This window comes from Furipterus horrens, unplaced genomic scaffold, assembly GCF_987537825.1.
Source record: "Furipterus horrens unplaced genomic scaffold, mFurHor1.1.pri manual_scaffold_3, whole genome shotgun sequence".
NCBI lineage: Eukaryota > Metazoa > Chordata > Mammalia > Chiroptera > Furipteridae > Furipterus > Furipterus horrens.
Genome location: NW_028327173.1, coordinates 17,588,067 through 17,723,943, shown reverse-complemented (window position 1 = coordinate 17,723,943; position 135,877 = coordinate 17,588,067). Strand labels below are relative to the sequence as shown.

Sequence of the window (135,877 nt, the reverse complement as noted above, 5' to 3'; positions counted from 1 at the left end):
TCCACTTTCTGTCATCTGTTAGCCTGTCAACTGCCAGGGAGCGGAACTTCGAACTCCAGCCTCCAGACAACAGGTCCCAGGTGGCCATTGTTCTGCCTCTGCTGAGGCTTGGCCTCCGACCGCACAGGTCCTCTGCCTCTGTGTGCCCAGCCCCGCTCTGCGTGCTGCTCCCAGCTGGGCCCAGGAAATAACCTGTGAACCAGCTGGGGATTCCCTCCGGCCCTCTGCCACTCCAACAGAAGGATCTTCAGGAATAATCCTGCTCTCCCCAGAGGAAAATACATTGTTTCTCCTGAGCAAATGGTCAGCGTTTCACTTGGTAACACTGTGTCCTAGCTGCTAGTAAGCTCACAACCCAACTTTGCCCAATTTTATAAAATACTGGGGACCTCACTCTAGAGTTCTGCTATTTTCCTATCTCCATTTACACCTAATTTTCCACTCTTTAAGCATCTTTATTCTGTTTCTCTGTATATACTGTGTAAGCCATCTGGAATCCCTAGACTAGGTGGGGGTCTTCCATCAGAGCAGCTCCCCTCTTTCTCTTGCCCACCAATCCCCACCCACGGGACCCGACAACTCACTGTGCATGATGGCTTGGATCTCATAGTGGGGCCTCAGGATCAAGGAGTGCCAGGGGAGGGTGGGGCAGGTGAGGAGGAGGTCCTTCAGGGTCAGGTCCTGCAGGGCCTGCAGCAGGGTCCGAGGGGCACCAGTCTCCAGTTCCCAGAAGGGCCCCTTCGTAGACAGGGGCAGGTGCAGAACCACCACCTGGGTCCCGATGCTCAGCACACAGCGGGCGGAGTTGGTCCCAAGGTACATTTCCACAGCCTCAAGCATGAGGGGCTGCTCCTCAGGCACCACCCTGGTCTGTATGTCAATTTTGTGGGTGGACATGAACCAGATGGGCAGCTGCTTGGAGCTCTGGATTATAGCAGAGACCAGGTCCTCCAGGGTTCTGTAGCTCTGAGGGCCGGTGAGGGGACTGAAGTGGCCTGTGGGGCACAGCAGAGGGGTCAGGGTGGGGCGGGCCTTGGTTGGGTCCAGGCCCCAGGCTGGCCAAAGATTCCTCCAAGGACAGGCGCCAAGAAGAGGTCAGCATCAGGACTCCTGGGCCACAGGGAGGAGAGAGGGGAGGCAGCAAGCGACCACGTGTGAATGGATAGCGAGGGGCAGAGGTGGGGACAGTTCCTTCTGACACGAACAGACACAGAGGGACTGCTGGCAGAAACAGGACAGAACAGGGACGTGTTCCCCAACAGACACACTGACCACTGCCATGTTTTCCTACCTCCTGACCCCACCTGCCTCTAATTTTGCCAACCTTGCCTCCTGATACCTCACCACTGCTCCAATGCCACACATCCAACACCTGTCACCCCATCCAGGGGCAGCACCATTGTCCCTGTCTCCCAACTAGAAACCCAAGAGCCACTGGCCAAATGAGCTCTGATCACCCCCTACCCCTTAAGTGTCTGCCAGTTCGGGCTGCTCTCCTCCCTCTGCCCCTCCCCCACCCCATCCATTCTCCTGCCTAAACTAACCCCACATCTGGACATAACTTCATTTCAGAGGTTTTCCTGCCCCAAACACTCATCACACATCCAGTCCAGGAAACATCACACAAAACCTGACTAAAGGGACATTCCGTGAAAGCACTGGTCTGGACTCTTCAAAAATGTGGATGTAGGACAAAGAAAGGCTGAGGAGCTCTTCCAGCTCAAAGGAGGCTAAAGAAATAGGACAGCTGCCTGCACTGTGTGATCTGGGACTGGATTTTGGATCAAGGGGAAAACCTACCACAAAAGACATTAGTAGCCCTGGCCAGGTAGCCCAGTTGGTTGGAGCATTGTTCTGATACGCCAAGGCTGTGGGTTCAATCTCCGGGAGGGCACACACAAGAAGCAACCAAGCAACACATAAATAAGAGGAACAACAAACTGATGTTTCTGTCTCTCCCTTCCTCTCTTTCTAAAATCAATCAATAAAATGTTTTAAAACTATACCCCACGCCCCCAAAAAAGACATTATTAGGGCTGCTGATGAAATTTGAATACAGACTGGTTAGGCACTGTTATTATATCAATGTTAAACTTCCTGAATTTGATCATTAAACTATAGTTTCATGAGCAGATGCTCTTGTTTTTAGGAGGCACACTAAATAAAGGGCATCACATCTGCAATTTACTCTCAAACGGTTCAGGAAAAATATGTACATATATACATACATAGCAACACATGTTCATATGTATGCATGAAAATAAAGAGAAAGAAAGCTAAAGCAATGAAATATTTAACAATTAGCGAATCTGGAAAAGGGTGTACAGTAGTACTAGCAAGTCTTCTGTAAATTTGAAATTATTTCAAAATAAAAACAAAATCCTCCAAATACAAAACAACACACATCCTCTTCATATTTAAAACCCTCATTGGCTCCTTAATGTCTCAAAATAAAGACCAAAATGTGTGCCCCACACAAGGCCCTTTCAGTCGGACTCCCGCCACCTCCCACCTCACCAGCAGCCCACAGCCTCACCCAGCCTGTTCGGTGGTCACAGGGACTCACGCTAAGAACCAGCACTCAGAGGGCACCTGCTCTGTGCCAGGCCTTTCTATGTGCTTCACGTATGGCAACTCATTTTAGCCTCACGTCAAGCCTGAGTAGCTCCATCACAGAGGAGGAGGAAGCTGAGGCCCAGAGATGTGGCAGGAAGTGGCCGAAGCCAGTAGCTAGAGGTTGCAGAGCAGGATTCCCCTCGAGGCTGCTGGCTTTAGCGTCAAGCCCACAATCCACACTACGCGCCTCCTGCAATAACTGGGTTACATGGGGTTTCTGGGGCCCCAAACGTGCACATGCTACTCCCTCTAGTTACTCCCACTAGGGATCCTTCCTCCAGCTCAGGTGCCAACTCCTCCAGGAAGCCTACATAAACTCCTGAGACAGGCCGCTCCCACCAGAGCCCCTCTTGACTTGTGCCTACTTCTACTGTTGCCCTCCTCTCACTGCCATGGTGATAGCTTCCCGCCAGAGACGGCTGCCCTTCGTTCATCCTGAACCCCCAACTCGCAGCCCCCAGCACAGGGCCTGCCTTCCAGAGGGTGTTAGTAAATGTTTGATAAGTGAAGGTATGTGGGAACACAGAGACAGGCACTTGAACGAAGACCTGGAACAAAAAAAATCCCAGCCGAATGTGATCAGAGAGTTGGGCAGGGAGAGGGGGCAGCCACACCAGGCTCAGGGTACCGTCAGGCCACCCCAAGGACGTCCTGAGTGGATGTGAGAGCCGCATGTGCTATGCAGGGCATGGGAGTGTGTGCCGGAGTCGGCAAGCCCACGAGTGTGTCCGCAGGTGTGCCTGGAGGGTGCTGCGGTACTTTGGGGGACAGAGGTGCCAACCTTACCCTTGAAGCTGGGGTCCAGCTCTATGGTCTGGCCTGTCTTCGGGTTCTCACAGACAACCTTCTGGAGGTGAATCTGGGTGACCTTCATCAGGTCCCCTGTAGAGAGGCAGCACTCATTCCCGGAGATCTCGTAGATGGAGCCTGCAGAGACACAGACTCAGTTTCCACACTCAGCAAGGGGGCCTGTGCCCAGTTCTCCCACAAGCCCTGCCCTGCCACACCTGTATACACGTGTTCCTGCTGCCTGGAGTGCCTTTCTCTGTCTTTCCCTACCTAATGGCCACTGGTTCGGCTGTCCTCAGTCAGCATAAATGCTACCTTTGCCTTCCTCTAGTTCTGGATGTACCCCTCTCTGGTACGCTCTCTGGCCTTTTCCACATCCCTGTGCCTCCTAAACAGCTGAGACAGTCGAGGGGAGCTGAGATGGCTGACACAGGCTTCATCGCTCCCATCGACGCTGCTCTAGCTGCCCCTGAAGTCACAGTAGACTCTGCCTCACAAGACATCGACCGGCTGCCTCCCGGTCATGGACTGGACTCTTGCGACTCAGGTTCATTATCCCCCAATTTCTCTTGTGTGATGTTATTGCTGATTGTTTCTGAGTTATTATTATTGTGATTGGGTCATTATAGATTTGGACTGAACCTGCATTATGTAATAAAAGCTGGGTGAATAGCCTAGTTGTTGCAGGAACACAGATCTCTGGGTAGGGGCATTTCCATGTCCCTCCGCCCAGGTGTCCTGTGACTCAGGAGATGATGAGCTAATCTCGTCTCCGCCTGCAGCTTTAAGCTGTTCAAGGCCACTGGGTCATGGAATCCTGAGGACAAAGAGGTCTGTTGAGTACTCCATCTTCCTCCTTGAAGATAGTCTTAAATTGGGGCTAGCCTTGATTGATTAGTGGATCTGCAAAGCTCACACCCTGTTCTATTTTTAGTAACTTTTGAAATCCTAATAAAAGGAGGATGAGGCTTCCCGCTCTCCGCTGTTGGTCTGAGCGAGCCACAGTCCTCCGTTCGTTACTGGCCAATCATCCTGCCTGCCGGATTTATTTCATCGTCCGAGATCATAATCAACACAACACCTAGTCACCTGTGTTGATTCACTGTTACTCCAGTTTGCCGGTGTTGCCTGTAGTGCTGGTGGCAGTATACGTGGCCTGGCGCCTCCAGTCTATGACAAAGACTGGAGGCTGGCTTATAGGAAAAACTGTAGCATGGATCCTCATAAGGTTAGAGTATCAGCCACCAGAACCCTTCACAATAGCCCTGAGGAAGTGGTGAGAACCCCTCACTTTACCCCCAGGAAAACATACACAGGCTCATAAAACAGTCTGTCTTCAGTTCTGAGGGTGGGGTCTGGGGAGCGTGAGAACAGCAGCTGAGGTGCTGTGGTCAGTACTGCGTATCTGTCTTTGCACTTAAGATCCTTGAAGGACAGAGAGTTCCCCTTTCCTAAATGAGGAAACTGAGCCTTGGTGAGGCTGCATGGGTGGCCCAAGATTATAGGTAATAGAGGCCCAACTGAAACTTAAGTCCAGGCTGTTTGCCCCCAAAGCTGCAACTCCTAACCCCTTCCAAGTGTCCAGGCCAGGGGCCTGCACCGTCGGTACCATGGTCTGTCCTCCTCTACGCCCATCCCCACCTCCGTACATCTGCTTCCTCTCTTACCCTAACGTGGCTCACTTACACTTCCCATCCCCGGCTCAGACATAATGATGAAACTCGGATATTACGACACACAGCGAGCGGGGGGGGGGGGGGGGGGGGGGGCGTTGCAAGGAGCACAAACAGAGCCCAGGTGCCTGCAGGAATCCCCCAGAGGCAGGGTCAGGATTTGAATCCAGGCCCCTCACTGTGTGGGGGCCTGTCCTGTCCTGTCCTGCATGTGTCTCACCCTTGGTCTAGGACCCACTTGGGGCCCCAGAACACTTTTCTGGAAGCTGCTGTGGCAGAGCAAGGGAACAGAGAGGACACAGGATGGTCAGGGCACTCACACAGGAATTTGCTCTCTAAGGAAGGAGCTTCCCCAGCCCCACCCAGTGCCTTGGTTCCCTTTCTCCTCCATCTCCTTCCCCAGCCTGTCTCCCTCAGCTCTTCCCTGGCCATCAGCAGCCTGCGTTTCCCATCTGCTGAGCAGCGGTCCTCGCCCTGCCACCACCTGTCACTCCCTGGCCTCTTGCTCTTTCAGGTAACAACTAGTGAGGGAGCCCCTGCTGTGTACTAACTACCTGGGAACAAGGCAGGCTATGCCCCGGGGAGCAGCCGCGCAGGCTTGCAAGGAGCAGAGAGCGGAACGGCTTCTAGGATGAGGAGCCATTGAGCTGAGAACTGAAAAGCTGATCAGATCGAGTACTGCCTATTGCCAAGCAGAGCACAAAGTGGGATGGAGGACTGACGGAAGGAGGTGGCTGGTGTAGCTGAGTGTGGGGGGGGAGCGGGAGGCCACAGGGAGGAGAGGGCTGTCCTGCCACTTAAGAATCAAGCAGCAGCAGCAGCAGCAGCAGCAGCAGCAGGCAACAGCTGCGGGGCCCGAGCGACCCAGTGCGGCAGCCTCGCGCAGCCGGGCCTCAATCACTGCACGCAGCGGTTCCACCCACCTGGGCGTCTGAGCTCATTACTACCCAGGTTGGCTGTGGCCCCAGACCACACCGCAGTGGCAGCGTCGGGATTCGAATCTGGGGCGCACTCTCCCGGGTTTGTAACGCGGGGGCGGCACCTCTGCCCGCACCCCCAGGGAAAACCTGGCCGCAGCGGGGCTGCGGCCCCGGTGACCTCGGCCCTTCACTCACTCTGGAAGTAGACTCCCGAGCAGACACGCAGCACTCGCGGGAGGGAGGCGGGGTCCAGGGCGCAAACAAAGTCCTGCAGCGACACGGGCTCCATGGTCCGCGAGGCTCACTGGACGTGGACTGAGTGGCCGGAGCTCGCAGCCCCGCCGCGCCGCGCCCCGCCCCGCGGGGTGGAGCCGCTTGGCAGGGGGCCCCCACGCGGAGCTCCTGGGTAGGGCATTTCTGTCTCTCGTCCCCAGTTTCTGCATCTCTAGAATGGGGTTGCAGTACCTACCTGCCCGCTGGTGGCACGATTTTGGTCTCAATCAGGAAGGCTCTGAGGAAATAAAAGCAGGTCCCCACATCTGCAGTCGCCCGTGATGAACCCCATGGTGGAGCGTGGAAATGAAGTCCCAGAGGCCCCCTCTGCCCGCTCCATACCCTCTACAGCCCCGCGGTCCTCCCAGCGACAAGGACACACGGCCTGCCCGGTGTAGCTCTGGGTCTCATAAGGGACACACAGCTCTGCCCTTTGGCTCTGAGGAGGAAGGCAGTGTCGCGTTTTCTGAATCTCTCTCTCCAGGACACGCCATGGTCCTCGACTGAGTGGGAACTCATTACCTTTCAGAACGCTTGTACCCCCTGGACAATGCTAGTTAAAAGGTCTTCTTGGGCTAAAGAGAAATCTGCTTAGGAGAGAGCCCAACCTCTTGTCCTGATCCCACAAGAATAGATAATGCTTTCATATTCCCCTGTCCCTCAGGAGTAAGATCCAGAGGTTCAAATCCCAGCTCCTCGTCTTTTTGTATAGCTTGAGGCAAATCCACTTCCTTGCCATTACAATTTGCAGTTATATATTTATGTGTGCAATTATCGCCTTAATAATTGGCTACATCTCCTCAGCAATTAGACAGTTGGCTTCTGGGGGGGCAGAGACTGGTGCACTAGACTGCTTTGCTCCCCAGTATATTTCACAGAGCCTTGTACACAGTAGGTGCTCAATAAATTAGCATTAGACTCACTGAATAAATGAGTAACAAGTACTTTCTTGGGATAGGTTCCTGAAGTGAAATTTCTGGGTCAAATGGCGGGATGGTTTTTACAGCCTCTAAGGGTGTATTTCATGGGTGCTGAAAGGCAGCTGAGCCTCTGATGAACATGATGAGATAAGGAAGGAGCTGAGCTGAGCGGAATACAGGCATGCAACAGCCCCAGGCCCAGGAGGAGGTTCTGCTAAGTGGAGGAGTTGGGACAAGGGGGATTTCTACATGTTTCCAAAAACATCAGCAGATGTGATTCTCTGAGCATCTACTCCAAGCAGACCCTGCTCAACCATTTGCTCACTTAATTCTCCCCACAAGCAGACAAAACAAACATTATCATTCCCACTTTATAGATGTGAAAACAGGCTCAGAAAAGTGAAGGGACTTGCCTAAGATCATACAATGAGAAATGGAGATGCTAGGATTTTAACCCAGCTCTTTTGGGCTTTTCCTGCAGGCTGGAGAATATGGCAATTCTTCATCTCTTCTCCATGTATGAGTGTATTTTGGCAGACCCTGTAAGTCTGGCAGATCTTTGCTCAGCCCAGCCTTGCCTAGAATCGTGGTACAGGATGAAGAATAAAAATACAGGCTTTGGAAATAGAGCTGGGCTCAAGTCCTGGCCCCTCTACCTCTTAGCTGTGTGACCATGGTTAAAGTTCCTTAACCTCTCTGAGCCTCAGTTCCCCTCAGTACAATGGGGAATGACAGTGTATCACAGGCATATGGGCAGATGGGCACATGCCGAGTGCTCAACCTCGCCGTATCACAGTTAGTTTCGAGGCCTCTCATACCTCTGACATTTCCAGAGATTTAAGATGTCATGTGCTTCTCTCATCACCCTGCTTTCCATTTAGGAAAATAAGATTCTGAGTGAAAAATGATCTTCCTTGATGTTGCACAACATGAAAATGAAGGAACTGGAATTTGAATTTATCATTACCCAAGTGCTTTCCACTTCCCCTGGCCTGGGTCTCCATGGCTCTCTGAGAGCTGAGCGGGGTGGAGAGCGAAGCTTGAGTTCACACAGAAGTGGGGGACATAGGGCAGAAAGGAGGCCTGAGGAGGACGCCTTCAGCAACCCAGAGCTGGAGTCCTCGTTTCACCCATCAGTCTTGCTCAGAGTTTTTGGGATCTGAAGGTGAATGGTTCGGGGTCTAACTCTGAAACAACACTGGATGGTGGTTGTCACAGTGACCTGCTGTTCACTTACACGTCCACCAACTTGGCACATTGGTCCAATGCAGTGGAAGACACGCCAGCAGTCAGGCCGGTCAAGAGCAAGACGTGGGAGAGATGTGGAGAGAGCCTCGGCTCCAAGCGTGACAGAGGTGGGCTGAGGCTGGAAGGCCTCTGTCTGCTGGTTGCCTCGTGCCCATCTGTCCCCATGACCCGCAGGCTTCCTGATGGCTGCTCTGAAAGGGCCCTGAGAAATGTGCCCTTTCAAAAGTCCCAAGGCAGCCTGTCATGTGAGGATACCTCTGGGTGAGAGGGTGCCCCACCAGAGCAGAAACACAGCCACCATTGTCCCTGAAGCTGTGGTCCCTCTCCCTCCCAGGGTGGTCCTCCAGCAGAAACAAGTGCAGAAAACTCACAGGATGAGACAGAAACTCTCCTGCCCTGGGAACCTCAGGGACTTGGAAGGCGATCTGTTGTCTTTTCTGTTCCCTAAATTTTCTATTTATAAACAGAACAGCTCCCTGCCAAGGATGTCTGAGACCATGTGGAGACAGTCTGGGGAGTTGCTTCCTCCCCTCGCAGCTTTTCCCTGGGGGAAAAAGTCACTCCTGGGGAAAGATATTCCATATCTTCAAGAAGCTGAGCATATCCAGTTGTAAATCTTTGAAGGACTGACTTGGGCTCTGGTGAGATGGGAAAGGGGGCGTTGAGCTTCCTTGCATTCTTGACCTTGTGAAGCAAGGAGCAGACAAAGGACCCTTGTGTGGCAGGGCAGGTGAGACAGGGAGGGGAGGGAGGGAGGGGGTATGTGCGTGTGAGGAGCAGTGGGAGGGATGAGGAGCTGGGGGGGAAAGAGGAAGGAGAGATAGAGAAAAAGAAGGGAGGGAAGGGGTTAGGAGTGAAGAAGGAGCTTTGGGAGCCTGCTGGGTTACCCTGAGAAGCCCTCACAACCTGGACGCAGGGCCTCGCGAAGGCACAGAGGGGTCAAGATCAGTAGGCACGGCCGCTGAGCTGAGAAGGCTGGTCAGGAGCTGCTCAGGCGTGGGAACAGGCCAGGGCCCCACAGCCAAGCTGGGGGAGGGACAGGGCTGAAACACAAAAAGGGAAACTTTTGACCTCTGGCCTGAAGAAGTGGTTTTGAACCTAGAGAGATGTTTCCCTTTGCACCTTCTAACTGGGACAGGGTGGAGGGTGAAAGTGTGAGTACTTCTCTCCCGGAAGGGACTTCAGCACCTGTGTGGCCAGAGCAGAGAGAAGGAAATGGACTCAGTTCCGGGATTTGAGCTCCAACATGACAAAAAACTAATTTCTGAGTTTGGGGAAGTAGCTAGTCCTTTTCAGCAGAGGTTTAATGAAAAGTTATCTGTTTCTGAAAATATAAAAAATGGAATTTCCATATGATTCAGTGATCCTACTTCTAAATATAGATTTAAAAAGAATTGAAGGCATGATCGCAAAGAAATACCTGTACACCTGTGTTCATAGCACCATATTCACAACGCCCAAGAGGTGGAAGGAACCCAAGTGCCCATCAACAGATGAACGGATAACAAAAAATGCGGTGTGGTCGCACCATGGAATATTATTCAACCTTAAAAAGGAAGGAGATCCTAACACCTGTTACAACATGGATGAAACTTGAGGACATTATGTTCAGTGACATGAGCCAAAAGACAAATGCCGTATGATTCCACTTATAGGAGGTAGCTGAAGTGGTCAAAATCATAGAGACAGAAAGTAGGATAATGGTTGCCGGGAGCTAGGAGGAGGGAACATGGGGAGTTGTTGTTTAATGGGGACTGAGTTCCAGGTTTGCAAGATGAAAAAGTTCTGGAGGTCAGTTGTACAATGGGAATGTACGTAATACCACTGAACTGTACACTTAAAAACAGTTACGATGGTAAATTTTGTTATGTGTATTTTATCACTATCTTAAAAAAAGTTATCTCAGACTGTTTTTAGTATCTAATGCACAGCATTAGTTATTCTTTAACAATGATCTAGCTGGTATTGAGGTCCAGATTGTAAACAATGTTCTCCCCAAACTTGGAAGCAAGTCTTCATGGACTTGTAGTTAATAGGTTTGCTGTTGGGAAGTCCAATGGCATTCTTATTCCGGACCCTTTGTGTGTGAACGCTGGGGTGCTATTTCACATGCTCGGCTATCTGCAGGTCTTCATTCTTGCTTCTGGACACTTGTGGATCTTTTAAATCTGGAGACACATGCCCCTCAGTTCTAGAAACTTCCTTGTTTTTCTCTCTTTCAGGAGCTCCTTTGAGTTGTATGTTGTATCTTCTGGACCAATTTTTCATCTCTCTGCCCTTCTGTTCTACTTTCTAGGAGACTTCATAGACTTCATCTTATAATCATTCTATCACTTTTAATAATTTCATTTTTAACAAGTTTCAAGAACTTCTTTGAAATTTTTTTATTCATCCTGTCCTTCGTCGTCGGCAGCCGTCCGTCTCAAGAGACAATGGTGTAGCTTCTTAAGACTCTATCTGCACCGCCGAGAATGGTTGTGCAGTCCGACTCGGGAGTGACACGGTATCTGTCTCCTCCCGTGTTGAATCGACATCTTGCGATGACGCTGGAGTGTCCTCTCCAGTGGAGCTGAAGCTACAGAGCCTGGGCAGGGTGATATGGAGGGTCTGCTGTTGCCCATGCAGCAGACCCCACCTCTCTTCGCAGCTGAAGGATCCAAGGGAAAGACGGAATCAATACAGCTTGGCTTCAGGTGCGCCGCAGGAGTTGCCGGTGTTGACTACAACGTCAAACCGCCTTAGGGACTCTGGCTCCGGATTTTCTGTCAGGGTTTACTCCCTTAGCCTTTCCCCTGAAGAGGTATGCCGCAAGGCAGCAGAGGTTTTTTGGAGTCAGAGTTTTCCTTCTCTGATGTGCCCTGACTGGAAGACCGAACCAGCGACACTTAGCTCGCAGGCCGACGCTCAATCCACTGAGCCAAACCAGCAGGGTTGCATCCTGTCCTTATGTCATGGATATTATATATCATGTGGGAGAGGAGTTGTCAAAGACTGTCTTCTGCTTAGACCCATCCCTCCAAAGGAGAAAAGCTTAGAAGTAATTAACAGATGACAATTGTAACATAATTACCATGGCTCAAATTATCAATGGAGATAGCCAATTGCCATCCTGGGCTTACGTTTGGAATTAAAAGTTACTTCTACAGAGTGTTATACAATCTGAAGTCTGGTTGTCTTTCAAGGCTCTCCTGAGCAAAGAACCCTTCCGAGGACAGATTGCTATTGACAGACCTAACAGGTCCTTAATGACTAGTCCCACAAGTCCCCACATTGAATGTGAAAACAAGACAGATACTCCCATGCGAGATCTCATTTTGACACCAACACATTTGATTCTCATTTTTTTAATTGATTTTTTTTAAGAGAGAGAGGTAGAGGGTGGAGGAAACATCGATCCGTTGTTCCACTTATTTATGCATTTATTTGTTGATTCTTATATGTGCCCTGACGTGGGATTGAACCCTCAATGTTGGTGTATCTGAATGATGCTCTAATCAACTGATACCCAGCCAAGGCTGATTCTTACATTCATGTTTATGATGGAGCATAGTAAGTATTTTTGTTTTGGCAGCTTCAGGGGAGAAAGGATAGCTCCTTTGCATCTTTTGAGGTTTATTTTCATAGCAGTTGTTAATTAGGAAGATTTTTATTCTTAGGGCCAGGCATTAGAATTTTATTAGTTAACACTATAAGAAAGAACAGGCCAGAGGAGGCCAAGATCTATTGTGGAATTAAAAAAATAATAATAAAATTATTTAATAATTCCATTATTTAACCATACTGGAATCTAGAGCATTTGATACTTTTCAGTAATATTATAGTTTGAGGTCATAAATATCTTCCTATTAGATGAAGAGTTCCTGTTTCTTCTTATAATTGTATATGTGTATGTTGCATGCAGTTCTTAGTGAGAGACGCCTCAGGTGGCTCGGCCATGTCAAAAGAATGGATGCAGGCCGTATTCCCAAAGACCTCCTCTACGGCGAGCTAGCAGAAGGCCAGAGGATGACAGGGCGCCCAAAACTGCGGTTCAAAGACATCTGCAAAAAGGACATGGCACAATGCTCCATCAATCTCAACACATGGGAAGTTCAAGCAGACAACCGCCTAGCCTGGAGGCTCGCGGTCAGGCAAGGTACGTCACGCGCAGAGGCTGCGCGCAACGAGGAGGCGGTCCAGAAAAGATCGAGGCGGAAATAGCGTCAACAGCAGCAACAACAGCCATCTGCCTTCACCTGTACCAAGTGCGGCAGGGATTGTCACTCCCGAGTCGGACTGCACAGCCATTCTCGGCGGTGCAGATAGACTCTCAAGAAGCTACGCCATCGTCTCTCGAGATGGACGGCTGCCGATGATGATGACGATGATATGTGTATGTGCAGGGGGAGTGATTTTTGAGAAAAAACAGGAAAGAAGATGCTTCTACTCCACCTTCTTTTTATTTATTGTTTGTTTGTTTGTTTTTAGAGAGAGGGAGAGAAACATCACTATGTGGTTGCCTCTCACTCGCGCCCCCAACTGGGGACCTGATGTGCAACCTAGTCATGTGCCCTGACTGGGAATCAGACCAGTGACACTTGGTTCACAGGCTGACACTCAATCCACTGAACCACTGCAGCCAGGGCTTACTCCACCTTCTTGAGAAGGTAAACTTGGAGCATTTTCTAAATTACATTTTTCGCCACAGGACCTTTGCATATGCCATTCCCCCTGCCTGGAATGCACACTGCTTCCTTGCCTGTGTAACTGTGTAGGGGGAAAACCCTGTTTTCCCAGAGAATTTCCCCTCACACCTAGTAGTTCTCGGCAACACCAGGTGAGTGTCCTACTGTTCAGCTCAATTCTGATACTATCTACTTAGAGACAGCATTAGATTCCACAGGCTAAAGGCTCAGTCCCACAAGACTGCCTCACATGCTCATACTTCAGATGCCAGTCACAAACTCAGGTGATAACCTGTGCTTCGGATCAACCAGCTATAGTTTTCAGGCTGCAATGACCCCCTCATTTTGTACAATGAGTTTGCTAGAGAGGCTCACATAACTCAGGAAAATACTAACAATACCAGTTTATGAAAGGATATGATAAAGGATGAACACCCAGATGAAGATACCCCTAGGGTGAAGTCTTGGAGGGTTCCAAGTGTAGTAGTTTCTGTCCCCATGGAGTTGGGGGTGCATCACCCTCCCAGTACATGCATATGTTTGTCCACATGGAAAGTCTCTGAACCCTGTACTATTGGGATTTTATGGAGGCTTTCTCACATAGGCATGACCAATTTCTTTTTACTCTTTTTTAAAATTATGTATTATTGATTATGCTATTATAGTTGTCCCAATATTTTCCTCTTGGCCCCCCTCCACCCAGCACCCCCCACTCCCTCAGGCCATCCCCACACATCATTGTTCACATCCATGGGTCATGCGTTTAAATTCTTTGGTTACCCACTTCCTATACTGTACTTTACATCCCCATGGCTAATCTGTGACTACCTATTTGTATTTCTTAATCCCCTCACCTCTTCACCCTTTCCTCCACATCACCCTTCCATCTGGCAACCATCAAAACCCTCTCCACATCTGTGATTCTTTCTCTGTTCTTGTTTGCTTAGTTTTTTTATTTTGTTTTTATTTATTTATTTATTTATTAAAGGTGGGTCCAGGTTTGTGGCTCCACAGCACTATTCAGGTTTGTTTTTTTTTTAAGATTTTATTTATTTATTTTCAGAGAGAGGGGAAGGGAGAGAAACATTGATGTGCAAGAGAAACATTAGACATTAGTTGGTTGCCTCTCACACACACCCACCCAGGGACCTGGCCCACAACCCAGGCATATGCCCCGACTGGGAATCAAACAGATAACCTTTGGGGTCACAGGCCAGCATTCAATCCACTGAGCCACACCAGCCAGGGCTTTAGTTTGTCTTTTAGATCCAGTTATTTATTTATTGCTGTTTTATTGTTCATAGTTTTGATCTTCTTTTTCTTAAATAAGTCCCTTTAACACTTCATATAATAATGGTTTGGTGATGGTGAACTCCTTTAATTTTTTCTTGTCTGGAAGCTCTTTATGTGCCCTTTGATTCTAAATGGTATCTTTTTTGGCTAAAGCACTTTTGGCTGTAGGTCCCTACTTTCCATGAACTTGAATATTTCTTGCCAATCCCTTCTAGCCTGCAAAGTTTCTTTTGAGAAATCAGCTGACAGTCTTATGGAAATTCCCCTATAGGTAACTAACTGCTTATCTCTTGCTGCTTTTAATATTCTCTCTTTATCTTTAACCTTTGGCATTTTAATTATGATGTGTCTTGGAGTGGGCCTTCTTGCATCCATCTTGTTTGGGACTCTCTGTGCTTCCTGGACTTGCGTGTCTATTTCCGTCACCAAATTAGGAAAGTTTTCTTTCATTTTTTCAAATGGATTTCCAATTTCTTGCTCTTTCTCTTCTCCTTCTAGCACCCACCCCTATGATGTGAATGTTGGACCTCTTGAACTTGTCCCATAAGCTGCTTAAACCATCCTCATTTTTTTGGATTCTTTTTTCTTCTTGTTCTGATGGGTTGTTTTTTGCTTCCTTATACTTTATATCATTAATTTGATTCTCAGCTTCATTCACTTTACTGTTGTTTCCCTGTAATTTGTCCTTTATTTCAATTAGTGAATCCTTCATTTCTGACTGGATCTTTTTTATGCTGCTGAGGTCCTCACTAAGTTTCTTAAGCATCCTTATAACCTGTGTTTTGAACTCTGTGTCTGATAGATTGCTTATCTCCATTTTGTTTAGTTCTTTTTTTGGAGTTTTGATCTGTTTGTTCATTTGGGCCATGTTTCTTTGTCTGCTCATTTTGGCAGCCTCCCTGTGTTTCTTTCTATGTATTATGTAGAGCTTCTGTGACTCCATATCTTGCTAGTGTGGCCTAATGTAGCAGGTGTCCAGTGGCACAGCCTCCCCTATCACCCAAGCTGGGTACTCAAGAGGCATCCTTCATGTGGGCTGAGTACATCCTCCTCTTGTAGTTGAGCCTTGGTTGCTGTTGGCAGGTCAATGGGAGGGATTTACCCAGGCAAGTCAGCTGCAAGGACTGGCTGTGACTACTGACTTCTAACCTCCACCCTCTGGGGAGGACCAGCTGTGCAGGGGCAGGATGTGGTACTCCAATGTGGTCTGTAACTTTCCATGGGTTGTGCTGTCTCTGGGATTTCCCAGGTGGTGCAGGCCAAGATCACCCCCAACCTGTGTTTTTCCTGGGGTCCTGCCTGGGCTAAAAGGCAATCTGAGATGGCTGCTCCTTGTGCTAAGCTTGGAGATTCCCAGGTGAAGCCAAACTGTGAATCTAGGCTGGCTGCTGCTAGTGCTATCCTCGGGCCACTTAGCAAGAGGTATGGGGCTGGAGGTTCACTGAGGGTGGCAGTTGCTTATTTTGAAAGGATTTAAGAAGTTGTGAAGGATGAGCCAAGATCAACCATTCATATGGAAAAGTATCTGTTAACGACTTGGGTGGGCTCATAAGTTGGGTGGGACAGAGTCTCAGGGGATCTCCAGGGCAGGGCAGTGTTAGCCAGGTTGATGGAGTCTTAGATATGGCACCAGCCTGCTGGCTCTGTGGCTCTATCAGGGGAGGGTTCAAAAAAGGGACAATGGCCTTTCTGTCTGGGAGAAAGCCATCCCCCAGCTCTCACCTAGATGTCAGACCCTTCACTTCCTCCCTGTATGCCACTGGTGTCCTTCAAGCTGCCATCCTGGTGCTGGAGCTCCGAGGGAGTGAGTCTGAGTAGGTGAGTCCGTTTGTGGATTCTTTATGGGGAATTGCTTGAAACTCCCGAAGTTTTTTCCACTGAGTCCCCGCTGGTTTGTTCAGCCAGAAGTTATAGAGACTTATCTTCCTGTCACTGGAACCCTGGACTGGGGGACCTGGTGTTGGGCTGTGACTCCTCACTCCTGAGATATCCCTCCCAATTTTTTGTCCACCACACGTGGGTGTGGAACCAGCCCTTTCCATGGCTGCGCCCCTCCTACCAGTCTGGATGGATGTGGTTTCTTTCATTCTGTCATTGTCACACTTCCATTCAACTCAATTTCTGACAGTTCTGAGTGATGAATGTTCTATAATTTAGTTTTAATTTTGATGTGGTTGTGTGAGGTGAGTCGTGTTTACATATGCCGCCATCTTGACCAGAAGTCCCTCAGGCATGACCAATTACTAACTCCATTTCCATCCCTCTCTCCTCTCTGGAGAAGTGGGGGTAGGGGGAGCTGAAAACTCCAAACTTCTGATCATGGCTTGATGAGCCCCCATCCAGAAGCCCATCCAGAATCACCTCAATAGGACAAAAGATGCTCCTAGTGCTTTTTTTCTCCCCTCCTAGTGCTCTTATCACTCAGAAAATTGCAAGTATTTTAGAAGCTCTGTGCCAGAAACCAGGGGTAGAGGCCAATTTTTATATCAGTAATCGTTTTCTTTCTTTCTTTTTTAAAAGATTTTGTTTATTTATTTTTTAGGGAGAGGGGCAAAGAAGGGAGAACAGGAGAGAAACTTCTATCAGGTTGCCCCTCTCATGCCCCCAGCTGGGGACCCATAACCCAGATATGTGCCCTGACCTGGAATCGAACCAGCAAGCTCTCAGTTTGCAGGCTGATGCTCAATCCACTGAGCCACACCATCCAGGGCCATCAGTAATTTTTTCATTCTGAGTCTCCACTTAACCATGACATCCTCAAGAAGATTTCCCTGACTCCCCTCCCCAGACAGAGTATGGTCCCTTATTGTGCACTGGCACATTATATACCATGAACACCTTCTCCATAGCCCTCCTCACTCTTATTATGCCATGCTTATTTGTGATTTTTTTTTTTCCTTAGCATTTCTTCCCCAGTCGGCTAGATGCTCCATGATGGCTGGGCCATGTCTCTTTTTTTGCTTACTTCCACAGAGCCTGGCATTTGTTGAATGATGATGGGAGGATTCTGGGATGTGGCATCTGCCCCTTCCCCCACCCCTTAGCCCCACACCTATCCCCAGATTCCATCAGGATAAGCCTCCCTGGGATAGGGAGAAGGGTTCTGGGGAATCTGGAGCCCTGGGTTCTTGGCTTGTCTCAGTCACAGCCTCTTTGTTGTGATCTTGAGTCAAGCAATTGTCTGAGTCTAGAGCTTGTGCCCCCACCATCATGATTCTCTGGCCCAGCTTCCAGAGGTGCTGCAAAACTTGTGTAAGAAGTCCAGGAAAGAAGCTTTGGTGCCAAATCTGGCTCCAGGCAACACTTGAGCAACAGTAAGAGCTGCTACCAGTTTCCCCAGCTGTAAGGCCCTGTCACACAGCGCATAGGTGGCACATCTGCCCAGATGTCCTCTGTCCCCTCTGCTGCGTCCATCCCATCCAGCCCCAGTCTAGGCATTGCACAAGTTGAATTTTCATACACGGAGAGGAGAGGGGAAGGTCTGGGGATCAGGAACAGGGAACTTGGCTCACCAGGCACTGTGCTAAGTGCTTTGCATTTCATCGAGCTTGTAATACCCTGAGATGTAGGTTATCTTGTTCCTTCCATTTCACAGGTGGGAAAATTGCCATCTGCAAGGTTAAGCAGTGTGTCCACAGCCCAGCAGCCAGGAAGAGACTGACAGCCCAGCAGCCAGGAAGAGACTGAACCAGCATCCCAGGTTTGAACCACCCCTCTGCGCTGCACAGATCAGGAAGCCCCTGGGGTAAGTTCTCTTTCTCAGGGGCCTCCCTAGGGCTTGACTACAGGAACTCCCTTTTCTCTTCTCACTGCCCTACTTCCCCTAAGGGCTTGGGAGTCTTGTAGAACCCTGGCTTCAGTTAGGGAGTGTCACTGGGTTTGAGGCACATCCTGCTTCTTCTGGCTGGGAAAGAGGATAACAACCCCACCACCCAGCACGCCATGGGGGGTAGGATCTGGGGAACAGGGGTGGTGCGGGGCGAAGGGGTGAAAGGACTGCATGATGATGCATTTCAGCTCAATGCCATCCATATTTCTGGCCCACTGTGGCCAACAGGACAGTCTGTCCTCCCGGTACCAGGTAGGGAAAACCCAGTGGGTGAGGGTTACTCAAGCAGACCTTCCTTCTGCAGGCTGGCACCAGGGAAGGTCGCCCAGAGAAAGTGATGAGCTAGCCCAGAGTGAGCTGGAGAGGAGGGGAGGGCAGCATGGAGAATGCACACTGAGGAACAGAAAGAAGTTTCAAGTGGGACCCCCTTGGAGGCCCCAGCAGGGAGTGAGAGCTGTCCCTGACAGGCCCCAGTAAGGAGTCTGGGCTTTGACCCAAAGGTTCTGGGGATGAGCCCCTGATTGATGTGGGGCGAATGCATTTTTAGCAAGACTCTTATCAGAGGTGTGGAAAAGCACTTGGCAGCCAGACAGGAGCGCTTAAGAGGCCAAAGCAATGCCCAGAGGAGAGAGGAAGGAAGCCCCGCTTGGGATGCTGGGCACAGGGAGAAACATTTGGGAGGATGAATAGAGTGAGGGATGGAGCCCAAGGGTCTGGGTTAAGGTGCCCATCTGGGGCAGGGCTGCCTACAGCTCTGGTCAGTTTTGGAGGACAGGTGGTTGGAAGTACTGGGACCAGGGAGGGGTGTGCCAGCCTTTCCCCCAAGTCCTGCTGTGTCCTGCTGATGTAACATAGTGCCTGGACTTCCTGTGGTGACCACCCATTTCAGCCCCAGTCCTGAGCTTTCCCAGAATAACAGGCCTGAGCCCCAGGGCCAGGCTGCATCTTCACCTCCAGTTGGGTGAGGGATAAAGAAGGTGGGGCAGCCCTGGCTGGTATGGCTCAGTGGATTGAACGCCAGCCTGTGAGATAAAAGTTCGCTGGTTTGATTCCCGGTCAGGGCACATGCCTGGGTTGCGGGCCAGGTCTCCTGTTGGGGGCATGTGAGAGGCAACCAATCTATGTTTCTCTAGCACATTGATGTTTCTCTCCCTCTCTCTAAAAATAAATAAATAAATCTTTGAAAAAGCAAATGAAAGAAAAAGAAGCAGGGTGTTTCTCTGGATTGGTTGCTGTCAAGAATTAGGGGCAGGACTTCTGGCCACGATGGAGGCCTAGACACATATGCTGCGTGTCCCTCCACAACTAAGAAGGGATACAACTAACCTCAAAACTAGAGACAACCAGAAGTTCCAGAAAATCGAGCTGCACAGAAGTCCAACAAACCAAGATATAAACAAGAAATACTCATCCAGACAGGTAAGAGGGGTGGAGCCAGGGCGGAGAGGACGAGGTGTGGTGGTGACAGCAGTGGCAGCAGCTGCAGGCTGGCGGAAAGTGCAGTCACACATTTTAAAAAGTAGGGAGGGACACCTGGGGAGCGCTCCCAGCACCAGACCAGAAGGCACAGCTCACAGTCCCAGCACCGGGGAAAATAAAACCTCATTGCTTCTGACTGTGCAGATCAGTGGGGGTGGGACGGAGGCAGAAACTGCCAATCTCAGCAGAGCCTATTTGTTTAAAGGGCCCCCATGGTCCTAGAATGTCCACAGACCCACCCGCTCTGGGAATGACAGCCAGGACAACATCTAGAGAGGTGCCAGTCCCATACGGGAAGTGGGAGAAGTGCCTGAAAAAGGGGCGAGTGCTGAGCAAGCTAAGTGGCATTGTTCGCTCTCAAACCCCTCCCACACATACAGCACCACAATGTGGTGAAATGGGTTGCCTTGTACTGACTAATACCTAAGGCTCCACCCCTTACAATGTAACAGGTGTGACAGCTCTACCTAAGACACAGAGGCAAACAAACACAGGAACCTGTCAAGATGAGGAGACAGAGAAGTATGGCCCAAAAGAGGGAACAGATTAAGGTTCCATTGGGAGAACTAAGCGATGAGGAGATAGCCAACCTAACAGACAAGGAGATAGCCAACCTAACAGACGTAGAGGTCAAAACACTGGTGATTAAGATGCTCACAGACTTGACAGATATGCAAATGCAAAAAGGAAGAAGTGAAGGCTATGCTAACTGAAACGAAGGAAAATCCACACAAAACCAACGGTGAAGGGAAGGAAACCGGGGTTCAAATCAATGATTTGGAAAATAAGGAAGAAAAAAACAGTCAACCAGCACAGAATGAAGAAACAAGAATTGAAAAAAATGAGCAGAGGCTTAGCAACCTCTGGGACAACTTTAAATGTGCCAGCATCTGAATCATAGGGGTGCCAGAAGAAGAAGAGGAAGAGCAAGAAATTGAAAGCTTATGTGAAAAAAATAATGAAGGAAAACTTCCCAAATTTGGTGAAGTAAATAGACATACAAGTCCAGGAAGCACAGAGCGTCCCAAACAAGCGAGACCCAAAGAGGACCACACCAAGACACATCACAATTAAAATGCCAAAGGTTCAAGATAAAGAGAGAATCTTAAAAGCAGCAAGAGAAAAGCAGAGAGTTTTCTACAAAAGGGTGCCTATAGGACTATCAGCTGATTTCTCAGAAGAAACTTTGTAGGCAAGAAGGGACTGGCAAGTAGTATTCAATGTGATGAAAAGCAAGGACCTACAACCAAGATACTCTATTCAGCAAAGCTATCATTTATAATAGAAGGGCAGATAAAGCGCTTCCCAGACAAGGTAAAACTAAAAGGGTTCATTATCACAAAGCCATTATTATATGAAATGTTAAAGGGACTTATTTAAGAAAAAGAAGATCAAAATTATGAACATTAAAATGACAACAAACTCACAACTATGAAAAACTGAATCTTAAAAATAACAAGAAAATCCAACTAAGCAAAGCAGAATAGGAACAGAATCAGAGGTATGGGGATCATTTAGAGGGTTATCAGCTGGGAGGGGGAAGGGGGAGAAATGAGAAAATGGTGCAGGGACTAAGAAGCATGATTGGTACAAAATAGGGAAGAGGAAGGGGGAGAAATGGGGAAATAGTGCAAGGACTAAGAAGCATAATTGGTTGGTACAAAATAGACAGTGGGAAGTTAAGAATAACATAAGAAAGGGTGAAGCCAAAGAACTTATATGCACGACCCATGGACGTGAACTAAGTGGGGTGGGATTGCTGGAGGGAAGTGGGGTGCTGGGAGGAGGGGAACAAAGGGGAAAAAATTGGGACAACTGTAACAACATAATAAAATATACTTAAAAATAATAAATAAATAAATAAAAGAAGTAGGGGCAATTCTATGACTGGGGATTTTTTAAAAATATATTTACTTATTTATTTTAGAAAGAGGGTAAGGGAGAGAGAAATAGAGGGAGAGAAACATGAATGCGTGGTTGCCTCTCACACACCTCCAATGGGAAACCTGGCCTGCAGCCCAGGCATGTGTCCTGACTAGGCATCGAACCAGCAACACTTTGGTTCAGAGGCTGGTACTCAATCCACTAAGCTACACCAGCCAGGGCTGACTGGGGATCTTAATAAACTATTTAGAAAAAGGGAAGACAGACCAAGGCTGCAGCTATCATTAGTAAGAAGCAACAACTCTCATATTAGCCAGCATAGGGGAGATGGTCTTAATTTCCTAGGTTTCCCATAACAAATTACCACGAACTTGGTGGCTTCTACCAATAGAGATCTATTCTCTCATAGTTCTGAAGGCTGAACGTTTGATATCAAGGCATTGGCAGGCTGGTTACTTCTGAGGGAGAATCTATTCCTTGCTTTTCTCCAACTTGTGGTGGCTGCTGGCACTCCTTGACATTCCTTGGCTTGTAGATGCATCACTCCAATCTCTGCCTCTATCTTCACATGTCTTCTCTGTGTCTATGTGTTTTCTCCTTTTCTGTTGCTTTTAGGGCATTCATAATTGGATCTAGGGCCCACTCTAATCCAAGATGATCTCATTTTAATATCCTTAATTATATTTGCAAAGACTCTTATTCCAAATAAGGTCACATTTTGAGGTTTCAAGTAGACATATCTTTTGGGGCAGTAAGTCAGCCCTCTACAGGGATGACTGATCCTTTTTGTGGTTTTGACAAATTTCATGTGCTGTCTGTGTTCAGACATGATTCTGGAGTGGTCCTATTTGTCTTGATCCATCAGAGTCACAGTGTGCCCTTGTTTGATGTGATATTCTGTGAAATTGTTTATGTTCAGCCAGGGAACACCAAAGCCCAGCCTAAAGTGCCAGGCTAGCTCCTGGAGGCCAGGGTTTGCTTTTCTCTTTCTCACTTGAAGACAGTGAGGGAGGGAGCCATGCTGACATTTGGTGAAAGAAGTCCAGCCCCAGGGGCAGGGCAGGAGTGTGCCTTGAGGGTTGAAGGATTAACCAGGTTTGGGGTGGCTGCAGGAGAATGAGCAAGGGGAAGAGAGGTAGGAGAGAGAGGTAAGGGGGAGGGTGTGCAGTGGAAAAACTGCTTTGCCCTGGCAGGTGTGGCTCAGTGGATTGAGCACTGGCCTGTGAACCAAAGGGTTGCCAGTTTGATTCCCAGTCAGAGCACATGCCTGGGCTGCTGGCCATGCCCCTAGTTGGGGGGGTGGGGGGTGTGAGAGGCAACCAATCCATGTTTCTCTCCCTCATTCTCCCTCCCTTATCCTCTCTCTGAAAATAAAATCTTAAAAAAGAAAAGAAAAACTGCTCTTACTCTGGAGAAAGGGAGGGGCCTCTGGAGTATCCTGATCAGAGCAGTGAATATGACTGACCGGGGTCAGCAGCAGGCGCCGTTTTAATGGAGTGCTGTTCCACTGGGGTGGTGTCAAGAGCGAGTGGAAGAGAAACCGGAGACAGATAGTAAGACGAGACCATTCTTTTCAAGAAACTTAATACTGCAAAGTGAGCAGAAAAAGGAGATGGGGGAAGCTGGGGTCACTGATAGGGAAGTAGAATTGATCAAGAGACGGTTTTTGCTGTGTTTCCCTTTAAGGTGAGAGCAGGGAGTTTGCTGCTCACAGTGGTCCAGAGCAGCAGAGGGTGGTTTGAGCAGTGTCAGTGGGAGAGGAGGGCATGACTGCAGGCGAGGGAGACCGGCTCCAGTGCCCAGGTGGCAGCCTGGCTGGTGGGGGAGAGGGAAGGCTGAGGCCGGCAGGGGGGAGACTTGGCCATCAGAGTTCTCTTCTCAGAGCCTCCTTCCACCTCTCATCGGCACTTCGTTAGTAAACTTGCCCCCAGGCCATAAGGCAATAGTGTCACCCAACCTGGCCTAGGTGTGGAGAAGGCACTTAGAGCTCCACAGACCCCCAGAGGGGACCAGAGATAGTGACAGAAGACGTAGGAAATAGAGAGGGAAAAATAATCAGAAGGGGACCAAAATCCAGTCTTCACAGACCCAGAGCACAGGCATCCTGAGTCAGGAGCTCCCCTGGGCGGTCCATAGTCCAAGCTTCCAGCGGCCAGTTGGAATCCCTGCTTTACCGCTTGCCAGCTGTGTGACCTTGGTCCAGGTAGTCTCTCTGAGCCTCAGGTTTCCCAGCTGAAAATGGGACACCACCAACCTCTTCTCAGGGCTGTTGGGATAATTAGGGGAATAAAGCACATAAAGTGTCCGCAGTTGCCAGGACAGGAAGCCAGATTCTTCTCGGCCCTCTTCATCGGCCACCTCACAAACCCCGCCCCGCGGTTCACGCCCGTCGCGCTTCCAAGGGTGGTAGCAGGGCCCCGCCTGCTGGCTGACTCTGGACCTGCGCCTTTGCCCCCGTTCAGAGGTGGACTGTCCAAATCCAACCCCCAGCGGAACAGGCAATGATTTTATTCTGCAGCAATAGATGCCATCCAAAGTCAGTAGGTGAGCACTCCAGAACCTTCCCCCACCCCCATCGTATGCTGGGGGTTTTAATCCACCCCGCCCCCTTTGGTCCTGCAGCTGCCCCTGCTCGGAGTGCCCTTCCCTCCACTACTTGGAAACACAAAGGTCACCCCTCTGGAGCTTTCCATGACTCTCTCCCCTTAACCACCCTTCCTTCCTGCAGACAGAACTACTGGAACTTTTCCTTCCATATTCTCTTAACATTTGTACTTACCTCTAGATTTGCTAAACTGTGTGAGAGCGCTAGAACACCTGTCTCACCTGAGGCCAGGTCTGCCTTATTCATCCGCTGCCAGAGGGATTTGATAACATCTGACATCTCCCCAAGGAAGTCTTCCCCACTGTGGGTGATGGGTGAGGAGTATTATGTGAGTGTGAGTGTATGTGATGTACTCTGGATTATCTGGTTATTTCTCCGTGAGCATTCCTTTTTTTTTTTTTAAGGAAAAAAAATCCTCCAGTGGCTTCCGGGTGTTTTCAAATTCCCCAGCAAAGCTTACAGCGTGGGGTCTGCCCTCTGCCTTTCTGACTCCCCGCTCCTTCCACCTACCAGCTGCCCCCTCACCTCCTTCCATGTCTCTCACACTGGTTCCCCTCCCTGGAGAACCTTGGCCCACACTCCTCCACATAGCGAATCCCTACCTATTCTTCAAAGCGTGGCCCAAATGGCATCTCCCTAGAAGTCTGTCCTCGGGTCACGCTGTCCTCACATGTTCATCCCTCCACTAAATCTCTGTATTGACAGCACTGTGTGTGTGCTCCCTGGAAGAAGACAGGCCTGTAGCCAGGGGTAGTGCACTTCCATTGCCCAAAGCCAACATGTTCAACCCTCTTGTGAGAGGCGAGTCCACACTGCTATGGTTTGCTCGCAAAATGAAGGATCCAGACAGGATCTCATAAATCCTTCTGACTCTAAAACTCTATGATTTGCAGATAATGGTTACCATACTTTAAACAACTGTCACCCAACAGCAGATCCTGAGCCAGGATCACCTGGGGAATGGGCTGGTTCCTCTCCTTCTCCGTGGGATCCACCCTCCTCTCCTGCCCTGGGAAGGAGAACGCGAGTTGTCTTCTCTCCTTAGCATATGGCCCATTAGTGGGCCAGGACTTTGGGGAAACTCATGGTCGCTTCTCATCCAGGGTGGACTGTGTCCTAGGATGGGGAGAGGCTGTCTCAGCCGCGTCATGCTCATCTGAGTGACAATCATTTGTCAGTACTTGTGGATGGGAGGCTTGATGCCTAAAGCTGCATTAGGGGAGAGGCAACTGCGCCGCCTCCTGCAGTGCCCATCTTTGAGGGACTCCAAAACATGACTGGGAGAAATCAGAAATATGGCGCCAGGCAAGCCGGGTTTCTACACATATATGTCTCCTCATGTCAGAGAACTACCAAAATTCAGCCACTCCTGCCTCCACTCAAGCCAACTGGGCCCTTGAAGGAAAAGGCACATAGCTTTGCAGGCTTGGATAACCTCTGCTGAGGCTTCTTTGAGACACCAATGCCAAATTTCACTCTGCAACTCAAATGCTGGAACCAAGTAATGCAGGGCATGAGCCCCCTCACTAGAAGTATTTATTTTATTATCTAAACTAAATCTAAATTCTTCAATATACCTTCCAGTAAGCTGTCGTTTGGAAAAAAAATTTAACTTCAAATGTCTAGCTACAAATCAATATAGCTAATAGCCTATTAAGTACAACAGTGTTCCAGCTGTGGGCCACACACATCCTTCACCCCAACTCATCCTAGAGGCTGTGTAAATCTGTGTCCTGGTTTCAGATGAGTTTCAATCCTGACTTCACTACAGTGGAATAACAGGGAAGCTTCTCTCTGACCCTGCATTCGCATCTGTAAAACGGGAATAAACACAGCATTCCTCTCGGGGCTGTGAACTCAATGACATTACAAATGGCTGGCAGAGTAGGTAAGGTACTCACTGTGTTGCTACAATGAGAGGAAAGTACTCTTCTGAGAACGCTCATTTTTATATAAGCTGATGGAGAAGTCGACTTCCCGCACACCTGCGACTTTATGGACCTCTCTGTTCTTAGCAGGCTGCTCCTGTTTCAAGTCCACACTCTCGACCCAAGGGATCTGGAGGCTAGCTGGCATCTTCATCACAAAGCCACCGACATAATCCTGACCATACACCAAGTGCACTTGCCGCAGTGAGGTTCCAGCATGCAACACATCCACTAGATCCAAACTCTAGCTGAAATCCCTTCTAAACATACACAACTTTGGCTTCCTTTTGCTCCTGTGCTGAGATGCAGCTGTAACCAGAGCAGGTGACCAGGTTTAAACTATGTCCACTCCAGGTCAAGTGCGCCAAAGCCATTCCCGTCAGGTTGGTGGTTCTGCCTCCCAATGAAGAGCAGCTGACACCTCTTAACCACTTGGCTCCATGAAGCTTTACTCTGGGGACTAGAATCTCTAATGAGAATTACCGCATTCATCAGGGGGCATATGTGTGGTAATAAAATGGAGAAAGAGCACCACCTCCCGAGCCCAAAAGCTGTACCTTTGACAACACATTCCCTAATGTCAGTGGGAATCAGTGATGGTGACTGAATCACAACTGCACCGGATTGACAAAAGTTACATTTAATTTACAATGTAATAAAGGTTACAGGTAAAAAGCTACACTTAAAGCGTGAAAAGGCCTATTACACAAATGTACAAATCTCTGTACAAAGCTCATATCAATGTTTCCTACCTTCGTCTCCTATGTTTGTTAGCCAGGACTAGCCTTAGAGCTCTGGATAATGAGAGCTCTCAGTCAAAGGGGGGAAAGAGCCTCTGAACCAACATCTAAATATGTCCTCGGAGAGACATCAGTTACTTGCCAAGCAAAATCTTTTTCTTTTTAATTGAAATTGTTCTACCTGGTCATATCCTTTAAAAACTGCCTTCATAACATACTTGAAAAGGAAAACAAAGCCTTGGAGAGTGCAGGACAGCGCTCTGGAATCATGTGAGAAACTTCTGCAAGCAGAGCACTCAAGTTTGACAAGAAAAACAGGTAAAGTTCAAATGAATAGTAAGTTCAAAACTATAAACCTGTGTCTATGGCACTGGTCACAGACCATAATCAGAATGTTCTCATCCCAATAAAAAGGACAAAAGAGAAAAGCCTAACTACTGGACCTCAAATCCACTGACCCAGGAAAACATTTTTGAGTTTAAACTTGAGCTTAACTGAAGAATTCTAAACCCTCTTTTTGATCAACCTCAGATCCGTGGCAATCCTTTTGCTATGTGGGACTTACAGGAATAGTAAATATAAATTAGGCTGCAAGACCCACAAGACTGGTGATGTGACTGTCACCTCCCCAGCTCTGAATTCAACCTGAAGGCCTGGAGTCTCTCCCTAGGGTACATGACTTTAAATAAAAATGAACCTAGGAAAAGCGAGGAAAGGAGGAGGAGGTAAAGAAAGGCCTGGGAGAGAGCTAGGGCAGTCTATTTAAAAGGATGTATAAAACATTTCTCTACATTGAAAGTGTTCTGAAGACTGGTCTTTACGGGCTATTTCAACCCCACCCCCCGTTTTGATATTACATGGTTAGGACCCCAGGAGACATTCTGAAAGACGATACTGCACACATGGAAAAATTTTCTCCCTAGTTCATTAGCTCCCCCATCACCCTTCCACCCAATTCCCACCCAATCCCACCCTTCTCCATGACCAAAAATATCAAATCAGTAAGGAAGGAGTGGGCTTCTTGCCCGGCCAAGCTTCTTTTGCATATTTCTTCTTCTTGGGTTCATTGACAGCTTCAGGGTTATAGACTACAGGGTTTGGTGCAGGATTCATGGTCACTGCTGATGGCACAACTGGAGTCAAGTCCACATCAGGGGCGAGGTTCGGGTATGGCATGGGCAAACCACCGATGAGTGCTGTCCCGTGGATGCCATGTGGCTGAGAGCCGGCTTCACTGTGCGTGGGCGGCAGTCCTCCATAGAGTCCTCCACTGAATGCAAAGTTCTGTATACGCCTGCTTCCTGATTCTTCCAGGCCCAGGGAGCCAGCGCCCTCCACCCGCTTCTTCTGTGGTTTACAAGGAACAGAGGAGACAAGAGGTGAGTCACAAGAGGGGTACTAATTACCTTGTTTTCTATTCTAGCCCTAAAGAAACTGAGGAGGGCCCCTAAATCTCTAGCTTATTTTGCTTCCCAGACAACCTATGTCACTGTCCTGAAACTTCAGGGTCTGAAGAGACTCTACAGTGGTCTAATGTGATGGGTTCACACAAAGTATTCACCATCCCAGGTCATACTGAAAAAAAAATGGGGACAGTGTATGACTTTTCATAAAGTAAAACATAACAGTTTAAGTGACTATTCTTTATCCTCAGGTTGTCATAACCCTCTCTTTTAGCAAACAGGTGGTAATGGGTGGTAGCAGGTATTTAAATTCTTTTTTGAGAGGGGGGATAAGAAGTTAGTCTCTATTTTCACGTTGGGCACCCAATTTTTAAACATTAATCTCAGAGCAAAACAAATCTGTAGTGAATGAAAGACACCGACTGGCTGCCTGGGTCTGGGAGTGGCAGGGAACTGGCAGCAAAGGGACATAAAGGAACTTCCTGGGGTGAGGGAAATCTTCTAGATCTTGAGTACGGTGGTATTGACCCAGGTGTTCATTTTACTGTATGTAAATTATACCACAACAAAACTGACATAAAAGTAAAAATATCTGCTGGTTTTGTACTTTAATGACAACAGAACATTCCAAAAAGAGAAACAGACTTAAGGGGAAATGTGACATGAACGAGATGCAGCTGCACAGAAAATTTCATCTTGTACTTGTTCACACTCTACTCCCCTCACTTCTCTAATCCTTTTGGATTAAACAAATACTAACCAGGAATTCGACACATCTAATTAGTCTAATATATTCTAAAGAGTTTTTACTTATTTATTTTTAGAAGATTTTATTTATTTAGTTTTAGACAGAGAAGGGAGGGAGAAAAAAAGAGAGGGAGAGAAACACCAATCAGTTGTCTCTTTTGCCCCAACTGGGGACCAAATCCACAAACCAGGATGTGCCCAGACTAGGAATCAAACTGGTGACCTTTGGCTTTGCAGGACGATGCCCAACCAATTGAGCCACACCAGTCAGAGTTATTCTAAAGACTTGTTAAAAATAAATCTCTATAGCATCTCTGACCAGTGTCTTCCCATTGTTTTTTGAATACCTCTATTTACAGGAATCTCTGTACTTAAAGGGCTACTTGCCCCTAGCCATCAGGTAGTTCCTCCATATGTTGAGCAATCAGAACATCTTTATAATTTCCACCTCTTGGCTCTTCAACATACTTGGTCTTTAAACCTAATCCAGGTCGGGGTTAGCTTTCCTATCTGTGCCATTCTCATGCACAGAAAAAGCCGAAGGTGCCATACAGAAATGCAGCACTGCCTCTTTCTTGCCTAAGAACTTACTCTGTGCCAGGAGGGAAAGGTGGGTCTCTCTGTAGCTTGCAGGGAGGTAAATTTACAGACTCACATCGCTTCATAATTTACATGCAGCATTAACCTCGCTGGTCACCTGTGGCCTTTCTATGACCTTCCAGGATCCCCTCAACATAGATGGAGTAAAAGTATTTCCACAGGGTAAAAATGGGAGAGGAACAAAGAATGTGTTTTAAAATTAAGCACGCACTTAACATTTACCTACACATAAAAGAGTGAATTTTTAAACCAGACCATATGAAATGGCATTTCAAACACTGTTACAATGTGCTTCCTACCTTCACTGGGACCACTGCAGTCTGGACCATGTTCCGGAAGCGTCCAACTGAGGGATCCACGTCCTCTGCAAAAAGACATGAGGGAAGGGTTAGTCTGGTACTCTACTGGCACAATTAAGGGTATAGGGCTCACTGCAAACAAAGCAATCACAACAACTCATATTAAAACAGTGAAATACAGCTAATACTTTGAGTGTTTAGTTTACAGTGTGTTGGGCACTGGGTTAAATCCTCACAAGCCTATGAGGTAAGCACTACTATAATAAACATTTAATAGAGAAGAAAAAATCTCAGGCTTAGTGCTGGCTCATATAGCTCAGTGGATTGAGTGTTGGCCTTCGAACCAAAAGATCACAGGTTCGATTCCCAGTCAGGGCACATGCCTGGGGTGTGGGCTGGGTTCCTGGTTGTGGGTGTGCGAGAGGCAACTGATCGATATACCTCTCACACATCGATGTTTCTCTCCCTCTCTTTCTCCTGCTCTCTAAAAAAAAAACCAAATAAAAATATTTAAAAAAGAACAACTCAGGCTTAGAGGAGTAAAGTGACAGTCCCAGTCACCCTATGGGAGAGTGGAGTAGACAGGATTTGAGTCCAAGCAGCCAGAAATAGGACTGGACCACTGTGCTATGCTGCCTTCCCCAAGTTATCCAATGTTAGTGATAAAACAATGACATGTCAAGAGATCACACACCACCTTCCTTGCTAACGCCCACTCATTAGCAACAGTATTCAGATCCAGGGCTTCCAGCTTAAGTTGGCCCTTTGATCCGAACAACTGTGTGCAATCAAGGCTTTTACGAAAGAATCTGAAGCCCCTTGTCCAGGCAGGAGGGGAGAGGAGCTCCCCTTTCACAGCTTACACTCGCGTTATTGTACCCCACAAAGCTAGCTCCGTTCACTCTGCAGGGAGAAAGAGCTAAGACCAAGTAAGGGACGTGATGCAGTTAGTCACTCACGCCTCATTTATTAGACATCAGACATGAAATAAAGAGCAAGATACTGTCCTGCCTTTAAGGAGTTCACAGTTGTAAAGCCAGATAGGCTACAAGACACTGGCAGGCCTTCAAGAAAGGGGGTAAACCAGTGTTCTGGAACACAGAGCGGACGACTGGGGGGGTCACCTAGGATGAACAGTTTTCTCGCTGAAGGCTGAGTGTGTGCAAACAGGCAGACCAATTTATTAGCATTACTAGAGAAAACCATCCAAGTCTCCTTTATCTTAATGTAGTGATAGGAAAGGAACTCTTTCCCTAATACACGCTGCCCATCTTATTTTAAATGCATTGAGGGAGCTTGCTATTTAAAAAAACAACAGTCCCATGAATTCCTTTGGAAAATAAAGATTCCCTATTTAATTTGAATAATTAATACCTAGTTGATTTAAATCTGGCTTTTTACATGTCAGGACGCCTCTAAAGAATATACCCCCGTATATTCATTGAACAACCAATTTGTATTCAATGAATGAACAAATGAATGGCTTCCACATGGAAGAAAAGATAACCAGACTCCGGAAGCACACAGGTCTCTAAAAAAGGCACCCTTTTCTTTTCTCATCTCCACAGAAGCCCTATTCCCATCATCCCGTCAGCAAGGAAAGCTGAATAAAGCACACAAGCAACTGGAGCCTGACAGGAGCAGCTACCAGGGGAGGCACCCCGTGCATGCACTAGGCCTACAGAAGCGCGGGGCTAAGCCTCTCTGGGGGACCCTCTCCTGTGCTGGCTGAAGGGTGGTCAGGCCTCTCATCCTCGTCTCATTCTCTAGCCATTCTAGTCCTAGACAGGGGATACAGCCGTTCCAGGAGATCCGTGCTCCTGGAAGATCTATCAACAAATTCCTTGCTAAGTCTACTTCTGCGTACAGGAAAGGTTGCATGGGTAGAAGGCAAAAATTCTGACAGATGACAGTGGGGATAATGGCTAACATTTATCAAGAGCTTCCTGAATGCCGAACACTGATCTGAAGTATTTTTACATGTCATGCATTTAATCTCCCCACCAATCCTGTGAGGCCAGTAGTCTTTTTAAGTCACTCGATCAAGGTCATACAACTGCTAAGTAGAGAGGTGGGTTTTAAACCCAGGCCCCCTGATTTCAGAGCCCATACTCTTAACCACTATGCTATATACTCTGCCTGAATACACTGCCTTAATAAAGCCCTGGGGCAATACTTTTCCAGGAGAAAAATAAAGCAGATCAGACGCTGGATCCTAAAAGAGACTTAAAATGATTATCCAGTCCAGTATTCCCAAGTTACTGACTATTGGTTAGTACAGGAGCTTGTTTAAAACTACAAATTTTTAGGTCCAACCTCTAGAAACTCTTACTCTATAGGTTTGGGACCCAGAAATAAGCTTCCTAGATTGGTTATCCAAATCATGACTAAACATTTCCCTCAGGCATTCACTACTTTCAGGAGTAATCCATTCCACTTCACACATCATCAGAAAGTAAACTTGTCCCCAGAATGAATGCCCCAATCTCTTTCACAGGAATACTTTTAACTCTCCTAAATATAAGGAGAATTTATTGTTGTTTTTTAATCCTCACTGAGGATATCTTTATTGATTTTAGAGAGGAAAGAGGAGAGAGGGAGGGGGAGGGAGAGGGAGAGAGAAACAGAGAGAAAAATCAATCAGTCGCTTCCCATATGCGCCCCGATCAAACCCACAACCTTATTGTGTAAGGGACGACACCTCAACCAGCTGAACCACACAGCCAGGGCTTGTTGTTTTTATACAGAGCCAAATACTTGTTACTCACTGGCTCTGATTTTGCCCACTGTTTTCTCCTTAAGGTGAGCCCTGCACATATCCAACTACAGTGGCCAAACCTCCTCCATCTGCTCTCCTTCATGTATGTTCCCTTCCCCTACATTCCAGCATCCAGGGGACTAGGGGACTGTTCTCCATACCTGTGAGTCTCCTCCTCCCTCAGGACTATGTAACGCATTCGAACACATTTGATGGTTACGGCCATTTAAAAAAATTATTTATTTATTTATTTATTTATTTTTAGAGAGAGGGGAAGGGAGGAAGAAAGAGGGAGAGAAACATCAATGTGTGGTTGCCTCTTGTGCACCCTCAACTGGGGCCCTGGCCTGCAACCCTGACATGGGCCCTGGCTGGAATCGAACCAGCGACCTTTTGCTTCACAGGCCGGTGTTCAACCCACTGAGCAACACCGGCCAGGGCAGGCCACGCTTATACTGCATAACATATTTGGGTGAGTTCTGCCCAGAACATAGACCAGTGGGGTTACTGTCCCCCATTTTTCTATTAATGCAATCTTAAACTAATTAGTTTTCACATACGCCTAATGACTGAGACTGCATTTTGAATTAATTAAAAGCCTTGATCTTTTTTTTTTCATGCTGGAGCAGATCTTCTCCATTTAAATAATTGATATTTTGAATCTAAATGCAGGACTTGAAAGTGATTCTCACTACATTTCATTTTGGGTGTTAAAAGCAACTTGTTAGTCTGTGTTCCTTGTTTCTATCCATTGAGATTTCTTTTCAAACAAGTTTTTTTTTGAATCCCGATTCCATATTCACTGTATAAACTATACCTCTAGCTCTATGTCATCCACCTACCAGAGTACTTGAGATATAACATGAACCCAATGTTAAACGATGGAACAAACTGGCAGTTGGTGGCCTTTCCATAATTGGATGCTCTTATCTTGCTGACATTTCCATACAAACTTTCTATAAATTAGTTTCTTACAGAGCGGCAAGTCTTCAGTGCTGTTAATGGCAGCAGAAGGTTCTCCAATCTTAAGAATTACCAAGCATACACAGAACCACAAAAAGACAATAACGTTCTGCTTTGCGGTAAAGAGAGCAAACACCTATGCTTAACTTAAACCTCCACTGACACAGACATGCTGCATCAGCAGCGGAGAATCACAGCCTCGCTCTGTGTACTGAATTATATGGGCCCTCCCTTTAGCTATTTCCTCCACACTGCAAATGGATAATGCTTGAGTGTTGAGGGTACTCCACCAATGAACTATAAAAACTCTCTCTCCTTAATACAGCACCTATTATCCTAAACCTTGTTCAGAAACATTACAACTGATCTACAGGTTGTGTGCAATACTGAGATCACACCTTTTTCATCAGAAGAAACCAGGAAGATACCTCACCTGGGTTGATAATCTCATCATCCTCACTGAAAGTCACCCGTGAGTTCTTCCTCTTCCTCTTTGGTCTCTGAATATCCAGATTCCCTTCCTCAATAGTGAGGGTGGAAATCCGCTTGTTGTGGGCAGTGTTGAACTCTGTCAGGTTCTAGGCCAAGGTTCACACAGGGGAGACAGGAGTCAGTACATGGAAAATATGAAGAATATATTACTACATAAAGGGCAGGAAGACATTAGGGGCTAACCTTGACCTCCTCAGGCAGATAAGATTCTCTTCTGTATTCAGAAAAAACTCATTACTGTCCTTAGATTGCTAATATTAACAAATCACCTTTGACAGAATGTGAAACACCCTCTTTGACTAGTGGGGCAAAGAGGTGAAGGCCTTGAGCTGAGAACAGGTCATCTGTACAAACATCTTTGAGTTGAGGTTTTGAGATTTTTCTTTTCTTTTTTAAGGAAGGCTATCATATCTTTGTGCTGAGAATTAAAGGAGAATGACTGGAATGCCAAGAATTATTTTAAAGTAACAAAACAGAGATGAGAAATGATGACTGGTAGCTTCTTTCTTTTAGAACTCATAGGGACACTGTCAGTACACTTAATATTTGGCACTAATGTTTTGGCATTCCCCATTCCTGTATATGGCCGTTTCTATTCATAACCATCCATCCATCTCAATGATTAACTTGGCCTCAGCATTGCTGCCTGCCTCTTTCCAATCCTCTGGACTTATTCCAATCTGCATTGCAGTCTGTGATAGTTAAAATGTCTTGAGAATAAAGATCCAGACAGGACCTAACATACTAAATTTAACACACAGGAAAGCATGGAAGAAGCCTGGAAGAAAAATGGGCAAGAGTAACTGCCATCAAGGCTACTTCTTTAGAACAAAGTAACTTCCAAATTATAAGATTTCCATAGGTTCTTTTCTTCCTAAGGCCTGGGAAACTGCCTTAATGTACTAGAATAGTAAGTGCATGTGGGTGTTTAAGGACATGCTTGCATATGGTCTACCTGAATAGACCAGTCATACCATTGCAGTGACAGACATGTGAAGGATGACAGCCCCATCACAAACTACTGGGGTCAGCCTCTAGAAAACTTCAGCAGTTTAAAATACAATATTACAAACTTTAGAGCACTCAGGGCAGCCAGGGTCATAGGAACAACAGCAGTCTAATTCTGTCCAGAGGACTCCCAGGCTATTTGGACAGCATCAGAAAAGCTTCAGTCTCAGTCAGTGCTGCCCAGTCAAACTTTCTGGATGATGAAAACGTTCTCCATCCGTGCTATTCAACAGGGAAGTACTAGCCACATATGACTGCTAAGTACTTGAAATGCAGTTGGTAGCTACCACATTGGACGATGCAGCTCTGGAAAAACTGAATTCCCAGCCTTGGCTTCTAACATCCAGTGAAGGCACTTAGGCAACCATGAATGTCTACTGGCAAGTGACCTAGTCTCCTTGTTATCCCTTGTCATGCATAACCAAATTCACGCAATGCAGCTCTCCAAAGTGTGTCACAGCTGACCACACTCTTCTACCAAAGTGGCAAAGGCCCATTACTGAGCTCAAGAAAATCTCCTTCTGCTAAGTCACTGGCATTTTAAGCTACTCAGAACAGCTACATACGGCAAAAACCAGAGTCCCAAAAGACAAAATAATGACATAGACATAGAATTACATCAAGTTCGGTTTCCTCCTCTGGAAGCCCCAGTAAGCCCTTGAGTTCATCATCCTCTCCACCCATCTTCTCATCTCCTTTCACAGCCGATGGCAATGTCTGAGGCTTCTCACGTAGAGTGTATGCCCTTGTGGATGCACCAAATGAGACTGTGGAATCGATGGGAATTTGCTGAGGCTTGTGAGGTTCCAATCGAATGTGACCCAAGAAAGTGCCGTGTGCTGGGAATAACCAAATCAAAAATGTAAGAGAAAAAAAACCAACCTGAGTTGTAGAAGGGAGAGCAGCTCCTCCCAGCATATCTGCTCTGCTTTTTAAAATGAAAATGACACTGGGTCCACTTTGCATCCCTTGTCATGGGTCACAATGAAAAGGAAAACTCCTTCACTGGGTCTTGAATCTCTTCAGTGGGACTCTTACACATCTTCAGACCTGTTGTTACCCCACATAACAAATACCAATGCTTGCTCTCTGCTGCCAGACAGGGTGTCTCCATTCTGGGTCCAGCAGGAGTGGCTCCAACCCAGCAATAACCATGCCACCCAAGGCAGGAGACAGGCCTCGCTGTGATCTGACCTCTCCAGCCCCAAGTCTAAGGAACATAGGCCCTGGTGGCAGTTATGCTTGGGTTTTCCCCAGGACAAGAAAGGAGGTGGCTGAAACAGGTGCAATATGAATGCCAAGGCAAGCCAAAATCCTACTGCAGAGTCTGAATATTTTTCTATGTCTGCATTCTGTATGTTATAAAATGGAGAGAAAAGATGAGATAAATTTGCAAGTAAGTACTTGTGAGACGAGACTCTCCAAAACCATTATATAAGCAGACTGGGGTGGGGTCAGTGTTGGGGAAGTGGGGAAGGAGAACAGGGTCAGCCCAGGAAGAAGGATCCTTTACATTTTACACTGTACTTATACATGGGAAAAATGAACAAACTTTAGGGCTCCATGTAGTTAAGCCTCCTTTGTATTTCTGGGATTATCTCTGACAAAGTTGAAAATCTTATTAGTTGGAGTATGTTCATGAAATTAAAATTGACATTATTAGTAGTCAAAGCAGAATGCAGCTGGGATTAATAACCCAATATAAAAAATTAAACTGTGTTCAAAACAAGTACTGTTTTTTAACATCCTGCACCACTATTCTATTACATTAATGGAGCTTATCACAGCTTCTGCTTAAATTGGACCACAATTTATCATGGTCCTATAAATACTTGGGTTCCCAGAGTCCCTAGCTCCTGGGTGTTTTTGTTGTTGTTCTCTATATATACCTATTGCCTCCTCCAGGACAGTCCTCCCCCAAACGTTCTCTCTCCAGTCATCAATTATTTCAGGAAAATAGGCGGTATCACAGGAGTCGAGAAGGGCTGATTTAAAAACCAAACGTAAACTTCTTCCTTGATGAGTAATAAAACATAATTTTGAAACTGAAGAACCCAAAGAGCATTTTTACATTGCCCAAAAGAAATGTGTGAGACAGGGATGGGATGTCAGTTACTTACTACTGTTGAGATCTATTAGGAAAACTCTCTTCAGGTGCTTGTGGTAAACCAAGGCAGCGTGGACTCGAGAGCAAGACTGGTGGTCAATGGTGAAGTCACACAAATCTGGGTTTCTCCCAAACAAGTAATACTTCTTCTCATCAATAATCAATTTCTAAATAAACATTAGATTAAATATTACTCAAATGATTTCAATAAGGTTTAGCAAAAATTCTTCCAATCAAATAGAGTATCTTGAATAGATAAAATTCCTTGCCAAGTTGAAAAAAATTATTTCCCATTATTCTTCAAGATAAAGAGCTCAGAATAATTTACTAACATTTTGAAGGGTAGATGCAATTAATCTTCCCAAATATAGTGGTCAAATGTCTAGTGTTAATATAAAAAGAACTCGCCCTAATTCTATTAGATGAAAGTAGCCTGCAAGAGGGGTTGTATTCTGTCCATTGGAAACTTAAGATTTCACTTGATCTTAATTTTAGGGCAAGCAGGAAACAAGAACACAAAGCATATCTATAAAGTAATGACATTTTCAGAAAACATGCATCCAGAGGAAGGTTACCAATTGGTCAGGAAAGGAAGGGAGTATGAACACCTATCTATATTCTAATCATGCTGTCATAGCCCCAGAGTACTTTTGGAATACTTGGAGCTGGATTTAGCTTTATGAAAAACTCACTACACTGTCCTTATTTTTCTTTCGATCCTGGATCAGTAAACTTTGACACAGCCTGGCTGTAGAGGACTCTAGATAAATTTTTGCTAACATTTCTTCCAATTATTTTCATTGTTGTTGTTGATTGATTTGAGAGAGAGAGAGAGAGAGAGAGAGAGATTGATCTGTTGTTGTTCCACTGACTTATGCATTCATTGGTTAATTCTTGTCTTCGCCTGACCGGGGATCAAACCAGCAATCTTGGCGTATTAGGATGATGCTCTAACCAACTGGGCTTCTTCCAGTTTTAAAGGTCTACTATCTAACCATTTTAAAGAATAACCCTTATTCGGGTCTATGATGTTTTCCTTTAAAGGAAAACCTTAGAGGTCTCATTATGCTCTAGTTCACATTTCACATTATACTCCTAGTATCCCTGAGATAAGACAGCACAAAGCTGAGCAGAGAAGCACAGACAAGTTACTACGGTACCAGGCTAGGAATCAGGAGGCTTGTATTTCATTCCTGGCTATGCCATTGAACTTAGAGAGAGCTACTCTTCTCCCCTATGTTTTAAGTGTTTCCCTTACAAAACCAGAAATATACCTCAGGCACTGATACAGTAACAACTGCTGAGTACTTATGGGCCACACGCCGTGCTATGAGTTTTATGCTGTCATTTCATTCTCACAACCACTCTGCAAGGTGGGTAGGTACTATTATTCCTATCTTTATAAATGACAAAACTGAAGCATAAAGAAATTAAGCACATTCAAGTTCCCACAGCCAGATATTTATAAGCTGAATTAGAAATTCAGACAGACAGAAATTACCTGACTTCAGAGTCTAAGCTCTTTTAACCATATTATGTATTTTCTTCACTCTACCTACATCAAAAAATGCACTGGGGAGCAATGGGGGGAAAAAAATTGGACTTACTGTAATAACATAATCAATAAAAATATACTTTTTAAAAAATGCACCATATGGCAAACAACATTTTAACGAGTGAATAGATACTACAGACACACTTAATTTTTCTTTAAATAATCACCCAGTTTCTTTCAAGCTTAGCCATAAGGCTCAATTAGTTCAAGCTTGTATAGGTAAGTGGGTCACCTCTGGGAAACCCTGTCCAGCAGTGCCCATCTGTGCTGGCAAGGCTTACTCCAGGCCCATACTATCCTGCTAGGCAGCACCAAGAATTTAACAGCCTGACAGCTCAGTAAGACAGTCATCCCTATGTCTGCTTAGACCAAAGTTTTAAGACTTAGGTTAAATATAAGACATTGCTCTGGAACTGAGAGAGCTCTGAAATTTCAACATCTTACTCTCTCTGGGTAATATCTGTGCAGGTTGAATCTCACTGCATTTTTCATTCGTATTTATATGAACACAGATTAAGCCCTCACAAACTAAAATCTGCTAACCACAGTCCTCATCGGGTGGTATCAAGGAAACAGTATATAAGATCACCAGCTCTTGGGTTCTAATATAACACTGACCAAATTGCTGATTCTGAGGTTCCAAAAACATACCAAAGACCTAGGTGTTTAGACGGGGGAAAAAAAGCACAAAAGGGCCTTCAAATTAAACATATACTCATTATTAAAGGCATTTCAATTACAAAAACATGAACATGTAGCAAGAAAATAGTATGTCTTAGATAAGGAGATTTGTTAACTCCTGGACGATGTGCTTCCTCTGTCCAAATGAAATAATGCGCTGGTCTTCCAAGAGTCACTAAAGCCACAATTTCTTGATTAGCTATGGCTAGTGCCATTATCCAGTTATGCCACTGAGTTATAACTCAGAGTGTGTCTTTACACACTGAGCTTAAAAGGCTCATGGCTTTTGTTTTAATATTGCACTTCTTAAACCCAGCTATCACAACACATCACAAGCCTTTGACACAAGGCTAGGATGTAGATAGCTCGGTTAGTATCAAGTGCTGCCTAAATCCCTAAAAATAAGCACACCTCGGATTTACTCCTTTCAGAAAAAGCACAGTGATGTCTAAAGATTGTAATTTGACAATTGTGAGGCAACCCAGCACACTTAAGAGCAATGAAAGACAGAGAACATTATCAGTTAATGGAAACCAGTAATCAGGGATGTTTGACAACTGATAACACTTTGAAAATATAAATTATTTCACAAAGGAAGATGATATTAAGGCTAGGCCTCCTTTTCTGTTTCTTCCTCTTTCAAACTGAAGATTTACTAAATTTTAGTAACAAAACAAGATTCTTATGTCTTCGAAGCTTTATGCTATTAAGCAACAATATTTTATATCTGTGAAACAGTCTGTAGTTAAAAAGGTTTTACAGCCATTTTAGCAAAACTATTTCATTGACTAATCTTGATGTTTTGTAATTTTTAGGACAGAAGAACTCCATACAAATGATGAATTATAGAATTGTACACCTGAAACCTGTAATTATATTAATCAATGCCACCCCAATAAATCTAATAATAAATAAATAAAAATAAATAAAATAAAAAGACAGAAGAACCCATGACAAAGGGCTCTAAGTGACTGGCTGTGGACATGAGGAATAAAAAAATTCATCACAACTCATACTTTAATACTTTGTAAAATACCAGGGTATCTCTACAATATCCTGAAGTAAAAACAATCTATGTGCAGAACATCTTTCAAAAGATCTCACAGATAGCTTTTGAACCATGGAACAATGTTTTTACTGTATACCCTCAAAAGTGGAACCCTGAACCTAAGTTCTATTTGAGCAAGCAAATATGAAATTGGTCTAAGTCATGGAGACTCACAACTCCATGGTCACAGCAGGCTTAATCTCCATTTTTTGGTAAATAAATGGTGCTATAAGAATTTAAAAACACACACACACACACACACAAAAAAAACAACAACAACTGGGCCTGGCTGGTATGGCTCACTGGATTGAGAGTTGGCCTGCAAACCAAAGGGTCCACAGTTCGATTCCTAGTTGGGGCACATGCCTCGGTTGCAGGCCAGGTCCCTGGTTGGGGGCGTGCAAGAGGCAACCACACACTGCTGTCTCTCTCCATCTCTTTCTCCCTCCTTTCCCCTCTCTAAAAATAAATAAGAATAAAATCTTTATTAAAAAAATAAAAATAAAAACAGAAACAAACAAAAAACTTTACACAACCTAATAGCTAATCAAAATTTATGTTCTCTTCAAGTTCTATGTGGTGTTCATTCCAGACACTTATAAAAAATCTGGAATTCTGCTAAACTTTTTCTTTATAGTACTTATTTCAATTATTATTGAGTAACTTTTTATGTGATGTCTTTCTCACCAGGTAATTTCTTTTGAGGACCAGAACCATGTTTTTTTCACTGCTATAGCCCCTATGCTGAAGCACAATAACTGGAACACAGTAAGCACTCAATGTTTTGAATAAATGAATAAATTTCATCAGCATTCCATTCTCTTCTTTAAAGGGCTGGAGCCTGAACATCATAAAAGCAACTTAAAAGTTAAACTCAACCTACATTGTTCACTTTTTGCAGTTATTGCATATCTTGCACCTTCCATACAACTTCATGTACTCAGAAAGAGGGAATTCACTAAGTTACAGGGCATCCAGTTTGATTAGCGCCCATGGGCTCATGATCTATTAAGACCCTTCATTTAGTAGGTGAGAGAAGTCACAAAAAACTTGAGTGTCTGTGGGAGATAAGAGGTTTGAATGTGTTATATCACCGGGTTCTTTTAATAGAAAAAATCAGGATGAACAAAAGTAGCACTGCTGGAAAACAAAGCTTAGGAGAGGGGGTGGGAAAGTGAGCCACTGGCAAAAAAGTCTTTAGTGTGGTAGGAAAAAAGGGAAGACATGTACTTCCATACCTCAATTAGTTTGTCTCCTTTGACTACATCCAGATGTAATCCAGGTGGAGGTTTACCTGCCCTGAAAAATAAGAGGGAAAAAGGGCTTTCAGGATGAGTTCGTAAATACCATTACAATTATTGTCCCATTCAGCACTGCGGCTCTATCAGCCTATAATTAGTTCATGTTCAAGCAGAAATGTCATCTACTTCACTGTTATTACAGCTCCTTTCTAAGTTTGACACTTCCTTCCCCAGTGATTCAATTGCTCTAAAACAGATTTTAGTGGATCTGTATTTAGAGCAGCACCAAAAAAAAAAAAAAAAAAAAAACAACCAAACTAACTATATTTTAACATTGGCTATCTATCTTGGGAAAAAAGCACAGAGAGTGCAAGTACTATAGTTGGGGTAGTCTGATCATCTGGGTTTAAATCTAAGCTTTGCCACTACTGCTAATACCATATAAAGGTTGAATGAATCAGTTGGTGTTTTGAGCTGACCAACACCAATCTCATCGCAGTATAAGCAGAGCTCTGAGACCAAATCAGAGGTACACAATTAGGGAATGCAGGCAACACAGTATCATTCCCATGAAACCGGGTAACAAATACAAGAGATGTTTCTTACCCTTGAATAGGTCTTTTTAGAATGGCTTTTTTTAAAGGAAACTTTTCTCTATATTCCTATAACCACAGCATTCAAGGGGCATACACATGTCAAGGCACCTAACAGTGTCCAGTGTGTAACAGGCTGAGGAAATGATAGGTCATCTGTCTATTCTAACTGTAAGTTTACTGTCCTGGTCCAACTTCTGGAATCCATGCAGCAGGGAACCAAAACTGACACAAAATTTGTAGACTGAAGCAATTGGGTGTTACAAAAATGCAGACACCCAGAAAGCAGCCAGACATCCGCTTGCTTCCTATGTTTGCTCCTTTGAAGCTGGTTCTTAATTTGCATTCAAAAAAATGTATCTGTATCTAATGGAAGAGGCAACACAGTCATCTCACAATTCTGCCCTCCCTCCTCTATGGCAGTTGCTGGAAGGCCAGTGCACTGGACAAAAGCCTATTCTGTCTGGGAAATAGGGAAAGCAATGCCACATCCAAAGCATGCTTTCTGAACTCCTACTATGTGCCTGGCTAAGGCTTGGCAGCTCTATCGCAACATAACGGGAGGCAGAGAAGAATAACACACAACACACTGTGGTGAGTTACAGCAGAAATAGCTCTAACTCAGATGGATCTTGTTGCAAGGCAATTCATAATTTCTCATCTTCTACTTTACTCAAAGGCTAAATTAAATGATCCCATTATTCCCAAGAACTTGAGAAAGGATGGATGAAAGGGGTCCCTTCCAACAATTACTGATGCCCACTTGTGCCCGGCTTCGTGCTGGTCGCTGAGAATGCAGGGGTAGGTCAGAGCCGTCCCCGCCCTCTGGGAGCTCCCAAGTCTGCGAGAGACAAACAGGTACCGGACCAGGGATGCGGCATAGGAGAGGGATACGGGGCTCTGAGGTCGCGCTAGGGCCGGGAAGCGAGCTCGTGCGCGTTCGGGACAGAGCACCGGGGCAGGTAGGGCTCCACAAGAGCACTAGGCATTCATTCAGGAGTTGAAGTAAGTTCAGGGCCAGGGCCAGGGCCAGGGCCCCGAAGCGCCCCGGCAAACGGCTCATTGCCGGAGGGGCTGTGTAGGCGAGCATCTCAGAATCCCACAACTCTGGGTTTCCTCAGTGCCTGGGCCCGGGCTCCTGGTTGCTCCACACACCGCCCGGCCCGACGGGCTGTTCTGCCTCCATCAGTCCCAAGGTGTCTGAACCGTCCGGCTCGCTGCAAGAAACGAGCCGCCCCGCCAACTCTGGCCAGGCCAAGCGCGGCCACTCCACCCCTGGTCGCCCCGCCACTCACCAAGTCGGGCAGTCGAACAGCGGGAGGCTAGAGCCAGAGTTCGCGGCTGCCGCCATCTTGCGTCTCCCCCTCCCATTTGGCGGGCTCGAAGCACGCCGGGAAACTGGAAGACTCAGAAGGGAGAGGCGGCATCCCAGTATCCTGTGCGTACGCACGCGAGCGCGCACGCACGCACGCACAGGGCGCTTCTAGTGGCGGGGGAGAGGGGGATGTGATTTTTGAGGTGTTTTATTAGTGCTTGAGACAGTTGGCCTCCCCTGGAAGTCTCCCAAGTCTGGGGTTTTCCGTGGCTGTGAGGTGTCTGGAGAAAAAGGTGCTTATAAGTCCTCCTGCAGAGACTCTGCTGAGCTCTTAAGTCTTGCAAGTCCGTCTTTGCTACAGGCTTGCACCCCAATCTAGAGAGGAGCTAGACGCAGAGCTGAGTCTGCAGAGATCACTCATTCTGTTTCTCTTCTGGCACTTCTCTGCAGAGCTGCATGCTCACTCACTCCTCTTTCCTAATCCAAATCTGGGCCTTGTGGGGGCTTCTGTAGATTATATGGGAATCTGCTTTAGCGGGTCAGATATAGTCTGTTAATAAAATAAAAGTATGGAAAAGCTGGAGCCAGGAACGATTCAATCATAAGTCAGGCGTCCAAATCTTCAATGGTTAATCAAGTTGTGGCCCCTTCGGATTTTTAATTTTTTATAATGGTGACTGAGTCATGAAAGGAAACAGGATTGAGGCCTGCCCGGGGCCAAAAGCTGGCTGGGAGACCATCAGCAGGGCCTCTAGTTATAATGGCTTCGTCTATTGAGTGCGTACTTCTTTGGACAAGTATATATTTTATATGGATCATCTCATTTAATCCTCACAACACTCTTGATAGGTATTATGATTGCCAAGGGGAGACTCAGATTCAGTTGCCCAGCCTCACACTTGAACGAGGGGTGAGTGGGATTCAAACCTAAATCTGTATGATGCCAAAGGCCAGGCTCTTTATTCACGATTGTCTCCCGATTAGATGTTGATACGATCATATTTATTATCACGCAACTGACACCCAACACTTTTTCACTTTTATAGAAAGCATGAATTATCTGGCCTATTTTTAAAAAATGTTTTTTAAAAAAACTAATTGAAAATTGTTCACCCAGAAAGAGGCACTGCACACGATCAGTTCTTTTCTTGAATTCCTGCTACTGGTCCTCTAGATTTTAAATTGAACATAAGTCTGTTCAAAAGATTTGGCCCTGAATGACATCTCCACGTGTTTAGATTTAATTGCAACAATGTTAACTTGGATTTTAAAATTGTCAACTCTTAGGTAGGTAGGAGAATCACCTTTTCCTTTGGCCTTCTAAAGCACAAAAAACTCATCCAGCAAGGATATTAACTGGTCAGATAACTTATCAAATGTTAATATCTTCCTTTCCAGTCTTGTGATTCCAAAGAAAGATTAGGCTGATGGGGAAAATACAAATTCTAAACTTGGTTTCAAGAAAACAGGCTATGAGTCTACTTTTGAGCACAAGGACATGATTCCTGAGAAGGAATTAAATAGTTTCTCAAGTGTTTTCAGTGTAATAGAAAATAAAACATTTCTTTTATGTAGAGGTTGTGCAGGCCTTTGAGGTCCTATGCCCCTTTTAGGCATGAAGTGCTGTTGAAGCCATTTCTAGCTATCAGAGACCTGATAACATCTATGTCAACTTTGCCCTTCAATTTCTCAACTTCCCTGTGGGGCCCATTATGTAATTCCTTCAGTTGCTGACTATACACCCAAGAACCCTAAAGCTATATTCTTACCCTTGTAATTCTTTACTCTGGTCATGTTCCTTGCTTTCAGCACAGCTGATATTCACAATGGCTTGTGGTGGGATGGCACCTTACACTTCACTAGGCCTTGTAAAGCAAAAGGCTTTGTTTGGGCACCAATGATGTCAGTATAATCAGCAAATTGGAGGGCAGCAGTCTAGAACCTTAACCTTTGAAATGGAAAGACCGATCGGCAAGTTGCTTTTGGATTTTGGTATCTCAATAAAGACATATTAATTTTAGACATCAAGACTTCCTTAGAATAGAATCTAGAGACATTAGGAGCATATTGATGTCAGAAAACTCTCTTTTCTTAAATTTTATTTACTTTTAGAGAGAGGAAAAGGGAGGGAAAAAGAGGGACACATCAACGTGAGAGAGGAACATCAATCGGTTGCCTCCCATACATGCCCCAGCGGGGACTGAATGCCCAACCGAGCCATCTAGTCAGGGCTAGAAAACTTTCTTTAAAAACAAAGTGATCAAATGGACACACACAAAAGAACTGTGTGTACAGATAGGAGCAGCAGGATGCTTTATTTATTTTGGTGGTTAATGAAAAGATCACAAGGTACTGACAAAAAGACATTCATGAAAAATTGGGCAGAAACTGCCACTACTCCAGATTTTTAAAGAAAGCTTCATGAAAGAGCTGGTGAGTAGGACAGTTTGTATCAATGATGCATGGAGACAGTATCTAGGGTCAGAAGGTGTGGTTTTGAAGTCTGAATGCCTGAGATCAAATTCAGGCTCCACCATTCCTAAACAGTGTGCCTATGGGGTTACTTACTGTGCTTCATTTTCCTAATCCATAAGAAGGGGACAAGAAAAATATATCTCCGAGATGGTCTTGTGGGTATGAGATATTAAATATAAAATGTAAAACATTTAACATTTAGCATAAAGTATTACTCTACAAACGACCATGCACATGTAGAGCAAATCCTTAACACTTTCAATTCATGTAAGTAGATTGCCATTCTGGACCTCAGCTTCTTCAGTGGTAAAGTGATGGGGTTAGTCTAAATGAGTGGTTCAGATGTTAGAGATGTCACAGACCAAGAAAAGATTTATAGGAATGTCAACTTTTATTTTGCTAACTAGGCAGGTTTAAAAAATGAAGACTGCCGGAGTGCATGTTCCCTTTCCACTGAAGACTGAGCCTTCTGGGCTGAGCTGGAACACAGAAGATGTCTTGCCAGAGCAGAGCGAAGCAGAGCAGACCAGGCGCAGACCGGTGCAGAGCACAGCGGACCATCGTGGAGCAGAGCAGAATTGTCTAGCTGGTGAGGGGCCTGGCTCCAGAGCTGTTCTACAGCAGTATTGTTTTCAGAGCTGTGCTGTATTGCACTGGAGCTGTTTTGCACTGAATAAAGTTTCCTTCTTCACCACTGCCCCCCCCACACCCCCAAAAAATAAAAACAAAGACTGCCATCTAACATCACCACCTTTTCATTTTTATAATATTGAAATATCCTTGTTTTAAAAAGTTGAAAGGTCATAGCTCAGCCTCAAAGATGGTACTTTAAAAAGCCTACTATATCATTTTTCTCATTTCTTTATGGACTGGTAAAAGATTGGTCCTTAATCACGGTCCAACATTAAAAATTTTATTATTTCAAGTTTATCTTTAAAAATTAAGGGCTACATTGTCAATCAAATTTCATTTTGGATAAGTATTTAAAATGAATTATTCACTTGGCTTAAAAGTAGGATCAGGGGCTGGGAATCAAAACCTTTCAAACTGTTTCCTGGTTAAATGGAGGTTTCATTTATGAAATGGAGATTTTAAAGTAGTTGTGTTTCATAGCACTGGAAGGCAATACTGAAAAACCTTTGAAAACTAGAGATACTAGGAAACAGGACAGACTGAAAACTGAACTGGGTTCTGGTCTGCATTTAGTGACCAAAAGCAAAAACTTCATTCCCATGACTGAGGACAGCCTCTGAACAGAAGAAAAACAAAACTGAATGGAGGCGGCGCAGGGTGTTTTACTTAGCACTGACTGAATGAGAACTTCATTTTGATACTGTTACCCAACGGGAAGGCAGTGTATCACCAACCCTTAGCAAAACAAGACAAACCTACCCTGGAAGCATCAGTCTAGCAGCTCGCAAGTTCTTGTTCTGGAAATTTCCCAGAGAAAGTAGCCAGCCTAACATCTCTACTTTACCATATACAGTACTACAGTTCTAGTTCACTTGAAGAGAGAATGCTAGATCTGGTACTTCTAGAACATTCCATAAAGGAAGGAGAAAAGAGGAAAAGGAAAGGAATACAGAAGCAAACAATTTGCATGTTTGGACCAAACCCATGTGGTCCTTATAATGAGAATTTCACAGCTAGAAGACAGCTGTTGATAGAATTTGGGGCCTATGAGTTAAATGACTTGTCCAAATACCGACAGCAAGTTAATGGCAGAGCTAAGATTCTCCAGGCTTTTAGTACCGAAGTCTAGTTTTTGACCTCCAAACCAATGGTACGTGAGAATTACATGGACCTTTTAAAAGTCCCTATACCTATGCTATATTGCAAAGTACTAAATTAGCATCTTGTGGCAGGGGCACCCAGGTATCAGTAATTTTCTAGTTTCTAATGTGAAGCCATGGTCAAGAACCATTGTCCTGGACCATGGTGCCCACAATGATGAACAAAACACAGATGAGGATTCTATGAACAGGTTTTTAGGACCATCTAGCCTCTTTGCAAATGCCACAAATTCCAGGCCATTCAAATTCTAGGCCAAGGTCATATTTGCTGCCTATGGCCACTACTACCACCGCCACTAGATTACACAGTATTATAGAACAGAACTATGGTTGCTTCATTTTACCCAAACTGAAAGTTTTTCACAATCAAAACATTTCCTTGCCTGGAATGTTACAAATGATGTATCCAAGTCCAGCTATAATTTGGAGCTGAAAGGCATTGATCATAGAACCAAGAAATTAGCTCTCAATTTGCTGCTTGGGTCACTGTGACACCCCAATAGCTCCATCCTGTTTTTCAAGGAAGGGACTGCAGCAGCACCTATTCTGCCCCCAAACCAATCCTCCCCTGATCTCCAGTCTTCTTGTAGGTCTCAATTTCTCTAAAGGACAGCACATTACCTAATAACTACTGCATTAGGATGTTAACCCATAAGAACTTACTACAAAGTTTTAAAAATGTTTATTTGTATTAAGTGAGTAGAATGGTGCAAGAGTGCAAAGAAACTTATGTATTTGGGCCCTTGTTTCCCTACCGTTCACATTAGTTAAGTAAAAGAAGGTTAAGTAACATTAAAGGGAGTGGAAGAAATTAATATAAATATACCCAGGGTAGTCAAATCCTCTAATTCACTTAAGGACAAACAGAAATTGTTGGCCCAATTCACATTTATGTGAGAGCTTAAAGAAATCACATTCCCTTTAACTGTTCTAGACCTATGAAAGGGAAGTGAACAATATTTATATTACAAGACAACAACCTTTTATTGAAACAATTTTGGCTAAAACTATGAGAGATTAATTTCTTGTTCATAAATTAAGATCAATCTAACATCACTATTCCAAACCAGGCTTATTTACAAAAATGAACATTTTCTTTGCTTTATCGCCAGGTTCACAGATCTAAATTTTAAACCAACTTCAGTCTGGCTTTTAAAATCTTCCTGCCATCAAATGCCCAGCAACCCTTACAAGGCAGGGCAGCGTTTTAACAGCAACATTCATCATTTACGGGGAATGCAGAGAACCACAACTGAACAACAACAACAAAAGGATTAAATCATTCCAAACAATTCCTATTGGCTTTCCAAAAGCATGCTTTGTCTAATTAATTATCCCTTTCTATACAGGCAGGTGGGAGAGGTACCCCTTGGAGAAATGTTAATTAAATTATTTGCTTCAAAAAGTGAACATGATGGTTTAGTGTGTATATGGATGAACTGCTGTGGATGACACTAGCAGATAATAAAATAAACTTTAAACCTAGATTAACATGTACCTCAACGACTAGTAAGCTCAAATAGATACTTCTCATTTAACCTGGATCACATGTGCAATTTTTTACTTTATAGTTAATACATTGCCAAAATCTTTCAAAGCAGACAGAGAATAGGCTTCTGAAAAATTCAAATTAAAATGTTAAATAATAAAAATTGCTGGCTTATTACAGTTTCTGACAGATTCCAATATACTGGGTGCCAGAAAGTAATTCTATTTCAGTTGCTAGTAAAAAGGTAAATCTTGTATACACATAAAAAGACAATTTACAAGACTGTAGTGTCACCTGTTAAAACAAGAATTTTCAGTAAACACGTGGGATAAAGGGCAATCAGAAGAGAAAGCAAAATACACACAAATTAATTCCTAATTTGAAAAGTCAATAAAATGTATACATAAATGGATAAATAGTAATTCCAAAGACTGGTTAGTAGTTTCTAACTAAATTATTACAGGACGTTCTGATGTATGCTCTCTTCTTGTGATCAGTTTGTTCTGGCAGACCAGCAAGCACTTGCCCTAGAAAACAGTTCAGTGGGAGAAAGCTCCGAGGCAATCACTTTCCATAAACTAGCCACATAATAAGTCCGAAGACAGCAGCAATCACTGACAGGACAAGCACCAGGATACAGATCTTCTTGCGAGATTTTTTCTGAGAACAGAAATATGTACAGAAGATACTCATGAAACACGTAAAACTTTTTATTGCAAGAATGCTTCATAAATCTGCCTCCTGGTGATTCAAAATTAACTCTATCCATGAATGAGTAAGCAGAAACCTGCCCAAAATCTTAACAGTTACCAGAGCTAGGCAGCTGTGCAAGTTTTAATTCCAGGCTTCCAAGTACAATTTAGCTAGGCATTATTTGCAATAAAATAAGTTATTTGTGTATGTGTATATTAAGAAAGGTTCATATCTGTTATAAAACTTTGTGTTCATTATAAAAAATACACAGGCAGAAAGAAAATAATCACCCACAGATAAAGCCATTGACATTTTGATTATATTTCCTCCTGATCTTTTCTCTATACAAATTGTTATTTGATATAATTGGGATCTAACTATATGATGTTAAATGTTTTTCTCACTTAACATTTTAGCATAAAGATTTTATTATAAATGTTTCATAAACATCTCTTTTAATTCCCATAAAATATTAACATTGAGTAGATGTAGATAATTTACTTAAATTTTCCTTTGCTGTTGGATACTGAAGTCATCACTGTTTTTAAAAGGAAACACTATTATTAAATACAAATTTAAGAGCATTCCCAGGTAAAATATAGCTATCCTAAGAACATGAAAAATGACTGAAATGCTATTTATTTCTAAAAGGTCATGCAACATCACATTGAGAAATGAGAAGAACCTCATTCACAATATTTGTACACAGATAAAGACCCAGATAAGTCACAAAACCAGTTTCAACTAATATTTAAAAGAATGTCACTTTACAGAAAGTAGAACAATTTAACCCTTATTTATTCAAAGATTAAAAAATCCCCGAAATGATAACTGCCTATTTATTCACAGGTAAAGAGCCGTCAGAGTTGATTCTACATCCATCCTCTATGGCAAAATCAAGAGAAAGTATCTGCAAAGTCCTACTTTGTACCAATTGTTATCCTAACTGAAACAAATTTCAATTGTTTAGGATATAAAATTAGCCTTAAACCAGATTTAGGTATCATGCTAGCTTATGGGGTTAGCTCTGTAGCTGAGAGACTTTTATATAAGTTTACTCAAGGTCTGATGTCTTTTTGTAGATTCCTCTGCAAAGGAAAATACTAAAAATGGAACTGGGACTGCAATTAAGACGTCTTGCTTCCAACTGGAGCCTAAACACAAGGCTGCAGCTGTTCTCAATGTGTCATTGTATTCCAATGACTTTCAGCCAGTGTGCTGCAAGAGGTGTGGCACAAGTTTTAAAACACGCAACACCTGACTGTTTATAGTCAGGGGCGCTGACCTCTTTTCCCTTAGATTGTCAGATAAAAAAGTGACAGCCAACACAACAGCTGTCCAGTGTAAATGAATCAAAATTATAGCTATATTTTTGTCAGATCAGCAAAAAATATAACTTTTTTTTTTTTTTTTTTTGGTGTGCCACGTAATTTTAGTAATTAGTTTGTGTGTGCTTCAGGTGAAAAAGGTTGAAAATCACTAGTATATTCTGATGGCCCATAAAGTATGTAGCACGGTGACTTTGTCTGCTACCTTCTTTTACCTGATAGTAAGCTGCTCGCTGTAACTGGTCAGTGGCTCTTTCCACGTGCACCTCTGAGCTTTCCACATTGGCTTCTATGCTATCTGCAAAAAAGAAGGGCAGAGAATGTTTTACCAAATTCAGATGTTCCAAGACTATAAATTGAACAACCTTCTGATGTTATGGGTCCTGATTTCACCACCACCATTCCAACTATCCGGCCACGAAATCAAAAGTTACTAACCTAGTAAGAAATAGTCTTATTTTTTGGAAATAAACCCTGAAATGTTTAGAGGGGAGGATTATGTAGTATGCAACTAGCCCATAAATGGTTCAGAAAAAATTATGTATATACATTTGACAAGAAAAAAAAATTCTAAAATTTTCTAAATTAAAATTGCAGCAACTGCGGAGTAAGAGAAAGAAACAGTTAACCTGTTAATAGCCATGGGCCAGCTCTGACAAAAGACTGCTGACATTTATGTATATCTGTTGGAATTTAGTATTAATTTCCAGATGGCTATTTCTACAATTATCTAAAAGAGAGAATAGCCAGGTGCCATAAAACTCCAGAAATCTCTGCTTTTTACACATGAACTTTCCAACCTGCTGCCCACAGCTAATTCACAGGAGTGGACCCTCCTTCCTTGAGGACTCCTCTGCACCTACCCCAGAACTGACCCTGCTTCACCTTCTCCCGTCCCCTTTGTCGACAGCTAATGTAAACCCTTTCAGAAGGGCTTACGTCTTTCTCCCACTATTTGACATATAAAAACGCTGGCAAAGCTCTGGGACGACAAACGTGTTGTCTTTCCTGCCTAGCCATGCTGCTGGTGGCTTAGACTACACGCCCCAGACTGGTGTCTTTTTTTTTTTTTTTGCTAGCAATGGCCTAATAAACCCTTATCTTTTGAAAAGACTTTCAGCCATGGAAGTTAAAACTTTCTGTTGAACACATTACATAGAGAGAGTGAGAGCAAGTAAAAAGAAAATGAGGTAGAATGTTAACAAGAGGTAAGTCTGGGTAAAGGTTATAAAGGAGATCCTTGAAGTATTTTTATTTTTGCAACTTTTTATGAACTTGAAATTATTTACAAATGGAAAGCTTAAAAAAAGACTTACTAGTCTCATAATGATGAAAGTTTCTAGAAATAAAGCTGGGAAGCTGACAGTTATTTCCCTAAAACAGCCAAAACGCTATGGCAAGTGAATGGAGCTGAATATTCATTGAGGCACTTTAGCTTCTATATTTGATGACATAAGAAAAATGCTAAGAAACTGAATTTAATAATTTTTAAACAGCACTCCAAAACTCCTAAGACACATTTTACTGACTTCTTTGCACACAAATACTATCAACTCACCTTTAGTTAAAGGTATTAATAATACATACCAATCAGATCACCTTGATCATGGATCATCATAGCCAAATCTTTAAATATCTGATTGACATCCAAAATGTCGGCCTAAGGAACACAAAAAACAATTAACTAACATTAAGCACCATGTTAAGAGATTTATTTCCTCTACTTGCCTAAAGTTAGTAACATACCTAAAGCTATTACCATAATACATGTTTTTAAGGCTTATAAAGCATATATAAAGTTCTTAGAATTGTGCAATAAGCTCTTCACAGTGTTAGCTATTATTAACTATTACTTAATTGGTTCTCACGACAACCCAATGAGACATGTGTTATTTCCATTCCATAGAAGAGAAAACTGGGGCTCAGAGAGGTTTAATGACTTGTTCCAAGGTCTCATAGCCAGCAAGTGGCCAAACTAAGAATTAAAAGTTCATGATTTTTAAATTACATTACTATGCCTTGTTCATACTTAAATTATTTAGTAACTCTATGAAGTAAGTATCTTTGAGGATAATGAGGCTCAGAGAGGTTATGTGACTTGTCTAGTCATACAGCTTGTCAGTGAGAAAACTAAGCATTGCAGCTAGGATTATATCTCTAAAGCCCAGGGATTTCTTTTTTTAAAACAAACAAACTTTAAAGACACTTGCCATACTTGAGACAGTCTGTTAGTTGCTCTGGATACAAAAGGACTTAATAGCTAATTGGGAACTGAGGGGATCAGCACCCAACAAGATAAATAAAAGGGCTTTATATGGGAAATGACTAATAAATGGTATAGAACATGTGTAGAAGAGAAAGACTGTGCAGAAGAGGTAGGACTTGAGTTGTGCCTTAAAGCTAAAGAGAAGCCATGTAAACAGAAAGGTAACTGAGTTATTAGAGCAAACAAACCCAGTTTGGCTATAATATAGATGTGATACTGTGATTTATAATAAATATATATTTGGTATTCATCCCATTCCCATCACAGAGCTCCTAAAACCCTTGGAATTTCGTAAGTGATAAAAGTTAAAAGTGTTTTTTGTTATTTATTCATAACAACCAGAGTTTACGCTAAAGACTTGACTTTTGAGACGCTGACTAGTGTGGCTCATTGGGTTGGGCGTGAGCCAGAAAACCAAAAAGTCCTGGTTCTATTCCCAATCAGGGCACAAGCCTGGCTTATGGGCCAGGTCCCTGGTTGGGGGCATTCGAGAGACAACCAATCGATATTTCTCTCGCCCATCAATGTTTCTCTCCCTCTCTTCCTCTCTCCCTTTCCCTCTCTCTAAAAATAAATAAATACAATCTTAAAAAAAAAAAAAAAAAGACTTCTGGATAGCCTTCAAGGATGGGGTACAGTTGCCAGGGGAACCAGCCTTATGATTAGAGGGTTTGGACTTTCAGCCCCAGTCTGGGGGAGGGGAGGGCTACTGAAGCCTGAATCAATCCCCAATGGCCAATGATTTAACCAACCAAGCCCACAAAATGAAGCCTCCATACAAATCCTAAACAATCGGTTCTGAGAGTTCTGGGCTGGAGAACTCGGCACACCTGGAAAGGGCATGGAAGCTCCGCACCACTTCTCACACACTTTGCCCTGGCACCTCTTCCATTTGTATATTCCTGAGTTGTATCCTTCTATAATAAACCAGTAATCTAGTAAGTAAATTGTTTCCCTGAGTGCTGTGAGCCACTCTGGCAAATTAATCAAAACCAAGGAGGGGATTATAAGAACCTCCAATTTAGAGCTTGTCAGTCAGAAGCACAGGTGATAATTTGGACTTGCCACTGGCATCTGAAGTGTGGGACTGAACTCAACCTGGGGGATCTGATACTCACTCCAGGCAGATAGTGTCAGAATTGAGTTAAATCGTAGGATACTCAGCTGGTGTTGCAAAACCCCACATATTTGGTAGCCATAAGTCTCAGAAATGTAGTGTGAGAGTACAGGAGACAGATAGGAGTGTGTTAAAACAACATTAGAATAGGGTTTGCATGTTAGATGAAGGAAATAACTGGACATGAAAATTGAGCCTGGGGAAGGAATAGGAACTTAATTCTGTTAAATGAGAAGTGACCTTTACATTCTTGACATCCACTAAGTTACACTGCTCACCTTAGCTCAGTATGTCTCACTCCCTACAGCAGTATTTCTAACGTGAGAGAACCAAGTCAATGATCAGCAGCAGTAGGTGAAAAAAGAAGGATACAATATCTTTGAAGGAAATTAAATAATCAAACTTGAGGATGAACTGTCTCATTTAAGACCAGATCTTCATGGGATCCAGGGTAATGGGTCTCAACCCTGACAGCATATTATCATTTGGAAATTAAAAAAAAATATATTCATGCCCAGGACCTCTTGTGGATATTTGCCCATTTTTAACCTACAAAAAATAGGAGGTTCACATAGTCCTAGCTAATAATTGGTGTGTAGAGGAGGAGAGCTGGGGAATTTAAAAAAATTATCCAAATGATTCTAATGTGCTGTCAGGGTTCAGAACTATTGCCACAGATGAAGGTCAAGGAAGAGCTCAGTCTCTCCTCTCTACAATCTGCCTTCCCCTACTGCCCCCAGGGATGGCAGTTTTCTGCCCCATGGAGGTGGAAACTATTTGGATTTAAGGATATTTTACCAGTTATTGTACATAATCAAAGTTGGAAACTCAGGTAAGAAAGGCCTCGAGATCCCTCTCTCAACACCCACCTCAAAAACTGTTCTAATTTCTCTGACCCACTGAAGTGATAGCCACAATTTAGGATTAGACTTTGGGATGCACAGAAATGGAGCAAACCTTTTGGCTTACCTTTATTCTGGGCTATTCAGACTAAGCATAGGGGCTCCCCATACAGCCCTACCTAACCTAGGAATTGGCATTGAGATTACAGGGTAAAGTCTTTTTTTTTTTTAAAGGAAAAGGAATTTTTTCTTTTTCTTTTTGGTTCTTTTAGGGCTAAAGTCTTAATGAGTGATAAAATATTTGTTTGGCTCTGGCTGATGTGGCTCAGTGGACTGAGTGCTGGCCTGTGAACCAAAAGGTCACAGGTTCAATTCTCAGTCAGGGCACATGCCTGGGTTGCAGGCCAGATTCCTCAGTTGGGGGGATGCGAGAGGCAACCAATCAATGTATCTCTTGCATAGTGATGTTTCTCTCCCTTTCTCCTTCCCTTCCCCTCTCTCTGAAAAAGTAAATAAAAAAGAAATATTTGTTTGCTTTGCTCTGTTCTCCATGCATATTCTCATGGAGACCATAGAAGTTATGGTAATTGAGAAAAGGACTTGGGTATTCTTGGGTACCATGGCCAATATCATCATAAGAGTTGTTCCAAATTGCCATTGATTACATTGAAACATAACATTCAAATTACACAGTGGCTCATTTCATGATTTTTCATAATCACTGAGAGAAAATCCAAGTGGATTATACAGTGCAAATACATTGAGTCAAACAAAAAACATGGCCTCGCTCTCACTTCCAGCTGCCGGATCGCTGTTTCCCTCTCTTTAATAAGTTCCAGATCCTGTTCTGTGATGGCCACTTCATCCTCCTGGCTCTGCATCTGGTTCCACTCCTCATGGCTGCAGGGAGACAAGCACTCTAATCAATTCCTCCTCTCAAAGGTGTGCATGAGATATCTACCCATCTCTACTGCCAGAAGAGCCTATCTGAGGACATATCTTCTGATATCAATCAACGTATAGTCCCTGAGGGCCACATTCTTCATATGCAGAAGCAAAGCACTGATAACACCAAGAAAACAAAGTCCCAGCTTTCATGGGCAAGACTGAGATGAAGCAGAATTATGAGGGCTGGGACTCCCTGCTGTTTCCATTTAGGGGTACACTCTGCCACCTTGCTAGGACTTGCTAGACAAGGAAAGCAGGCAGATGTGAAGTCAGTGAAGTATACTGGCCCATTCTCACTCTCAAAGTGCCAAGCTGTGTTGCTATCTTGGATACTAAGTGGAAGGAGAAGAGCAGGCTGAACGACCTAGCACTCCAACAGAATGACATCTCCTGGTTTTCAAAACTCTTAAGATGATGCTTTGGGTTAAATACCTCTTAACAGAAAAACAAAATAAAAAGTTAGTGAAATGTTATAACTCTTCAGGTACCATATTTAGAAGAAAAGCATACGATACCTTATACTAGGCATGAAGAGCTTTGAAAATCCAGTAGTAAGCATTTTTTTCCAACAGTATGCATAAATCATGTCATCCTGAAATTATTTTAAAAATTTCCTTCATGTGCTGGATATAGAAAGCTGAAAAGTACAGCATCCTATGAGGTGCTCATAATAGGTTCTGTGACTTTAAGCAAAACGACATATAATGAAGGCTAATTGATATAAACAAAAATTAAGTTCCTGCTCTGGCTGGTGTGGCTCAGTGAACTAAGCACCGACCTGTGAACCAAAGGGTCGCCGGTTTGATTCCCAGTCAGGGCACAGGCCTGGGTTGCGGGCCAGGTCCTCAGTTGGGGGCGTGTGAGAGGCAACCACACATTGATATTTCTTTCCCCCTCTCTCTCCCTTCCCCTCTCTAAAAATGAATAAATAAAATTTTAATTTATTTTCTTTACTATATTTTGTTCTGTATTTCTTTTTTTGTTATTACTTTTCTTAAATCTTCTTTTATTGTTGTTCTGTTATAGCTGTCCAATTTTTCTCCCTGTTGCTCTCCCCTGCCCTGTCCACCCCTGCACTTCAATAAATAAAATCTTAAAAAAAAGAATTATGTTCCTTTAGCATCTAGTTAACGTTATAAGAGAATGACATTGAACAAGACGGTGTTTATCTGAGGACCTACTATAGTTGATACAGTTTGAAGAAGTTAAGAAAGAAGACATTTTCAGATACAAACTGCTTTCTTTTTAATAGTCCTAGAAAAATGAGTTGTCTCCAATTTAGAGATGAGTAAACAGAGATCCAATAACTTTGAAGAATTAGAGATAAAATGATAAATCTGAATTAGAGATTAAGTTATTTAGACCTCGTAATCTGTACATTTGTGGTTTAATACTTATTACTGGTGAGCCAGGCTCTCTCCCCAACACAAGGATATCAGGGGGTTCCTGGAATTTTTTATTCACCTTGAAAGTATTCCTTCCATAATTCAAAGATCTTAGAAAAACCCATGGTTTTGACGTTTCTGTTTTATTTGGTGGATTTTAAATTACCGACACCAGGTCTCCCTTTATTTTTTCCTCACTGATTTTTAAAGTTGAAAGTATAAAGGATAGAATCCCATCTCAACTAGCCAGCAGGTTGTCTGAATAATTCCTTTACCTGTCAAAAGAGACGAGCTGCTCCTCTCTTTGCCTCTCTTCCGCCTAGAAAGCAGAGGGCGTTATTGCTGCTGTTAACCAGAAACATGTCACAGAAATACAGAACAATGGCTTCCTGTAGCTAAAGTGGAAAGAAGCAACATTCCTTGGCTCCAATAGGATCTATAGGAAGGCACAGGCCTCTGGCAATCTATCTCAACTAGGGAATGGGTGTGAAAGCAAATCTGCATTCCCATTTGGGCTCAGAACAAAAATAACACTAAACAGGCTGAAGAGAATATGGGCAAAAACAGGATTAAAAGTAATAATGGCCCTGGCTGGTGTGACTCACTTCGCTGGGTGTCATTCCACAAACTGATAGGTTTCAGGTTCAAGTCCCAGTCAGGGCAAATGCCCAGGTAGTGGGGCTCAGTCCCAGGTTGGGGTGCATATGAAAGGCAACCAATCGATGTTTTTCTCCCTCTCTTTCCCCCCTCCCTTCCTTTCCCTCTCTCTAAAATCAATAAGCATGTCCTCAGGTGAGAATTAAAAAAAACTAAAGAAAGAAGTAATAATGAATGATAATCTATTTTAAAATTTGGAGGGAGGTGGATAAAGGGAAAGTTGAAAACTTGAAACAAATTTGTAAAACATGTAAAGGTTTTAAAAAATGGACATTTACAGCATATTAAGTACTAAAGTGGCACTCACTTCAAAAATCAATCTAATGCATGTATTTAATTTTGTAATTAAAAACTAAGAAAAATGTTAAAAGAGCAATCTATCCCCATTTTGAAAAGCTTTCCCTTTTTAATATAGTAATAATTAAAAGGGTAAGCGAAATTTAAAATTTTTTCAAAATTCTCATGTGGAGGAACACTATGGGTTATTTTTTGTTTGTGTTTTGTTTTGTTTTTCCATTTTTACTTTATCCCCAGGTCAAAAATAAAATGCTACTGGTGCCCTAAAGCCTACCTGAGTGCCCTTTTCCAATTACAATCCTCTCCCTCTCTTTTAAAGTAACCATTATCCTGATTTTGTGATAATAATTTTCTTGAATTTTACACATATCTAATGATATGTGCCTTTATTTAATGTCATTTTACTTGATTTTGAACTTTACATGAATGGGATTATGTCACATCCATCCCTGATGCTGAAATGTAACTGTGGTTCGCTCATTTTCTTTACTGTATGACACTATGGTATATGAATATATCACAATGTATTTATCTATTCTACAGTTGATGGACATTTGGATGTGTCTAATTTTTGACTACTAGAAATAATGCTATGAACATTCCTGTACATATATCCTGGTACCAATATATACAGCTTTTTCTAGGGCAGAACTACTGGGTCATATGTTATACATGTATTCTGAAGTTACAGCCAAAATGTTTTCTGGTGGTTGTTTCAATTTATACTACCACTGGCCAGGCGTGAAAATTCCTGTTGCACTGCATCCATAACAAAAACCCTCGGTGTTCACAGAATTTACAATTTTTGCCTTTCTTTTGGACATGAAATAGTATGTCAATGGGGTTTCAATCTGCAATTTGCTGATAGCAAATTCTCTTTTGACTGAAAATGCCCTCATTCTCGATATCTGCTTTCAATGGGTTTAGAATTGTCCTACATAACATTAAAGAGGGCACTCCACAGGTTTTCACTGTTGCTGTTGAGAAGTCAACTGTTAATTTAACTATTTCATCTATGAAGTATTCTATTGTTTTTCTCTGGTTATCTTTATGATTTTTCTCTTTGTCATTGATGTTCTGAAGTTTCTCTTTTATGTATCTAAATGAGAATTTTTTATTTATCACTCCTGGGATTGGCTGGGCTTCTTGAAACTACAGATTTGTTAGTGTCTGTCATCGGTTCTGAAATATTACCACTCATTATCTCTTCAAATATCATCTCTGTTCTATATTTACCCTACTCTTTCTCTGTAACTCCAATTAAAATTGTTAGATCCTTTCACTTCATTATTTCTCACAATCTTCATTTTCTATTTAACTTCTTAACCACCCATCCTACAAGTTGGGTAATACAGTATTCCCTCACTTATTGTGGGTATTACGTTCTAGACCCCCCCGCGATAGGTGAATATCCACCAAGTAGGAACCTTACATTTATTTTAGTATTTATATATATTTTAAGGCTTTATAAACCCTTCCCACACACTTATAAACTGTTCCCAGTCCCTTTTTAACCTTTCCCACTCCCTTACTAACCTTTTCCACACTTTTATAAACACTACTTATGTTCTTAAACATATTCTACACTCTTAAATCTACGTAACTTTAACAACATACATATACAGTACAGCAAAATCCCGCAACATAGGAAAAAATCCGTGATAAATAATAAAATATAATATTTTTTAAAAATCCCGCAATACAGTGAGGCTGCGATAAGTGAACCGCGATATAGAGCGGGACTACTGTAGCTTCTAATCTAAGCCACCCACCCATGAAGTTTTTAATTTCCATATTATATTTTTCAGTTCTGGAAAATCTTTTGACATTTTCCCGATGCTTTGTGTAGTTTCCTGTTTCTTGCAGGTGTTTTCAAATCTTTCTTTTATTTATTTAAACACAATAAGTGTAGTTGCTTCATAATTCTAATAAGAAGTCTTAGCCCTGGCTGGGTAACTTAGTTTGTTACAGCAATGTCCAAATATGCTAAGGTTGCTGTTTCAATCTCCAGTCAGGGCACATACAAGGAGCAACCAATGAATGCATGAATAAGTGGAACCACAAATTGATGTTTCTCTCTCTCTTTCTCTCATCAATAAATAAAAAATAAAATAAAATAAAAACAGAAGTCTTCATAAATCTATTTCACCTCACTGTTGTTTCCACTAGTCCTCATTCAGGGTTATTTGTTTCCTTGTGTGCTTGGTTATTTTTAATACTATGCTGCTTGCTCACACATCAGGAACTGTTTGAGGGTATTGCTTCAGGGCTAGGATGAAGGTGTCTAACCAGACAGGATTTCTATTTGCATCTTTCTGGCATGTAGGTACTCTATCAATTCTGGACTACTTGAAGCTTGAGGCTTTTGCACCATTCAGGTAGTATGAATTTGTCCGGTCAATTTGCCTGAAGGTTACTTTGTGGTACAGCTTCTAGTCTGGATTTCCCCTCCCTCCTGTCTTCTACCTGCTCAGCTCGGTGCTAATGCAATCTTTTTGCAATCCACTGGGAGATAGTCTTTTAGGGCCCAGTTTAATTTGAGGAGCATCTTCCTTTAGATTTTCCACCTTGCATGGACCCTGAGCTTTGACTTTTATTCACCCTCATGCCATGAGAACATCAAAACTGAAGTTCAAGTTTGTCCTCAGTGCAAAAGCAGTTTCAGTGCTCTGTTTACCTCTATAGGTTCTTACCTTCTCTGAGATTTTGACCTTAAAATTTTCATGGCTCATAGGTACTTCTGAGAAGCTGGTTTGTTAAAATCTAGTGTTTGTTAATTCTTTTCAGAGAGAAGGCTAGTCCAAATAACCTAGCCTACTACATTCTAAGAAACAGATTTATTCTTTTTTAAGTTTTTAGCAAAAGACCAATATCACGATTAAAAAATTACACATAATTCTACCTGCCACTTTTTAAAGCCACTGTGCACATTCCTTCCTAGTCTTAGCGCGCACACACTATTATTTTTTTACATAGATGATATCAATCTGGCACTTCGCAGCAGCTAATGTCTGTGTTTGTTATTTGGGGGGATAATAAACAAAGGCTAAGGGTCAGAGGAAAAGACTTAGGAAAGAACATCCTCAAATTTGCACAAGTCTCCTTTGAGGAATAAACTTACAGAAAGTCGAGATCCAGCTCTTGCTCTGGCAATACTCTCCTTTTCCTTTTCAGATACCCTTCTCTGCACAGCCTGGAAATTGTTTAAGGCTGCAGAGAAGTCATTCATGAGGCGTTCCTTCTGAAGTCTCTGCTGGCGCTAGGGAAATGAAACAAAAACTTGAAATTGCATACTAACCCCAAATTACTTGATTTTAATACCCATTAAAAGCAATATTATACCCCCTAAAGATTCCCTACTAGCAAAATTACTATGAAATAGAGTCTTCTTTAAATTAATAATTTTGCTCATTGCTAACTCAAATCCCTGGTTAACACTATTAGGCCACATCAGAATTTTCATTCTGACAAACCTGGGAACTGGGTGACATTCACTTTGTAAGGTAATCTCAAAGGGAACTGCAATTCAGAATGTTGGTTTCCTGGAGAATCAAAAGCAGAATAAATATCTTTGGACTCACATTGGACCCAAAAAGATTGTTTTTTTATTAAAATGTTAAAACCATATTTATCTATGCTGAATTCACAGCATCTCTGAAAACTGTAGGGTTATTTTCTTTTACCCTATGGTGAGGTTTTAAATCTTTGAGAATCTGAAAACTAGTTTGTATAGTGACATGCCACCTTAATTAAGCTTACTGATTCTACATCTCAAAAAAACACATCCTGAGAGCACTTGCTGTGTGCTGAGGACTCCTGACCTCAAAGAGCTTACACCATGTATTTGTAGACAAAGGATATAGACATACAAGTAACAAATCATTATAAATATCTGCTTATCTAATAAGTACTATAGGAGTGTAGAGGCAGGTATAATCAGTAAGAACTCAAGGGGGCAAAAGGGCCCCAAGAGGAGGTGGGCACTTGAAGAAAGAGTATGGTGTGAATAAGCAGAGAAGGGGTTAGGCAAATCCAGACAGGAGAACAGTGCGAGCAAAGGCATGGTGGCAGAAATTTGAAGAGGATCTATAAGGAGATAGATAGTTTAGCTGGAACCAAAGTTTTTTTTTCATGAAAATAGCTAAAAGATGAAGTTGGAAAGGCAGGGAAGGGACTGACTACAGCAGGTTTTAAGCACCAAGCTAATGATTTTGTGACTTAACCTCTAAAGAACAAAGAACAATGAAGATTTCTGAGCAGGAAACATAATGGGTACAAAATGATAACTTAAGACAAATTAGTCTGTGATGGTATATAAGATGGAATGGGGGAAAAAAGTCAAAAAGCTTACTGCAATAGTCTGGGTTTAAGGTTAGAAGGATATGGTATCTGTCGGTAATGGGAACACAAAGGAATGAGTGAGTTTAAGAAACATTACGATTCAGTGAGTAGCTGTAAGGAGAGGGGGAAAGTCAAGAATGACTCAAATTTCATACATGGGAGAGTGATAGTAATACTGAAAGCAAATTTAGATAAGAAATTTTTTATCCTTTTTCTGGGATTTTTATTTTTTCATAAACATTGTAAGAATAAGGGGGAAAAAAATCATTCTCCAATCTCACTATCCAAAAATACTATCTTTTAAGTATATTATAAACATTTTCCATGTTGCCATACTCTTCACAGTTAGTCTTTGTTACATAGTATTTCATCAAGATGATCTAGTAAATTTTATGTAAACATTCCTTCTATATTTTTCCACTCTATTATAAATCAAGCTGAAGTGAGCCCTACTATAATAGCTTATATTTATACAGTGCTTATCACGTGCTTGCACCAATATAAACACTTAATAACTCATTTAATCCATGCTAGAACCTATTTTAGTTAAGTACTGTTATAGTCCCTTTTTTACAAATCAGAAAACCGAGGTCCAGAGATTTGCCCAGGGTCATACTCTAAGTGGCACAGACAGAATTTAAAACCAGGAAATTTGGCTCCAGAGTACACAGTTGTTGTTTTTTTTCCACTTAGTACTTTTTTCCTTAGGACAAATTTGGGTGAGTAGATATTAGGTCAAAAAGATCAAATTTTCTATGAAAATGTATATCGACAATCAGCTTAGTTAAGGGGTTTGGATAAAACAGGAGGAATTCAGTAAAAGACAACACATTAAATTTTAGATGAAGGCAGTATCTTCAAGAGGAGTTCAGAACAGAAATTGGCAATAGAGGCTTAGAGGATAGGGCTGGAAAAAGACCTGGCAGTCACGTTCATAAAGATGACGGAGTTTATAAAAGTAGATAGGACTCCTGAGGGAGAAAGCACAGAGTGAGAAAACTACAGGATCAATGGCAGAGCGATAGGGTCAGAGAAGGAGGGTGAGACTCAACCTAGGGTAAGAGAAAATAGGCCAGAAAGGGATCACCAGACTGAGGAGAGAAAATGAAAGGCAATCATGGAAAAAATAGTTTCAGTGGAGACAGGATGGGCAAGAGGATCAAATGAATCAGAGACGAAAAGTGACTAAGGACCAAAAAAGACTCAGATTTAGCAACTTGAAGATCACTGATAATAGTACACAAGCATGAAAAAATACTGTAAGCAGAGTGCACGGCCTGATGTATAGGACAGCAGCAAAAGAAGGGCAATGTGACTAAGGTTAATTAAATGAAGAAAGGTCTGAAAAGGAAAAGAGCGTTCCACATAATAGGAGGAAGAGAATCAAGGAATTATATTTCACCAGAGACAGTGTGTTTGTAGATATATTTTGTCTTCTTAATAATCCAAGATAATGCAAGGGAACAATAGCATGCATAATCCAAAAATAACTGCTATTTGATTTTAGAATACATTAGACCCATTTTTTCTTTTTTCTTTTTTGGCAGCAGACTTAATTTTCTATTTATATTTTGCTTAGGCTACTATTTAACTCTTAAGTATTTTCAATACTCTGTTTGCATCAGACCCTTAGACTCTTTTTCTCACTACTACCATTATCTACAAGTGTGTATTCCCTAAGTACATAGCTGGGAGGAGGGGAGGGTAATTTTGGAACAATATAGAGATATTGGATGGCAAGAGGGGATTTGTCCATAACTGAAATATCAGCATGAATAACAACTAAAACAAACAGCACACAGATGGATAACCAAAGGGTGATTACATGAAGATTACTTTTATCTTAACTATTTTGTAGCAGGATAAGAAGGCATCTAGCCTTGGATCCTCTCTTTTGTGCAAGGGGCACCAAAATTCCAAAGACTGAATATATACAGTATTTCACTAAACAGCTTACCAAGTATATGTTAAACTAGTGACCTTCAAACTGTTTTGATGGGAGACACACCATAAGAATGTGGCATCTTGATCCAGTCGTCGTCGTCGGCAGCCATCCGTCTCGAGAGACGATGGTGTAGCTTCTTAAGAGTCTATCTGCACCGCCGAGAATGGCTGTGCAGTCCGACTCGGGAGTGACACGGTATCTGTCTCCTCCCGTGTTGAATCCACATCTTGCGATGACGCTGGAGTGTCCTCTCCAGTTAAGCTGAAGCTACAGAGCCTGGGCAGGGTGATATGGAGGGTCTGCTGTTGCCCATGCAGCAGACCCCCCCTCTCTTCGCAGCTGAAGGGTCCAAGGGAAAGACGGAGTCAATACAGCTTGGCTTCAGGTGCGCCGCAGGAGTTGCCGGTGTTGACTACAACGTCAGACCGCCTTAGGGACTCCGGCTCCGGATTTTCTGTCGGGGTTTACTCCCTTAGCCTTTCCCCTGAAGAGGTATGCCGCAAGGCAGCGGAGGTTTTTTGGAGTCAGAGTTTTCCTTCTCTGTCTTGATCCAGTACCATATACATAAATACATATGAAACAAGTTTCATGTAACAATCACACACTCTAGTTCTACTCTATGTCAAAATGATGATCACAACATACTTAATATTATTTTATGTTCCAATACCCACAACTCACAGACAACCCCTGGATAAGGAAGTTGTAGGCTTCACCTTTAGAGCCATTAGAAATAGGACACCATCATTTTAAAAGTTCAATAATAAAAGTTAAGTGCCCCCCATAAATGGTATAGAAACTAAAAGCAAAATGCACTCAGAATAGGTTTAGGTAGATGAAGGGTTTTTTTCCCTAAAAGAGATAGGATTTGAGGTAGACCATGAGTGACAGGTAAGAGGCAAGCCCCAATGGAGGGAGCACATTGGACTTCAGGAATGTGTGAGCAAATGGCATGGCCTATCAAGGAAACCACTGAATCCTATAAAAAGGGTGTGTTTTTAAAGGATTTAAATGGCCACTGAATAAAATGACTTGAAAAGAGAAATATTTTTTCCTGAGCATTTCCTCAACCCAAGATCTATTAATGACTCATGATGGGACATGGAAGTGACTGCCAAATATAAAAGACATATGATTGAACTTTATAGATACTGTTACAAAACAAACTATTATCAAGCCTGAAAACTTAAAGCTGCTGGCCAACACCCAAAAAGATGCAAACATTGAGATTCTTTTTCAGTTAAACCTATTTTATTAATATGTTAATGCGTTACTTTGCAAGATCTGGTGCACACATTCTTTCTCTTGTCACAATGGACACATTTCCCCATTTTACGGATAATGAAATTGAGGTTTAGAGGTCTATCTAGCACAAAAGGCGAAGTTATCTTTGTTTCACACACTGTCCTCCCATTAAAACAAAGTCCTTTCCTATTAAAAACAAAACAAAACAGAAAATACGTACCTGTTCTGAAGTAGATAAGGGAAGGGGCAAGGTCCCTAATTCCTTCAGTAATTCATTTGTTTCCTTGGCAAGCTGGTTTGTAGAGTGTTGTAACTGTTGCCTACGAGAGAAAAGACATGTCTCAGGATATTCTCACTTCTTGAGAGCTCTTATAGTTAGTATTAGCTTGTTCTCAGAGTGTCCCACAAGGCCAGGAATGAATGGGAACTCAAAGAAACAGTTACTAGATGCCCAGGTTCACAACAAAATTCCAGAACAAACCCACTTCAAGGCTTCTTCACACTACTGAGTAGAAAGAACCAGCCTCACTGAAACCTGCTGATGAGGCCTTTTAACTCTCTGGGGAGAAAAGAAAAGCACATCAGCAGTTCTGATAGAAACTTAAGAAGAGCAACTGCCCCCACAGCTAAATCTAAGAGCTTTAACACACCGAACTCTCTCACAAAACTCACATTGAGATTCCCAGGAGTTCTGCACGGCTACTGCCACAGTCCACTGCCTAAAGACAGAATCCGGGCACTGGCGGTTGGATAAAATGTGCATTCAAAGCACAGCTCCTAACCCAGAGAACAACCTCCAAAGATCTACCCCAAGTTCTTGCTTAAAGCTGGTGCTTTTTCAGCTTTACCATTGACTCCCTACTGTCCCTTTATGCTTGACGCTCTGGTTCTTCCCTTGAAAACAAAAAAGCCCTATCGTGTGAAAACATATGTAAGGAGTGGAGGGGAAAGGACTTTAAAGAGGCAAGAATATGCAAATATTGGGTGGAATTAAAAAGTAGTGAAAATACAAAAAATACTCCTGTCAGCCATGTTTTCATCTGTTATCTGGACACTTCTACAAAGACTTTAAGGGAGGACAGGGAAACCACACTACTAATTATTCATGTTTTTTCACAGAAAAGGAGACTCTTAAGATAAAAAACAAGGGAGTCAAAAATAAGAGGGAGTCAGTCAGGAGCCAGAACATCCCAGACAGTACTAACATATCCAGAAATATTTCACATCTCCCTGGAAAAAGCTTAAAGTAGTAAATCATTCTTTCACTTCACAATGTCTAAAACAGGAAACAAAGAACATTGTTCAGTATATTTTAAAGATGAACAGGACTTCTAACAGCAGAAACGTACTCAAGAAGGATGTGATAAAGAAAAAGAATCACCTGTCTCTACTACCAGTCTACTATTCTCTCAGGCTCCTCTGGGGTCATTCTGAATAAATTTTTCTAATAATGTCTACAGTTGGAAATCCAATTAGATGAGATGACCTCTGCAAATCATTAGAAGTTCTCTGCCAACAGGGAGGCTCACTTAGGCAAACTATAGTTTAAGAGAGGTAGGGATTCACTTCTCTATTTCCCTGAACTGTTCTGCTAAACTACCCGAAGGAAGAAAGAATCAAAGATCAAGGACCATAAGAGGCAGGGAAGATCACAACCCATCAATATATTTTGTTGCCCCTCTTCTGGATCCAGCTATTACTTCATGTCCCACTGCTTCTCATTCTGACTTCACAGGCCTGACATCTAAGCTTCCATGCAGCAGCGACATTGTGTCCTCAAAGGGCCCTCATAAAACCCAGCCTTGTTAGGAAGCTACTCACAGATTTTCCTGTAGCTTGGTGGAGTCCTGTTTAGTTCCTAGTTGGCTCATCAAATTCTTTATCTGAGCAGCTAAGGAGGGGAAGGGAAAAAGACTTGTTAAAAGAAAAAACAGATTCATCATGAGCACCTATGTCTAAGATCACCAGCTTTTCTACATACTGAATAAATACATGCAACTAATAGAAAGCTTGCTATGATCAAAATCTTGGTATATCCCTTTAAAATTCCAGGTTCACCTTTGTCCCATAAAGTAACTACATCTTTAAGTGGAGGGTGGTGGTTTTGTTCATCACCCCCCAAGAAACTCTTTATTTTTCCAGATTTCCCATGGCAGTGAATAAAAATTGAATCACCTTTAAAAGGACCTTGATACCAAATATAGGCCCTGGATGGTATGGCTCAGTTGGCAGGAGCATCATCCAGTACACCTAAAGGTTGCAGGTTCAATTCTCAGTCAGGGCACATACCTAGGTTTCAGGTTAGATCCCCAGTCAGGGCATATATAAAAGGCAACTAGTCTGTCTTTCTCTCGCACATCAATGTCCGCCCCCACCCCCCAATCCCTCCCTTCCTCTCTTACTAAAATTAATGAAAAAAATGTCCTCAGGTGAGGATTAAAACAAAATAAAATAAAATGGCCTTGATAACAAATATCACAGGAAAAACTACAATTCACTATTACACAATAATTTTTTAGAGCAAACATTTTTGGAAAGGTATGTATATTTACTATTAATAAAGTTACCACTGTCCTGCCTGGTGTGGCTCAGTGGGTTGAGCACTAGCCTGTGAACTGAAGGGTCACTGGTTCAATTCCCAGTCAGCACACGCCTGTGTTGCGGGAGCCAAGTCCCTCGTGGGGCACATGTGAGAGGCAGCCAATCTGTTTCTCTTGCACATCAATGTTTATCTCCCTGTAATCTTCCTCCCCTCCCCTCTCTCTAAAAAATAAATAAAATCTTTTTTAAAATAGTTACCACTGAATAAGCATCTCTATGTGCCAGTCACTACATTAGGAGTTTTGTATACATTAACTTATTATCAGAGCAACGATCTAAAGTAGATATATCTTCATTTTGAGGGTGAGGAAACATATTTTTAAACATATCTTACATAAGGGTACACAATAAGTAGAAGGGCAACAAAGTCAATCTTGGGTACGTACCTGTGTTCTTTTCACTATGCTGTCTATAGTCAAATACACGCTTTTGTTCAGAAAATTCTACCTTTTTCTAGATATTTTTGCTAAGACTAGGAATAATCTTGTTTGACTCCTGGATGTTTAAGCCCCTAGTCCTGCAATAGTGCACTAGGAGAAATCCAGAGGAACTGATTATCTACCAGTAAGGAGGAAAACTCCTTTTTTTAATTTAATTTTTTAATTTTTAAAGTTTTTATTTATTTATTTTTAGAGAGAGGGAAAGGGAGGGACAGAGAGAGGGAAAGAACCATCAATGTGTGGTTGCTTCTTGCACGCCCCCAACTGGGGACCTGGCCTGCAACCCAGGCATGTGCCCTGGCTGGGAATCGAGCTGGCAACAGTCTGGTTCACAGGCCGACACTCAAGCCACTGAGTCACACCAGCCAGGGCAGGAACACTCCTTTTTTAAAAAACTGATTTTAAGGGAGATTGGGGGGGGGGGGGGAGAAAGAAACATGGATTTGTTGTTCTAATTTATTCACGTATCATTGGTTGATTCTTGTATGTGCCCTGACCAGGGCACAAATCTGAAACCTTGGTATATGGGGGCAATACTTAACCAACTGAGCAACCTGGCCAGGGTGGAGGAACATTCTTAACACCAGTCTTCCTGGGAATCTGAACATGCTACCTGTCCTCACTGATTTCTGCAAAAGGAACAGAGTCCTCCATTTCTTTTGTGCATGCTTTCTATTTTCTTTTTCTGTTTGGCAAGGAAGGCAAGAGAATTATTCATTTATTCTTTCATCCATTCATCATTCATTTGTAGAGACTGCAATTGTGCTGTTGTAAGATTTCTTTTTTCATTGGCTTGCTTGATTTTTGAGAGCATTACAACTTCAAGAGAGAATATAACACAATAGGTATATGTGTTGGCGGCAATAACAGCACCAAGTGTTACACGGGTGGAGTCAGACTTGAGTTCTGGCTAAGAAAGAATTCAAACCAAGACTCAAACTGTAAAATAAAGTTTCTTTAAAAGTCACAGAGGTAGAAAAAATAGGCTCAGGAAACAAGTCACAGAGGCAAAAGGCTCTTGGAGCTACCCAACCACGGCTGGGTCCTCGTCTTGAGGGTATTTATCTGGAGGTCTCAGGGGAGAATCCCAATAGCATATTCATCAGCTTTCAGGGTGAGTCCCTTCAAGGTTATGGTCTCTACTTATTGGTTAGGTCCAGGGCAAGGGGTCATTGATGTCCGTTGGTCTTGATGTCAGTCAGTGTTGTTTGTCTGGTTTTGCTGTTTTCCTGGGCCTGGGAGCAAACACAACTGAGGCCTAGATGCTATCTCTAGGGGTTAATGCTTAAGGGAGTGGTTGTACAAGGGCCAGCATGGAAGACACAGGAGTCCACTCTTCAGTCCCTTGTTCCTTCTCTAAGGGGGTCTACCACCTGACTAGCGACATGCCAGAGGAGGAAAGGTCAGCCTAGGCTCATTTTCCCACCTAGTCCCTCTCCTGTTGCTTCTTCAATCCTAAGCCCTTCCTTGTTTCACTGTCCCCAGATTTAATAAATGTCCCCTAGGCTACTGCTTCCCCTCAGGTTAATGCAACTTGGAGGGGACTGCTCTGCCTGAGCAGGATGGTTCCTGCAGTATGGGAAATGACTCAGCACAGGAATCCTGGCGGCTGCTCCCTCAGTTCTCTCCCCAAAGCCACCGTCCGAAAACTCTCTCCAAGCATCTCTAGTGTCCTCTGCCCCTGCTTGCAGGAACCCAGGGGGTGATTAAAAATGACTCCTGGGTGGGTCCAGTCAAGATGGCAGCACAGGGAGACATGGCTTGCCTCTTTGCACAACCACATCAAAATTACAAATAAAATATAGAACAACCATCAGCCACAACTGTCAGAAATTGAGCTGAATGGAGATCTGACAACTACAGAATTAAAGAAACCACATCCATCAAGATGGAGCCAGTAAGCCTGTACCATATTTGAGACTTTTATCACCCTGGCTAACACTGTTTGACCTGCCTTGGAGATCCTCAGAGACTACAGCCCACCCAATTTACAGGCCCACCCAAGCTGCTTTTCCATATGAATGGCTGGTCCTAGCTCAGGCTTCACAACTTCCTAAATCCTATCAAACAAGCAACAGCTGGTCTCAGTGAGCCCCAGGCCCAGCACTACCAGCAATCAGCCTAGGTTCACAGGTGGGCTTCACTTGGGAATCTCCAAGCTGAGCACAAGTAGTAACCATCTCAGATTGCTTTACAGCTCAGGAAGGTTGCCCTGCGCAAAACACAGGTGGGGGCTGACCATGGCCTGCACCACCGGGGAAACACCAGGGCCAGCACACCCAGTGGACAGCTACAGACAATACTGGAGCATCACCACCCTGCCCCTGCACAGCTGATCCTCCACAGAGGGTGGAATTGGTTGTCAGTGGTCACAGCCAGTCCTTGCAGCTGACTGGCCTAGGTAAATCCCTCCCACTGATCTGCCAACAGCAACCAAGGCTCAACTACAAGAGGAGAGTGTACTTAGCCCACACGAAGGGCACATCTGGAGTACTCAACTTGGCTGATAGGGGAGAGCTGTGCCACTGGACCCCATAGGACAGTTATTACCTTAGGCTATACTACCAAGACATGGCATCAAAGCAGCTCTACCTAATACACAGAAACAAAGACAAGGAGGCTGCCAAATTAAGGAGGCGAAGAAATATGGCCCAAATGAAAGAACACAACAAAACCCCAGAGAAAGAACTAAACAAAACAAAACAGATATAGCCAACCTATCAAACGCAGAGTTCAAAACACTGGTGATTAAGATACTCAGAGAAATGACTGAGTACGGCCACAAAATAAAGAAAGTGAGGGTTACACAAAGTGAAATAAATATACAGGGAACCAACAGTGATGGGAAGAAAGCTGGGATTCAAATCAAGATTTGGAAAAAAATGAACATTCACCCAGAACAGAAAAAAAAAAACCAAAAAAACGAGGAGAGGCTTAGGAACCTCTGGGACAACTTTAAACGTGCCAACATCCAAATCATAGGGGTGCCAAAAGGAGAAGAGGAAGAGCAAGAAATCGAAAGCTTATGTGAAAAAATAATGAAGGAAAACTTCCCAAATTTGGCAAACGAAATATACATACAAGTCCAGGAAGCACAGAGAGTTCCAAACAAGTTAGATCCAAAGAGGACCATCATAGTTAAAGTGTCAAAGGTTAAGATAAAGAGAGAATCTTAAAAGCAGCAAGAGAAAAGAAAAAAGTTACCTACAGAGGAATTCCTATAAGACTATCAGCCAATTTCTCAAAAGAAACTTTGCAGGCAAGAAGGGACTGGAAAGAAGTATTCAATGTGATGAAAAGCAAGGACCAACAACCAAGATTACTCTATCCAGCAAAGCTATCATTTAGAATAGAAGGGCAGATAAAGTGCTTCCCAGGCAAGGTAAAGCTAAAGGAGTTCATCATCACCAAGCCATTATTATATGAAATGTTAAAGGGACTTATTTAAGAAAAAGATCAAAACTATGAATAGTAAAATGACAACAAACTCACAACTATCAACACTGAATCTAAAAGAATAAAAATAAAAACAAACTAAGCAAACAATCAGAACAGGAGAATCATAGGTATGGACATCATTTGGAGGGTTATCAGCAGGGATAGGGAAAGGGGAAAATGGGGGAAAAGGTACAGAGATCCAGAAGCATAACTGGTAGGAACAAAATAGACAGGGGGAAGTTAAGAACAATATAGGAAGGGGTGAAGCCAAAGATATTACATGCACAACCCATGGACATGAACTAAGGGGTGAGGGATTGCTGGAGGAAGGAGGTTACGGGGCAGATGGGTCAAAGGGAAAATAATTGGGACAACTGTAACAGCATGATCAATAAACTATACTTAAAAAATAAAAAAACAAATTAAAATAATCAGTCAATGTCCTCTAGCCCTGGCTAGTGTGGCCCAGTAGATTGAGCACTGGCCTGTGAACTGAGAGATCACCAGTTCAATCCCCAGTCAGGGCACATCCTGGGTTGTGGGCCAGATCCCCAGTTAGGGGCATGCAAGAGGCAACCAATCGATGTTTCTCTTGCATATGCAATTTTCTCTCCTTCTTTTTCTCCTTCCCTTACCTTCTCTCTAAAATGTAAATAAAATCTTTAAACAAAAAGATGTCCTCTAAAAATCACCTGGACTCGTTCTATGAAGTCTTTCCTGCATGAATTCAGAAACCCACACACTACTGGCAAGCCTTAGGCAGAACCACTCAGGGCCAGGTCCCCTCTCCGGTAACACTTGCTTTGCTCACATCTATTTAACTGCCTACCACATATGGGACTCTCTAGCCAAAAGCAGTCTCCTTTGTAAGGGCATTTTCTATCCTCTCAGGATTATTGCCAGTTTCACTTGTGAAAGACTGACAGCTAAATGCATGGTTTAGTGGAAAATGAAGAAACCAATATATATTATATCATTGGTATATACTAGGTTGGCCAAAAAGTCCATTTGGTTTTTCTGTCTGATGGCTCTAGCAGCACTTAGTTGTCTTTAACTTCATTTGAAACAATTCTGTTAGACTGTGTTGTGACAGCTGTCATATCAGCACACATTAAAAAAAAACTTGTCAAAACTGGTGAATTTTTGTGTAGCCATTTTAATATTGAAGATGGAAGAAAAGACGCAACATTTTCAGCATATTAGGCTTTATTACTTCAAGAAAGGTAAAGATGCAAATGAAATGCAAAAAAAAGATTTGTGCAATACATGGACAAGGTGCTACAACTGATCAAATATGTCAAAAGTGGTTTGCAGAGTTTCGTGCTAGAGAGTTCCCACTGTACGATGCTCCACAATTGGGTAGACCAGTTGAAATTCATAGCGATCAAATCGAGACATTAATTGAGAACAACTGGGGACCTGGCCTGCAACCCAGTCATGTGCCCTGACAGGGAATTTAACCAGCAACCTTTCGGTTTGTGGAGCGACACCTGACCCACTGAGCCACACCAGTAAGGGTTGATCCAATAATTCTTTAAATAAGTGTTACTATCCCACTACTACAGATGGGCACACTGAGGATCATAAGAAGTGTCAACCAAAATTAACTTCAGACTGTAATAAGGAATAAAAGCATTTATTTGAGCAAAAAGAGCTGCAGCCCAAGAGACACAAATTCAGAGAGCAAACTAAATTGTGCTCCTACAAAACAAAGAAGTCACCGTTGTGGTTTTTTAAAATCCTCACCTGAAGACATGCTTACTGATGCTAGAGAGAGGTGAAGGGAGGGAGAGAGAGAAGGTGAGAAACAGTGATTGGTTGCCTCTCATACATGCCCCTGCTGGGGATCAAACCTGCAACCTAGGCATGTGCCCTGACGAGGAATTGAACCCGAGACCTTCTGGTTTAGGGGATGACACTCCAACCAACCAAGCTATATTGGCCAGGGCAAGAGGTCACCTTTTATAAAGAATTTCCTGCCCTAGCTGGTGTGACTCAGTGGATTGAGTGCCGGCCTGCGAACTGAAAAGTCACTGTTTGAATCTCAGTCAGGGCACATGCCTGGGTTGCAGACCAGGTCTCCAGTTGGGGGCGTGAGAGAGATGACCAGTTGTTTCTCTTGCACATCAATGTTTCTCTCCCTCTCTTTCTCCATCCCTTACCTTCTTTCTAAAAATAAATAATCAAATCTTTAAAAAAAAAAAAAAAAAATCTCCTGACCACAGTTCCCATTTTGGCCTGTCTTCCTGTAAATGAGGTTTCCAAATTGTACAGTTCTGATTGGTCTAAATCATGTCATTTTGATTGGTTGGTATAGATGCAAATGAGGATATTATTTGCATAGTTCTGACTGGACCAGGCAGGTCCCAGTCTCTTGGTAGAAAGACTGAAACCAGGGTTTCCCTGCACTAGTTGACTCAGACAGCATGAACAAGGAGTGTGGAGGTGGAGGAGTGTAGTGCTGAGAGTTCAGTCTGAGGTTCTTTGGACTACAGAGTAGTACATGAGGGGCTCCTGTCAGCAAATGGCCGTTAGACGACTCTTACTAAGAATAAAAGTTGGGCACTCAGTTGCCCATGAGGAGTCCATCTCAGCAGGTAAGTTACCATACTTTTCACACTATAAGACGCACCTGACCATAAAACGCACCTAGGTTTAGAGGAGGAAAACAAGAAAAAAAATATTCTGAACCAAATGGTGTACTAAAATATTTAATAAAATGTAACAGAATAATATTTCAACCATGTAAAGTGAACAGCAGTCAACAGCGGTATTAAGAACCATCATCACTGTCATTAACAAATGAGGAGAAAAGCCATGGCTCAATCAGTGGATTGAGCGTCAGCCTGCGAACCAAGTGATGCCAGTTCGATTCCCAGTCAGAGCACATTACTAGGTTGCACGTCAGGTCCCCACTTGGGGGTGTGTGAGAGGCAACCACACTGTGATGTTTCTCTCCCTCTCTTTCTCCTTACCCCTCTCTCTAAAAATAAATAAATAAATAAACAAATGAGGAGAGGCTTTAAGGTTCAAGTACTCTTCTAGTCTTCTAGGAACCCCAAGAACTCATCATCGCTAGTGTCAGAATTTATGAAGCTCAGTTGCTCACAATCACTGATATCACTTTCTTAGCTATCTTCATACTGACCAAACGCCCTGAGGTTCAGCAGTGAAGTGGGACATTTAAGCGTCCCCAGGGATTTCACGTGGGCCTACTGTTTCCCCTTCTAACAGCGGTCACCACTGCTGACAGGTCAGGTAATACACATCACGGTCTGTGATGCAATATTTGTTCCATAAGACGCACAGATATTTCCCCCCCACTTTTGGGGGGGAAAAAGCTCATCTTATAGAGCAAAAAATACAGTACTTCTCAGGGTTCACAAGAGCTACAGAATTCATTCAGAGTACCTACTCTACCCTGTTCCATATATGTTCTAGGAGACATTTGTTCTCAATAAGCTTATATTTTAATGAAAAGAAATAAATAATAGCATATATCAGGTAGTGATAAGTACTATAAAGGAAAATAAATTCAGGTAAGGGTGGGGAGTGGGTACTAGTTTATATAGGGTGGTCAAGAATTTTGACAAGGTGATACTGAGCAGAGACATCTTAGGAGGAAGTAAAAGATCTAGCCATGCAAATACCTAGAGGAGAAGCTTTCTAGCAGAAACAGTATTAAGTACAAAGTCCCCATGCAAGAGCTCTTGGGTGTGATGGAGGAACAGAGCAGAAGCAGTGTGACTAGAGTACAGAGAGATAACAGAAGAAGCCAAAGAGGTAGAAGGGAGCCAGATTGAATAGGGCCTTATAAGCTAGTGCGAAGACTTCGGATTTCAATGAAATCAGAAGCCACTGATGGGTTTTGAGCAGTGTAATAATAATCAGAATTCAAACCCACGGCTAATTTCAATGGCTATATTCTTTGTGTCACATTATGTTCTCTCAAAAGGCTGGCACTTAAAGGAAACAGGATGTAGTGACAGAGGGCAGGCCTCCATTTCCCTGTGTTCCACTTAGCCCCACCTTGCCTATCTGATACCTCCCTAACTTAATAGCTCTCTGCTCTGGATAGGCTGATGTCCTTGCTCTGACCTGCTCCCCCAACTTCCTCCCACCTTTGGGAATATTTCTGGGTACTCACTAGAGTTCAACAGAGTGCCAGGCACTCAGTGGGTATATAAGTAATTACTGATTAACTGAGTTAGCCTCCCCTTTGTATCATGACACTTGCTTTCAAGAAGATGTAAATGAACAGGAGCTAGCAATGAGACCTGAATTCGAAATCAGACCTGACCACTAATTAGGTGTGTGGTACCACTCAAGTCATTTCATGTTGTTGGGCCTCTTTCCAAAACTGTATATGATATTCAGGTTTACGACCATATGTTGAATACTTACTATTTGTGTGGGTGGATCTGTTTTTCTCATTAAATCTTTACAACTCTGTGAGGACTAAATGATCTCTAAGTGCTCCCACCACTGCTCAATGCTAAAATTCAACAATAACAAAAAAAGCTCTACTCCCAGAATGATGCTATGTAACCAAAGATTATTTTTGCAAGCCGGAGTTTGGCTTAGAGAGGCTCCACCTGTGTACAAATAGGAGTGGTCTGACTATATGCCTCTGGAGAGCAGGACCACATTCTATTCATTTTTGTATTTGCATAACCACACACACACGCACACACCCCTCTAGAATATCACTGGTCGACTATATGATGATACATAAAGGCAGAGCTTACAAAAGTTCAAGGAAACATCTCATTTTATTTACTGTCTTCATAGAGTAGAGCACTCCTTAGAAACTAGAGAGATATAGCAAAGTATCAAGCTATTAATCATCTATCAAAACTTATTAAATATCCTAGAGAGAAATAGAAATTTTCTAGAATATGGGAAAAATCCATTAAAAAACAGCTATTATTTCTGTATTCTCATCTGAGAACTTCTTTCATCTAGATTGTTTTTTACTTCTTTTATTGAGATTACCTGAATTTGTATGTGTGTTGGGGGGGGGGGGTATGGAGTAGGGAGACATTATAGGATCATTTGCTAACTAAGCACCAGAATTAATCTAAGCCTCCATCAACTCCCTCTAAATTCCTGAATATTAAGATATTTTCCTAAGTTTCCATCAAGACCAGGTATCACATACCCCAAATTTCAAATGATAAGAACAGTAGTTTATTGGAACCGAAAGAAGCATAATTTTTTGCACACTGCCCTCCATAATCACCAACATCAGGGATTTATTCAAAAATAGTGTCTCAATGACCCATTTATTTTACATCTAAGAATTGTGTCCTTCAATAAACCTAAAGCACACACACACAAAAATGTTTACATATATACTTATTTTCACTTGAATAGATTTAAAATGTCAAAAAGTAAAATAATCTATTGGGAAAGATTTTTTATCAAAATGGATTGCATCTAAAATAGTTTTCTGTTCAACTTGATTAATGAGAAAACTTTTTTCTAAGCATTCTAGTAAATAAAAATTTTATTTTAGGTTAATTTGTTACAACATTTTGGATGAAAATAATTGGGTATCTAATATGAAATGCTACATAACCCTGGAAACCAGATGACTAGGTCAAATGTAAAGATAATTATTCAGTTCTATGTAAGCAATTTTGTTATTTTTAAAACTAGACTTTAATTTCTTCTATCACTGACTTTTCATTTCTAAAAACATGTACTGGCTTAAACTTTTAAAAGACTACAAAGAGAAATCAATTTATTTTACATTACAGCTAATACCCACAGTAGGAACTACTCTAAATTGTGCTTTTAGCTGATATGAGCTTTAAGCAGTATCTGAATCGCCAAATGACCCTTAATCCAAATCAAAGTCTAGTCACAGTGAAAGGAAGTACCATCACAGGTGGAAAAAAATTATCTTCATTTGACAGATTCTAATGCTCTAATTCAGTATTTAATAATTATTAATAATAATAAAAAAATTCAACAAAAAAATGATTTATACCAAATGAGAAAATGATAGCCTATGAAGTGATTATGACAATTATGTCATTTTGTGTCTTATTCTGAAAATTAGATTTACATTGTTTTCATATAGCTTCAAGAAAATGACCTGACCTATAAAAATTAACCACTGTATTACAATAATAAAGCTCCAAACTAAACTGAACATGATTACTAAATATCAAAATTATAATCTTTCATTTAACATACCAGTGACAGAATATGTAATAGTTAAGAGTAGAGATTCTGAATTACAACTGCCTATGTGTTGTTATTCCTGATTCCACCACTTCCTAGCTCCTTGATGTTGAGCAAAAGGCTATATTCCTCTCTGCCTCAGTATCCTCACCTTAAAAATGAGAATAACAAGAGACCTCTCATGTGGTTGTTGTGAGAGTGAAATGAGATAATATAAATCTAAATTTAGGATAGTGTCTGGAACATAAAAGGACTCAATTAAGGATATCTATTATTATCAAACTCAAGACCAAGGAAAATGTACTTAGCAATGATAAAATCAATTAAGTACATACTGAATGCCAACTACATATCCATTGCTGTGCCAGGCACTGCAGCTAACTAAAGAGAAACATACAATTCATGATCTCTCTATTTCCACAAAACTAATAGTGATCTCTATAGTTGGAATGACAAGGTCAAATTAACTAGAGAATAGAGAATATAAGTAAGTGTTAAACTGTGAAAAGAAATTGCCTGCAAATTCAAGGAAAAAAATGATAGCTAGTATTTCCTAAACACTATGTTGCAGGCACTGTTTTAAACACATTCCATAAATTACCTCATTTAATCCTCACAACCCATGAAATAAATATTATTAACTCCATTTTATAATAGACGAGAATATTGAGAAATAGAGGGTAAAGAAATATGTTACCCCGCTAGTAAGAAGCAGATCTAGGATTCAAAGCCACGTAGCCTGACTCTTGAGCCTGCTCACCTGATTAGTAAACTACAGTGGGGCAGGGGCTCAACTGAGGACACCACCCTTTACTGAATGGCTACTATGTGCCAGGCACTATACTAGGCACTTTCAAACATCCCACTTTAACAATACTATTCATTTTTAGATGGGGTAACAGACAAAAATAGGAAATAGCCTCTTCAAGGTTAACAGTACACAGAAGAACAGGGACTCAGTAACAGATCTACTGGCTCCTAAAGCCCATGCTTTCTGATTTCACTGTTAAAAGCAAAGGAAGCCTTGGTTACAAGTGGCAGGATTTAAGTACAACTCAGAGAACTAACTGTATGATTTGGATAGCTAGTGAGGAAGGGAAAGGTATTAAAGAAAGGAGGAACAGAATAAGCAAAAGCCAGTGTTTAGCGACGTTAAGAAAGCAAGTCTGCCTAGAGCAAAGGGTGAAGAGAAGTAGACAATATGGTTAATTTGGGTAAAGATGACAGAGAGGGTAAAAGCAAGGTGGACTATTAGGATCTGATGAAGCAAACAACACAGAGCCACGGTAGGCTCTTGAGGAGGTGAGGGGATAATTGGACATACTGCTGATAGCATTATCAGGATGAACCAGACGGGAACAGAGGCCCTGAGAGTATGCTGTTGGAATACACATGTTCAGATCACGAACACTCAAGAAGGTGGCAATGAAATAAAAAGCAAAAGGAAAATATGAAAATAACTTCGAAAGAAAAACCTACAGAATTTCTTGATAATCAGTTTTAAAAGTTCAACTGCTTTTTTTTTAGTCAACAAAATAATGTCAATAAGTTAGCAACATTAAATAACAGAAATGCTGTTTTTGTGTGCCCTCCTTAGGGCATGTGCACTTGAATTTCCTTTCTGAGTGAATTTTCCTTCTCCTAAACTCTAAGGGTCCCCCCAAGATTTGCAACCAGTGGAGCAATGCAGTGACAGCTCGTCCCAGGCTAACCCTCTGAACTTGTCACCAGGGTCCCCTTTTCTCTGACTCTCCAGTGAGCTGACAGCAGCCCCATCTAGGCTCTCTCCTGCTGCTTCTTCTGTCCTAGGCCCTTCCTTGTTTCACAGTCCCCAGCTTTAATAAAATCTAAGAAAGAAATGTTGTTCTTCAATTTCCTCAGAGATAACTTGGAGGCTATTAGGTTTTTTCCTATATTTGCCTCAGCAATTACCTGCTAAGACCTTTCATTCCACAACAGGCAGAGTCAAGTATTTTTCCTCTGTACCAAACACATACTGATGACAACTCTGTACCGAGCAGTCAACCTCAGCTGTACCGATAACAACCCACACAGTGGCCTCACAGTGGCCTGCCATATTTCAGGCTGATATGCTCAGCTATTCCAAACCCATGTCTGTTGCTGAACAGGTAAGAAAAAAATAGCTACTCATATTTCAATGGGTACAGGTTCTTGCAGGGTTGGATGGATATGGGTATATGTCTAAACTCATGTTCAGAATGTATACTTAGATATGATGGCCATGTCTTAGGTTTGGGGGACAGGCACTACTACCAATTTCAAATTCCCAGTTCCTCACCAAACAATCCCAAAGGAGGAATTCTAATTCATATTGCCTAGGGTCAATAAGATGTGGCAGGTACCACATAGCACAAGGAGAATGCAGCAAGAAGAGTTCCAAGATGGTAGAAAAACATCATTCATTCAAACCTACTAAATACAATTTATTAAGCACCAAGACCCTATATGATATGATCCCTGACTACCTCCCTGACCTATGCTTCCTTCTCCAACTGCAATCAAGCCATACTAGCCTCCCTGTTATTTGCACACACAAAGAACTTTGCTCTTGCTATTCCCTCTGCCTAGAATGCCTTCCCCCAGTATTCACATGGCTCTCCTCACTTCATTCAGGTGTCTACTCAAATGTCACCTCCTCAGAGAGGCCTTCCTTGACCAACTTTTCTCAAATAGCACACCCACCCTCTTTCTCGCCTCATTCTCTTACCTATTCCCTTACCCTGCTTGTCCTTCACAGCACTTACTATTCAATAATATTGATATATGTGTACGCATGCATTTGTACATATATACATATACAAACACACACACATATACACACACTATCAGGCAAGGGATTTTGTCTTTCTCGTTTATCACTCTATACCCACCACAGAGCAGGTGCTCCAAGAATATTTATTGAACAGTAAATGAATGAATCTATCATATGCTTCGAACTGAGGTAAGTACTAGAAATATATAGATGAATCAAGTCATGCCCCATGCTTCAAAGGTGCTAACAATCTAGCAGGGGAGGTAGACACACCACAAGAAACAAAGTTCAACAGTCTCAGATATTCCCCATAATTTCCCATGGAGAGAAAAAAAAAAAATTCACGTGTAACTTGAAGTGCTAACTGTTATAAAACTGTAATATTAACTAAAAGTTATAAAAAGGCTAATTGCTGATCATAAGAGACAGAACTGGTTTCAAATTCAGGTATTGCCATGTTAGCTGGGTAATTATTTAATCTTTCTTGGCCTGGTTCCTAAGCTACAAAATTAAAATAATATTGGTAATTACTTTACAAGATTGTTAAAAAATTAAGTTAATGCATGTAAATAATTTTTCATACTGCCTGGCACAGAGTATGTACCCAAATGTTAGCGTTGTTAAGGTAATTAATGGTTGACTCCAATGTCCTTTGAGTTCAATTCCCAATCAAGAGTTAAATCTTATCAATTCTATCACCAAAGAAGCCTCTCCTATCCTTTCCTTCCTTTCAATTTTAAAGAAGTAAATCTTTTTATGTTTTTTTAAAGATTTTATTTATTTTTAGAGAGAGGGGAAGGGAGACAGAAAGAGAGAGAGAGAAACACCAATGTGTGGTTGCCTCTGTCATGCCCCCAGCTGACGACCTGGCCCACAACTCAGGCATGTGCCCTGACTGGGACTCAAACCGATGACCATTCAGTTCACAGGCTGGCACTCAATCCACTGAGCCACACCAGCCAGGGCTCCTTCCTTTTTTTCAGTCTCTAACTGATGTCTCAGATTCTACTGTCTCCCTTCCAATTCAATCTATACATTTCTAAAGAATTAAACGCCCCCTACCCCCACCCCAGTTTAGCACTTAAAGCTCTTCCTATTTGGGCACCAACTTACCTTTCCAATCCTATTTTCCACTACCCTCTGGAGTCCACCACTCCAGCCAAATTAAATCACTCTACTTTTCTATATACACCCCATGCTTTCCCACTACAATGCCTTGTTCATTTTATCCCTCCCTGGAATGCTCTTCTGTTTTATACCATCAAAAATTCAAATCCTTTCCACCACTTTTCCAGACCTAGCTCAAATGCCATAATGCCTTCCTTCACCCTTTCCAACTGAAAATGATCTCACTCTCCCCTGAATACCTACATAATGTTATTTATACCTCTTCTATAACACTGATTGCTTTCTACTTTCTATATTGATTTTGTACTCCACAGAAGCCCTTTTGAAGGAATCCATGCCAGTTCCCATAGTACTTATTACATAGCCTGATACTCAAATATTATGCAGAATGATTTCACAAATAGATATTAAAATTAGATTTAGCCTCAACAGAAAACTGTCAGCCTTGAACCAGAATTTTTTTTATCTAACTTGTATTACAGCTCCCTCACAAAGAAAGTAGAACACAAAGTACTACAATATTTCCTAACCAGTGGTCATAATAATTTTTTAAATTTCTGGGTTCAACAGGCCACAGACTCTTCTTTCCACTTTAGAATCACCCAGTCTCAATCCTTTCCCATCAGAAACCTCCCATTTCTCAAATTCTACATTGTGTATTTAGATCTAAAAGCAAAATGATAAGACTGTCTTTTGAAATACTGAAAATAACTGTGTTCAGGACCAACTAGTTCTGCCTATTAAGAATACACAAAAACACAATAACAAACAACAAGGATGATCATCATCATTTTTCCAAGTAAAGTTTCTGATTCCAAGGCACAAGAAATAGCCTATATTTGACTCATTCAGCCAGTCTCACTCAGACACTACTTGCGGAGACGAAGTTTTAAGACAAACAATGACCTTCTGAAATCTACCACCAGCCCTACCATGTCTTACTTGCCATGTGGTTGTGCCCAAGTCCCTGAGATTCTCTGTGTGTCAGGTTTGTTCAAGAGTAGGTAAACAGTGAAGGAAAATAAAAGTCTTATCGGTTTGAAATACAAAAATATATGCAAACATTTTGCTACAAAAGACAGAATGTGAATTGAAATGTTTACGGTGAATTCTCTTTGTTAAAACAGAAGTTACCTCACCCCTCAAATACAAGTCATTGTATCTGACTTCCAAATTCATTAAAGGAAGAACTGTGTTTTAAGTCACCCAAACATGTACTCTCTACTTCCCTTAATTGAAAGCTGCTGATTTCCAAGGAGCCAGAACTGAGCAGAACGTAAACCTAAAGTCGAAATCAGTAAACAGCTAAGCGGCCGAAGAAGAAAAGAGACGTGGGGGGCGGTGGCGTGGGGGAGGCGATGACAGGAAAATACACGGCTGACCACTGCGCCAAATCAACTCACGTATCCCGAGGTCACACACACACACCCTCCCACCCTGGGGCTGTCCGGACTGCTGTTTTGGCCCCAACACTATGAGGGCATAACTCTTAAGAAGAGACTCGAGCTTCCTTCAAGCTGGGGCCCAGGACCCTCGGGGAGCCCGGGCCTGACAAGACTCAGGGATGACAGCTCGCCGCCCCCAGAGTGGAAAGCCCGAAATGGCTTCAGGTGTGGCCTTGGCCGCAGCCCCAGGCGGGCTCCGCGTCCCGGCAGCTCACCCAGGCCTGTCCCTGGGACGGTCCTCGCCCCCAGCTCTGTCCCCCGGCTTACTGGCTTGGCTGATCCGCTGGATATTGCCGCTGCACGTCTGGATGATGCTGCTGAAGTCCCGAAGCTGGGGCCCCGAGGGCCCCGGGTTCCGGTACATGTCTAAGGGACCGTAGGACATGACGAGGAGCTGAGACCGACTCGCCCTGTTCGGCGGTCCCACCGGAGACAGCCACCAAACCGGTCCTCAGACTGACTGGGAAACCGGGAAGAGAAAGGGTGGGGAAGGGGATGAAGCTGCGTGCGCACTAGCCACGCCCCCACGCAGTGCGCAGGCGTCCGCTCCTCCCTGCTTTATAGTGCGCCTGCGCTGCCGGAACTAGTGCCAGGGCAGTAGCTTAGGGACGGGGTGCACTGGGCCATAGGGATGTGGGTCGGAGTTATGACCTCACATCGTTGGAGTTGGGATTGGATGAGCCAGGATGGCGGTACTGTTTCTCGCCAGGGCACGGTGACAGAAGCCAGGAATTTTCGATTAGCTAGATCATCTCAGCCCTAACGTCCTATTCTGTTCTATTCTGAGACTTCAGGCCCAAATCTGGGACTATTCGACAATGTTGAAACTCAGATCTTTAACCAAATTCCTGAAATTCCTCACTCTACTTCCATCCTCTATTGCTTTCTTAGTGTTTGCGGGGCACTTTCATGGTTTACTAACCGCTTTAATTTCTCCTCCCACCCCTTTTCTAATCAAAACGAAGCGATAATAATATTTATCGAGCACGTACTATGTGTGAATCGTCACTACAGATCAGTTGTTCATAAGCTCTTTCACAGCAAGGGACCATGTTAGAACTATGTTTTTACCCTCAAACTAGATGGTAAACTATCGAGTTTTTAAATGTTGACGTAAAGTAACTGAACAAAGTAAGGGTTATTATTTTTCCTTTTAAAATTGAGAAAATTAAGACCACGGGTTAATTTACTTTCCTGAGATTTGACTGCAAAACTCAAGCACTAAGCTAACTCCGTTGTCATCTCACTACTTTCCTAAAACGCATTCTCATGCCCATATTCATTCTTCATCTAAATCCCTCCCAAATAGCCTCTTCATTTATATCCCAAATCAGGATTTCTTGGAGAACTAGACACTCAAATTTTAAAAATAATCTTAAGTAATTTGGAGTGTATGTCCTCAGTGTTCCCATTGAAGACTATTTTGTGAGTTTATGGTAAATGGAAAGACATGGGTAGGATTTTAGTTTGGGAGATTAGGATAGGAAAAAGTGCAGGGGAGCTGGCAGTGTTTGTCTCCTGTGTTCTCCACCCCACCCCACCCTAGCCTGCTTTGCAATCTCTGGAGAATGGCAAAGAGAGGAAGCTGCTTGCCTGTACTGGAGGGGACCCCAAATGGGTGAATGAGCCTGCATTCAGCCGTAGAGATTTTGTAAGCTAGTCTATTTTTCATTGAAGCATTTATTAGGGCATTTCTTTCTCTTTGGAAAAAAACAGATAACATTTGGGGACTCTCACTCTGGTTACAACCCTACCATTTCTTAGAATCCATAGTTTTATATCATAGCAAGTCATCTAAATTGTACTTTTTTTTTTAACTGTAAAATAGTCTAGAGAATGTTTCCTTTCCCTTTACATTTGACTCTGTGTAAAGTGAAGTTCAGTAAAGGTCTTTTTCTCCTAGCAATTGAAGATACAGTGGTTGTTATTTTCTTTTTTCATTTAAAAGTGGTTATCCATCTGGAACGTGTGCTATCTTGTCCCATCCTTTCTTAGCAATATATTTGTGCCTTGCAAATGCTAGATGTCAAATGAACATTTATTGAATTTATATATGAATAATAAAAATCCCTACCATTTCTTAAATGTCTACCCAGGCAATGTAAACAAATTTTACTAACATTTATCAAATGATGAAGCCCATGTGAAAGACCACCTGTGGTCTGACGTTAGGTTTATTAACTTAATGCTCTAAGGGAGACTGCACACCAGAGGAATTGTGGAGCATCACACGAAGCACAGAAAGAGATAGTTATTCTAGGATTGGGAAAAGATGGGAGTGTAGGTAAAATTTAAAATAAGTGGTGTTTTGATAAGCCTCAACGCACCAGGCTATTTGTAAAAGGATTCTCATCAGGCAGCCTGAGATAAAAGGACTCGAGATCCTGTTTCCTTTGAAACTACAAGGTGAAGATAAATGTGGAATGTTATATCTGGAAACCCCTTATCTGAAGCTTTGTACCTGGGTTGGAAATTAAGGCTGCTACTCTGTGTCAAAGAAACTCGGATCCTCCAGGCAAGAGTGAAAAATTCCATTCTTACTGGTATTTCAATTAGCAAGTTTTCTAAAATCTGTGATTTTAGAGAATAAGGTTTCTCGGCATTAGGTCATTTTTTAATTGATGAAAACAGTTTTCATGGTTCAGTGTTCTCTAGAGGTTCTGGGTACTTGCCAAATGTCAAACAGCTATTAAGTATCAGAGCTGAGTTTCATACATATTCCATGACCCAGAAATTCTACTAACTATATACTCAAAAGATATATACACATAGGTGTGTTCCAAAAACCAAGTATAGAAATGTTCATAGTAGCATTTTTTAGGACTAAGCAGTGCTTTTCTGTATTAATTGTTGTTACAGTTGACATACAATAGAATGCACAGATATTGTTCAACAAATTTTGATACTTGTATATACCCATGTTACCACCACCCAAATCAAGATATAGAACATTTTTATCATCACCCCAGAAAGTTTCCTTGAGCTATGCTCTTTTCTAATCAATTTCACATATCCCCAGAAATCATCATCTGATTTTTATCACTACAAATTAGTTTTATCAGTTTTTGGACTTCATAGTGATGAAATCATATTTTACATATTCTTTAGTGTTGGCTTGTTTCAATTAACATGATGTTTTTGAGATTTATGATGTCACATATATTAGTGGTTTGATCTTTTTTATTGCTAAATAAATGTATAAGGCTGAAAAAGTGCATAAATTAAGATAATTCGCACAATAAAGGCTACTGTCTTAGTCTATTTGGCTGCTATAACAAAATATCACAAACTGGGTGGTTTATAAACAAGATATTTCTCCCAGTTCTGGAGGCTGGAAAGTCTAAGATCAAGATGCATGAGTTGCCATATAATAAAGGCCCTCTTTCTAGTTCACACCTAGTGCCTTCTGGCTGTGTCCTCATGTGGTGGAGGGTGCATAGGAAGCTCTCTGTGGAGCCTTCTTTATACAGGCACTAGTTCCACTCATGAGGGCAGAGCCTAAGCATCTCCCAAAGGCCCCGCCTCACAATATTATCATGTTTGGGGATTAGAATTTCAACATATGATTTTTGTGGAGAAGACAACCATTCAGACCATAGTACCTACAAAAGAAAACTATTTTCAATTATTTAGAGGAAATAAGTTGTCATTGAGTCTATAAAATAGAATGACCAGAATGTGACAGTGACAATACTTGAAGGGTACCTGTTAAAACTACTAGCACCAAGGTTTCAAACTAATACATTCCTCTCCTTCTTGAGATCACATCTCAAAAACCTTTCACTCATACCTTATTAAAATTCATCATATATATATTTTTTGAATAATAATGACTATAAAATCAAGGAACAATGGTGTTGTCCAATATTCCACTAAATGGAAGCCCCATGAGGGTAGTAACTTTGTTGATTTTCCTCATTACTGTAGCTTCATTGCTTAGCACAGTGCTTATTAACAAAGCAAGTACTTAAACTGGATAAATAAAATCACAGAAAAAAAGAGAATGAGCTTATTCTCTGATGGACATGAAACTCCCTATTACCATAATTAGGCTTTTAATTTTTTAAGTCCTCAAGCAAGACAAACTGACTGTTTCCTAAGTTGAAGGAGATAATAGGATTTATTGGTGAACCAACAGGAAATAAATCTAAGGGAAAAAAACACCTGAAGTTATACTTGAGTCAATTATGAAGTTTTATTAACACACATTTGTCAAAGTCTGTACAAACCAAAACATTCCTATGTTTTAAAATGTCCATTATTACAAACATACAAATAAACAAAAGGTGTTACCAAAAGTTAGCTACTCAATCTCATGGTAAAACATTGTCATGACTTTTAAAAACCAAAATTGCAAGACTGAGGTTTTTTTCTTTCCCTTTTTAGAACTTGTGGAAAGTTAGAAAATGTGTGAATTTGCTTTAAGTGCCAAGACCTTAAAAAAAGATTTAGTATAAAACTAAATATGTTTTTATATTGTCACTTCATGTAACAGAATTTCTCAAGTCCTTAAAAAAAAAAAAAGCCATTTTTCACAATCTTTTCCCCATAGTCAATGTATATGCATCTGAAAAATATTTTCTGAGTTTGTCTTTACCTAAGTTTCTCATTCAAAAAGTTATAAAACTACTTAGTACTGCCTTCTCCCTTGCCTGAAAGGAAAAATTACACCCCCTACTAGAGATATAGAAACAACATGGTCCATTGTTTCTCTTATCAGAAGGAAGCCACCCATTTCCACTTCTCTGTCCCATTATGTTCATGGTTCCACTGGTGAGAATGCTATCACAACTTTCAAGCGTTTGCTTCTAGGAAATGTCTAGCAAGTTAAACTTACTGCTACAATTTTGGGAGATGAGGTACAAAGGTCATCTGCCCTCATGATTAGCTCCAACTCAAGTACCCTCCCTGCATTAATGATTCCAAGGTAGTTGATTTTACTGTTTCATGGCACACTATACATCTCTAATTTCTTTCACAAACATCACTTATAGAGGACCTGAGGGTATGGTCAGAAATGCAAAGTTATCCCCTCTCTTAGGAAAGTAAATCCATGTGTCTGCTTACTGAGTCAAGCAGGGAAAACAGAACATAAACAATTATGGATAAAGTTAAGCTGCTTCTGAGAAGCACCTGTTTTCAATACATTTCTGTTAAAAGCAGGGAGTGTACAGGCTGGGGTAGGTGAGGAGGAGTGGGGAGGAGGTACAGTGATATTTCTTTCAGTCAGAGTCCATACTTGAGCAGCTTGTACTGACCCAGAAAATGCTCTGTAGTTCAAATATTATCCCATTTTGAATCTGCTAGGGTAAAAAAAAAAGTTATCTGACAATGGCCAAGTATGACAACTGATAAAAGCAAGTAAGTGTTTGTTTTTTAAAGAAGTGGCAGTGTGAGAATTTAAAAGCAGTCACATAAAACAATCAGGAAAGGGGTGGAGAGGGAAGTGTCCAGTACAACCTGGACAACCTTTCTTCCTGCCTTTACTTATAAAGACAGACCGTTCACATCTCTGCTACCTCCCTAAGTTATCTTCTTAAATGCTCTTCCAAGAAACCTTCCAAAAGGCACTTAACTCCATACTTATGCATTGAATTATATCACCTTAACAATAAGTTTTTAAGACTCCAAGGTAACAAGAAAGAAAAAATTTGATTCTCTTACTAAAAGCTAGAGTAGGACTGTTTTTTTAAAGAGGCGTCACTTTTACAAGAAAAACAAGCTAGACTACCATTATTCCTTTATCAAGAAAGTTTCTTTTTTAAAAAATAAATAAAACTCTGGCTATACATAGTACAAAGTTCATACATAATATACCTGGAAAAAAACCCAAGAGTATACCCTGAAGCAAAAGGTTTATTGGAGAGAGAAGCCTCGTCCATTGTACCAAGTCTTAAGGTGGCAGTTTTAAAAGTTCAGAAGGTGGCAGTGATATGAAATTAATGCCAAACTATTTGCTCATGGGTACGGCAGGATGCAACGATGGACAAAAAATCATTCTGCACATAACACTGAGCAGTAACCACCACAGAAAAGAAGAGGGAGAAGAAGAAGAAGAAAATAGTAGTACCAAGGGAGACAGAGAGCTAGTAGTACTGAGAGATGGGGAAAGGGGGAAGAGAGAGAGAAGACTGGGAGTGTAAAGAGCTGGAAATCCCAAACATTCAAGCATGCAGTCATACCACAGCACAAACCAGGTGTTTCCATCCAGCCCACTGCAATCACACGAAGGATAACAGTAATAAAATAGAGATTTCTTAAGAAAGCTTGCAGTTCCCAAGTCACCAACCCTAACCCAGGAATCCAGTTGCTGTTACTGCTCCTTGTGGTCTCTCACGGAGAGGTTATAGTTCCCAACCTCTCTGACTTCTTATTCTTGGACAAGGCAGCTGCTTGTTTCAGTAGCTCTCTGTTTTTGGCCTAAAAAAACCCAAAAAAACAAAAAAACAGTGCAAGGATGTTTTAACAGGATAGGATATGTTTTTCATGCAGATGCTAGGGCAGATGTAGAGGATAAGGAAGAGATGAACACATTTAATTTAATTAATTAATTTATTATTATTATTATTATTATTATTTAGAGAAACAGGAAGGGGGAGAAGGAGAGGGTGGGAGATCAATTTGTTGTTCTAGTTAGTTATACATTCATTGGGTGATTCTTGTATGTGCCCTGACCAAAGATTGAACCCGCAACCCTGGTGTACTGGGATGGTGCTCTAACCAACTGAGCTGTCTGGCCGATGAGCAAATTTTAAAGAAAACGACAGAAAGCTCTAGAGCTAGGTTCAGGGGAAAGAAGGTAGTATTTGCTGGAGGTTAATCAGTATACTTCAATCTCCTGGGATCCACTGCTACAAAAGGATGCCATAGCCATCACAAACAAACCATGGACTGCCCTAACGTGCTGGAAAAACAGAATTTATGATTCAGACAACTGGAATCACATCTGGTTTATCCCCAAATCACAGAACTCATTTATTAATTTCACTTTTTTTTGAGGGAAAAAAGATAAGAACACTTCTAAGAGTGAAACAATAAAGAGACATGTAAAAGGTGGATTAAAGTGATTTGTCAATACTTGGAGAAAAAAGAAATCTAAGAGATGATCACTTAAAACACAATCAGCTAAATACACAAGTTGCCACATACAACAAGTAGTCATCACCTGCAATTGTTCTGTGACTTCTTTATGGGTTTTCTCCATTTGGTTCATTTTGGCTCTCATCTGAGATTCTTGGTATTGAAAATCAGCCTTCAGCTCTGTGATCTGAGGGAAAAAAGCAGAGTAACCTGAAGAAATTTCTGTGCAATTAAAAGTTTTGGTACCACAGAGCTAAGTGGTCCCCAAATTAATGAAATTCAAGGCTTTCCTGAAGATTCATACTTAAATCGAAGCCAGAGAATTCCATATCCTATTTCTTCTAAAGATTTCCTGAAAATTACACAGAATCTTGAAGTAGTATTTCTGATACTTAACCACTAGCAGGCTTTTAAGATTTTATATATACCTCTAAATACCCTTCTCCAAATAAATCAGCGATTAAATGCACTTTGACTGATGGCTTGCGAGAAGCCATGAGAATAATTGCTGCTTCCATTTACTGAATTTTTACTGAATTTTTACTCTGTTCCAAGTAAACTGATTAATTACTTCATTCAATACTATGATAACCCTGTAGGGGATAATATTATTCTTCCCATTTTATAGATGGGAAAACCAAGGCTCAGAAAGGGGTAAATAACCCAGGCAAGATCAAACATGTTAGCAAGTGGCAGAGCTAGAATTCAAACTCCAGGCCTTCTTCTGTTAACTATGCTATTCAAGGAGCAAAAGAAAAGATACTTAAGTCAGAGAAATGTGTGAGCTGAGTTCTGAGGTACAAGCAGCAACTGAAACATGAGGGAAGGACATGGCACCCAAGCAAAGGGAAGAACAAAGGCATGGCAGAGTGTGAGATAACCAAGAGCTTGTTCTAACGACTGATGAGCACGGGGGATGGCAGGAATGACACTCGAGACAGGCAGGCAGGACCAGAAAGAGCTTATATTCCAAGCCAAGAAGTGTGACCTTGATCTGGAAAGTTATAGGGAACAATCTAATATTTTTGCTCTTTTTGATACCCTAACTTTGCAAAGCAGTAGAAACAAGTGTTTGTTTTTTCTCTATTTTGCAAAAATCCTTTTACATGCCATTCTGATCCAGTCCATGAAGAAAATATACTTGGGTCCACTTTCACCTGATAGTCATGTAGTAAAGCAGAAAGAATATTGGTATCTTTATTTAAATTATATTTCATTGTTTATGCTATTACAGTAGTCCCTCACTGTATCGTGGGATTTTTATAAATATTATATTTAATTATTTATCGTGGATTTTTCGCTATATCGCAGGATTTTGCAGTACTGTATACGTATGTTGTTAAAGTTATGTAGGTTTAAGAGTGTAGAATATGTTTAAGAACATAAGTAGTGTTTATAAAAATGTGGAAAGGGTTAATAAGGGACTGGGAACGGTTTATTAGTGTGTGGGAAGGGTTTATAAAGCCTTAAAATATATATAAATACTAAAATAAATGTAAGATTCCTACTTCATGGATTTTCACCTATTGTGGGGGGGTCTAGAATGTAATACCTGCGATAAGTGAGGGAATACTGTACAGTTGTTCCAATTTTTCCTTCTTTGCTTCCCTCCTCCCAGCCCCACCCCAACTCCATCAGAATACTGGTCTCTTTCCATGAATCTCCGCCTTACTAGAAGAAGAAAGCAGAGCACAGTAGAGAGAATGGTACACTGGGGAGACTTCAGTTTGTTCTTTCGTTTTGCCATTTACTAGTTGTGTGAATTGGACACGTCGTTTACTTTCTTTAGGTGTATTTCTTCATCTATAAAATGAGGCGGAAATTAAATTGAAAGACTGCACATGAAGATTTTAATGTCATAAATGTCTTTGTTAGCCACTGGAATGAATAACAGCATTCTAGATCTGGCAAAAGACATATAGGCTCAGGGAAAAAACAGCTAGTTGTAGGGATTAGAACCCTAAAAGGAAAACTATTGGAGGCATTCTTTATCAAATAATAATAATAATTCCTACTTCAAAGGGTTGTTATGAGAATGAGTTAATATATATAAAGCACTCAGAATAGTCAGGCCCATCGTAAGTATCCATTAGAAGTTAGCTATTATTATTATTCTTAATATATTATATTAAGGCAAAAATGAGATAATTTCTAAAATGTAAAAATAAGAAGTACCAGACATGAGCCTTGGCTGGTGTGGCTCAGTGAATTGAGCGGCAGCCTGTGAACTGAAAGGTTGCCAGTTCGATCTAGTCAGGGCACATGCCTGGGTTGCAGGCCAGGTCCCTGGATGGGGGCGTGCGAGAGGCAACAGGTCAATATATCTCTCACACATCGATGTTTCTCTCCCCCTTCTTCTCCCTCCCTTCTCATCTCTCAAAAAATAAATAAATAAATAAAATCTTTGAAAAAAAACAGAAATACCAGACACGAATCAGAATGAAGATGTAAAAAGTCCCCTTAAAGAGGGAGGATGACTTAGAACAGAATAAGATTTTAACTGAAGATATTAACATGTTTCAAGAGTGAGTTAATCAGGAAGGGAGTTGTCAGTTATGGAACCAAAATGACGCAAAAGTCACAAAGGAAGGCCTACCTGAACACTGTCCAGGGAGAAGGGAGACCTGGCCCACATATTTTGAGTATTACTGTCCCATGGACATGCCATCCCAGTAACAGAGAGAGAGGCATCAGGTTCTCTTAGCCTGAGAGCATTAAAAATTCCAATTACATAACTACCTCCTTCTATCCTAACACCACGCTCATTCAGCACTTTCTGATTACAACAGTCTAAGGAAGCTCATGCTGAGAAAAACAGTACTCAGTTACGTGCCCCACTGTAAATTAAGAGGGAGCACTACAGTTTTATACATCATCTCTGTAAGCTTGGTTAACACGAGTTCTCCCTGAGAAGGGGAAGCTCCCTCCAAAAGCTGAGTGGGTTTCTAAACCCACTGGGGCTGAGGTGGATTCATTACAGTAATACCATGCCATACGTCCTCTTAGCAGACAGCAAGCCTTTCCCCAGGATATCCCAACCTTGCCGTTGGATTTCTCTCAAGCATCAATGGTAAGTACCCAACAAATACCAGTTAAAGAGAGTTAACATCATGCCCTATTCCATAGAGCTTACTCTTGAATCATTCTGACCTGAGAGGCATTAACTAAGCCATACCTTCTTCTCTTTCTCTAAAATCATTTGATCCTTTTGATGCAGCATCTTCTTCAGAGTTGCCACTTCTTCCTTCAGTTGGGCAATAATGACAAAGTGGTCAGTGCCTGGTGAATCCAGAGCCAGGTCCGGGGAAAAGCTGCATGAAAAAATGGAGAGGAAAAAAATCAGAACTTGGATGGATAAACCTTTTTTCCTGAATTTTTATAAGAATTTATCTGAGCCAAACTGAAGATACACCTGAAAGCAAGATCCCAAGAGACTGAGATAAATGCTTGACAAACTTTTTTTCTACCTGAGGACACATTGTAGGCCACTTGGCTGCAAGCTCAAGGGCAGGAGCAACTATTTGAACTCCCAGCATTAAGCACAATCCTCCATACATGTCAGGCTCAACAGCATGTGCTTAACTGCACAGGCAAGGTGGTCATCAGATAAACATCCCAACAAAAGCACAACCTGCAGCATTCCATCTGCATCTTCCCTCACATTCAAGACTAAAATAAATGTCATTTCACAAGAGTCAAGGATATTCCGTTTCAAGTTCATTAAAGATGTCCAGTTATTTATGGCCTAAACAGTCCTAATTTTTGTGATTAATTTCCCTAGAACTTGAACTAATGATCAAGTATAAACACATGCATTTTTTTCTTTAACGCTTCCCACAGAGCTCCTCTTTTGATTCCGTTTTCTGCCCCAAAGCTGTGATGTGGTGCAGCTGCTGAGAAGCTGCTGCATTTCATCCCAGGAACAACCAGTCCTTTTTAAAAATGATAAAAAGAAGATGAGCCCTGGGTGGTGTGGCTCAGTGGACTGAATGCTGGCCTGTGAACTGAAAGGCTGCCAGTTTGATTCCCAGTCAGGGCACATGCCTGGGTTGTGGGCCAGGTCCCCAGTTGGGGGTGTCTGAGAGGCAGTCATACACTGATGTTTTTCTCCCTTCCTTCCCCTCTAAAAAAATAAATAAAATCTTTTTTTAAAAAAAGATGAAATTAATAGGAAGTCAATGTCTTCTATACTATAACTGGCCTGCTGATTGCCACCTCAAATATCAAGAATTCTGTGACATTTAGTTAGAAAAGGAACAAAGAGGTGGCAGACTCCTGAGTCAGTCACAACCTGGGTTTTCAACAAATTCCTCCCAGTAACAGTATCTTGGCACTTCATTTTGTCAAAGTACAGGGTGAACTCTGTCCTTTTAGTAGAGTCTCCTAATCAGGACCAGTTTCAGGGAATCTGTAAGCCCCTGAAATTGTATGTACAATTCTCTGTATACATATACAGTAGTCCTTCGCTATATCTCAGTTTACTTATTACAGCCTCACTATATCGCGGGATTTTTAAAAATATTATATTTAATTATTTATCGCGGATTTTTCGCTATATTGCAGAATTTTTTGTTATATCGCAGGATTTTTCGGTACTGTATACATATGTTAAAGTTACGTAAGTTTAAGAGTGTAGAATAAATTTAAGGTTCCTACTTCGCGGGGGGGGGTCTGGAACATAATAAGCATGATAAGTGAGGGAATACTGTAATGAGAGGTTTCTAGGGTGAGAATCTACAGCTTTTATTGGTTGGTCTAGAAGCATCTTAGACCCAAAACAAGGTAATGAATCATTGTCAAAAGGGTCAAATCCTGCCCTACTCTAGAGACTTCCGAAAGGTAGCTCTTTATTTTTCCCCAGGGCAATCTTTAAAGTAAAACACAAACCTGTTTTACCTAAGCAGACACTGAAGTAATGATTCCTAACTCCCTATATCAATAATTCTAGTTTCCCCTTGCTATTGGTTCTTTCCTATATCTTAAACCACACCAACCAGCATTTCTCTGCACAGGCAGAAGCTCCAAACGGCAAGCCAAATCACTGGACATACTTCCTCACAGTAACCACGTCAAACATTTCTACAGCTAGAATGAGGAGACACAGTACATTGGTAAGAATATTCCACTCCCAGTCTACATGAAGCATATGAGAAGAATGAGAGAAGAACAAATCAGTGCTTTCATAACTGATGAATATGCAGACTTACTAGGTAACAAAAGACTAAATGCAAAATAATAAAACAAGGCATGCAGGAGAAAATATTGAAAGGCCCCATTCAGTTCCACTAGTTTCAATATCCACCCCTTAATCCAACAGAATCTCTTTAAACCCATAACTAAAGCAACGAATAAATGGAGTAATGAGCTAAGTATAAACAATTTCTATTGTCCCCAAAGCTCCTAATGCTCTGCTCTACCTGCTTCTTGAGAGAGGATTCTTTCTATAAATTGTTGACAGAACTAGTCATGTCTATCCTGTATGTTAGGACCTGACCTTCCTAACTCTCTAACTTCTGATTAATAAGCGCTGCTAGGAATCAAAATGAAAAAATATGGTAGGTTAGTAAGGCAGAAAATCAGATCCAGTCTCTTTCCAAATACCTCCAATGACAGGGAACTAAATATTTCTCCAGGAAGCTTCTTGCCTTTTCCAAAAGCGTGTGTTAAATATAAGAACAATCTTCCTTGGGTTGAGCCCAAAATTGCCTCCCTGTCATTCCTAGCCATTGGTCCTGGGTCTGTCCTCAAAGGCCACATGGAGTACATCTAATCTTTCCAGCATATTTCAGATGGAGAAAAAAATAAAATTATAAGGAAAGGAAAATAATGTCCTTTAGAAACAATAAACCTCAAGGTACACCTGGGTGTCATCCATTGTTGAGAATGCTTTTCAATTGCCCATAGAAAAATAAGCCAATAGGAGTAAAATGTAGCTGGTGCATTTTCTCAGGGAAGAAAAGTCAGAAATGAACTCAGATTTTCTTCAAATTGAAAAGTTTTTGTTACCCTAGCTGGTGTGAATCAACCGATTTGAGTGCTGGCCTGAGAACTGAAGGATCGCCGATTCGATTTCCAGTCAGGACACACGCCTGGTTTGTGCAATGGGTCCCCATTTGGGGCGTGCAAGAGACAACCAATTGATGTATCTCTTGCAAATTGATGTTTCTCTCCCTTTCTTTCTCCCTCCCTTCCCCTAAAAATAAATAAATAAATAAATAAATAAATATATTTTTTAGAAAAGTTTCTGTTACAATTTCAAAAGACTAGAAAATACAATAGGGAGGCTGTGAATTTTTCAGGATACTTTTTTAAAAAGGCATTTTGTAAAATCACTACAGAAATTATTTTATTAAAAAAACCCTAAAGTAATGTATTTTCTATTTGATATAGAAGACTAATGAATAAAAGAAGAAGAAGAAATACTCAAATATGCCTAATATTTAAAGAATAAGAGAGAATGTGGAAGTATAGAAAGGTCAATGGAAACTGTTGAAAGCAACCAGCAGATGACACAAAAGAATAAAAATGAAAGAATTGGAACATAAATTTAAAAGTATATGGGTATTTCCCTCTGTCTGGGTAGCTCAGTTGGTTAGAGCATCGTCCTGATATGCCCAGGTGGAGGGTTCAATCCCCTGGTCAGAGCACATACAAAGTCAACCAATGAATGCATAAATAAGTGGAACAAATCTGTTTCTCTGTCTCTCCCATTCTCTCTCTAAAAATCAAATACAATTTTTAAAAATATATGGATGTTTTAAAAGTGGGGCTAGAAAAGTAGATTGTGATTAGTTAAAAACTGGGAGGCAGCTACAAGAACAGATATTGAGTTGGCCAAAAAGACCATTTGTTTTTTTCCATAAGATGGTTCTAGCAGTGCTTTGTTGTCTTCAACTTCATTTGAAACAATTTTGTGAGATTGTATTGTGACAGCTGTCATACCAGAACATTTCTTTTTTAACTTATCAAAACTGGTCAATTTTTGGGGACTTCCGGCCAAGATGGAGGCTTAGACGGACACGCTAGGTCTCCCTCTACAACTAGAGAGGAATACAACTACTTCAAAACAAAGGATAACTAGAAATTCCAGAAAATAAAACTACACGGAAGCCCAACATATGAAGTTATAAACCAGCGGTGCCATTTGGGCAGGTAAGAGTTAAAGAGGGCAGTGCTGTTTGCGGTCGCACCTGGACAGTGGCGGGCGGCGAGGAATCCCGCCTGCAGTCAAGCCCCTGGCGGTGCGCGACCCCGGCGAGGAATCCCGGCTGCGGGCAAGCCCCTGGCAGTGCGCGACTCCGGCGCTGGGGAGAGCGGCCGCCGCATCGCCTTGAACAGTGAGGCCCAGGGGGGCGGGAGGACGGATCCCGGTCTCCTAGCTGAATAACTGTGTGAATCCATCTTGGACCCCCGCCCCCAAAGAAAGCACCACAGGGCTGCGAAATAGGTCGCGGACAGGCAGGCGCCGGTCGCTGATTTGTGACGCGTACACAGGCACTGCCCCGGACAGCCGGCCCAAGAAAACAAAACGCATCTGTCAAAATGAGGCAGACAACTATAGAAATCCCGGTGGCACAGCTCACCAGGCAGCAGATAGAGAACCTGACAGATGAACAGATAAGAAACCTGTCAGAGGCTCAGTTCTGGGCCATTGTTATCAGGTGGCTTACAGAATTCACAAAAGAGCAGGAAAAAGATAAGAAAGAAGCGAAAAACTTTCATAACGAAAGGAACTACGAGATAGATGGTGAGAAAAAAAAAATCCAGAGTTCATTTCAAGAAACTGGAATATGGAGAAGGAACAAGCAGTCAACCAATGCAGCGAGAGGAAATGGGAAGCAACAATGAGAGGATCAGAAACCTCTGGGACAGCTATAAAAGGCCCAACATAAGAATCATTGGTTTGCCAGAGAATGAGGAAGATGAACTAGAACTTGAAAAATTGAGTGAAAATATAATAAAGGAGAACTTCCCAGACTTGGGGAAGGGAATAGACTTGCAGGTCCAGGAAGCAAGGAGCGTTCCCAAGAGACTGGACCCAGGGAGAACCACCCCAAGACACATTATAATCAAAATGTCAAAAATTAAAGATAAAGAGAGAATCTTAAAAGCAGCAAGAGAGAAGAAAAGAATTATGTACAAAGGGGTTCCAATTAGACTATCAGCTGACTTCTCAAGGGAAACCCTACAGGCAAGAAGAGACTGGCAAGAAATATTCAAAGTAATGAAAATCCAAAACCTACAACCACGAATACTCTATCCAGCGAAATTGTCATTCAGAATAGAAGGACAGAGAAAGTGTTTCCAGGACAAAATAAAACTGAAAGAGTTCATTAGATCAAAAAAAAAAAAAAAAAAAAAAAACTGGTCAATTTTTGTGTAGCCATTTTAATACTGAAGATGGAAGAAAATGTGCAACATTTTCAGCGTATTATGCTTTATTAATTCAAGAAAGGTAAAGATACAACTGAAATGTAAAAAAAAAAAAAAATTGTACAGTGTATGAAGAAGGTGCTGTGACTGATCGAAAGTGTCAAAAGCGGTTTGTGAAGTTTCATGCTGGAGATTTCTTGCTGGGTGATGCTCCATGGTTCGGTAGACCAGTTGGAAGTTGATAGCGATCAAATTGAGCATTAATTGAGAACAATCAACAATATAGCATGTGAGAGATAGCCAACATACTCAAAATATCCAAACCAGTAAAGTTATTGGTGAAAATGAAAAATGTGTCTTATTTTATAGAAAAAAACACAGGGGCTTTTTGGCCAACCCAATAGTTCAGAAATGAGACTGGTAACATTTTGTACAGAACTGAATTCAAGTCAGTAAAAATGTTTTGGTTTGCATGACATTAAAAAGGAACTGTCAAAATTACAAAGAACGGTCAGAATGTTTTCAAAGTGAAGGAAAAGTGGGTGGTGACCACACAATACAGTATACAGGTGATATAAGATAGAATTGTACACCTGAAACCTATATAATTTTTCAAATTTTTTACTTATTCATTTTTAGAGAGAGAGAGAGAAACCTCAATTTGTTGTTCTACTTACTGATGCATTCACTGGCTGATTCTTGTATGTGCCTGATGGGGACTGAACCTGCAACCTTGGGGTATTGGGCTGATGCTCTAACCAACTGAGCTACCAGCCAGGGCAAAACATATGTGACCAATGACATATGTCACCAATGTGACCCCAATGAATTCAATTAAAAAATTCAAAAAAATATTTTTAAAAAGTGAAGGAAAAGCAAGAACAGAACAAAAATTAAAAGAAAAGGAAAAATGTAATTTACCGTGGGCTATGAACTTTTAAAAGAAAGATGTACAAACAAGTGGAATAGTGTTAAGATTGCTAAAGCAGGACATTCAAGTGGAACTTGAATATACATGAAAATAATTTTTGTGGCAGCAGAAATTTTTTCCAAATTTTCAAGTTATTCGGGTAAATTAGTTTTTAAAATTAGCATGTACATCTCAAGAAAAAAAAAATGATTTTTTTTTTTAATGAGATGAGAAGTTCCATGGCAAAGAATCTTTTATTTATTTATTTATTTTTAGAGAGGGGAAGGGAGGGAGAAAGAGGGAGAGAAACATCAATGTGTAGTTGCCTCTCATGTGCCCCCAGCTGGGGACCTGGCCCACAACCCAGGCATGTGCCCTGACTGGGAATCGACCCTTTGGTTTGCAGGCCAGCACTCAATCCACTGAGCCACACTGGTCAGGGCAAAATGATCTTTTAAGATCATTTCCGGATAACGTTATAAAAGACTGTGTACCTAAGTTTTAAAGACTAGCATCCAACTTCAGGAAAACAATCACTGCTGGTGACCAGATGCAATAAAACACTTGAAACAGAAAGCTTAACTTTTTCACCTGGTGTATCCACAGCAATGGACAACAAAAACGGCTGAGTGGCAGTATCTCAAGAACAAAATAAGCTAAAAGAAGGTCAACTTTAAGAACTGGTTGGCTAACCTAAAGAATATGAACAAACCTTTTCCAGGTCTTCAAACACAGTCAGGATCAGAAGTGAACACAAGACAGAAATTATGACTAAAGGCTGTGGGTCTTGGCTTAGGTCTTTATAAAGCAGGGCCCTCAGAAAGGCTCAGTCCTTGAAGTAGTTCTTGCAGGGTCATGTGCCTAGAAGAGGTGATGGGACAATCTGTGCCATATCTACTTTCCTCAGAATGTCCAGATCACTTAGTTGTTCAGAGAACAGTAGAGCTGACCAGAAAGATGGACTTTATGGTTCCTTCCCCTATGTAATCTGAGTATCTAAGTTAAGCATTTCAGAAGATTCAATTTAAGAAGTTTAAAAATCAATGATGCTGGTTGTTAAAAAGATAACTTGCAGAATCTGAAATCAAGTTAATGAAGAAGGTAACAAGAAAGAGTAAACTTCACAGATGCTTTGTATTCCCTTAAATAAACCAATCTATATGCTTATTTATTTAAGCCTATATGCTGGTCTGCTCCCAAATCCACCACTGGCTGGAAGGGAGAACTGAGACTGGGTGGAGTCTTCAGAATAGAAATGATTACAAGGATTTTAGGGAACAGTGTGTCAAGTGGTCTCCCTTCAGGATGCTGGGCCCCAGAGAAACAAAAAAATGGTTGGGCCCAAGACACTACTGGGAAGCAATCCATTGCACCAACATGGATGGGACAGTGCAGCTCACAAGAGGAAGCATTGCTGAGGGAGATGAAAGGAATAAAAATATGCACGTAGGCTTAAAATGAAACAAAAATATTTAAATGCATCTCATTCTCTCCTGATCTGCACTGGGCTGTTTTTCCGCATGCTAAGGAAGCACGGATCATCCCTTAGACAGAACAACATTGCCTTAACTCCAACTTGTCTCTGCTCTTCCTCTCGAGAATGACTCCTGCCCTGTCTGGAGGAGGCTACAGGCACAGATCATAATGAAAAGCATCCAGCTGTTGACTTCTTAGAATTAGTTTGGTGGAGTTAACTTGTGGATTGCAGAATTTGATTGCTACTAAATCCAGTTATATGTCCTGTCTTTTAATGACAAGATTGGGGATTTATAAACAATTATCAGTACTGCCTGTTTATAAGATATCAAGTGGCTAGCCTAGTGACTCGAAGACTGACAACCATGCACTAGAGCTCTAAGGCACAACCTAAAATGTACTTGTGTTTCAGGAACTGTGTATGCATTTCAAATGGAAGCATGCACACACACGCCAATTGGCTCACCTGTCTCCATTGGTTGTGATTGACTCAAACTTGGATTTTTTCTTTGGGATTTCATTTTGAATTGAAGACGTAGAAAGTGTTTTCTGGCTTTTAATGGCAAAAATAGAGAGACACATGTTAGAAATCAAAGATTAATAAAACTTGACAATGAAAGTGCCAAATGGGACCAATGAAATATCATAGCTCTTCCAAGCAAGAGTTATTTATTCTTGACTATTAAAATCCACCAAGGTGCTGATTTTGTAGGTCCTGGATGCAGGAGTGGCTTATTTCCACAGGCCCCCAAAATTCTTAGCCTTAAATACTACACCTGACTTATTAACAAGTATGAAAATAGTCAATAGAACTTCAATAAGAAGTATAATCTATCTTATAATTTAAAAAGTACTTTTACATTCAATGTTTCATATGCATCTTATAAATCTGTGAGGTATATACAAGATATTTCTACTTTGCAGAAACTGATGCTCATCAATGTTAATCGACCTACCCAAGAATATATAGCTTGTTCATAGTATAATAAAACTGGGACTAGACACCAGGTTGACATATTTGAACTCCTAGTCCAGTTTTTCTTCACTATGTCTCTGTGAATCTACTGGTATCTGAGTCCCATGACAATGCTAAAAATCAATTTTGGCCCTAATAAGTTCATCCTCTAAAACTGGTCTGCAACCCTTTCACTTTAATAAATGTCCAATTGCTAAGCTCAAAGGATGCTTCAGACACTTTCTTATTTGATGTCTTTTCAATATTTGATATCACTGACCATGCCATCCTTTTATCCCCCCAACTTTATTGAATAACTGACAAACATAATTGTATATATGTAAAGTACAGAATATGATGTTTTGATATACATATATATTATGGAATGATTACCAAAATCAAGATAATTAACACATCCATAACCTCACAGTTAACTTTTTTTTTTAATGGAGAAAATGCTTAAGGTCTACCTTCAGCAACTTTCAAGTATATAGTACCATATTAGTCATTCTTCTGTACATTAGATCCTCAGAATTTACTCCTTTTATAACTGAAATTCTGTCCCCTTTGACCTGCTCCAGGCCCTCGCAAACACCATTCTCTTCTGTTTCAATGAAACTGGTTTTTTAAAAAGATCATATGAAAGTGATACCACACAGTATTTGTCTTTCTCTTTTTTCACTTAGCATGATGCCCTTCAGGTTCATCCATGCTGTCGCAAATGGCAGGATTTCCTTCCTTTTTATGGCTGAATAATATTCCATAGAGTATACAGACCACATTTTCCTTATCCATTCATCTGTTGAAGAACATTTAAGTTGTTTGTATATTGTGTACAATGCTGCAATGAACATGGAAGTGCAAATATTTCTTTGAGATACTGATTTCATTTCCTTTGGATGTGTACCCAGAAGTGCTTGCTGGGTCGAATGGTAGTTCTATTTTTAATTTTTTGAGGAATCACCATACTTTTTCCACAATGGCTGTACCAATTTACACTCCCACTAACAGTGTTTAAGAGTTACCTTTTCTCTACAATCAGGCCAACATTTGTTATCTCTTGTATTTTTTATAATAACCATCCTAACAGGTGTGAAGTGATATCTCATTTTGGTTTTGATTTGTACATCCCTGACAATTAGTGATATTCAGCACCGTTTCAAGCATCTACTGGCCATCTGTATGTCTTCTTTGGAAAAATGTCTATGTGGGTCCTTTACCCACTTTTCTTTTTACTGTACTTTTTTTTTTTTTACTACTGAATTGTATGAGTTCTTTATGTATTTTGGATATCGACCCTTTATCAAGGTCATATATTCCATCCTTCTTGAATGCTTCTAGTGTTCTGTTCTCAGCCCCAACCTGAGTTACATCAACACCCATCTATCATAGTGGTTGGAAAGTGTTTCTCAGATCACCTACATCAGAATCATCCGGATATTTATAAAATACAGATTCCTGGACTCTTATCCTAGCTCCTACTAAATTAAACTCTGAGGTGGGGCCACAGGAATCTGAATTTTTAAATAATCTCGATTCCCACTTAAGTCTAATCAGTGGTCCATATCTAAACCTCTTTTCTGAATTCTAGGCCACGCTCACACAAAATAATTCTTTTTAATGCTTCAAACTCAACTTTTCAAAACTGAACTTCTCTTTTCCCCTTTTTATATTCTCTATAACTTAAGGATCTACCTATACATCTAAGTAAGAAACCTCAGAATTATCATTTACTCACCCAGCTCTTGTCCATCTATCTGTTCATTCTTCCTCAAAAGTATCTTCCTGAATCTGCCTCTTTGATCTTCAGTGCCACTGCCTGAGTGAGGTTCTTGTATTAACTAACATTTCTTACCTGACTGACTTTACAAGAAAAAGCTTCTTAACTAGGCCTCACGCTCTTTTTCCTCCAATGTAGTCTCCACAATAATCAGAGTTAACTTTTTTTTATTGGCCCCTTGATCAAGTTCACATTCTTTACCAGACCTACAGAATCCCTTTTCCGCCCATTTCACAGCTCCCAAACATAAGAGGACTGGCAATTCCTCAGAGTTCCATGTGGTCTCATGTCCTCCTTGTCTTTGCAAATGCTATTCCCTCAGCCCAGTATGCCTCTGCCCATTCCTTACCTGATGATTCCAACTCAGCCTAAGATACAGCTCTAACACCCGCTCTTCTCTAAGCCCTCCTTGCCTGACTTCCTAAGGCAGTTAATTACGAATGCCTCTCATGCCTGCATCTTGATGTTTCCACTGTGGAACTTATTTGCATGCTCCCAGAGAATTATACTGCAATGACTTGATTTCAGGTCTGTCTTCCCTACCAGAGTGCATACTCTTGGTGAGCTGCATGATTCCTTTATTTACCTCTGCATTCCTAGCAGAATCCGTGCCCATGAGAGTACTTAATGTTTGCTTTACGAATAAACAAAATCATACTAGTAATAATAACCAAGAATAACTAAGATGTATTCCTATATGCCAATTATAAAACTAATCACTATGCATGAACTGTATAATTTATCTACACAACTCCATGAGGTAATACTATTATTTCTCTCATTTTACAGATGAAAATCTTGCCCAAGATCTCATGCAGAGAACCTGGAAACGTCAGGATTCAATCCAGAGCCAGAACTCTTAACAACACTACCAGGGAATACCTAGAACATCTATCAGCCTCCTGGCCAAATATACATAAACAAGCTACATCCCTCAGAAAGTGAAATGTCCAATCTTCTAGGGAGATAACCCACTCTAAGGGTGAGGAGAACATCACATGTAAAATTGGAATAAGTACTACAAACCAAGTCACAAAATGCTAACACCTTACGGAAATCTCTCTGGCTCTTGGAAAATACATGAATTGTAAAATATAACAAAGGAGATTCCTCCTATAGGCTAGTTACTAAATAGGAAAAATAGAAAAATTAATAAAAAATGGTATCTTCATGGCTGATTGTGTGAGCATTACATCTGACCTACCAGCACCTCTAGTCCTGTCTTATGCACCTGGGGGTTACCTGTTATAATGGCTACCACTACTCAGTCGACTGTACTGCTCCTTCTCCTGGTGGCTGGCACGGGAAGAGCTGCTCAGATGCTTCCTCTGCTCTTTGGTCTTCTGAAGGACCCGTTTGTATGAAAGGGTGCACAGCCAGCAAAGCAACTTCCCATCTACCTGAAAGACAAGGACACAAAGATAAAGAAAAGGGAACAAAGTACATGGGTACTACAGAACATGAGTATAGGAAGCTAGGATCTCTGGACTAAGTCCCAGCTCTGCCACTTACGAGCTGTGTGAACTTAGGCAAGTCACTTGAGCTCTCTTGGGTTCAATTTCTTCATCTGTAAAATAGAGGATAATAGTACCTACTTCAGAGGGCTGTTGAACTTAGTGACATAATGTAGGTAAAGCATGGTGCCAGACATATAAATCTTGTTTAATAAATATGAATTGCTAATTTTATGTATCTTCTTGTTTGGTTTTTCTTTATTAGCAAACACAGACCAGAGCAAAGTTTCCATAAGAATTTCAAAAGACACAAGTATCTCCATGGTGCTCATTAAGGAAAACTCAGCAAAGAGAAGAGAAGACAGAAAGGTGAAATATCTTATGCACCAAGGTTGTGGGTTTGATACCCAGTCAGGGCACATACAGGATCAACCAATGGGTGCACTGATGGAACAACAAATTGATGTTTCTCTCTTTCTCTTCCTCTCTCTCTAAAAATCAATAATAAAAATATTTTAAATTAAATATAAAATTTATACTTCAGTTTTAATACCTTATAAATGGCTTACAAAATGATATGTATGCTGGATATCTTTTCTCAGAGAGAACGTCCCCAGAAAAAGACCAATGAGCAAGTAGTTTCCAGGGTCCCCGGTCCCTGGTGGTAGCCTATCATGACACTCTGAATTAGAAAAAGTTAGTCCCTTTGGGCAGAAGCAGATTTGTGCCAGGGAGCAGGGTACAGGGCCAGGAAAGCAGAATGGGGCTTCCAAAATCCTCTGAAGCTGGGGTGCCTCTGTGCAGCACTGACTGCAAAATCATTTGTGGGGCATCCTGGTGCAGGTGGCAGGGCAACAGAGCTATCTGGAATGACACGAGGTGGGAAGGCAGTGTGATGACATTTTATGGAATTTTCATTTTCATGTCTTGTTCCTGAAATTAGATCTCGTGCACTATCTTGAACATGGGTAGGCCATGCCATCATTTATCTGAAGTATTTTGATCTTGGAAGCAAAATCCAGTTTGCACCCCATCCTCCAACCCATTAGCAAGTCCATCAGTCTGAATCTATCCCACTTCACTGCTTCCACCCAAGTCAAGTCATTCTTCTCTCTCACAACTGCAAGAACCACCCAAATGATCTCCCTGATTCCACTCTTAGGCTCTTACAAACCATTTTCACCTAGATGCCAAAGAGGGCTTCTTAATTATAGTTCTGATTACATCTCTCCTCCCTTTAAAATCCAATGGTTTCTCATCATATTTAGTATAAAATCCAAACTTTTTACAATGGCCTATGCTGATTTAAATGTAGGCCCTCCCTGACCCTATAATCTCATTCCCCTTCTCTTCCCCGTGTTCAGTTTACCTTCTGTTCTTCCCATGTGCTAAGCTCACTCCTGCCTCAAGGACTTTTCATAGCTGGTCCTTCTTCCTGGAATCTTTGCCCTCCAGAAATACCATGGCTACGTTCTCATCATTCCACTTTCAGCTCCAGTGTTACCTCCTCAGAGGTCCTCCTGTTTGCCCAAGCTAAACTGGCCTCCCTAGGCACTCTCTACCATATACTGTTTCCTCATAGCACTTACATCTAAAATTTGTGTTAATTTATTTCCCTGTTTGTGCTGTCTCTCTCATACACATGAATATAAGCTCTATGAGACTAAGGTCTTTTCTGTTTAGTTCATTAATGTATTTTTTAAAAGATTTTATTATTTAAAGGGAGAGGAAGGAAGGGAGAAAGAGTGGGAGAGACATACCAGTGTGATACATCTATCAGTTGCCTCCCACACGCCCCCAACCAGGAACCTGGCCCACAACCCAGGCCTGTGCCCTGACCAGGAATCAGACCATCGACCTTTCAGTTTGCAGGCCAGCGCTCAGTCCCCTGAGCCAGAGCTCATTAATGTATTTCTAATAAGCATTTAATTATTTGTTAATGAACATATAAATGAATTCTGAAACCCAACTTCAATCTGGTTCATTTCATATTATGAAATATGGCCAGAAGGCCTGATTTTAGAACACTCCGGAAGACCTTGTATAGTAAAGAGCTTTCACCAAAGAAGGGTTTGTAAACAAGGTAACTCCACTGAAAGAGTCGGCATTGAAAACAAAAATAGCAGACCAAACTAAAGGGCACTTTATTTCAGATCTCTCCTTTTAAAATAAACTTTAACAATATATAATCAGCCCTGGTTGGCATGGCTCAGTGGATTGGGTGCCGACCTGTGAACCAGTTCGATTTCCAGTCAGGGCACATCATGTTTCTCTACCTCTCTCTCTCTCTCTTTTCCCCTTTCACTCTCTCTAAAAGTAAATAAATAAAATCTTTAAACTACATAATTATCCTCTGGGAATTAAAGTATCTCAAGGAAATCATCATAGACAACACTGACTGAGCACTTACCATGTACCAGATTCCTTTCCAAGGGCTTTACACATAACTACTTAACCTTCATAACAATGATCAGGCCTGATAGGCCTCATTTACAGATGAGGAAACTGAGGTAATGACAGATTAACTTGCCCAAAGGTACATAGCAAATAAGTGACAGAACCAAGACTTCAGCCCAGGCATTCTAAATCTAGATCACCCATGTTCAATTCCTAAGCTTAGCTCTCCTTAAGTTTATGAACATGTAACTGAGGATGCCTAAATACATCTATATTCTTTTTTAAAAAGATTTTTATTTATTTCTAAGGGAGAGGGGAAGGGAGGGAGAAAGAGCGGGAGAGAAACATTGATTGATTGTCCCTCACATGCCCCAACTGGGGACCCAGCCTGCAACCCAGGCATATGCCCTGACTGGGAATTGAACCAGTGACCTTTTGGTTCACAAACTGATGCTCAATACACTGAGCCACTCCATCCAGGACCACATGTTCTTAAGGTAGAATTGTAACTAAAAAAGTAGAAACTTAATGAATTCTACCATAATCCAATTAATAATAATGTCAATACCCTTAACAAAGTTTTTGGCTCAAAATTAAGTGTTTTATATACCTATCTCAATTAAATCTCCCTATGTCCTTGTGAACTAGCTATTGTTATTCCCACTGGAAAAATGATTAAATTGATGCATAATAAGAGTAACTTGCCCAGATCAATCAGCTACCCCAGTTTGAGAGACTGCAAAGCTTGTGCTCCAACTATTAGTATATGATACTTCCTGATTACTAATACAGCTTCTCCAGTATCTTTTTTTTTTTTCCCGTAAGAGAAAGTTTATTTAGAAAGTCACAGAGGTAGAAGAAGTGGGCTGTAGTAGAAATGGGCTCAGGAAACAAGTTACAGAGGCAAAAGAAGGGGCCTTTGGAGCTCAAGAGAGAGGTAAAGGTGATGCGCCTGGGCAAGGGCCAGGGGGAGGGGGAGGAGAAGGGGAGCCAGAGCTCCTCTCCGGTATCTTTTTCAGGGAAGAGGTGCTCTGGTTGGCAGGTTGGAGTATTTTCGTCCCTGGAAAGTTATAACCTTCCATTGAAAATTAATGAATTTGGTTAGCAAGAGTCAGCTCTTGAGAGCCTAAAAGCACCTATAGATACTGAAAAAGTTTCTGTACTGGATTTTTTCATTAAAAAAAAAAAAAAAATTATTGAAGAAAACAGATTGGTGGTTGCCAGAGGGCAGAAGGTAGGGGAAATGGGTAGTCAAAAGGTACAAACTTTCAGTTATAAAATAAATAAGTCCTGGGATTTAATATACAGTATGGGGACTATAATTAATACTACTATATTGTACATTTGAAAGTTGCTTAAGAAAATATATCTTAGAAGTTCTCATCACAAGAAAAAAACCTCTATGTATGGTGAAGAATGTTAACTAGACTTATTGGGATTATTTTGCAATACATACAAATTCCATATCTTATGTTCTATACCTGAAACTAATATAATGTTGTACATCAATTATATCTCAATAAAAAATAAAATAAAACAATCAGTGTAGTCACTTTTTTTTTTAAAGATTTATTTATTTTTAAGAAGAGGATAAGGAAAGAGGGAGAGAAACATCAATGTATGTTCTCTCTCATGCACCCCCAACTGGGGACTTGGCCTGCAACCCAGGCATGTGCCCTGACTGGGAATTGAACCAGCGACCTTTTGGTTCGCAGGATGGCACTCAATCCACTAAGCCACACCACCCAGGGCAGTTTAATCACTTTTTAAGAAGCTGATAATGAGAACCATCTTTTTTTCTCAATAAATAACAGTAAACTGGAAGATATATTTCAGATTAATATTTTGGCCATGTCAGATAAGACACCTAAATGGGAACGGAGGTCAGTTTTCAATAAAGTATGATTGTAATCAATCTAAACTCTATCTATCTGCCCTGGCCAGTGTGGCACAGTTGATTGAAGCATCATCCTGTGAACTGTAGGACTGCAGGATTGATTCCTGGTCAGGGCACATACCCAGGTTGCAAGTTCAATCCCCAGTCAGGGTGTGTACAGGAGGCAACCAGTTGAAGTTTCTCTCTCACATCAATGTTTGTCTGTCTGTCTATCTCTCTGTCCTCCTTCCTCTCTCTAAAAGCAATGAAAAAAATGTTCTCAGGCTAAAATAAATAAATAAAGTCCATCTACTTACCTCTATCTATATCTCGGTAGATATATACGTATCTCTCTATCTATCTATATATAGAGGGTGTGTCCATACTATGTGCCAGACTGCTGGAAATATAGCAGAGAACTAGATGGACAAGACCTCACACTCTAGTGGGTGTGAACAAAAATATAAGCAAATAAGGTAATTTCTTGCCCTGACTGGTGTGTAGCTCAGTTGGTTGGGTGTCATCCCACAAAGCGAAAGGTCACCAGTTCCATTCCCAGTCAGGGCACATGTCTAGGTTGCAGGCTTGGTCCCTGGTCAGGACGCATGCAAGAGGCAACTGATCAATGTTTCTCTCCCTCTCTTTCTCCCTCCCTTCCTCTCTAAAAATAAATAAAATCTTTCTCTTTTTAAGATAATTTCTGGGTGGGGGGGAGCAATGGGGAAAAAAGTGGGACAACTGTAATAAAATAAATAATCAAAAATTAAAAAAAGATAAGTTCTCACAATGTTACATGTTATGAAGACAATAAAAGAGGGTAATACGATAGAGTAACTGAGGGAGTTAATAAAAGGTCTTTGTAAGGAAGTGGTATTGATCTGAGATGTGACATGAAAATCCAATAAAGACACTCTCAAGAAGGGTGTATTGTGCAAAAGGACAGCCAGTGCAAAGGTGGAAATGAGACTGGCATGTCTAAAGGACTGAAAGGTGGCCTGTGTAGCTGGAACAAGGTAGGAGGTGGAGAGTGTGATGGCAGATGAAACTGAGAGTCAGGTATGGGCCTTGTAGGCCATGAAAGGAGTGTGGGTTTTATTCTAAGTGCAACTGGAACTCCCTGGAGAGTTTTAAACAGAAAAAAATCTACACCATTTTGATTCTACCAAGGTACCATCATTTCACATAGAGCTTCCCTCCATGTCACCTTCTTGTGAGATCTTTAACTTCAACAGACAGAACATTTAAACAGCCAGACAATAAAACTGGTAGCACGACTCTTGTGCTTGAGTCACAATCTCTCCTTTACAGAGTTCTACAGAATTCTGCCAACCACCACTTTACTTTTGAAGTAACCTAACGTCACTCACGGGACGTTAGATATAAGGGTCCACATTTGATAATGAAGGCAGCAAAGGCTAAATATCTTCTTCAAGGTCAGTAACAGAAGTGGAAGTGAGAAAACTTTCTCTACATCTTTTTTATTGAATTTATTGGGGTGACATTGTGAATAAAATTATAGAGATTTCAGGTGTAAAATTATATAATATATCATTTCTGTTATGTGTCCTTTTTTAAAATTTATTGATTTCAGAGACAGAGAGAAACATCAATTTGTTATTCCACTTATCAATGCATTCGTTGGTTGCTTCCTATATGTGCCCTGATCGGGGATCAAACCCAAAACCTTGGTGCATCAGGACAATGCTCCAACCAACTGAGCCACCCAGCCAGGGTGTAATATGTCTTTTTAACACAATTGGTCCATATTAATTTCGCTGAAGGAAAAAAAAATGAAGAAAAACACAGAGATTTACCTTCTTTCTGTCATCTTTCCTGTCAAATGCACACTGCTGCTTGCACTGTTCACAAGAATATGGTGGTCCATACTTCTTTTCTGAATTTGTGCAGCGCTGGCATTTGTTGCCAATAAATGCTGCAATTATATTGCAATATTGACAAGGTTTGGGCTTAAAAAGAAAAAAAGGGTCAAGTAAGTATAATATAAAATACCAATGCCTTTTTAAAAGAAATGATTCCTATTATACAGTCCATTAGTCATGGTAAAAATATTCCCAAGTTCATAAATTTCCTTTTACATTGATTGATCAAGTGAAGCCCAGTTCCTAACACTATGTAAAGTGTTTTTATGTGGATGACTATTGATTTTAAAATAAGTAAATAAAAAAATAACAAAAACCCGTTAGTGTATATGCTGGGACTTCCATGAGAAATTCAACAGAACCAGCTCTTTGGACAAACCAGCAAGTGCTTGAAATTTCTGGAAAAGACCTCTTTGCCATTATCATTATAGAGACAGTTGGGAGAAATGCCTATAAGGACATAGTATCCTGAACCCTAACACTGAGAGAAGAAAAATCATTCATCAAAATGAATAGTCAACTGCTACCAAAGAGGTCAAGTCATAGGATCCATCTTTCCCCTCCTCTTTCCATACTAGTTACTGAAGCCTCTCAGGAAAATTATAATCACAATCTTGACATAGTGACTATAAACAGAGAATTCCTCAATACTGAGTATTAGCTGAATTCAAAAATTCAAACACTAGGTAAATTTTTATGACAAAGTATTTACATAACTAGTTATTCTAATAAAAATACAGTAATTACATCAATAGTCCACAGAATGTAAGGTTCCAAGAGACCTGAGCACTCACTCTTAGGTACAGAGAAAATTACTTACCGTTCCATACAACTGCACATTCTGAGCACATTTCTTGCATATTGTACTGGTTTTACTATAAAGAAAGAAAAGAGACACAAGGCTTCTATAAGAAAAAAGTTGTTTTACTTAGAACACCTGAACACTGATTCCTCCTTAAGTCCAAGGAATTTGTTCATTGCCAAGGTGAAATACAGTCTGGACATTTGGTTAACTGAAGGTTGAATATCTGGCCAATAGTTCTTTCAATTATTTTGTAGTTATTAACTTTATTAGCTCAGGTAAAATGAGGCTTTGGTTTAAAATAGTGAGTTATTTCTGCCCTGAACAGTGTGGCTCAGTTGGTAGGGCATCGTCCCACAAAGCAAAAGCTCATCGGTTCTATTCCTGGTCAGGGTACATGCCTGAGTTGCAGGTTCAGTCACTGGTAGGGGTGTGTACAAGATGCAATCAATTGATGTTTCTATCTCACACTGATGTTCCTTTCCATCTTTCTCCCTCCCTTCCCCTCTCTCTAAAAATAAATAATATCTTTAAAAAAATAAACTCTTAAAAAGATAAGTTAACAAAATAGTTATTTCTGATTATGACATCTCCAACTATCACTAAGTAAAATGATCAGATATTGAGAGGACCATCAAAAGAATATTATGTGCCCAGGCTGGTGTGGCTCAGTGGACTGAGCACCTGCCTGCAGACCGAAGGGTCACAGGTTCAATTCCTGGTCAGGGCACATGCCTGGGCTGCAGGCCAGGCCCCAGTAGGGCGCATGCAAGAGGTAACACAATGATGTTTCTCTCCTTCTCTTTCTCCCTCCCTTCCCCTCTCTGTAAAAAATAAATTTTAAAAATCTTTTTAAAAATTAAAAAAAGAATATTATGTTAGACTCAACAAAACTAGCAGAAAAGAAATTAATTCTCCTCAGTTCAGATGAATAGCTGAGAAATTTAAGGATAAGATTAAGTATATGTGTTTGGAATATGAATTCAGAGATTGTATACATGTTGAACTTTCTCCAGCTGTGCTCACCTCTATAAGTAAAAGAACATGAAAACCAAATGTGGAGATATAGATGTTATGACCAAATATTTTGTCAATATTTCCAGTTTCTCTAAGAGCCAAAGAGTGACAGAAATAAAAATGTGTTTTGCCAGAGGTCATAATATTACCTAAATGCCTGAACTGATAAACAGCCATTGGGAAAAAAAATCACCTTCAAATAAAGTCTAACTCTTCACAAAGGGAGGTACAAACAAGTGCTTGATGTGCAAGAGCAGTTTAAGCAATATTCTAGAGATAAAAATGAAATCATACAAAAAATCCAGCCTATAACTATGTTATGATTATTTACCATACAATTCCTATGAAAATGAACATGAAGTTAAAACAGACAAAAGAAAAACCTTAAAGTGGAAAACATTTAAATTAAAATGGGATACTCAAACAAAATATTTTCCAGGGCAACATTCTGCCACTTTTAAAAGGCAGTACAAGAAGTGAGGCACATTGAGAGACCTCTAGAAAGAGGATTAGCATCAGTGACTCTGTGATGCTGAACATTTTGGTGTATACTTAGATTCATTATTGAAGGGGTGGGATATATATCAATACATACAAATGCTCCTGACATCAGTTTTTAAAAAATATTTTACTTATTTTTTGAGAGAAGGGGAGTGGGAAAGAGGGAGAAAAACATCAATGTGTGGTTGCCTCTCATGCGCCCCCAACTGGGGACCTGGCCTACAACCCAGGCATGTGCCCTCACTGGGAATCGAACCTGCGACTCTTTGGGTCACAAGCTGGAACTCAATCCACTGAGCCACACCAGCCAGGGCTGCTCCTGACATCTTAAAAAACATGGAAAATAAAACTGTTTCCATGATATATCTTGAATTAATTTTAATGTATGATGTGAAGAATAAAATTTCATATCTCACCTCACATACACAAATTAAAGATGGACTCTAAACCTAAATATAAAAGCTAAAAATATATAGCTTCTAGAGTATATTCCATATGTTTCCATGTGTGAGCTAGCAAAGAGACCCCACTGTGCTTAAGGCACTATCACTTACAGGTGCAGTTCCACAGAAGTTGCACTTATTATATCAGTAAATCACTTACTAGATTAAAAAAAAAAAAAAGATGCATGTTCACTCACACCTAAGTATTTTTCACACTTTTTAAAATGAGATTCACACAAGACAAGTGTAAAGGCAAATGAGTTTCAAATATGACTAGGTCTAACAAACTATCAGGATTGTCACATTTCCAAAAGTTGTCTTCTTTTGGTTTATAAATTTTTCAAACTCTGTATATAAACATACTGGAACATGAAGCTCGTGTTTTATTCTTGTGGTTTCTGAGTGTCATATAGATAATAACGACAATATAAAATGATCGAGGATTGGAAGAAGAGTTAACTTAAAAAATTTAAGCCATCAATGATAACTAAGAAATGTGTCTTTTACACCCTTCAATGTGTTATTATAAAAACTGCAGAGCCCTGACTGGTGTAGCTCAGTGGGTTGGGTGTAATTCCGCAAGACCAAAAGGTCACCAGTTTGATTTCTGGTCTAGGCACATGCCGGGGTTGTGGCCAGGTCCCTGGCTGGGGCGAGCAAGTGGTGGCCAGTCAATGTTTTTCTCGCATACTGATGCTTCTCTCTCTCCCTTCCCAACTTTCTGAAAATAAATAAAATCTTTTTTTAAAAAACCTGCAGAATCGTATAAAATGTAATTGATTACAAATCTGTACACTGAAATGCCACTGATTACAGATTTTAAAAGGAAAAAGCGTATTAACATTTTTCATGGTTGACAAAAACAGTACCTCTCCTGCTGGTACTCAGTCCTACAGTAGGTGCACTTCACAACAGGGTGTGCAATCCGACATTCCTGAAATGAAATGAGGACATAATTTTAAAAGGCAGTCAGAAATGAAAACGGCCTTCAGTACTCAATAGACCTGGGTACTATTCCCAGTATAGCGACTGTGCTTGAGTCACTTACACTTCAGGGGCCTTATTTTTTTTCCTTTATAATTTTGGCATCACTGCCCTACATTGATGTGGGAGCTAAATCAGAATTTATATGGAACTACTTTGTAGTCATAAATTATAAAACAAAGGTTATGTATGAATAGGCTTTAGACTGGGACTCAAAAGCCCTGGATTCTAGTTCAGTTCTGCCACTACCACTGTGATTTTTGAGCGAGTTCACTTGTGAAATTAAAAGTGCTGGATTAAAGTTATTATTGCTTACATATAAAACTTCCTTTAACTACATATACATATATACACTGTAATTTAATTTTTAAGGAGGGCTTGGTGACTTTTAACTGTGGCCTCACACAGCTCTTCTATTCACTTAAATAGACAAAGCAGGATGAAGCAACTTAAACCAAAAAGAGAACTTGGATCTTCAGGAGTAAAAACTGACCAACAGCTGGTCAGGAAGAGGACCGAAGGTCACCAACTGGATGTTGAAAAATCATCCTTTTGCTTTGTGGGCTCAACTATGCGCCTTTTCTAAAAAGCCTCTCTCCACCTCCGACTCTGAGACTCGCTGCAAAGTGTCAGTGAGGCGCCCGAGTTCGAGACGCTCCTCTCAGGTAGCACCCAACTCTGGAGTTCAGTCCCAGGCGGGGCAGCGGGTGCCTCCGTCTGTAACCAGGCATACATCCGCGGCGGGGAAGCCAGCCAGCCCAAGATAAAGAATCTCCAGCGCGGCTAGTCGGAGCCAAGCAGGAGACCCGCTGTCCCCTTCCCCGACCTCACAGGGTCAGAGAACAATCCCTCGCTGTTGCTAAGCAGCCGGACACGCCAGCCAAGGGGGCCTGGACCGGGTCCGGGACTCCCCTAGATGCCCCGCCAGCCCCCAGCTGGCCGGGTGCGGCTCCTCAAATAGGCGGGCCTGCCACGCCCTGCCCGGGGCACCCCGCCGGGTGTCCCCGCAGAACACGGGACTCCGGGCCGCGCCTCCAGCGTCCCAGTTCCCAGCCGCCGCCCCAGCCCGCGCACCTTGCACAGCTGCTGCCCCTGAGACAGCGCCTCGAAGGGGAAGCGCTGGTGGCACTTGGTGCAGGCGTAGAGCGCCGCCATATCCGGCCCGGGCCGTGCTCGCCGCCCCACCGTTTCAGCTCGCCGCTTTATCTGACAGTCTGAAGTAGAACCTGGCAGAGGCAGCGGCGGCGACGGCAGGTTGCGGGCTGCGGCAGGCGGGAGGGCGTGCGGGTGCGGCCGGACCGGGCGGGCGCGGCGGCGCTGAACCCCCGTTCACTGGTCATCTCAACGTCCATCAAACACGAAGAGGCGGAACACGGAGCTCCCCAGGACTCTGATTCGGTCTGAACTGGAGTACGACATTCATGACGCGCGCTGCCTCGATTATGTAAAGCGTAGTCACGCGGAGGCGCTGCTGGGAGGGACGGTCTACTGCCTCGACCTCGGAAGTGGCCAGACTCCTCCCACTTCGATCTTCGTTCCCGCCCTCGTTCCTCGTCTCTCAGGCCGCGTTCGCCTCCGCGCTTCTCGCGATACCTCCGCGGAGCTGTGATGCTTTAGTTTCCCTGGGGCGGCCTCTGGGAGCGCGGGGGCGGAGCGTGCTTGGGCCTAGTACGGCGCTTCGGTGAATTAGACCTCCGGCACCACTCGGATCTTAAAGGTGGAGGGCTTGTGAGAGAACACCCGCATCACCTAGGCAGGAGGGGCTGTACAGCCCTCTCATATGAGAGGCAACTTAGAAGGGTGCCCTCTGTCGGAGACCTCCAAAAAAGGGGGTGGGGGGACTCTGGGGTCTAGGGTCATTGACCTCCAGAGAGAAAGGAGGAAATCCCAGAGAGAGCACCCCTATATTGAAGATAAGGAATGCTAGAGCGATGACAGCCCCTCCAAGGAGAGAGGAGACAAGGAAATATTGGGATGGCCAAGAAATCCTAGTGCTTAGTTGTCTTTAACGTCATTCAAAATCATTTTGTTAGATTGTGTTGTGACAGCTGTCACATCAGCATGCGTTTTAAAAAATCTTATCAAACTTGGTGAATTTTTGTGCAGCCATTTTAATATTAAAGATGGAAAAAGCTATACAACATTTTTGGCGTAAAAACGCAAAAAGTTTTGTGTGATGTATAGAGAAGGTGCTGTGGCTGATCAAACATATGAAAAGTGGTTTGTGAAGTTTCTTGTACTGTTGACATTTTGACTAAGTAATTCTTTGCTGTGGGGCTGTCTTATGCATTGAAAGATGTTTAGCAGCACCCCTGGCCTCTACCCAGTAGAAGCCAATAGTGGGAGATAGCCAGCATACTCAAAATATCCTAATCAATAAAGTTATTGGTTAAAATGAAAACTCCTGTTTTAAGGAAAAAAAATAACGGACTTTTTGCCCAACCCAGTACTAAGGCAAGCCTTCCTTAGAGTCCTGTTGCATCTCAGCGTGAGATGCAATTGGCTTCAGGCATGCTTCCCAGTTGCACCCCAGCTTCTCTTGCAAACAACTACCTGGGGTTTCTTGGCTGGGCCTGGCTGGCTACTCTGCCTCTCTTCAGCTCCCAGCTTGGCCCATCTAGGGACTGCCCCAGGAATTAACCAATCTATTATTCTTGAGGCATTGGCAAAGCTTCCTGCAGGGAGGTCTGGCCTTTCTTTCCAAGTCCCCGATCTTGGGCTTAGATTACTTTGGACTCTGCTGACTGCTTGTTCAATACTAGTTGAAGTTTTACTTCAACATGCATTTTTTTTAACAAGTGTGCACTTAAAGCTTCTAGATCCCTGCCCCAACAAAATGTATTCTTTACTTTTTAAATTATATTTTATTGGTTATGCCATTACAGTTGTCTTGATTTTTTCCCTTTTGCCCCCCTCCACCCAGCATCCCCCATTCCCTCAGGAAATCCCCCCACCGTTGTTCCTATCCATGGGCCATTATAGCCAGGGTTTAGTGGGACAGAGGGAGAGTGAAGAGGTTGGCAGGAGCCAGATGTGCAGAGCCTGTAGACCCTGATATGGATATGGAATTTTTTTCAAAGTGCAATGTATAAAGTATAATGGAAAAGAAGCCCAAGTTTTTAAGCAGATAAGTGATAGATTTGTATTTTTAAAAGATTTGTCTGGCTTCTATGAGGAGAATAGACTGTAGTGGGCTGACATAAATGCACAGACCACTAAGGAAGCTATTGCAATTTTCCATGTGAGATGATTAAAAGGTTGCAGTGGAGGAAAGTCAACATATTCAAGATATATTTTAAAGCTGGAGTCATCAGGACTCCATCTAGGGATAGATTTGATTTGGGGAGGTGGTAAGGGAAAGGGAGAAATTATGGTCAGTGTGTCCAGCTATGTGGATGGTGGTATTTCCAGCAAAAGGCAAGACCAGAAGGATAGGATTCAGATACAAAACAGAGAGTTTTACTTTTGACATCTTAAGTTCTAGATGTCTATGGGCTATCCCGGAAGAGACATTATATAGGCCTAATGTGTATCTCTTAGAAGAGATGTCAGAGATGAAGAAGGAGTTTTGGGAAAATTATGAGTATACAATGAGGTCTGTCCAGAAAGCATCCAGCCACATACTATGAAAAATAAAGACATTTATTGAAGAAGATACATAGTACAATGACGCCTCAATCCCCTTCAAAGTAGGCACTTTGGGACCTCACACAGTTCTCCCAAATGCAGTATGCTGTTCCTTTTGCTCTGGTAGCAGAAGTTGCAGAACGAATTTTGCCATGACACATTGCATGCCAAGATCCTGCATCAAAATCTCAGACACAGAGTTATTGGAATCCCCAGATCAGCTTCTAGTTCTTGCACTGTCAATTGCTGACCTTTGGTGATTGCATCCCATACACGTCCAACATTCTCGGGTGTTCTGCTTATTGCAGGCCTTCCAGAATGTGGCTCACTTTCAACAGATTCTTGACCATCTTTGAAGCATTTGTGCCACACTTTTATTTGCACTGCACTCATTGCATTCATCCCTGAAATCCTTCTGAATCATCCAAATAGTTTCCGTGGAGGACTATTCAAGCTTAATGCAAAATTTGATGCAGATTTGTTGCTCTTCTCAGTCATTTTGAATGCGACAGCCACACAGTACACATGCTCACTCAACTATGTCTACTGCCCCTCACTGACTAGTACAGTGAAGTCATCATTGTTCACGCATGTGCATTCCAGGCCACTCTCCTTCGCTGCTGGGTTACATCAATGTTGTACAAATTATCTCACTATATTAATGATGGCTGGACTTTTTCCGGACAGACCTTGTATATATGGTGTATAACGCCCTGAGACTGGGTGATATTACCTTGAAAGCCCAGAGTGAGGAGCACAGTCCTTCCTGAGTCAAGAGAAAGTTCATCCAACAGAGGTCTCTTCAGGAGGAGATGGCTTCAAAGGAACCATAAACAAGATAGTGCAGAAAGGAGAGTTTTTGCAGAGGCCAAGAGAAGAGCAGGAGACATTAGTCAACAGTGTCATTAGCTACTGGAGACCAAAGTGGGGACAGTGACTAATGTTATCTGAACTGACCTGAACACACACCTGTGTTGGCTGAATGTTTGCCCTGTCAAAACATGTCCCTTCTTCTCTTATCTAGTCTTCCCTCCATGTGTCTTTGGCAATAGCAGTTGGGTGTGCCCCTGAGGGAGGAGTGGAAGAGAATATTTCTAGTAGTATTGTTCACAGTAACAAAAGAAAAGGGGGGAAAAGGAAAGAACTATTGACAGAATAATAAATGAAAAAATTGTGCTGTGCTCAGGGTATCATGGAAGTCTAGAGAGAAGACACAGCTTCAACTGGATCAGCTCTCCCAGAGTGTCATTACATGCCTCCTATTCAGAATCTTCAGAAAGTCTTCTTAAAAAGAAGAGAAGGAAATGTGGCTCCTTTGGTTGGGCATTGTCCAGCAAACCAAAAGGTTGCGGGTTCAATTCGCAGTCAGGGCACATGCCTAGTTTATGGGTTCAGTTCCCCAGTCAGGGTGCATGCAAGAGGCAACTGATCGATGTTTCTCTCTTACATCAATGTTCCTCTGTCTCTCTTTCTCCCTCCCTTCCCCTCTCTCCAATATCAATACAACAACAACAACAAAAATTTTTTTTACATGAAGAAAAGTATGGTGGCCCTCTCCGGGTGGCTCACTTGGTTGGAGTGTCATCTTGTACACCAAAAGGTTGCAGGTTTGATTCTTGGTCAGAGCACATACCTAGGTTTCAGGTTTGATACCCAGTTGGGGTGCATATGAGAGGCAATGGATGGATGTCTCTCTCTTTCCCATCGATGTTTCTCTCTCTCCTTCTGTCCCTCTCTCCCTCTCTCTCTAAAATCAATTAACAAAACAAAACATATCCTCAGATGAGGATTGGAAAAAAAGGATGGTGTAAGTCCAGGGTGGAAGAAAGGGAGTTGATTAAAATTATAAAACTGGTTTCTATTATAGGTATGAATTCTTGGTCCACAATCTCAAAAATAAAACTTAAAAAAAAAACCTGTATTTAAATTTTTAAAGACTTTATTTATTTATTTTTAGAGAGAGGGGAAAGGAGGGAGAAAGAGGGAGAAAAACATCGATGTGTAGGAGATACATCCATTGGTTGCCTCTCACACGCCCCCAACCAGGGACCTGGCCCGCAACCCAGGCATGTGCCCTAACCTGGGGATCAAAGCAGGCCAGCACTTAAGCCACTGAGCCACACCAGCCAGAGCTGTATTTAATTTTTTTTTTTTAATCAATTTTCACCCTAACTGCTATGGCTCAGTGGGTTGAGCATCAGCCATGAAACCAAAAAGTTGCCGGTTCAATTTCCTATCAGGGCACATAATCCATGTGTAAAGCAACCGATTCATGTTTCTCTCTCACATCGATGTTTCTCTCCCTCTCTTTCTTCCTCCCTTCCCTCTCTCTAAAAATAAATAAATAAAATATTTTAAAAAATGATTTTTCCAGCGTTATTGAAATATATTTGACACAACTTAATTGAATTTCTATGACTATATCTAGTTTTTGGATAGGGCATGTGGATTATCTAGTCTTCATCATCTTCCCCCAGTGACATCCTCCTTCCCATCTGGTGTCAAGTCACCTGTCCATGTGGTTTGCTGTGTCCTTCTCATCTAGACCACAAGGCCTCTTGATATCTGTCAGCAATATGTGCCACACTTGCTCTGCTCAAGGCCATTGGAGAAAATGTTCCACTGCTCCCTGTGCCACCATCAAGCATGAGGAGTTACACCATCTAACCATTCCTGTCTACTGCTCCTGGACTTTGTTGAGTGTGGAGATCACCATGAGGTTTGCCACCTACGGTAAGGCTAGGCTGCTGTGACAAAGAGAATGAACAATTATTCAGTGGCTTTAACAAGATAGAAGTTTATTTTTTCTTATGTAATCACAATTGACTGAATGTTTATGTCCTCCAAAATTCATATGTTGAAACTTAATCCTCAAAGTGATGGTATTAAGGGGTAGGGCATTTGAGAGGTAATTACATCATGAGGGCTGAGCCATTAGGTCATGAGGGATTAACCCTTATAAAAGAGGTTCTAGAGAGCTCCTTTGCCCCCTCCACCATGTGAGGACAGAGTGAGAAGACTTTTATATGGAATAAATATATCATTTATTAATCATGTACATGTTTTTTGTCATCCTAGTATTTCCAGTCCATAAACAGAATACCCAGATATGTACTATAATAATTAAACTCAGTGATTTTGATAACTTTCAGTCATATAAAAAGTAGATCTACACGTATTTTTAATTTTGTCATTATAAAATATTTGTTAATGTATATAGATAGAATATATTTTATATTATATAATAGTTTATTGTCTTGATTTAGAGGGTTTTTTTTTTAAATCCTTATCTGAGGACATGCTTATTGATTTTAGAGAGAGGGGAAGGGTGAGAGAGAGGGAGAGAATCATTGATTGGTTGTCTCTCATACACAGGACAAAACCTGCAACCTAGAAATATACCCTGACCAGGAATTGAACCCACAACCTTTTGATTTATGAGATGACATTACAACCAACTGAGCCACACCAGCCAGGACTAGAGTTTTAAAATATTTACTTAATGTTTTAAGCACTTTTACTATTTATTTTTAATTTTTAATTTAACTTTAGTTGGTATACAATACTATATTAATTAGTTTCAGGTGTACAATATAGTGATTTGACTTAATTATACCTTACAATGAGATCACCCCACTAATTCTAGTAATTATCTGTCACCATGCAAACTTATCACCAGTTTTTAAATATTTAGACATGGTATGTGGGCCTCCATTTACACCTTTGTCCCAGGCCCTGAAGATATAAATGGGGTGCAGGTTTCTTTCACCCTCATCAGATTCAAGGTGACATGTCTACCCTTGCATCAGAACTCACCATCCAAGCTCAGAAGCCAAATAGATTCAGATAGTGAGAAATAGTCAAGATACCTCCAAAATTCAAGCACTTCTCAAATCCCGGTGACCAACACTGAGGTCCAAGACATCTTATTACTGTATCTCACCTGGTGTGGTGGGCTTTGAATTATGTCAACTGAGCTAAGCTGGGACTATGTTTCCCAGCATTCCCTTTCTTGTGCAGTTTTGGGTAAGAATTGGCCTCAGTGGTGATTGGGGCAGGATTTGGGTGTTTTTTGTTTTTGGTTTTTATTTTGGTTGTTTTGGTTTTTTTTAAGATTTTATTTATTTACTTTTAGAAAGAGAGGAAGGGAATGAGAAAGGGAGAGGAACATGTGAGAGAGACATCAATAGGTTGCCTCTCACGCACCCCTAACTGGGAACCTGGCCCGCACCCCAGGCATGTGCCCTGACTGGGAATTGAACCAGCAACTTTCAATCCGCAGGCCAGTGCTCAGTCCACTGAGCCACATCAGCCAGGGCAGGATTTGGAAGCCAGAAGTGAAGCTGTGGCCATGCTTACACTTAGGTCACAAGTACAGGGTCAGATGCTGCTGTAGCTCATGCACGTTTGCACTGATCTGCTAACTCCTCCTGTCAGTGTCAGGCAGCAGCTGGGCCCACAGTTCCTCTAGTACCCCCCACCCCCACCCCGTACCATCCCGTCCCCAGCTGCACCATCTCTACCTTCAACTTCTCTAGCTCCAGGATTAGGTGTGTGTTGATAAAGGGCATCAGCTTCTCCTGCTGGTCATCATCAAAACTGTAGGCTTCACAGTAAGGAAAGACCAGTGGGAGGGAGAGATGTCCTTGTGGATTCCAGGTCATCTTCACGGGTGCCAGTTTCACCTTGCCATCCATCACTTTGCATCTATCACTCAGAACTGCTCTGCTGACTTCCAGCCCAATATCAGATGCACAAGCAACAGCTGTACATAAACCATTTAACCAGCACCCCTAATTTCATAAGGTCAAATATCTATAATAAGTCTCTTATTCTATATAAATCCTAAAGGTTCTGCTTCCCTGATAGAACCATGACTGTTACATCTGGATTATTGCAACTGACTCCTAACTGGTCCCCTGCCCTCCTGGGCAGCCGGAGTGAACCTGTTAAAACTTGTCAGATACGTATGTCACTCCTCTCCTCTAATCCCCCAGGAGCTTCTCATCTCATTTTTTTCATTTCTTCCCATCTCTTTCCAAGTAAATGCCAAAGTTGTTATTTTAACTGTACTAGACTCAGTTTAGATGTCTCCCAGTGGTGAACCTCCTTGCTTCATCTCTAAACGTTACCGGCTGCCTCAGCATCATCAGGAGGCAAGTGCTAGTCTTTGGTCTGAAGTAAATTAAGCCTCTTATAGTGGGAACAGCAGCAGCTTCAGCTATTATATCTTACCCAACTGGATCTATGAAGGCTCTGGCTTCCCCAGCAACAGCCCAGTGGAATGAATTAACACAATTTCAAAGTTCAAACCATTAAGACCCCATTGATGACCAAGAGACTAGACAATGAAAATTGCTGACAGATATATTCCTTACCCTTCTTCCTTACTATGGACTATTCCAAGACATAGTGTTCATGCCCTCTCTGAAGAGATCCCATGTGACTGAACCACTGGCTTTGATTTTTGTGGGGCTCTAGTCAGCTAAGTAATGTACCAGCTTGTGTTTCTTTCCTTCCTTCTCTATTTCACTTCTCTTTTCCCCTCACTTTTCCTTCCTTGGGATTGCAACCTCCAAGAAAGCATCAGCATATAACCTTTCGTTCAGATTCTGTTTTCTAGGGAACATAGGCTGGCATTTAGTACCAGAAGAGATCCTAAGAAACGGACCTTCAGGGTGTGATTTTGTGGTTAGATTTTTTTCCCTAATGTGAAGGCAATAGGAACCTCATTGCTGGTAGTAAGTAAAGTGACAATAACCTTGGCCTTCATTTGGCATCACCATGATTACATTTTCACATGTGGGAAGAGAAGACTGTGTGAGAAATCACACTCAGGATAGGGCAGGCTATATCTTGCAGCATCATAAAGAACTCTTAAGTGCACAGCTTTAGTAGATCTTCTGTGTCAAAGTCAAAGCCCTGTTAGGGAAAAAATAGGAACCTGAGAAGTTGGAAAAAGACATCAGGGTGGGATAACCTAAGAATCTTTATCTCATAAGTTCTCCTGAATACTCCTGGGTAGGAGGAGAAGCCAGTCCTTCCCTCTTGCCAAGAAAGACCAAGAAAGTTTCCCCTTTCCTCAAGACTATGCAATAATCTCACGTGAAGTAAGTGCCTCATTAGATGACATTTGTTCTCAAGACCCACTCCCATGCCCTGGCTGGTGTGGCTCAGTGGATTGAGTGCCAGCCTGCAAATTGGGGGGTTCCCAGTTTGATTCCCAGTTGGGGTGCACACTGGGTTGCAGGATGAGTTCCCAGTTGGGGGCACATGGGAGACAACCACACATTGATGTTTCTCTCTCTCTCTTTCTCCCTCCCTTCCTTTCTCTCTAAAAATAAATAAATAAAATCCTTTTAAAAAAAAGAAGAAGAAGACTGGCAGCTTCTATTTCCTTTCTCTTGGCTGCCAACCACTGTGTAAGAAATTCAACCACACTGAGACCCGCGTACTGTGAGGCAGTGTGAGCTAGCCATGTGGAGACACCACATTGAGAGGCACACACACTTGACCAGCCCTAAGGTGTCCCATCCTTCCCAGCTAAGGTGCCATTGATTTAAGTGAAAAATACATCTTGGATATTTCAGTTCCTGAAAACCCACATGAAGCAGATAAACACCCAACCGAGCCTAACACGGATTGTAGAATTGTGAGGAATAATACATTGCTGTTGTTTTAAGCCTTTAAGTTTTGGGTGGTTTGTTATTCAGCAATGGATAATTAAAATACGGTCTTAATAGTTTGCAAGGAGGGCTTCTTTAAAGCCTGGGCAGGATGATGGCACACAAAGAATGAGGTCAAAATGCTGGAACTTCCATGGTAGAGCAGTTAAGAAGAGGTCAGAAAGTTCAGAGAAGTGGGAATGTTGGATCTAAGAACTCAGCTTTTGACTATGCTCGCTAGGAGGGCCCAAAGGATACTCCCTTTGCTAAGGCAATGAGCAGTTCCCTGACAAAGGGGACACCAGCATCTCTGAGTAGCTCTGCAGTGTCTGTCTTTGGTAGGCTGGGATTAACAGTAATAGATGCTGCCTTGGAACTGGGATCCCTAATATCAACAGTAATGCTGAGATTCTAGAATGGAAGAGGTGGCATCCAAGACCGAGTAATATAAGTACTGTCAGGTGCAGCTGGCCAAACTGACAATAAGGGAGCCTTGATTGGCAGGGATCTATGGCAAGTTGATTATGGGGATGGAATGGATGGACAGCTGACTAGGTGATCCATAATTTTTATATTTAAAAAAATCAAGAGCTGGTAAGCAGAAGACTGACATCAGCTGCCACAGTGGAAAATCATGGTTCCTCATTCACATTCTAAATCTAAGTTCATGGAACAAGAATCCCTTAACCATAGGGAGACCATGTCCCTTAAGGAACAACTCTGCCATCACAATTATATATAGTAAACATTCCTCCAATCTGTCCCCAAATGGATCTGTAGCCAGGGTAACTGTGCATTGGAAAAAGGAGGGTATTCAGAATTTTCAAAGATTGTTAACGAGATAGAATCTGAGCTGACATAGAAGCTAGAAGACACAAAACATGGTTAGAGTAGGGACAAAGGAGTCCAGGTGATAGATGGAGTTTACCCTAAGCCCAACAAGGGACACAGAAGCTGGCAGATCCTCTCATTAATTCCATGAACTCTGAAGTAAAGACTTTTATGATAGGAAGAGCCAAGCCGAAGCCCGTGGCACTGCCTGAATTAGAGTCCTACAAAGAAACAAAACCAGTTGGATGGATAGATAGATAGGTAGATAGATAGATAGAAAGGGAGTGATTTATTGTAAAGAATAAACTCATGCAAATCCACAATCTGCAGTGTAGGCTGGCAGCCTAGATACTCAGGAAAGAATTAATGTTACAGTTCAAGCCCAAAGGCAGACAGCAGGGAGAATTCCCTCTTCTAAGTGGGAGTCATCTTTTTTATCCTAAAGCCTTCAACTGATTGGATGATGCCCACCAGCCTATAAAGGGTAATCTACTTTTCTCAAAGGGTACTGATTTAAATGTAAATCTCATATAAAAACTACCTTCAGAGCAACATCTACACGACTGCTTGACCAAATATCCGAGTACTATGACCTAGCCAAGTTAACATATAAAATTAACCATCACACTGCCCTACAGTTTATTTCTACAGTATTATTTCTGATCTAACACTTCAGCTAAGGTTGTGTTCCCCATCATATCCCCATTCAGTTGACCTGTCTGGCCTCCAGGAAAACAGATGTATCATGGTGGATGATTGATGGACTACTATAAATGTAAGCACATGATAACCCCAATCAGAGCCACTCTACTTAATGTGGAATCTTTTTAAATTTTTTTCATTTATTGATTTGAGAGAGAGAAACATTGATTTATTGTTCTACTTATTGATGCATTTGCTGATTGATCCTTGTATGTGCCCTGACCATGGATCAAACCCACAACCCTGGTGTATCGGGACAATGTTCCAAACAACTGAGCTACTGGCCAAGGTAGTGTCTTTTTAAAAATGTTTTTAAAATTGATTTTTAGAGAGAGAAAAAAAAGGGAGGGAGGTAAGGAAGGAGGAAGAGAGAAAGAGAAACATCAATTTGTTGTTCCACTTATTTATGCTTTCACTGGTTGATCCTTATATATGCCCTAACTGGGGATTGAACCTGCAAGCTTGGTGAATCAGGATGATACTCTAAACAACTTAGCTACTGAGCCAGGGTCTGAATGTGGTATTTTACTGGAGCATATCAGCACAAGCTCTAACACTTGTGTATGGTTAATGATTTTGCAGATGCTTTCTTTCTCTTTTTTAAACTTATTTTTAATTATAGTTGACATACAATATTATGTTAGTTTCAGGTGTACACCTATTGATTAGACATTTACATATCTGATACAGTGATCCTCACAATCTCTAGTAAACCACATGTCACCATACATACCTACTATGATATTATTGACTATTTTCCCTATACATTACATCCCATTGCTTATTTTTTTAAATTGATTTTAGATTGAGAGAGGAAAGGAGAGAGAGAGACATCAATGTTGTTGTTCCACTTATTGATGCATTCACTGGTTGATTCCTGTATGTGGCCTTGTAGGGGATCAAACCCACAACCTTGGTGTATCAGTCCAAGGCTCTAACCAGCTGAGTAACCTGGTCAGGGCATGACTTCTTTTATAACTTGCAGTTTGTACTTCTTAATCCCCTTCACCTTTTTCACTCAACAGCCCCCCCTGCCCCGCCCCACAAATGCTTTCCTTTTAATGTCCAAAAGAAGGGACAATACAAGGCAGTTGGCTTTTACTTTGCAATGTCACAATGATAGCCCCTTCGTTCTCTCCCCTCAGGGCTTTGTTAACTTTCCAGTTCTTTGTTACAACAAGTCTTCAGGGACCTCGATTGCCTTGACATTCCACAGAACAACATGCTGGTCTACGACATTAATGACATCATGCTCCTCACGCATAAACAGGAAGTGGTAAAAGCACCGTGTTTGCCAGAGCGTGGGAGATAAATTATATGAAGATTCATGGTCCTGCCACACTGGGAACGTTTTTAGGAGTTTCGTGGTTTGGGGCCAGAACAAGTTATCTCATCTCACTCATTCCACCACTTAAAAACAGGCACAGTGTTTGGTGGGCCTCTTTGAATTTTGGAGGCAGAATATACACACTCAGAACTGTTGTACTTCTTCAACCCTTTACTGGGTGACCTGGAAGGCTGCCGATTGTGAGTACTGCCCAGAGCAAGAAAACACTGTATAGCAGGTTCAAACCATAAAATGGGCTATGCTGCCACTTTGGATTATATGATCCTGCAGATACAAGGTTGCTGGAGGAATCCACCTGGGATAAAGATTCTGTAGGAAGTCTCTGAAAGCTCAGATTGAAGAACTGCAGTGAGAACCATAGGATTCTGGAGTAAGGCCATACCCACCACTGTCCATTTGAACAAAAAGGTCCTGATGTTCCTGGGCACAGTAGTGACTGAGCATCTGACCATGGTCACTACTGACCATGGTTATATGTCTTAAGCTAGATGTTATCAGACAAACACAGCAACAATCCAACATGCTGGACGTGGTACATTCAGGGGCTGGGCTCAAAGAGTCCAGAGAGATGAGTAAATCCAATGAACAGGCAGCCCAGACTCCTGCAGCACCTAAATCTGTTGATCTGACACCTCTCCTTTATCCCATACCTATGGCCTCATGGAGGGTTCCCTACAACCAACAGATAAAGAAGGAAAGGAGTTAAACCCATTTCACAGATAGGTCAGTGAGATATTTTGGCACCAGCTGGAAATGGACCACTCTATTATGGCCCCAGTTGGGGGTAGCCCTGAAGGACAGTGGTAAAACCTCCCAGGGGGCAAAACTATGAACAGTATACTTTGTCATAGCCTTTGCATAGACAAAAAGATGAACCGAGGTTCAGATATGCACTAATTCCTGCTAAGTGGCAAATGGTTTAGCTAGTTGATCAAGGGCATGGAAAGACAAAAATTGGAATTCTGGAGATAAGCAGGTCTGGCTAAGGGACATGTGGCTGAAGCTATAAGAGTAGGCAAAATGTATGCAGATCTTTGTGTCATACATTAATGCTCACCAGAGACCATCCACTGCAGGACAAAGCTCTCCAGCCAGATGGGCAGATGGATATCCCATCCCACGAATGTCAGCCAGCCTCTAAACTTAGCCACTCTATTATTTTGCAAAAGACCCATAAAAGAGTGGCCATGGTGGCAATGAATGGTACCAACAACTTGGGCTGCCTCTCGCTGCGGCTGATCTAGCAACTGCCAACAAATAGCTAACCAGCCAGCAGCAGGCATCAGTTTAGCAACACTGAGCAGGGAGAGCAGGTAGCCACCTCGCGACAGGTCATTTGTATCAGTTCCCTTCCACACTGGAGAAGGCAACGATTTATCCTTATTGGAACTTATATTTCTTACCCACAGTGCTCTCACAAGCATCACCATCCAAAGGCTTAAAAAACATTCAATCCATTACCTAGGGTCAGAGGACCCATTTTACGGCAAAGGATGTATGGCCACAGGAACATGGGCTTTACTGGTCTTATCATATGCCCATCACCCAGCAGCAGGCAGCTTGAGAGAACAGTGGTATGGAATGACTTCATTTAATCTCCTTTGCAAAATGAGGATTATAAACAATATATGGAAAAGGAGAGTACATGTGGCCAAAAGAGGGGCCACGAGCGTAAATGAGAAAACCAAGGTTCACAAAGACTAACTTGCTGAAGACCACACAGCTAACAAATGGCAGAAGCAGGACTAGAACTTGCCCACAGAATGGAAACTGACCACCTGAAGAGGTGCTTTGGAAATTGCCCTTGCCCAGGCCCTGGCAGAGGTGGCAAAAGTTTGGCCCAGTGACCCAATTGAGTACCTGGCTTTATTGTTACAGGAAAATCGCTAACACAAAAGAGCCACTGATACCTAGAGCTAGTTCCACAAAGAAGACCATATTCATGCAGGAGAACACACAAGCCCTTGAAAAGAAGGCCTTGAAGCAAAAATCCCACCAGATACTTCCAATATGATTCCAGAAATGCCTCAGCAGATTCCTTCTTTTGACTCATCTAGCCAGTCTGACTGGAATGTCAAAGCTCCACAAGAAATAAATTACCTTCAGCATTAAAATGCTCCCAAAATGCATCCTGGATCCAAATCTCTTTCTTAGGTTATCAGATGGTTAGTTAGTCTCATGATGCTTTCCTCAAAGCTGCAAGCCAAGAAGAGCTTTTTTTTTTTCTTTTTAAAGATTTTCTTTATTTTTAGAGAGAGGGGGAGGGGGAAAGAGAGAGAGAAACATCAACGTGTGCTTGCCTTTTGCAAGCCCCCAACTGGGGACCTGGCCCGTGACCCAGGCATGTGCCCTGACTGGGAATCAAACGGGCAACTTCTTGGTTCACAGGCCAGCGCTCAATCCACTGAGCCACACCAGCCAGGAACAGAATAACTCTTAACTGAAGATAACTATGTGAATTAAACCAAGATTTGAGGGGCTATGGAAGGAGGTGACTGTAAGAACTCTCCAGCCCACATCCTTCTCTGGTAGCCATGAAAAGTCCTTAATTATGTGAAATTTGATTATAGGATAAAATAAACTCATAATAAGAATTTAAAGTAATTTTTAAAAAACAGTATGTGGTACTTCACAAAACTATTGTGGGATTGGAAAGATCATATACATAGGGCACTCTGCACAGGTCCTGGCATACAGCAAGTGCTCAATAACTGGTAGGTATTATTATTAATTGAATTGTGAAAAGCCTCTGGGCCCCAAGAGGAACTGGTTGTTTGGGTTTCACTAAGTCCAGCAGGGCCATGAATCCCACTGTAGTGTGTGTGACCTGCTTTGAATACTCTTGGACGTTCACAATCCCCAGTTTGAATTACACTTTTCTGCCAACAGGGACAGCAGAGAGGCTGTTACTTAGCGGAGATGGAGAGGAAAAGGAAACTCTGCAGAATGTAGGAAATGGAAACTCTGACAGAGATTGGCCATCAGGAAGGGGCAGGGGGGGGTGGGGAGGTGCAATTGATATGAGATTATAAAAAGACAGCCTGCAGCCTGAAAGAGCTGCTGCTGTACCTCACAGCTGCTTGAATCTACCAGCAGGCTCTGGACAGGAAGCGCAGAAAGATTCCTTCTTTTCTCTCCTCCAAGGTAAACCCAGAAACAATGACATATTGGTGTCAAGCGATCACCATCTATCTGCCAAGCTTCCTACATGCGAGCCTCATGCCCAGAGAGCCAGGATGCACATTCCTCAGGGAGGCTACTTTTAGTGCCCTGCTCTAAGGCTTGTCTGAGGGGAGGGTTGGGGCTTTTAGGGGGTTGAGGTGCAAAACCCCAAAGGCTTGAGACTTAAGTTTACAGATGCCATGCCGATAATCTGTGGCCTTAACCCTATCATTTCACCTTTTTGGGCTTTAGTTCCTCATTTGCAAAATGATAATCAAGCTACCTTTCCTGCCAAAGGACTGCATGATTTCTGAAACCCCTTGGTTGTAGGATCTAATGTGACAATGAATTTATCTTGAGGGATAAATGGAGTAATCTGGAATGGTTATTAAAAGTGTGGGTTTGAGCATTAGTCAGCTGCAGGTTTAAATCTTGATTCTGCCACTTCCTGGCTGGGCAGGCTTGGGAATATTAACTCTCTGAGCTTCAGTTTCCTTGTCTATAACACATGGTTAAGAACAGCAGGACCGACCTCGTGTGGTTGTTATGGGTATAAATGACCTTGTGCCATAAAGTGCTGAGTAAGTGCTCAATACTTGAGCGGGGGTGGGGAGGGGCAGGGGATTGTTGGTTTGTTTTTAAGAAAATTGCAGTGACCTGACAAAAGTCACATTAGAGGTGAGTTTGGGGACATATGTATTTTACTATTTTGTGGTATAATGGAAAGAACATAGGTTTTGAATTCCGACAGTCTTAAGTGTGTATCTAAGCTGCACGATTTTACTGTGTGACCTTGGGTAAGTTCCTTAACCCCTCGGTGCTTTCTTTCTGAAAAATGAGGTTGTTGTGAGGACAATGTTTGATGCCTGTAAATATTCAATGCATTGGATGAGTAAGTTGATCAACAACCATTTTTTAGAAAATTATTTGTGACAGGTACTGTTTCAAGTGCTAGGGACACAGTGGTGAATAGTTTCAAAACTCACAGTCACCCTCTAAAAGAGGCTCTATTAATAGCCCCATCTCAGGGATAAGTAAATCGAGACCCGGAGAAGGCTCCAGTATCCTCCTGCCCAAGGTCACACAGGCAGGGACAACAAAATCAAGAACAGAAACCACAGTAATGATGCTAGCCGACATCACTGAGCACGGGCCCCGTGCAAGCACGGCCCATGTGCCAGGCACCTTACCGGAAGAGGATTCCCTCACTGATTTCCATGACCACCGGGTGAGGCAGGAATATCACCGCCGATGTTGCCGCGAGGAAACGGAAACCTTGCGGGATCTTAGAGGGGTGCTGGGCTCAATCTAGAGCACCTCGCTGCTTTTCATGGATTCATCCTCCAATCATAAGGGAAAGCAGCCTAGCGGGTGTGGCTCAAAAATGGCTCTGGTTTGTCTCTTTCCTCTCCCCAGCCCCAGGTCCAGCGACAAAGCAAGCGCGTAGCGCCACCATGCGGCGGGAGGCGACATCGCTCTTTTTGTGCTACCTGCTACTCTACACCTGCGGCGGGGTGGAGGCAGGTAAGGGCGCTGAGGCGAGGGAAGGGCTTTGGGAGAAGGGAGAGGAAAGTTTCAGAACCCTTGGTATGGAGATTCAGGCATGCCTCTGAACGAGAGGAGCTATTACAAAGGACAGTGCAGGCTTGTCATAGCCAGAGCCCCAGATTCGAATCCTGCTCTGTCAGCTCCTCCATTCTACCGACATTTATTCAATGCTAGTTACGTGCCAGGCACGACGCCTTAGGAAAAAAGTCTCTTCCCTTTAGTGAGGCTCTCCCTAGCTCCTGGGGTGTTCTTGGGCATCAGGCACAGAGTAGGAGACTCTGCTCCCTGCTCCACTCTGCTTTGTCCGCTCTACCGACAGGCAAAAGAAAAGACTCGGACTCCCAGGAAGGCTGGGGATTCTGGGACGCTGTGACCTACGCGGCGGTCGGAGGAGGTGGGTCTGGAAGGCTGAAGCTCAGGAAGGTGGGGCGGCCCCGGTCGCGGGCGCTGTCTCACCGCCTCCTCTTCTTCCAGGGCTCCTGGTCATGGGGCTACCCGCTCTGGGCTTCACCACCACCGGCATCGCTGCGAACTCGTTGGCCGCCTCAATGATGAGCTGGTCGGCTGTGGCGAACGGGGGCGGCGTGCCCGCCGGGGGTCTGGTGGCCACGCTGCAGAGCTTGGGTGAGTGGGGGCCCCTGGGACAGAAACACCAGGGCCACATGGCCTCCCTCTTTACTATTCTGAGTCCTTTTCACAGGCCAACTCAGATCTCTGAGGCTGGTATTCTTATAAACCTCACCACACAGTGGGTGAATTGAGGCACCAACTGATTCAGTCATTTATTCAAATTCTCCCAGCTGGCTTGCACTAGAGCCAGGATTCAAACCCAGTCAGTCTGAGTCTTTGCTTTTAGCCTGGTGCCTCACTGATACTTTTGACCATGTCACAACAAGCCTGTTTTCTCATCTGTTAACCAGGATAATCATCCTCAATTTAACATTTTATAAAGCCCCTCAATCTCAGAGACCCAGAGTGGCAGGACAACCGAATTCAATCTCATACCAGCCCTGGTCTCGACTTGCATTTCAGGAACATCATGAAGGGCATAGATACAGAGCTCAGAATGATCCTTATAAAAAACGCACATTCATATCTATCTCTGTGTATCTCTTTCTCTCTCTTTCTCCCTCTCCCCTCTACCCCTCCCCTTTTTTTACTTTTTCTTTCTCCCTGTTTCTCTGAAGCCTCCAAAATCCTAGAGAAAAACCACACCTGACAGACCATCTCTCTGCCTTTCTGAATTCTCCATCTTCTCTCAATTCTGATGATAAAGCCCAAAGAACCAACCCAGAAGAACAGAGCCCTTCTCAGAGGGGGCAGAGGGGGCAGAGGGGAAGACACAGACTAGGTCATAGCCCAGCAGTGGGAAATAAGGGTGTGGGTAGGACTATAAGATGGTTGTTCTCTCTTGCTTGTGAGTCCCCCAGCATCCATAGAGAGGTCTCCACAAAAGTAGCTGTTATTAGCATTATTAATAACACCATGTGTTCACTGCAGACATGAAGAGAATGAGTTGATATTTTGTCTTTTTCATTTCTGAAACACAGCTCTGTT

At 42.1% G+C, this 135,877-nt stretch overlaps 5 protein-coding genes, 1 non-coding gene and 1 pseudogene across 8 annotated transcripts in view; 2 read left to right on the top strand and 5 right to left on the bottom strand.

Moving 5' to 3' along the window:
• The window catches only part of THEMIS2 (thymocyte selection associated family member 2), a 15,459-nt gene extending 9,156 nt beyond the window's left edge, over positions 1–6,303 (bottom strand). The window contains exons 1-3 of the mRNA XM_090268900.1: positions 6,194–6,303; positions 3,403–3,543; positions 585–995 (exon numbers count right to left, since the gene is read on the bottom strand). Coding sequence (XP_090125026.1) covers positions 585–995; positions 3,403–3,543; positions 6,194–6,287 — 646 coding nt within the window. The 5' untranslated portion in view covers positions 6,288–6,303. The remainder of the gene's footprint in view (positions 1–584; positions 996–3,402; positions 3,544–6,193) is intronic.
• A 21,515-nt stretch (positions 6,304–27,818) lies between these two features.
• Positions 27,819–43,757, bottom strand: PPP1R8 (protein phosphatase 1 regulatory subunit 8). Of its 2 annotated transcripts, XM_090268898.1 has the most exons (8): positions 43,652–43,757; positions 41,761–41,821; positions 37,252–37,405; positions 37,021–37,146; positions 35,750–35,970; positions 34,065–34,209; positions 29,911–29,975; positions 27,819–28,208 (listed from the first exon to the last, which is right to left on the bottom strand). In XM_090268898.1, the coding sequence occupies exons 1-8, from the start codon at positions 43,705–43,707 to the stop codon at positions 27,855–27,857; spliced, it is 1,182 nt and encodes a 393-aa protein (XP_090125024.1). In that variant the 5' UTR covers positions 43,708–43,757; the 3' UTR covers positions 27,819–27,854. The 2 variants fall into 2 exon arrangements, with proteins under 2 accessions (XP_090125024.1, XP_090125025.1); XM_090268899.1 differs by lacking the exon at positions 37,021–37,146 and having other exon boundaries at positions 43,652–43,755.
• On the bottom strand, positions 39,695–39,860 carry LOC150014452 (small Cajal body-specific RNA 1). The gene has a single exon (XR_016510348.1).
• Positions 43,758–46,518: 2,761 nt separating the features above from the next.
• On the bottom strand, positions 46,519–84,995 carry STX12 (syntaxin 12). Its single transcript, XM_090268897.1, has 9 exons — positions 84,777–84,995; positions 68,314–68,383; positions 66,713–66,812; positions 62,083–62,220; positions 58,283–58,326; positions 56,469–56,574; positions 53,037–53,109; positions 51,665–51,747; positions 46,519–50,088 (listed from the first exon to the last, which is right to left on the bottom strand). The coding sequence occupies exons 1-9, from the start codon at positions 84,892–84,894 to the stop codon at positions 49,993–49,995; spliced, it is 828 nt and encodes a 275-aa protein (XP_090125023.1). The 5' UTR covers positions 84,895–84,995; the 3' UTR covers positions 46,519–49,992.
• A 3,690-nt stretch (positions 84,996–88,685) lies between these two features.
• On the bottom strand, positions 88,686–117,757 carry FAM76A (family with sequence similarity 76 member A). Of its 2 annotated transcripts, XM_090268895.1 has the most exons (9): positions 117,512–117,750; positions 116,323–116,387; positions 113,511–113,565; positions 112,625–112,777; positions 106,326–106,483; positions 102,815–102,901; positions 94,765–94,900; positions 91,675–91,776; positions 88,686–90,929 (listed from the first exon to the last, which is right to left on the bottom strand). In XM_090268895.1, the coding sequence occupies exons 1-9, from the start codon at positions 117,590–117,592 to the stop codon at positions 90,843–90,845; spliced, it is 924 nt and encodes a 307-aa protein (XP_090125021.1). In that variant the 5' UTR covers positions 117,593–117,750; the 3' UTR covers positions 88,686–90,842. The 2 variants fall into 2 exon arrangements, with proteins under 2 accessions (XP_090125021.1, XP_090125020.1); XM_090268894.1 differs by lacking the exon at positions 112,625–112,777 and having other exon boundaries at positions 117,512–117,757.
• A 13,583-nt stretch (positions 117,758–131,340) lies between these two features.
• On the top strand, positions 131,341–131,764 carry LOC150014448 (DPY30 domain-containing protein 2 pseudogene; annotated as a pseudogene).
• A 2,402-nt stretch (positions 131,765–134,166) lies between these two features.
• IFI6 (interferon alpha inducible protein 6) overlaps positions 134,167–135,877 on the top strand; it is a 2,250-nt gene continuing 539 nt past the window's right edge. The window contains exons 1-3 of the mRNA XM_090268893.1: positions 134,167–134,296; positions 134,640–134,714; positions 134,795–134,944. Coding sequence (XP_090125019.1) covers positions 134,227–134,296; positions 134,640–134,714; positions 134,795–134,944 — 295 coding nt within the window. The 5' untranslated portion in view covers positions 134,167–134,226. The remainder of the gene's footprint in view (positions 134,297–134,639; positions 134,715–134,794; positions 134,945–135,877) is intronic.

Coding starts and splice junctions, on each gene's coding strand:
- PPP1R8 (XM_090268898.1), bottom strand. CDS start 43,707: ATGGCGGCAGCCGCGAACTCTGGCTCTAGCCTCCCGCTGTTCGACTGC. Junction 29,976..34,064: donor TGATGAGATTATCAACCCAG/GTGAGGTATCTT, acceptor GTCTTTTTGCAG/AGGACGTGGATCCCTCAGTT. Junction 28,209..29,910: donor CTGCAGTGGTCCCAGTGAAG/GTAGGAAGCACA, acceptor TGTAAACCACAG/AAGAAGCGGGTGGAGGGCGC.
- STX12 (XM_090268897.1), bottom strand. CDS start 84,894: ATGTCCTACGGTCCCTTAGACATGTACCGGAACCCGGGGCCCTCGGGG. Junction 58,327..62,082: donor GAGCTGGATCTCGACTTTCT/GTAAGTTTATTC, acceptor TCTGCTTTCTAG/GCGGAAGAGAGGCAAAGAGA. Junction 56,575..58,282: donor CAGCTCGTCTCTTTTGACAG/GTAAAGGAATTA, acceptor GTCTCCCTGCAG/CCATGAGGAGTGGAACCAGA.
- FAM76A (XM_090268895.1), bottom strand. CDS start 117,592: ATGGCGGCGCTCTACGCCTGCACCAAGTGCCACCAGCGCTTCCCCTTC. Junction 112,778..113,510: donor ATGTGCAGTTGTATGGAACG/GTAAGTAATTTT, acceptor TTTCTTTTTAAG/CCCAAACCTTGTCAATATTG. Junction 102,902..106,325: donor AGTGGTAGCCATTATAACAG/GTAACCCCCAGG, acceptor TGCCATTAAAAG/CCAGAAAACACTTTCTACGT.